Source organism: Amphiura filiformis, chromosome 10, assembly GCF_039555335.1.
Source record: "Amphiura filiformis chromosome 10, Afil_fr2py, whole genome shotgun sequence".
NCBI lineage: Eukaryota > Metazoa > Echinodermata > Ophiuroidea > Amphilepidida > Amphiuridae > Amphiura > Amphiura filiformis.
The window spans coordinates 5,805,919-5,950,097 of NC_092637.1; the positions used below are offsets into that span (position 1 = coordinate 5,805,919).

Consider the following 144,179-nt stretch of genomic DNA (forward strand, 5'->3'; position numbering starts at 1 on the left):
ATTAAACTTTAACAACATTATGTTTCAATTCAATTTAGAGTTTTGGCAAGCAAAAATTTACAAAGGCTTGTAGATTTTCAAACTGGAGAGCTCAAATGATACAATGTTAACCTCCTTACAAATTAAGACTCAAAACACTGTGTATTGATATAGGATGGCATGCACATAGTTTGGCGCAGCACTTACGCTAGCTGCGTGTTGCATAATGCATGACTGGTGCACACTTACATGAATTTATGCAAGTTAGGAACTTCGTTAACACGCCAGTAACAAATACCAAATAATTTTCGCCACTCTTATAAGCCAAACAAACTTTAATGTTAACACTTCTTTTGTTGTGTCCTTACACTAAACTCTGTTCACCCACTGTTATACATATGTGATGCGATCAAGCAAAATCAGTCGGAACTTGGAAATATTAAATTTTCAGTTTCTTATAGGATAGTAAAAAGCATTTACAAAGCTGCATTTTGCATAAAACCACATTGAAATTGAACAACAAGTTCCAAAGATATGAGCAATTAAAGAGTTTCCAAAGCAACACTTAACAAAAGGAAATATTTACTTTCTTTGGCTATATCTCAAAATCAATATTTCTGAGTTCCGACTGATTTCGTTTGGCAAAACATAATATTTTTTTAATCCAAAAAAATAGTGCTGTATTTTTCTGGGCAAATCGTGTTACGCATTTTTACATATCTTCAACAGGGACGGTTTTATAGTAAATAGCATATACTGATGTATTAGCACTAGTCCTCATATCACATTGTTACGTCTGTTCCGCTTGAGTTCTAAAATCGTCCACATGTATAGCCAGGCTACATTCAGGCCGTTTCTCCTTATGTTTGGAACCCTTGCCTCCTCCTTTCTCGTGCCAACTGGAGTTGTTCTTTTTCATCTCTCTTCTCCTGTTGAGAGAAATCAAAGTTACCATGGTTACTAGGCTGTTTGTTTAATAATTTAACTAATTTTAATTATAATATTTTGCAGATTTTCTTTTACAAATTAAGTGTACTGCTAACCAGCTGACTGCTATCAACATCTCCAGTATGATGAATACAAATTGGGGATGGCATTGAACAGGCAAGTTCCTTGTGCTCTGCACACCGAGAATTCTCGCATATTTATGAGGGTCGATCAATCTAACGCCTATGTCTAACAAATCACGTACACACTGTTTGTCGCCATCATGGAGCTGTATTATGGTATATTATCAGCTCTATGGTGCCTATGTACATTTATGCAAAAGATGTTAAGACTGTACTTTGAAAAAAATATGTGTTAACAGGCATAGAATGGGGGTACTGCATTTGTGCATGAGCAACATTTTTTCATCTACGGGACCAACCTCCTCGGAAAAACCACTTACTTGAGTCTCTTTTCCTCTGCCATCAGACGCAAGTGTTCTTTTCCAATGTCATCATCTTCGGTTGTGAAGTCATCTTGATTAAGAGAATCAAACTGCAAATCTTTGATTCCTATTAAGTCTCCATCTTTGAGATGATACGGAGCGTGCTTGAGATTTACGTGATGTGTCCGACTTCCCTTCTTCTTTCCTTTACCTCTGCTTGGACTTCCCTGAAAATTTAACAGAGAGAAAACTTAATTAAAGAAACAGAGCTCAGACAAACTGGCATTATAATAAAGAAGAGAAAAAATCAGAACCGTTCGGATTCGAACCAGCGCGCACTGACGATTACATGTTGTTCAGCTCACCACCACACGCCACAACAGCTCATGGGGAATCTACCGGCGAATTGAACATGTAATGATTTTATTCTCTCATAAATGTCTCACGACCAATGTAAATTAATTATAAATTAGAGAGGGCGGCCTATCTGCTGTGTCCTGGCAGAACATCAGTCAATAGAGGTTATCCACTTTACTCATGCATGACTTCTAACAAAAGGCGCTGGTTCCCGTAGTATTCCTCATTCAAACCAATTCAATGCATGACCTCAGAGTTACCTGCATTACTTTGGCAGGCTATTTTGAAACAGTGATGGTTGTACATGCAGGTACTTCTTTTGAAAGTCCTAAACAAGGTTTAGGAGTCGCTGATAGGATATGCAGCTTATAGAACACGGATAACCTCTATATGAGACATTAAATATTAAATGCCAGGATCGAGAGGATACATGCCTGAGAAAATATATAATAATTAAAGAAACAGAGCTCAAACAAACTGGCATTATAATAAAGAAGAGAAAAAATCAGAACCGTTTGAATAAATAAAAATGTGTAAATTTGGACAACTGAAGAAAACTGTCTGAATTCAGGCAAAAGCCTGAAAATTCTCATGCCTGAACTGGATTAGCTGCACACTTATTTACTGTGCAGGTATCAGAGTTGCCATAGCTGCTTATTACCTATTAAAGCCCCTCCTATATATAAACAATTATCAGTTGCATTATGCTAGGCTCCTCCTAAAGACAAGGTGCCTCACATGGTTCACTCACCTGTGCAGTAGAGTTGATCACCAGCCACTCAAACTTCTCTGGCAGGTGTTTAGCAATAGCGACTCTCTCAATAGGAATAAGTATTCTGTCTGCTATCATCTGTCGTAAGTTCTCAGGATTTCCAGCTTTGCCAGCCTCCCATGTCAGCTCCTCGATAGGGGTGTAGGTGCGTGTTTGTGCAATACGCTGGAAAATATTTAGTACTATAGAATTGGCTCTGAAGGACACAAATTTGAAGAAAAAAAATAATGCAAATTAGCTCATTATCAAAATAAGAAGTAATACATGGATGTAAGTTAGAAGCCTCAAACAGTAGCAACAGTTTGTAACACTTATAACTTGTAACTATTACATGCATCAGTTTGTCCATTCAACAAATGTTCAAGAGCTACAGCATCCAACAGCATCGCGGGAGGGGGGAACCGACGAAGGTACAGACATTGCAAGAATAGTTTGTATAAAAATGATACCTTATTGTTTTTACCATCTGAAATAAAATCCCTTTTGGTAAAAATTTAATGTGTTATTTTTTCACTTTAAATTGCATTTTCTTAAGCAAACAAACACACAAAAACAATCAAAGCCAAAAACAAAACAATTCATTCATTCACCTGTGTTGGTAGAATAGACGACTCAAGTTTAACTTTGAATTTATTCCTATCTTGGCGTATTTAATGGTACTCTCAAGGACGGGGACAAATTCAAACTTCCAGCAGTCTACGAGTCTGTGATCAAGCCCAAGGTCAAAAGGTCATAGATAATAAAGATCACAGATTCACTCTCGCTGACCAAAGATGAAGTACTATCTGAAAATTCCAAGGCAGGCATCAATTTCTTGTGTTTGGATTCAAAGTTAATTAAGCTTCAATCAACAAACTACCATTGCTTATTAAGAATGACAGAGTTTATAATGAAAGTCAGAGATAAAAAGACTTAAATTGCATCTGACGTCAGGGCAAAGGCACGCCGTGATTGGTTGCCGACCTGAGCAGTACGGCATTTTCTGTCTAGTTGTCAGAATTTCAGACGCGAATTAGTCTTTTTATCTCTGTCTTTCATTATAATGATATCTATTAGTTCAAATTAATTCCTTACTTGAGTTCCTCTTCTTCAGGGAGCACCTGGACAGCAAGCTGAGTGAATCGAGTTACTTTTAACCGCCTGGAATGAACATGGAAACACATAAAAATCAGTTATCATTCATTCATTGTGTTAGAAATATTGAAATTAATTTCATTTTGTCTATATATCTGTATGTGCTTAACTAAAGGTCATTATATTTTTATGAATAAACAATTCATATTTTATTTGCATAAAGGAGTTTTGAAATTTTTCTTTGATCTTTTCTATGAAAAGTGACCGAAATGCAAAATTTCCATGCAATATTGTGTAAGTAAGTGTAAAACTGGCATCAGTCATGTCAGACCTGGCCATCATGATTGCTAAATTGAATGGACAAAACCAATTCTAACTTCCATCAAGTTCACTGCAAAATTATGGTATTATTGTATCACTTTTTATACTGATCGCTTGCTTGATTGACTGATTGATTGATATTCCTTACTTCAATGGTTGGTCATACTCCTTCAGCACCTTGGTCAATCTCTTATTCTCAATTAACCTCACTCTTAAGAAGTCTGTCGTCGGCAGGGTAAGCTCATCCAGAGGCTTCAGCGTCAGTATCTGTATCTTGAGGTCCTCCACTGTTGCATCTAAGGATATCTCTATTTCACCTAGCAGTGCCCCCTGGGTAACATCATCGCTGATGATGTCATTGTCACTGTGGCCATTAGTGGTTTCTTTGCTAAGAAGCAGACCTGGAGTTGTACACATATAATTAAGTTGGATCAAATGTATATGCCATGCAAATTAACAATTCAATACTTATGATTTAAGTCATAATGTATGATTTCCATCAAAATTTAAAGTATTTTACCACTATTTTACACTTAATTGTTTATCTAGAGGCGTAATGAAAGTGTATGAAAAATTATATGCAAAACTACTGCAGCTTCATAAGATCAGGAACAGACTTCTCCACCAGGTTTATAGCTACAGTGGGCTGTGGTGGGCGGCAGAGCCCACCACTCAGTTTTGGAGCCCACCACTCAACTGCCATTTTAGCATTGGAGCCCAAAACTCAGAGGCCAAAATTGCACTATTTTGTTGAAATAGTCAGTTTGATAAATTTTGACAGCAAATTGCCAAATATGTAAGATTTTCGTCAAATGCCACCCAGCACTAAAAATATCCTAGCTACAACCCTGGTCTTCACCAATCATGATGATACAGAACCAGAAGCATCAACCTCGCAATGGCATCACTCCCTAGTAAATTGTCTTTAGCAGGTTCTGCTGTACCCCTTTTCCCACCAGAATGCATTTTCTGTGACAAAGTAGAGATCAAATATGTGGATCGCTATACTGAGTCCTCTTATCTCAGTAGAACAAAGAAAATGCATGGGATTGGGAGCAAACCAAACCATGGGCCGAGAAGACTCGTGGACCAAGAATAAATCAAGATTAAATGAAGATAAAATACCTACCTGACAATAAGGTTGTGATTCTTGAGACCACTCCATTTTGGTCAGCGGGGGAGTTTTGTCCTTTATCTGGTGATGGGTATAACCAAATAGACAGGAATACAAATCCTCTGGGTGCCAATCTCCCCTCTTCTAGTATGATAAAGTCTCCATTAGAGATGTTTTCTTGCTCCAGAGTTGCGTCCTGAAAATCAAGCAAATCAATCAATCAATCTATAAATGGAAATTTCAGGTGCAAAAACCGATATATCCATTTTTCTCAATTTAAGATATAGGCAAATGTAAAAAGATTATATGAGCAACTTTTGATCATACTAGGGTCATTCAAAAAGTTCTACCTCCATTGTCACATCTCTGTTATCTTACATGCCAGGAAGTTGTAATTACCCATGATTATACTCTTAAATCTTGGCTACAAAATAAAAGTTGTTTGATTAAAATGTGATACGTTGGCTAAGGCGAATACAGATTTGGTACGTCGGAAACGGTGTGAAAAGAAAGGGTAATTTAGATCAAAAAGGTAGGCCACATGTATGTGGAAATCATTACAGATTTATTTCTGAAAATGATTAAATACCCTTTTTCATAGTTTGTTGACTTTGATTGGGTGAACACTTTTTGGTTCAAGTCATATTTAGTTAATCTTAAGCCAGCATTAGAGGCGATGCTGTACTGATAGCCCAACTCTAGAAGTTTGAAAATGTAGTTTACAGGTTTTTACACCCAAACTCTTCAAATCTTGCTCAAAACAAATCAGAAATTGATATGTAATTGTGTGAAAATTAGCAGTCAACCCAAAACACATAGAAAAATAAAAATATTGTATTTGCTTTTATGCACGGAGCATCTATGAAGCACACTCATGGTAATATAATGTTCATAACTCATTTGCAACCCATAACTACACCCACAAGCAGGGCCATGACACTTCTATTCAATACCTGCACAAATGGGTAAAGTCACTTCTTTGGCATATGATTGACAATTGCTATGCAGTTGCTATACATTTGAGGGATTTTAGCCTACTGTTTCAATAAAAGATACTTTTTGGGCTTAAGCAAACTGGCATATGAAAATTTTGAGAGAGAAAAAATCAGGACTCAGCTGGGATTGAACCCCAGTCACAGGATTACGGGTCTAGAATCTATAACTACTGCACTACCTGAGTTCACAGTTGGTACTCGGGCAGCAACCAGGGTTCAATCCCCCCTTAATCCTGATTTTTTGTTCTCTCAAAGTTTTCAAAGTTTGCTTGAGCCCCCAAAACATCATTTAAATCATAATTTCCCGGGCTTGCATCGTTTGGTTCCGATCCTCCCATATATTAATTGTGTTTCGCATTGTCTTACGCCTTGCTAGGGTGAAGCATATGAGACACGATCAAGGAAAATGAGTCGGATGTCGCTAATATTGATTTTGAGATATTGGCAAAGAAAGTGTTCAAATTCTTTTGTTTCTATTGTTTTCAGCGGTTGGTAAATTGATGTAACTTCACAAAGAAAAGTCATATCAACATGGGGTTTCAGTTTCTGAAAGCTCTAAATGTCCTCTTTAGAACCGTATGTAAAACTCATTTTCGACCAGGGTCGACATGTGACTCATTCCCCTTGATCATGTCACATATAGGCCGCCTCCTTCTTGACTGTTTTAATAAAAACACTGACTTATCCTGCTTACCCCGGAAAATAGAAAACTTACCACATCTACTATTACACCCGCTGGTTCATGACACCAATTGGTTCTCCTTAAATGATAGGAATCACTGCTAATATTGGCACGCTCTAAGAAAATTTGAAGGCACTGTGTAAATATAAATATCAGTGAATACAAATGTTAAAATGACAAAATTAAATGTTTACAAACAAAGAAATGTTTGGAACAAAACCAAAGCAAAATATCAAAAAGGTCAAGATTTAGTTACGCAAAAATCCACATTTCAAATGCGATTCATTTATTTTTCAGAAAAACTGTCAACATTTTGGAAATCTTGCAACCAAGAATTTGGGGAGCTAATCCTGGCTGTGATGGTTTATTGTGGTATGTTTAAGTTGTGCACTTCTTTGCAGCAAGGCCCTGATTATTGCTAAATGGTTTATATGGTGTGTCTTGGGCTACAGTGTCAGCGATTTCCTGTGAAGTGTGCTGAAGTTGTGTGTTTATGCATGTGCGTGTAGTGCACCATATATCACTGCACTTTAAAAAGGTAGTATGTAGTTTTTAACTCATGCACGACAAATAAATCCTGTGATTTTTGCTATTTTGATAACAACATATTCATTAAAACCGTTGGAAAATACAGAAAAAATACCTCCACTTCTAAGGAAAACAAATAAATCCTTTGTGATGAGGAAGTGATAGAATATGCAGAGTATAAGTAGAAACTTTTATTTCGGTAAATTCAGCAAATTTTTTTAAAACATCTTTTCTGATTGGCTACATGTTTCTAAGTAATGAATATGACTTTAATGTGATGACTTACCTCACCAACTGTGATATTCCTCTCTACAGTCACTTCATGTGTCAGTGATAACTCCCCTGATTTGGCTGAGAATGTTAGGGTTATCTGTCAATCAATCAATCAATCAATCAATCTTACATTTACTGGCCTGGCTAAGTTGTTTAATCTATCATATACATTTACTGGACCAGTTCAGATGTCGAACCAATCAATCAATCAACCAATCATACATTTACTGGATCAGTTGTTCAATCAATCAATCAATCAATTATACATTTACTGGATCAATTGATCAACTGCTCAATCACAAACTCACATGATTTATCGATCAGTCAATCAAGCAATCAAACAAAATCATAAAAGGTATCAATCAAATCTATCACTCAAACAATCATTCCGGGGCCAGATTTATCACTGGGTCACATGGGCCCGGGTGCAGGGCGCCAAATTTTTTCTCAAGAAGTCAAAAACCTTAATAGAATAGAACTGTATGTGACGTGACTGATGATATGGTATTTCGCACCCGATCTTTTCATATGATGCTTACTTGATTGTTTTTGGGCGGCCTGCCTGGTTCCAATACTATTTCAGTACCTTGAGTAAGACCTGCGGAAGAGATTGTTTCTTCCTCATACACTGAAACAAATAAACAATAATATTTTGTGTTAATGAAATGGTTCATTTGCTTATTTTGATTCATTTAGGTGGGATTCACTCGGTCGAACATCCGGGAACATTGTCCCCTTTGCACAAGCGCGTGCATAGCAACCAGCATGAGGAAGGGGAACTGCACATGCGCACACTGGTTTTACAAGGCCTGTTCCCCTGTGTGACGTCAGCCCGACCAAGAGAATACAGGTGCAGGTGTGGCATTTGATATTTAAAGCAACTGTATCGCGTAAATGCATTTCATTACACATTACAAGATGCAGTGAAAATGGCGCTGAGAGAACGTAGCGTTTATACATTAAACACGCAGTGCTGTATCGTGTTAGTACGCAGTGCAGGCCATGGAAGTGCGCACTAGTGCATATCTTACAAGGAGCTTGTAGTCCAAGTGTGTCATGATACTTACATGGAGCCTGTAGTCCAAGCGTGTCATGATTGACTCGTAGTCGGCATACTCTCTTCATCATTTTGTCTGCTGCCAAATTGAATTTTTGTAAGATTACCAACTTCAACTCATCAATTCTCTGTCAAATAAATAAAAAGATAGATTGTTTGAAAATATGGGCAGTGAACACCATGCATAGTAGATATTCATGCAAGACATTTTATTCCATTTTCTGCCCATTTCTGCCTAATATATGTGTACATCCATATCAAAACGCTGCACTTGTTGGCTGCTACATGTGCCTCTTTTTACATAATAGCTAGGAATAAATATCAGACTCATCTCGAGTGGAGGTCACTTCAAATCATCCCCAAGTCACATGGTTTAGGAATACAGAGAACATTTCTTAACCATGTGACTTGGGGATGATTTGAAGTGACCTCCACTTGAGATGAGTCTGGTATTTATTCCTAGCTATTGTATCAAATGATACCCATGTAGCAGCCGACAAGTGCATTGTTTTGATATGGATGTACAAATTTTACAAGTTGATCTCAGTATATGACCATGAACACCACCAATACATGAAGGTTCCCATAGTGCAGCTATGACCCAAGTTTGGTTGCAACAGGATTTGAACTGTTCATGAGACCAACTTTAACCAGAGGCCTTTCATAATTGTTGACAAACTTACTGTCACATGACTAATGATGACACAAGGTCTGTTCCTTTGAACCACCTAAACTCAATACAAGTCCACTCTCCCCCTTGTGGCTCACCTCATAATGACCATAGATTCCAATCAGGGTAATACCCGATTGTCAACTTCTCTTGCCCTAACCCGCTATCTACTGCGACCAGTCTTCAAATTAATTTTTTAAACCTTCGGGTGCACTTTCATCTCACAATTTCATCTGACGCAGAGCAACTTGGAGTGCAGTCTCAGACAATCAACACATGAAGTCAGTACAATGTAGCATCGGAATTTTGCACCACACTTTTAAAGTTGTATCGCAACAGGTAAATTTTGGGATACAAATTGCACATTTCAAACACTGACAGCGACCCCCTTCACAAGTCCACCTGGCCCTGGCTGCAGTTTTGTCAGAACTACCTCCCTGATTTCAACTGTTAATGCTTAGATAGACTTGACATAAAATATACGAAAATTTTCCAACTAACCTTGTCATGTTCAATTTGTACTTGTTGTGTTGGCCAGTCAACCGTTGCTGTTAACGACGCTGCGCACCTGTTTTCTACCGTAAATGTAACCATCTTGTTCTGCTTCTCTGTTTCTTGCTCGGCTAACGAGGTGGAAGTTCTGAAGTAAATTAAATCAAAGCAACAATAAAGCTGTTGAAAATTTACAGCAATTTAATACTCGACAATTAAATATCATTCTACCAATTAGATTATGTCCAACTCTGTCTGGCTGATGAGTTATTGCACTGCATATTATATGAGTTCACTTCTGCATGAAACACAGTGGTTCTTGGGGTATTGACAATGTTAGACTGCTTGAAAATAATTGAGTTAAGTTTGGTATTTCATTTCTCATTAAATACTGCTTTGTACCATATAATATTAGCTGGGCCCTTCTTCAATTCTTCAATAACAAGCACCCTCTACATGTGTAACTCACCCTGTATCTCTTTGGTATTCGGCTACTAGGCTATCATGATCACATAATTTTAACTCTTCTAGTGTCTTTGCATTGTCTATGGTTTCTAGCACTACTGGTTTGCTGCTGACACGGCTTAGAAGAAGGCACCTGGCAGGGATGTCGGTTAACACGCTGACCATTGCACGGATCTCATTCAGTGTGCAGTCCTGCAATATTAGAATAAAGATAATATAGTCTACTTGATTAGATAATACGATTTCATAATAGAAGAAAGCACAGAATATTGAAATCTGTCTCTTTGTTTAATTCAAGTTATGCATGAATTCTCAATACACGGATTTACGGTTCTCTACCAGAAGTAAATTGTTCCAATAGCCGGTTCCAAGAAATCATCAGAGACATCACCACGTGAAAGCACCCCAAGTTACCAAAATTGGAAGAATGCGTTGTGTAGAAATTTTATCAATATACTACTCCTTTTTAATGGTCATTCTTGACAATATGTTCATACACAAAAAGATATACATGATCGAATATAATAGGCTAATCCAGTTGAAATCCATACCCCCTATGAAAGGCATAACTTTAATCTCCCACATAGGGGGATGTAGACTTCTAACCTAAACTTTGAAATTCACACTCCCAGTGGTGAAGATTAAGTTCATATCTTCCATACAGGGTGTGTGGATTTCAACTTAACTAGCCCATATTACCTTTGGGAATGTATGCTGTATTTGCTTGGTTCCATTCTGTTGATTTGTGCTGATGTTCTTCTCATGGCACTCAAATGTGATATTGAGTAACACAGGCTCGCATTTCTCTCCCGTTCTTATGGGCATCCCATCAACCTGTAATGTACAAATGTGCTAGAATTAATAATTACTGTTCTTTTTCTCCATGAGTAAATGTAATTTGGGCTTATAAACGTGACCTAAGATATATACTTGTGACAATTTAGGGTGCTTCAAATGTCAACCAATCCCCTCTAGTCAACCAATTTTCTGTACCTGGTCTAAAAACAACAAATTATTTTTACGATGCGTGAGGTTTTACTCATTTTCCAGCATTTCGCGTGAGGTTTACTACCTAGGAGTGAGATTATACTACCTTGGCATGACGTGACACCATGAGAAAGTGAGCCAATGTGTGAGACTCACGGCCAATGAGTGAGAGTTGACAGCCCTGCTCAAATTTGGTACACTGACTGGAGCGCTTACTGGGCCCTACTCAGATTACAGTGAGGCCAGAGTGTGGGCCTAAGTGTGGGACCAGAGTCACTGGTGTGAAGCCAATTTGTGCTCTTTCTCCCTATTGGACTTTTCCATTTAATATCCACGCTACCACTGCGGAAGATTTGGGAAATATCTTCCACAGGGGGAGAATGTGTTTCAAATGGAATGAATACAATGGGCAGCTCCATTTGAATTTTATACACCCTCTAAGAAAGATTCAACCTGAATCTTCCACAGAGGGAGGGTGAGTTCCAAATGGAGCTGCTAATGTGGTCATTCCATTTGAAATGCATACTCCCCCTGCAAGATATTTCCAAAATCTTCCACAGGGGTGGTGTGGATTTTAAATGGAATAGCCCAATAGCGCTTTGGAAAACTAAGTGACAGACAAAGAGTGTGTTTAAAGCAAGTTTGTTGAATTTGTTGTTTTATTTGTACATTTTTTTTCTACTATCATTTCATAGAAGATAGGCAGGGGTCCATTTCACTAAACTTTACGAAGCTTTGTAAGTCTCAAAATTGTTAGTAACTTACGACGAGTTGCAAGTTCCATTTTACTAAACTTACTTATGAACAATTTTGAGACTTACGATAAGTAGTAGGGATTTACAACAGACCCTTCGTAAAGTTAAGTGTAGTATTGGGTATTTGTAACTTTGCGAACGGTTACTTGAGTTACGAAGGGTTAACAGTTTAGTGAAATGGACTCCGGGTCCCATATTTTTTCATCCCATTGCCTTACCTGTTTGCCATCCCATACAAAGACTTGTTTTCCATCTGCTAAACCTAAACTTTGTAGTGTAGCCGACATATCTTCTAAATCAAGAAAGACAAACAAAACAAGTTACTCAATCATTCTGTCACTACCATTTAGGTCTTCAGTTTTCAAAGTGACATTAATTAAAATAGTAAGTGTGTGTGGCCAGTGTTTCTTTTGTTATACATTTTTGTTATGAATTATTTTTCCCTGGCTATACAACGAGACAATTGTTTTTTCAATCCACTCACACAAAAATTTTGCATGCTATTTGCAAATTAAACTACATGATATCATTTTAAGTGGGTCTTTTACAAATTCCACATCAAGAAAAATGACTGTTAAGGGTGGTCAACAGCACCAAAAGTCTTTTTTAATTTGGGCGAAAATCAGGCTTTTTTTGAAAATTGAGCATTTCCCAAAGTTGGTCAAAATAAAAAAATAAATAAAAAAGTGTCCGAGACATTTTTATGAGGTTTTTTAAAAATTAATAAAAAAGAAAGTTTTTTCTGAAGTGGTTTTGGGGATTTTCTCCACAAATGAGCATTTTACTCAAAATTGACCTCACAGATGGATTCATGACGTCTATGCCATTCTAAATATGTAAACTTTGATATACTTTTAGACCAACAACAATGATCCTAGCATTTAGGTCTAGGTTCCAGGGACACTACAAAACCGGGAAAAAAATAACTTTAAATTTTTTTATTTTATTTTTTATTTCGGGTACCCGGTTACCCGCCTGAAAAATGAAAGTACCACCCCCCCAATATAAAAGTCAACAGGAATGTAGACAAAGATGTCATTGTACCTGAGATGGAGTTAAAGAGATGAAGACCTGCTGGTAACTGCTTGCCAATATGTAAACAAATTGCATCATCACCAATTCCTTTGTCTTCTAGAAGCTATAATAATAACAATATAATAACAAATAATTATAATAATAATAACAATGATAAAAATACTAATACCTCAAACAGATGCTTTAGGAACTACGCAAACAAATCAAGTGATCAATGAAGTCCTGTAAATGGGCCATTCCAGTTAAAATTCATACATCCCTAAGGAAGACATGACATTAGTCTTTCACACAGGCAAAATGTTAAATGGGGTGACCTGAATGGGTGACTCTGAAATCTACACTCTCTGAGTAGGAGATTAAGATCATGTCTTCATTGGGGGTGTATATGTATTTCAACTGAAATAGCCCGATGATTGATATTCCTATACTCACCATCTTGATATCAGTGATCAATTCTTCTACTGTTTTCCTCCTATCAAGCCCTAGTTTTTTTGGCGTTGAATCAAGGCTTGGTCTTGGGTGTAAGGCACCTCGGTTGTACACATAATGATGACTTTGTAGGATCACTAATTCAATACGATTGATTGCAGCTTCGTATTCTAGTCTAAAGAAACAAATAAAAAACGGGTGATTACAGACTGAATTTCATTTGCACAAAACCAGAATTTTATTCACGATTGATGGTTTCGTCTATCATGGTCGATAGGCATCTTCACAATGTTGATGGTTGAGGCACACTCCGGACTGCAGATGGTGTATTTTGATCAGTCAGGAGGGGATCATATACATGTATAGGTGACCCCGGCCATCCGGGTACTTATTTTACATGACGCTACAGTGCCTAAACTTACGCTTTTCAACCCACAATAGACCGTGGAGCTGTGCGACTAATTGAAGACTTGTAGCAGAGGCTGATTCCGTCTGTTTACATTTTATTTTGACTCGAATCAAGCTCATTTCTGGGCCAATTTCGGTAAAATAAAGGTTAAATACTTGGCGAAAATTGCATTTTATGTGAAGCTGAACACATGAACATGTAGATGAGAGTCTTTATTATTTTTGTTGGCTGGAGGCCCCATGTGGAGAAGTTATAGAAATGGTAGTATTTTGGCCGATTTGAAAAGGGACCAACCACAGAAAACTACAAATTTGACTTCTGAATCAGATTTGCTGTCAACGGAGGTCAACGGCTTGTGACGTCACTCCGGGGTCACCTATACAGTATTGTTTGTAATAAACACCCTGGAGGTGTTGCATTTTTCCAAAAGGGGGGCATTTATTAGAAGTGAATTTTCAGTGCAAGAATCTGATGAAATTGGTGAAAAATTCTACCAAAATAATAGGCAATGAACTGTAAAGAAGTTTGAGTCATAATAGGTTTTGTCCATGCAATTAAGTGATCGTCACTGACATGACTGATGCATGATATGGCATTTTTGTCAATTTTTCATTGCAAAATGTTTACCTTCAAACCTGATGAATCTATTCAGTTATTAAAGTTGACTATAGGTTTCTTTATGTTTGAAGTCTATACGATGATCAAGGGCTGCTCAAGTTGTATTGGTCATGTACAAATACATGACCCAAATTTTTATGATAACCCAAAATGAAACCTTATTGGCAAAAATACCCCCTACACATAAAACTTGTACACCAAATTTTGTCCATAAAGTCAGATGTGTCCACTGTGAGATAGGGAATGTTTGCTCCTCGATTGGAGGGTCTACGATGGGGAACTATCATTCATGTAAGCATACATCACATTAGCCTATTATCAAGACTTGGTCAAGGGATTAGACAGCTTCATTCCGGTAGCTGTAATATTGTTGTTTTGATACTACGCTAACATCAAGTAAGCTACATTGGGATATTCCAGTTGAAGCCATACACCCCTTATGGAAGACAAGATGTTAATCTTCAACACAGGGGTTGCAGATTTCAAATGGAGCCACCCATTCAAGTAACTCCATTTGAAATTCCTACTCCCCGTGTGGAAGAATTTATGGTAATGTCTTCCATAGGGAGTGGATTCAACTCGAATATCCCATTGAAGATAATACCATGCCGAGTGTCTATGGTTGTGAGCAAACATACGTGTGTGAGGGTGTAAATATTGTCACTGAGGTATAAGTGTGTTAGCATCACAGACCTGATGGAGAGGACTTGGTCTATGCACTAGCGGGCTCGACTTTTAGCATTGAGATCATGGGTTCGAGTCTCTGCAGGACCGGATGAAGATTACAAGTTCGACCACGTATGATGCAGGTTACTTCACTGAATGTTTCTACGGATGTGAGTTGAAAGTCAACTGAGCTGAGTGGTTAGTGACATTATGTGCGTACGTGTTTGCCGACAAACGAGGACACACACAAGATTTTTCACCCTAAACTGTGGACCTACTTCCAACCGAGGACTGTCCTCGGTCTCAAACTGCTGCAAAAGACCTCAAATGCATGCTAGATGCTTTAAACGCTATTTGCCTGAAACCGAGGGCCACACATGTAAAAACTACCGTCCGCAGGGTGATGGCTAAAATTCCGTTTCAGTATTATACACACAAAAAATCCGCCATTTTAGTCCACGGTTAGGTGATGAAAACATCATACACACGTCCTCGGTTAGATAGCAAAACACAATGTCCACGTTTGGAGGCAAACACAGACAGGGGTGTGTGTGTTGGTGTCGGTATGGACAAGTACACTTGGCTATTCCACTTGAAATCCATACACCCACTATGGAAGACATGACCTTAATCTTCCACACAGGGAATGTGAATTTCAAAAGGGATTACCTAAATGGGTGACTCCATTTGAAATCTACACTCCCTGTGTGAAAGATCAAGGTCATGTCTTCCATAGGGGGTGTATGGATTTCAACTGGAACAGCCCACCGGTGTGAAGGTGTGGTCATATACATACCTTTGTTTTTCTAACATTTCATTTTCTTTTTGCATCTCTCCAAGTAGCCATTCTGGTATTCCATGTAATTTATTGCACTGAGCTACAAATAATCAAGAAAAGACAACAAATATTAAATTGAAGCTACTGGTAGACAGAGCGCAACACACCCATATTTTCACAAGTTTGATGAAAACCAATAAAATTGTATGAATGATAGGATAAACCCTTTGCCTGGTCATCTCATCAAAATAAACCGATATTTAAATAGTTGTTGTTCGCACTTTGCCTACTGCATTTGTGGTTAATGACTGTGCATCAGTTGTTTTTAGGGAATTGTTAAAAATCAAAACATTTTGCTGTGGAACCGAGGAATATCCTTAGGGGTGTCAGCCTGAAGGATATTCCGAGGAACAAGCAAAATGTTTAGATTTTTAACAATACCTGATAAATAACTAATGCAAAGTTAACCTCATTCATAACCATCACTTTTTGCTTTTTTAATTCTATCTGCATCACATTTTCTTCTTTTAATTAAAATCAGAAACCACATACAATTTAAACTTTATCTTTCATTTTCCCTGTGAAAAATGGAACAGTCAATAAAAGAAATACATGTACTGCTAGCAATAAATCACACTAGTGCGTAATCATGCGATGTCCAAATACCATGGCCTGTGCTTGCATAAATGGTTTGAACACAAATACGTCAAACAACACGGTCATTGTAAAGCGCACTTATGTGAGGAGACAGGGTCATTATACCTTTTCAATAACCTGCATTTGCGTCCACATATTTATTCTCTGTGATTTGACTAAACACATTGCGTATATTCACGAGGTTATGAATCAGTAATAGCTTGTTATAAGACCTGTCTATTTGGTTAAAAATAAAAGCACAAACACAATCAGAAGCGTAGCGTCATAGGGGCACATGCCCCCCCCCCCCAATCGATCTGAAATTTTAAAAATCCCATAGGAAAATGGCGAAAAATGGCTTGTGCCCCACCCACCCCAATCAGACCCGTGGCCCCCCAATCGGATGACCCACGCTTTCGCCACTGTACACAATAACAAGCAAGTACATACCTTCTAGAGGCCTATATAAACTTTTACTTCTGTAGAACAACATGTAGGCACTTTCACGTCCACTGAACTGTCTGTCTATGGCTTTAGCTGTAATGGGATGGACCCTGGCATCATTGAAATCAAACCAGCACTTCCTCGACTTGATGTTAAACTGTACAAAGAAAGGTAAAGGAAATCAAACTTTATGCTTTATATACTGCAAAAAAAAGCATCTTTCCACTTAAAACTACAGAGATTTCTGAAAGACACTATTTATTCCAGCTGCAGTGACACCTCATTAATTTCTCTGCACCTTTGGATGCATTGAAATAGGTATTAGCATTTTACTTTAGCATCAATATAACAGGGCTGTAGTGCTAGTTTTCATGCCCCATTTGCCTTATCCTAACCAGGAAAATATGCATGAGGTGTCACTGGAATTGGAAGAGATAACAATTAAAAAACTAATTTTGTTCTGCATATTTTGATACCAAATTTGGCACAATGCAACTTTATGAATTCCCACAAGTTATAACCATTTAAATGACATTCTATTACCCCCACGACCCATTATTCAAAATCGCGCACTGTGATTTGTTGGAACGCGTCACGTGAAAGACCATTAATTAGCAATAAAGTGGCCAGGGCAACAAACTTTAAGTTATTCTCGCATCACAGCGCACAGCAAAGCGCGATGCAGTATATTAGCGTCGTTACGCATTCTATGCAAAGCATTACGCTTGGTTACGCGTTCTGCAATATCGCTATCACTTACGCTTTGGCTACGCGTAGGCGCTCCACCTTGAGGTAAACAACTTGTAATATTTGGGCAAAAAATGTGATATTTTCTCTTTAAATCGCACTATTTTGTGGTAATAGAATAGAAATAAAGGGTGCAGCATTATCCTTTACATGCAAATAATGTGTAAAGGATAATGCATTACCCTTTATTTCTTAAATAGGTAGAGTTTCAATAATGACAAATACGAATGTTTCTTCAGGGCCATTCTTTTGCACTGCCGGTGTGCATAATGTTTTTTGCACTTTGCCAATTTTTAACTGTTCACCTTGTTATTTTTGCGGCAGCAGCTTGAAATGCGAAAAGCGTGAAAATAAATGCTGCACTAAAATGTTCACCTTAAGGGGGTACTACACCCCTGCCCAATTTTGTGCTTATTTTTGCATTTTTCTCAAAAATTATAGCGCATTGGTGACATGTAAGATATGTGTATTATAGGGGCAATGACTACAACTACTGCACTGGAAATTTTATTTCAGCACAGACAACAGTTGTGGAGTTACAGTCAAAAATGAGGGAAAACCAATATTTGATCAATAAATCAATAACTACTTCATGTACTTGCCTTGAGTTGCTGAAATTTCAGTGCAGTAGTTGTAGTCCTTGCCCTTATAATATACATATCTTACCTGTCACCAATGCACTATAATTTTTGAGAAAAATGCAAAAATAGGCAAAAAATTGGCCAGGGGTGTAGTACCTCCTTAAGGGTAGACCCGGTATTGTTCGTCAAAGCAGCCAAAATATTGATTTTCAATATGTGACCCGCTCTGACGAAACCCGCCATAAGTCGCCACTCAGCCATTTCGAGATACGGTGAGACAAAGTTGGGAAAGGGGTGAAAAACCTTGCAGATTTTGTTTTTCAGTTTTTATTATTTTTTGATTCCTTAATATGTTTACTTTAACCTACCATTGAAAACAAAATATTCTTTTACGTCCAAATTCTAGCATTCGCGGAGTCAAACCAAGTCCTTAAACATGTCATTTTACAACTTTAAAACCATTTTTCTTGCATTTGCCTTTTCTTTATGTGTTGCTTCCCCTCTTCCTGTAGAAAGACCGTAGAATGAGGACCACATGTCCCAGAAACATTATTTTGGTATCAAATGAAAGCTGAAGACCTATACTAAATGATGACATCAAAACCTCAATTTTCAAAATTAGTGACTTATGTTTCGTTTTGTGGGAGCGGGTCACATTATGTAAATCAATTATATTATTGAAAAATAACACTTTGATGTTTTGCAAAGTTCATTCTACAAATCATAAACTTTGAAAACTTGCTTGATTTATTGTTGTTAAAGAGTTATGTACGTTTTACAAAAGTGTTGCTGTTCCAGCCCTCTTTACAACATAACTCAAGAACCACAGGACCTACAAAAGCATATCTGTGATATTTGAATTCTTCTACACACTTGCTACGAAATGATCAATGCAATTTTTGCCAAAGCCCACTACCATTCGCAAGATCAAATCGCAACAGTTTGAAATAGTTGCTAACTTTAACAGTAACTTGCTACCTTGATATCAACAAAGATTCTATTTTTACATGACACTTGGCACCAAGCCCAGCCAAGCCAGGGATACTATATTTATTTGATTTCACTTGTACCACAGAGTGTAATAATCTCATAATGAATATGGACTTGGAATTCAAATTATTTCCTTAGCCATATCTCAAAATAACCAAAGTGATCCTTATCTAAAAGCAATGACTTTCTGCATGCAGTGTAATAGGTCTGAAAGCAATTATTAATAACCCAGAAATAACTTTGTTATGCTTGATTCTACACTAAGTTCTTATTCAAAACATCATTGGACATTAATGTACAATGTAAATAGTGAGAAACATCCCACGGTTGCATCCTTAATATCATGTGGTTGTCTATCGCGATTCGGTGGGAGCTTATTGTGTACAACTGTACATTTTACAAGTAAGAAGTACCAGCCACACAAATTCAATGGACCGCCCAAACAAAACATGTGGGCTGTGTATCGTGTCATATTGGCTCCGATCTCCTAGCATACTGTGCGGATAAATTTACTGGGGACCATCTTCCGCTATGTGTTTCATGACTATTTATTTTCCAACTTAGTGGAGAGTAATATTCCGTTAAAAAAATGTCAGTATGATAAAAGTCAATGTATGTGTTTCATGACTATTTATTTTCCAACTTAGTGGAGAGTAATATTCCGTTAAAAAAATGTCAGTATGATAAAAGTCAATGTCTGTGCTGATGAATCTAAGTTGGACATGGACAACTAAATGTAGGCTACTTAGGGTTATTCCAGTTGAAATCCATTTGCCCCACATGGAAGAAATGATCTTAATCTCCCACATAGGGGCTGTCATAGATTAGATTTCAAAATGGAATCATCCATTCAGGTAACCTCATTTGAAATATCACACCAAAAGAGACCTTATAATGGGCCAGTAATAACGCAAAGATAAAGTACCTTTTAAATTACCAAAAGGAATCTTTTGCTTTTTTATGGCTACTGGGGGTCTCTTTTTTTACAGGCTTCTTTTAAGACCCAAGGGTAACACTAACACACCCCTACTTGTTGTTTGTGACCGTCCACAACAAATGAGATAAGACTACATCATTTTTTTTCCTGCTTAGTTCTACATGAATGGTATGAAAGAGGGTGGTGGGGGGTGTTTGTATGTATGTAATTGTTTTTTATTAGATAAATTATGAAACTTAGGCTATCAGGTTAAGGGGGTGTTTGTTCAGGCCTTTTTGGCCTTCTGAGCATCTCCTCATTTAAATGAAATGGAATGAAATAAAGATTGATTGACGAGCTGTAATGTCGACATTTTTACTTTTTGAGATATTAGACAGGTAATTTTTTCTCAAAATAAGCTTGAAAGGTAGTAAAAATCAGTAAAAGAGTTGGGAAATCCTTTGTTTTCTTTTGTTTTTGAGAGGTTCACTCAACCATATCTCATAACATTACAGCCCTTTTGTAGTGGGTGGTCACATTTTGTAGTCTTATCTTATACATTCTTTCACACCAAATGTAATCTTAAGATTTTCAAACCCTTAAGTTATTGGCCACAGTGTGAACCCTTCCATTGAATCATTAATGTTCCAATTTCCTAAACCTTTCCACACATTAAATAACACATTAATTCAAGGCCTACTGTCAGGATGAGTGACATTTGACATTCATGTGCTGATTACACAACAGCTGTGTAAAACTTATTGGCAAATTCACAATTTTGATCAACATTTCTGATGGAAGAGACACCTGGTAGTCCCAATACAAGGTCCAAAATGGGGGTGGGCAGGGGGGCTGGAGGTACTTCCATGGTGAAGTATACAAGGACGCACCCAAATTGGTTTGTTTTCTAAACAAAGTCCATGTTTTGAAATATTGTCCAAAATGCCAACAATTGATGTAGATTTTTTAATTATTAGAAATGGGTTAATGTTCCATTGGTTTTTCTTATTTTTACAATAATTTTCACAAATCACAAATTACCGGTAAAGAAAACGGAATTCAGTGTTTTTGGTGGAAAACCCGATTATGTCTTAACTTTTTGGAGAGGACTTTGTCAGAATAATTAATGTCATTTCAATCTTTGCTTTACACCCCAAATTCAGGCTATAATTAAAGACAGAGATAAACAGAATTTATCGCGTCTGACGTCATCTGTCAATCAAATTCGAGCACGGTTTGTTTACAAGTGTTGTGATGATGACTTGCTGAACGCGGATTTATAACAGGGCGCCTTATTGTTAATTTTGCACCTTTCGACATGCAAACCATCTCAAAAGTTAGGTCTTTATAGTAGGAAACTTTCTTTGGCGAAGGCACCATGTCAACAATGCTGCTTTTTGCCTTGTAAAAGTACGTAATTTTTCGCTATTTGCTGCTATTCCTTTTCTCCGATCAGCACCAGATAGATCGGTCTTCCTTTTACGCGCTGATTAACCTGTGTAAACCAATCAAGGATCGTAATTGACAGTGACATCAGACGCGATAAATTGTTTTTATCTCTGTCTTTAATTATAACACTAACGTTGAGGGTGCATTTTGGCAATGTAGAAAACTGTTGGAAACTGATATTGCAATTCACAAAACGGTGTTTGCCTTTTAGAAAACGGAAAACACTGGTCTCTACCTAAATGGAATCAGCCATGTTGTGTTTGTAGGTCGACAGAATAATTTTCGCCATAGAACTCCATGTTAAACGACCAAAATAGCGAGTGGGGTTTCCGTTCACTTCACTTTCCCTTATATAAAGCTTAATATGGACAGAAAGCCTTCCCAGCAAGTTATTACTAACATTATTTCAGCATTTGACGGAAATCATACATTATGGTTTTTAAGGCCAATTTGTGTGTCATGTGCAGCAAAAACTGTTTCACAAAGAACATCTCACCTGTTTTCTAAACCAGTTTACAACCTAAATTTGTATTTTGATTAAACTTGAACAAACACATCAATTTTTTTTAGTTTATCTGGCCAAATGTTTGGATGTAGGCCAACAAAAAAAGAGTCTTACAAAAAGCTAGTACAACATAAGGCAAAATTAGTGCATGTTTTATCAATAATAATCTGTGTCTACTAAGTGTGCTAACAGGGCTCCCTATGCCTAGCTTCCTTCCAAATTCAAGGCTAAAAAAAACCAATAGTCCAGGACATTTTAGTCGAATCTCGGGACTATAATGTTTGTGTTCAGCATAAAATATATACTCATTTTACAAGTGAAAAGAAAATGTAAATTTCCTAAATTTGAAAAAAAATATAGGAAATAGGACACTTATAAAATTAAACAATATGTGACACAATGTGGTCCATGGGGGCCAAAGGAGGCATTTTTGAAAATTGAGTTATTGTAATTATTACATTATATATATAACATGCTATCATTTATTGAAAACCCCAAAGGTCTATAATACTTGGTTCTAAAGTTATGAAGTTTTTTGATGTCTATTTTCTTATGTATTTATTGCTTTTTTACTCCATATTTTTACCTTTATCTCAGTTCCAAATTTGCCGCCTTTGGCCCCCATGGACCAGATTGTGTCACATATATGAAAATATAGAGAGAGTCACAAATATAGAAAAAATGGGAAATATAGGGTCGCTTGAACCCTGGTTTTTGAAAAAACTTAATCCATGACACAACATTGAAACAGCCGCAAAATCATGTTATTATATGATGAATATCCTAATTCCCTTGACACTGTCAATTTCATGAGTATTAATCACAACCCCTACAGGTTCAGTTCACAAGTCCATAATTAGTAACACATTGCTTAGTGTGCTGTGTCTTGAGAGTTGAGTATAATTAGAACATTAGGCATTTCCTGTTCTGCTGTCAAGTCAATAGGCTATTCCAGTTGATGTCCATACACCCCCTGTAAAAGACTTGACCTTCATCTCTGAACAGGGGAATATATTTCAAATAGAATCACCCATTCAGGTAGCCCCATTTGAAATTCAGACTCCCTCTGTGGGAGATTTAAGGTCATGTCGTCCATAGGGGGTGTAGGGATTTCAACTGGAATAGCACAATGTTACCAATAATGATATCAACAAAACAAGATTTTTTTCACTTTTTTTTATAAAGTTAACAATTTTTTCCACTAGATTTTTTGTTACCCTGGTTTTAAACTGTAAATATTAAGGCCAATTGAAAGGGTCATTTTGCAGAAAAGAGGTTAACCTTCTCAGCACTAGAGTGTCAATTGCAATTTCCAAAATTTTAAAAATGTGTAAATTTCAGAAGTGTTCATTACCATATTTGAATCAGCATAGACAATGCATTAAAATGAGTACAAACAAGCCCAGTCCTGGTTCAGTGGTTCTTAAGATAGATCTTGATATTTTGAGAAAATACCTCAACTTTTTATGCTGAAGCCTATGGCTTATATGCAAAGCATTAAACACTCAATGGGAATTTGTTCTTAAGTTTTGTTTTTCTCGGACTCACAGGAAAAGAAGTTTATACACATTCTGAAAATGCCCCAGAGCAAAATGACACATTTTGAGATGCAATTTTGTCATAATACCTTCAAAACCTTTGATGAACAGTTATTAACCTCTAAGTGTGTGAACTGGGGCTCTTGAAGCCCGTAACCAGGATTTTTGTGGGTTTTCCCCCCAAAAAAGTTACATGCAGAAAGTGGACTTATGCCCAGTTTAGCAATGATAAAGGGTCCTAATTTGGACCTTCTTGGGTACATTTTAACCATGATAAGTAGTCCTTTTTGTAACACCCCCCCCCCCCGGCTTAACAGGATTCAAACTTGATCAGAGATTTAAAAGCACTATTATGATTGGTTACTCAGATGATTATATCATGCAACTAACCAATCAGGTGCACTGTAAGAAAGACAACTTACTCATTTGTAGATTTGGTTCTTTCAGCTCGACACTTCGCGCATTGCAATAACGTTCTGTCACCGGCTGCTCTGTGTTTCTCGCAACATAGCACTCCTCTTCCTTTATTTGTCGCTACAGACATATTGTTCGCATCACATGATGTGACAGCATCGCTTGTTGCTTCAACAGCGCTTGTTGCTTCAACAGCGCCACCCGTCACCTCCTCATTGCCAGTGTCATTTCTCGTGTCCTGGTTCCCGCTATTATTCCTATGATTCTGCTCCCCTGTACTGTTTTCAACTGTTTTACAAATCACCTCATTTTCCGCTTCACTTGACGATTTCTCGTTCACAGAAATGATACTGTCTTTCAGCGACACACTATTTGTTGATGTCGCAAACGTAAACATCTCGTTGTGTTGTTTTATGAACTACAATCAGAAAAATAAATATTCACTATCAATAGATCAGTGTTTAGGCATTAACATGCACACATGTAATGGGACATTTGGGAGAGAGAGAGAGAGAGAACACATCAAACATGTCAGTATGACTCACATTACTTGTGTAGCAACAAATTATTTTCACAGCATTTTTTTCCCCACGATTTTAAAAACTTTGACCAGTTTTGCTGTTTCTTTTATATACAGTTTCAACCCACTACATATTGCAGTCTATGCGATAAATATACTTTCACAGATGTAAAGATCGCAGTTATCTGTTTAACCATGAAAATTAACCCCCAGGAAAATTTCTCTTTGTACAGTAATTTGTGTTTCAGCATAGCAACCCAAAGGGAGAAACAGACAACAAAAGTTCTTTTAATAATCAAATCTTAGCTCATATCTCCAGGGAAACATGTGTTTAGGGAGAAAACTGTCAAGTACGTTTGATGTGCTCTCACAGACTACAGGCAACTTAACCCCCTGCAGAGAGAGAACTACTGCATTTCTGATTGGTTGATTATTCAATATATTTATCTGAGTGACAAATTAAAATACAACTAGTTATTTAAGCTCAATCCTCTTTAGCCCTAACACCATTCTTACTAACCAGCTAATTGGCTCATTAAACCATAATAGTCTTTTTGTAACCAATCAGCAGGTAGTACTCATGGGGTTAAGCCTCTTCAGCCTACCACCATATCTTACCATGTTGCTGATTGGCTCAATAAATCACCAATATACAAGAGCACCAAGAGTACAGGCTAAGATATTCAAAGAGGAAAACATATAGATAACAAAATCTTGACATCCTTGGATTCCTCACTTAAGGGCAGAGTAATGGGAGAGAACATGGACCTTTTCGAGCATCATTATTTTTGAATTGTATGTCCAAAGTATATAAAACTATACATTTTTGGAAAGGAAATGAGTCAAGGAATCCCATGGTGACGTCAGATTTTTTCAAAAATCTCGAGTTTATGATAAAATCAAAAAAAATCACTTTTTTTACCCCAATGTTTTTGTGACAACTTAAAAAAAAAATCAGTTCGGAGTAAAAAAAAATCAGTTAGCTTTTAATGAAGAAGAGACATGAACTTAGGGAAGGTTTTTTATTTTTTTGAAATTCGTCTTATTTTTCGAAATATTGAAAAAAACATGCGAAAAAAGCAATTTTGTCATTCTATTCAGCTAAAAATTGCACATAATGGTGTATATTTTTGTTTAAAACAAATATTTTGAAAAAATGAGAAAACCTTCCCTAGACTTTGATGTACTCTAAACGATAGTGCAAAAAGTTTACCATTTGCTTGCATATTTTTCGAGTTATCTTGTCACAAAAATCGTGCAATATTGTCAAAAGTGAACTATGAGAAATCGACGTTTTAGTAAAAAAATGTCAAAATTATGCACAAAATGTCCTTATATTTTAAAACGGCAAGACTTTCACGCTTGTAAAAGCTTTACCTGGTGCATGGTCTTAATATGCATCTTTTTACAACAATGAATTTATAATGTCTGCTTTTAGTCCGCCAAAATTCAACATAATTAAAAAATCTAAGTGGCATTTGGACTGCAAATTTGTGTTTTGTTTACACCGCATTTGCGGCGTTAAAAACATACCGAATCGCCTTGACTCATGCGTTGGACATACGCGCAGAGTTAACGCCACGTCACGCAGCGCCATGAATCGCAGCGTAATCACAATATTTCGCATTCGCGCATTTCTGACTCATTATTTCCCGCCAATTTACTAAGCTGTCTTGAGCCATGTGACTTTTTAAAGAGTGAAATAAATCAAGCAAAAATACGTGTAAATATTAACAAGTTGTATTTTATCAGTTTCAAGTGAAAGAATACATCTTAGTGTTGATAAAAATCAAGAAATCTCAAATTCGGGCGTGGACGAATGTGTCTTCCATTACTCTGGCCTTAAGAACCTAATTTCAGCATCATATCACTGCAACAGTTATTATTTTGAATAAAGTCAAGTTATCAAAAAGTTCAGCTCAGCCTCATATATCCAACAAGGGCTTTATACAGAAACACTTGCGATATCATTCCAGGTAAATTAATGACGTTAGCAATCATATATCTGCAACGTATCTTTTATGATTTGCAGAAGATTTCAAAAAAGTTGTTTAACTCCAGAAAACACCCTCCATCAAGAAAACCTTACTTCTTTCCAAGAAGGCAGGACTGGCTTCAGTACATAGCCACCCTAGATAATTCATCAAGAAAACCTTACTTCTTTCCCAAGAAGGCAGGACTGGCTTAAGTACATGGCTACCCTAGATAATTCATCAAGACAAAATTTCAGCAACACATCTCCACAGGTGGAAACAATTGTAGGAACTTTTAATACATGTTTCCTTAATGACAAATTCCTTTAACTATCTCCAGCGAGGAAAAAAAATAGAATCTGATCACCTTAAATACCGAGGGATTGGTGGCAAAAAGCTCCCATCTGCAATAGCTGCCAGATGTCATATTTTTAGATTGTGTACAATATCATATGCAGAATTATCAAAATGTCTATAAGGCAGCTATTGCAGAAAGGGCCTTCTTGCACTGTTGCCCCGATATGATTCACAATGAGCCTTGAGGATATTTCTTGTTTTGACAACAAATTTGTACTGATATATTTTGCACTAAGAGTCATGGTTGCCATGCTTCTACATCTGTCTACCAATTGGGCTACTTCAAACAGTTACTCCTGAAAGCTGAAATCTAGGGGGTCTCAACTGTGGTTTTTTGAGAAAATATTGAAAAAAAAACCACCCTTTTACAATCGACAGGATATATGTGACCATCCACCACAAAGTGGTAGTAAAGTCGGCTCTAGGTCATTTTCTGTTTAATGCAGATTTTGAAAGAATTCACTTTCAGCTTTAAAATGACACCTCAACCAGCTTCATCGAACATCTGAAAGTGAAGTTATGGTTCATCAAAGGTCAAATTCCTAATATATTTTACATAGAAATCCATATACTGTTTTTGATTTATCTCAAAATGGAAAATGCCGACTTTACGACCAGTTTGTGGTGGATGGGCACATTTGATCTTGCAATAAATATGCTGCCAAATTGGGTTGCTTTGACCTGATATTGTTGGTAAATTCAGAGTTGCCATACTTAGCAGCCCAAACAGACCCCTTAAGATTGTCTTTCAAAAGATTGAGCTAAATGTTACAATACGGATGCACTTTAAACTCGCAAAATAATTGGGCACCAATGGGCTATACCAGTTTAAATCCATACACCCCCTACGGAAAACAAGACCTTAATCTTCCACACAGGGAGTTTCAAATGGGGTTACCTGAATGGGTGACTCCATTTGCAATCTGCACCCCCTGTGCAGATGATTAAGGTCATGTCTTCCATAGGGGTGTATGGATTCACCTGGAAAAGCCCAATTTGTATATTGTATTCCGACTTACTCAATAATATTCTGGCAACACTGTTCAAAGTAACCATAAATCAAATCAAATCAAATGTAATTTTCCTATATTTAGATATCTCGATTTCCTTCCCAGAGATGAGTCATTACCTTATTTATAGGACCATGCTGTTTTTTGAAACGTTTATTCCAAGATACGCCAGTTTCTCGACACAGCGCCTGAAAAATCAAGATAAATATCATTAGGCCATGTAAATATAATGTTTTGTTTCTCAGTACAAAAATGGCTTGGTCTGTGCCTAGCACTACTTTCAGGCTTGCACAGCTTCAGTGTACCATCCAGGCTTCTGAGAAAAATCAAGATAAATTTTATTAGGCCATGTAAATATAATGTTTTGTTTCTCAATACACAAACATGGTCCAGTCAGTGCCTAGCACTACTTTCTGGCTAGCATCGCTTTAGTGTACTATCCAGGCTACATGCTCATACAAGCAAACAATCTTTTTTTGGCCTAACAGCGAACAGTATATGAAGAGCTTATTTCCAAGCCGTGTTAAGTCCACAAACCCATGTATCTGATTTCCCTGTGCGATATTGCAATAGGTTGTGATGCTAGGTATTACGATTTCAGTTGGATGCACCATTACAAAGCAAACAGTGGACGGATGCACAAGAACAATACTGTGTGAGGCCTTTGTTTCCCAAATCAGAACAATAGTCTGCATATTGTTATGCAGCATTGTTATGGTAAATAATAGCTTGTTGATGGTACAGCTCATTCTTGCTAATGTCAAACATGTCAAAGTAATTGTGATTGTATCACACAAGTAAATGAGACACACAGGGTTGTGGACTTAACACGGTTTGGAAATAAGCTCTTTATATGACTACCCCCAGGCCTGAAAAAAATATGCAATTTGGCAAATCTCCTTGCCAGGAAATTTGGTAATTTGGAGGGAAATTTTGCTTTTCTGGATAAAGAATTACATAAGAAATGGTGGGAAATCCTGCCAAGTTGAAGGAAAATGTATCTCTCTTCCCAGGATATAAACATATTTCCGGCCTGCTACCCCCCCAATAATTCAAAATCAATATTATTCGACACATGATTCACATCTTTAAATTCATGACATTATACACCCACCTGACATAGCTCATCAATACCCATAGTGCACTGGGGTCCACCATGTTGCCGTAGTAACAATGCCAGGATTTCCTCTGGTGAGTTGAGTTCAATGACCCCTACTGGATCAGAATCAGTGTTATCTTTTTTCTTTGGCAGTTGAATAGGCTCATCCTCCTTGTGTTGAAACAAACAAACAATGTGGATCACAGACATATCCAATAGATGTAATAAAGGATTAAAAAAAATTGATATATTGGCCACCTAATATCGATAAAAATCAATCAATTGATTTTCCATCCAATTTTACTCATATCTTCTACATCCATCTATATAATTATGATAACCCTCTGCTATAGAGGCCTTGCATGTGACATATCATCCCGTAAATATGGCGGACTACTCAAATGCATTTAATAAAAGCATGATTGCAATCTACCGTGACAGTTCGTCTCACACACATAACCCTGCACTACGATCAAATAGGTTGATGACAACATTTGATTGAATGGACTGCACTCCGCCATAACTACGGTGAAGGACACCGGCTCAAATCTTTTGTTTGGAGCCAATCGATAATTTCATGCAGGGCCTCTATATAATATGATAACCCTCTGCTATTAGTTTAGCCCTCAGTTTTTTCATTCATTGCTGGCATGGAAAGCCTTTCTCCTTGGGACCCCAGTAGTACGATATCATCACATAACGTAGCACAATTGCTCAATTTCAGTCCCTTTTTCCCAATTTTTCGATGCTTTTTTTTCTTTCATTATCGGCTACTTGGGTATATCGATTTCCTTCAGAAAGTGATATCAGCGATATTGATTTGATTTTATTGTTGATTTATTGATTATTATCGATATATCGATGGTGCAATATGGCTCACTAGTGAATGATGATGGATGACTAATTTGGTAATCACTACATTGTCCGTCAATGGGTATCACATTTAAAGCCTTCTAAATACTGCAACATATACCGGCATTGAGGACCCAATCGAAACAAAAATCAAGCTGTTTCAGACAATGTGTGTTACTGTCTTTCTGTACGGGTGCGAGTCATGGGTAATTACCAAGGACATGGAAAACAAGATCAATGCATTTGCAACATCTTGCTACAGAGTCATGTTAAACATCAAGCGTGTGGATCGGATTCCAAATGAAACCATCTACAACCTGACCAACACCACTCCACTGGTTGCCAGAGTCAAGATTCTTCAACTCAAATTTCTCGGCCATATACTGCGTCTTGAAGATGGCATGCCTGTGAAAGAATATGCGCTTTATATTCCACCGCATGGGAAGAGGAAACCAGGACGGCCACGCACACTGTACTCACAGTATGTCCAGCACCTCCTGGGAGATACTGAAGGGATGCTGCAGCCAAACAAAATTGTTTCGCTTGCCCAAGATCGCATTAGTTGGAGAAAGCTTGTAGCCTGCTCCGCAGCCGACTGATGATGATGATGATGAGGACCCAACCATGGAAAATGATTCTCACTAATTTCTTGGTTCTCTCATTACTTTTAGTAACAATTCCTCAGATATTTCTGAGTACCTTAAGGCCAAAATTTCCTCCGCCCTGAAGAAAATTGATTCTTCATTTTTTGTAACAAATGTAAGATTCAAGTTTACACAGGTATTTTCTTCCCTCTCTGAGCTACCATTTGACAGGTGAAGATCTCTGCTTTTCTCATTTCATATATTGCAGCTTAATTTGTAATATAAACTGGTCCACTGCTTTTCCCGCAAAACTTGGTTGCTAAACCAGTTCATCTGTGATCAAGCCATCAGCCAAGATTGCGAAAGCACAGTTCCGTGAGTAATATTTATAGGAATTCGGCTAACAAAATCTCAACAATCCTACCAAATGAATCTCCTTGCTTAATTTGTTACAATTTGGGATATAGTGATTACAACAAAAAGCAACTTGTCTGTTTGCTAAGCAAAGTTGTCATGACAACAGAAAGAAAGTTACTGGTTTTGTCCATGTCCCCAGCCCATCCACATCTCTTATATCGCTCATTCTACAAAATCCGGTGCCAATCCACTATAAAAATTGAAAAAATAAAAGTTGTCCAAAAACGCCTGCTTTTTGTGTTTTTTAAGAATAAATGTATCACTACTTTCAGATGTAAAAATTGCCAACACCACTTGCATATTTTTTCTTTCAGGAAGTCATGATGTTTTTAACACTAAAACTCAATGTAATGTGAGCTATGTTACCGACTACAAAATGGGCTGGTTTTACTCAATCCAAGGTCATAAAAAGCAAACTAAAGATCACTTGAGTGAAATGTAAAACCGATTTCACCATTTCATAGAAGTTTTGAAGATGCGTAAATGAGTGTGTAACGTAGCTCACAGTAACGTAGTTCACGTGTTTTTAATGTTTTTAATGTAATTTGCGAACGTTAGAACGTTATGTCGGTTAATTCCAATATAAATGGGGTTCAACCACTGGTAGCTTTCACATATTATTAGGAAGTAGGTAATACAAGTGCATACTATAGAATAGAATCCTGGTAACGTAGCTCACCAATCTTAACATGGTCGGTCGAAATTTCAATGTTTACAACATTTCTATGCCAAAAATGCTACAGCATCGCGATTTTTACTGTGATTTTTAAAAACCTATGAGTGTTTCCTTTCAAAAATCGGCAAATTACATTGATACCTCTGTTTTACTTCTTTCCAATAACGTGTGTTAAAAAGGGGTAACGTAGCTCACAGCGTTTTGGTGGAAAGTGCAATTTATTTTAGAATTACACAAAGACGTTTTAATCACTAAAAAATAATGTTGATAATCAATATGATTTTGCGTTATCTAATTAAAAAACAACAAATATGTAAAGAAATCGCATTTATTCATAGAAAATATTCAGGGTCAGATATGACACTTGAGCAGTGGAAACGCATTTTTAGCGATTTTTGAGCCTTTGCAAGGGTTAATCAGGCTGAAGAAAGCATTTGAAGTATGGAAAACTATATATGTCCGTGTAGATCTCGTTGAGTTCTACCAGAAAAACAACATATTTGATGCCCTAAATGCTCGACAAAGTGTTTGTGGACCAAAGAATGGAAAAAAGGCTATTGGCACCGGATTTTGTAGAATGAGCGATATACGCATGATAATGACCGCCATGTGTACTACCTCCATGTATAACAACAGAAAACAGCTCAACTTACTGGTTTTGTCCATGTCCCCAGCCCATCCACATCTCTTATATACGCATGATAATGACCGCCATGTGTACTACCTCCATGGATAACAACAGAAAACAGCTCAACTTACTGGTTTTGTCCATGTCCCCAGCCCATCCACATCTCTTATATACGCATGATAATGACCTCCGTGTGTACTACCTCCATGGATAACAACAGAAAACAGCTCAACTTACTGGTTTTGTCCATGTCCCCAGCCCATCCACATCTCTTATATACGTATGATAATGACCGCCATGTGTACTACCTCCATGGATAACAACAGAAAACAGCTCAACTTACTGGTTTTGTCCATGTCCCCAGCCCATCCACATCTCTTATATACGCATGATAATGACCTCCGTGTGTACTACCTCCATGGATAACAACAGAAAACAGCTCAACTTACTGGTTTTGTCCATGTCCCAAGCCCATCCACATCTCTTATATACGCATGATAATGACCGCCATGTGTACTACCTCCATGGATAACAACAGAAAACAGCTCAACTTACTGGTTTTGTCCATGTCCCCAGCCCATCCACATCTCTTATATACGCATGATAATGACCTCCGTGTGTACTACCTCCATGGATAACAACAGAAAACAGCTCAAACTTACTGGTTTTGTCCATGTCCCAAGCCCATCCACATCTCTTATATACGCATGATAATGACCGCCATGTGTACTACCTCCATGGATAACAACAGAAAACAGCTCAACTTACTGGTTTTGTCCATGTCCCCAGCCCATCCACATCTCTTATATACGCATGATAATGACCTCCGTGTGTACTACCTCCATGGATAACAACAGAAAACAGCTCAAACTTACTGGTTTTGTCCATGTCCCCAGCCCATCCACATCTCTTATATACGCATGATAATGACCGCCATGTGTACTACCTCCATGGATAACAACAGAAAACAGCTCAAACTTACTGGTTTTGTCCATGTCCCCAGCCCATCCACATCTCTTATATACGCATGATAATGACCGCCATGTGTACTACCTCCATGGATAACAACAGAAAACAGCTCAACTTACTGGTTTTGTCCATGTCCCCAGCCCATCCACATCTCTTATATACGCATGATAATGACCTCCGTGTGTACTACCTCCATGGATAACAACAGAAAACAGCTCAAACTTACTGGTTTTGTCCATGTCCCCAGCCCATCCACATCTCTTATATACGCATGATAATGACCGCCATGTGTACTACCTCCATGGATAACAACAGAAAACAGCTCAACTTACTGGTTTTGTCCATGTCCCCAGCCCATCCACATCTCTTATATACGCATGATAATGACCTCCGTGTGTACTACCTCCATGGATAACAACAGAAAACAGCTCAAACTTACTGGTTTTGTCCATGTCCCCAGCCCATCCACATCTCTTATATACGCATGATAATGACCGCCATGTGTACTACCTCCATGGATAACAACAGAAAACAGCTCAACTTACTGGTTTTGTCCATGTCCCCAGCCCATCCACATCTCTTATATACGCATGATAATGACCGCCATGTGTACTACCTCCATGTATAACAACAGAAAACAGCTCAACTTACTGGTTTTGTCCATGTCCCCAGCCCATCCACATCTCTTATACGCATGATAATGACCGCCATGTGTACTACCTCCATGGATAACAACAGAAAACAGCTCAACTTACTGGTTTTGTCCATGTCCCCAGCCCATCCACATCTCTTATATACGCATGATAATGACCGCCATGTGTACTACCTCCATGGATAACAACAGAAAACAGCTCAACTTACTGGTTTTGTCCATGTCCCCAGCCCATCCACATCTCTTATATACGCATGATAATGACCGCCATGTGTACTACCTCCATGGATAACAACAGAAAACAGCTCAACTTACTGGTTTTGTCCATGTCCCCAGCCCATCCACATCTCTTATATACGCATGATAATGACCGCCATGTGTACTACCTCCATGGATAACAACAGAAAACAGCTCAACTTACTGGTTTTGTCCATGTCCCCAGCCCATCCACATCTCTTATATACGCATGATAATGACCTCCGTGTGTACTACCTCCATGGATAACAACAGAAAACAGCTCAACTTACTGGTTTTGTCCATGTCCCCAGCCCATCCACATCTCTTATATACGCATGATAATGACCGCCATGTGTACTACCTCCATGGATAACAACAGAAAACAGCTCAACTTACTGGTTTTGTCCATGTCCCAAGCCCATCCACATCTCTTATATCGCATGATAATGACCTCCGTGTGTACTACCTCCATGGATAACAACAGAAAACAGCTCAACTTACTGGTTTTGTCCATGTCCCAAGCCCATCCACATCTCTTATATACGCATGATAATGACCTCCGTGTGTACTACCTCCATGGATAACAACAGAAAACAGCTCAACTTACTGGTTTTGTCCATGTCCCCAGCCCATCCACATCTCTTATATACGCATGATAATGACCTCCGTGTGTACTACCTCCATGGATAACAACAGAAAACAGCTCATATATTGAGGCATCACTGCTAGATGTCTGTATGAAAAATAGAAATATAGGAAAAAGTTAGTGTTGATCAGGGTTGTAGCCACGCCGGTTGGCGCCGGGTCAGGCTGACCAGCACGGACTGGCACCGACCGGCACTAAAAAAATATTTAAAAAAATATAAAAAAAATAAAATAATTAATTTTTTTTTTTTTTTTTGATAATTTTTTCCCCACACATGATTTATTCATCATAAAAAGAGTAAAAAAACAAAAAAATTTTGGGGGGTATACCCCCTTTCCTATTCCCCGATCCCTCATGTTCACTAAAAAGATTGTGCCCCGAACCAGCACTCTAATTTGATAGTAAAATTAGCCGGCACTCAACTTGGTCTAGCTACAACCCTGGTGTTGATGACTAGGTAAAAGGTATTAAGGTACCAAAGAACAAACCTGTTTAATGGCTTTTCAAATAGGGTCGATCGCACAGATGTTTTTTAGGCTATCACCGAAAAAAAAATTGATTTTTCAAAACATTTTTTTATATTGGGTGCTAAAAGAAAACTTTTACTGCACCTATGTGGAGTCTTTGTGTTTGTTTTTATTATAATTTGTACTCCTACAGGGGGAGATGTTATCAAATGTATTCCTACTGGGAGATGGTCCTATGGGGAAGTGGTTTTATTTCTTTTTTTCACTGTGTAGTCCTGCAAGGGGGTAGTCCTACCAGGCAAATTTGTTTTACTGTGTAGACTACAGTGAAGGAGGGGGTCTTTTTGGTCAGTATGTTTACTGTCAGTGTTGTGATACATTGGAATTCTGTTACTGTGTAGTCCTATGGGGGAGAAGATTCAACAGCATCCCTATTTTTAGTGACTGTGTGGTTGTACAGGGGACTTTTCTTCTTAACAGGGAGGGGACTTCATCCCCTGACGCCTTTAGGAACTTTATGCTCAGTGGCGTAACTCCTAAGGGCTCTGGGGGCCATGCCTCGGGCACCCAGGCTAAGGGGGCACCCATCAGACCTGGATACCCTTTCGACACGATAATACTTTGTTAGGAAAGAAGTGGAACCTTTACCCACCATGCATAGAATTATACTCTTCATTTGGGTGCCCCCTTCAACACAAAAATGTGCGCATTGCATAAAATTGACATTTGAGACTCGAATTCAACTTGATTATTGTAAACAATTGCTATTCTTTCCTCTGGGTGCCACAACCCCTAGCTACATCACTACAGCTAGTGACGAATCTTCAAAGGTAAAGACACTGGAGAAGATGAAAACATTTTTATATTAACATGAAGTTCATTGAAACATGAAATAAATTTGGTCTGAGACACTGTAAGTTATTTGGTAGGGCTATGGGGGAGCACATGCCCTGGGCGCCACCCTTAGGGGGCCCGAATGAACCAATTCAGCTTCGATTCTATGCCCACTCCAGCGATGAAAGTCAAAAATTTTGTGCGCATTCCAGCACAAAATCACGTGATTGGCCCTATTTGTGCACATATTCGCGCGCTGCGCGCGAATTAATTTCAAGAATTGGGGAGGAGCGCAATTATGTATCCATAGCCCTGAGGGCCACAATCGCTAGCTACGCCGCTGTCCTACACGCCGGACTATGCACACCCTTGGTCAGGGGCACCCGATCTACTTTCGCCCCCGGGCACCCTGACCCAAATTTACGCCACTGTTTATCCTCAAATGGTCACAACATGTAAAGATTTTGTGTAACACTTGTGAGCAATCAAATCCTAACTCTATGCATCTATGTTTATTTGCTGCTACCGTCGAATCTGTCCTAACCTATGGATGTGAAGCATGGACCATGTCTCCCAGACTATGTAAAGAACTTGATGGTTGCTACACAGCATGCAGGACAGAATGATTTGGCGTGCTGTTGTAGTTCGAGGACACCACTCATCTTAAGCAAGTAAGCAAGCATGCATCTATGAACCACGAAAGACGGGTGATAGTGCTGTATTTTTCTGGGATCAGTAGTTCTCACCTTTTCACAGTAAGGACTCATATCCAGCTCCAATGGAAATGTGTAGTTACCCATCTCCTTGTAACGCTGTCCCCTATTGAAGTCATAGCTAAACCTTAGAAGTGATAATGTGAGGATCTGTGGCAGAGACCGTAATTTGGCTCCCTATGGTGAGATTTGAAGAAAAGAAAAAGTCTTAACATTGGGCTATTCCAGTTGAAACCACACTACCCCTGTGGAGGATTCTGAAAATATCTTCAACAAAGGGGAGTATGTTTTTCAAATGTAATTGGTCAGGGTTAATCATTTTGAAACGCATACTCTCCCTGTATTATAGTTTTACCTATATCTTCCACAACTGGAGTGAGAATTAAAAATGTAAGTTACCCAATTGTCTATTCTATTCAAAATTGATACTCCCTCTGTGGCAGACTTTAGTTTAAATCTTCCACAAGGGTAGTGTAAATTTTAAATGGAATAGCCCATTATTATCAATTCCACATTCATTAAGGGCTGGGGTATGAGCGTTTGGACAGTATTTATTGTGGGACATTAGAGCACATCAGACATATCGAATTGCATTCTGAATACGAAGAATGTCATTCTGATATCAAATAATTTTGATTTTTGAAATTAGCAATTTAATACACATTTTATGGCAAATCATTAAAATTGATATTTTTGATATTTAACAGTACTTGAAGTAAACATTATATATCTGATGATTTATACTTAAAGTGTATGTAGGTGGGATGAAAAGCCGACGATCAATTGAAAATTTTGACCTTTCGTATTGAAGATATGAATTTTTTTTCCCAAAACACCAAAAAAAATTAGGTCTTTTTTGGAAAAAATCCATATCTTCAATATGAAAGGTCAAAATTTTCAATTGACCGTCGGCTTTTCCTCCCTGCTACATACACTTTAAGAATATGTCATTAGATTTATATAATTTACTTCGAGGACTGTTATATATCAAAAATTTGAAAAATATCAAATTTTTATAATTTGTCATAAAATTTGTATTATATTGTGATTTTCAAAAATGAAAATTATTTGATATCAGAAAGACATGCTTCAGATTCAGAATGCAATTCGATAGGTCTGAGGTGCTCTCATGTCCCACAAAAAAATACTGTCGAAACGCAATAAATGCTCATTTTAGATCCCTTAAGAGTAGCCTCTATTTTTGTACAGGTTCTATTAACAATTGAGAGGCTCATTGAATCCACACTACACAGAGATCAATAATAAACAGGGGAGAGAAGAGCCATGTATCACATGCTAGTAAGGTCTTAGCCAGCCATACGTCTGTCTGTCTTTAAGACGGGCTAATCTAATTTTAGACAGGTAGATTTAATGGAGTTTACAGATGTGATAGCTCTAAAACAGATGATTTTAAGGGTATATGAACTTGGGACTAATTCAAAGTGACATGTAAAGACCAAATCAGGACATATTTGAAACCAGTGACCCTTCCATGGGTATGGCTTTGAGAAAGCCAGAAGGTTTCTGGTGAAACTGTCAGCAGAAAAACGTTTTTCCTTTGGTCTTGGCAAAGAACTTTTATTAGACATTGTTTTATATTTGAGGGTCAAATTTTGGTATAGATTGGACGGGTGGTGAAATTATAATGGAAACATAACATGCATAGGCAGATAAACCAGAGAAAAAAAAAGCAATATCTCCCACTGCAAACATAAGCTTTCCCTCTCCTACTTCCTGTCTTTCCATCAATCTTACCCCCTCCCTCCCTCTTCTCTCTCCCTCCTTCTATCTCTCTATCATCTTTCTTTCATCTCACTGGACAAGTCTTTACCTTGCTGGCATTAACCAATTTATTACATTGTTCACATTTATATCTGTTGTATCCCTCCATCCTTTCTTTGGTCACATAATAGGCTTCCAATGTTTCGGGTCACTCCGGCAAAATCTCCCACTCCTACTCCCTGCCTTTCCATCATTTTACCCCCTCCCTCCATATCTTTCTTTAATCTCATTGGGCAAATTTTTACCTTGCTGGCATTAACAAATTTATTGCATTGTTCACATCTATATCTGCTGTCTCCTTCCATCCTTTCTTTGGTCACATAATAGGCTTCCAATGCTTCGGGTCACTCCGGCAAAATCTCCCACTCCTACTTCCTGCCTTTCCATCAATCTTACCCCCTCCCTTCCTCTTCTCTCTCCCTCCTTCTATCTCTCTATTATCTTTCTTTCACCTCATTGGGAAAAGTTTTACCTTGCTGGCATTGATTCCAATGTTTTGAGTCTCTTCAGCAAAATCTCCCACTCCTACTCCCTGCATTTCCGTCAATCTTACCCCTTCCCTCCCTCCCTCCATATCTATTCTCTCTCCCTCTGTCTTTTTGTATCTCCCACTCTCATCTCATCTTTCTTTAATCTCATTGAGCAAATTTTTTACCTTGCTGGCATTAACCAATTTATTACATTGTTCACATATATATCTGTTATCGCCTTCCATTCTTTCCTTGGTCACATAATATGATTCCAATGTTTCGAGTCTCTCCAGCAAAATCTCCCACTCCTACTCCCTCCCTTTCCATCATCTTACCCCCTCCCTCCCTCCCTATCTCTTTTCTTTCCCTCGGCCTTTTTGTATCTCCAACTCTCATCTTTACCTTACTGGCATTAACCAATTTATTACATCGTTCACATCTATATCTGTTGTTTCCCTCCATCCTTTATTTGGTCACATAATAGGCTTCCAATGTTACGGGTCATTCCGGCAAATCTCCCACTCCTACTCTCTGCCTGTCCATCAACCTAACCCTTCCCTCCCTCCCTCCCTCTTCTCTCTCCCTCTGTCTTTCTCTATCTCTCATTCTCACTGAACAAGTCTTTACCTTGCTTGCATTAACCAATTTATTGCATCGTTCACATCTATATCTGTTATCGCCTTCCATTCTTTCCTTGGTCACATAATATGACTCCAATGTGTCAGTCACTCCAGCATAACCTGCCACTGCCAGTGTAAGGTCTAAGAAGTCCTCCTGAAAATAAACACAAAACAAACATTCAGATGAAGTTATGTCTAAAAGGTGGTTAAATCATCGATGTAAACTGGCCTCAAAAAGAAACTTATAATTTTTCACAAGGTCATATCTTAAAATCCTCTTCATAAAAATGAATAAAACTTGCACACAGGATTACTTCAATACTCTACTCTAAACACATGTCAGTAACCAAGCAGTTGTCCAACTGACACAACAGCAAAATGCACTGACATGGAACACCTTTCTGGACCAAAATTCACATCCCAACAGACTTCCTTTGTTGGGTTCCAATTATTCGCCTGTGAATGTGGTCCCGAAGCTGTTCCGTGTCAGTGCATTTTACTGTTGTGTCAGTTGGACAACTGCTTGGTTACTGACATGTGTTTAGAGTAGAGTATTGAAGTTATCCTGTGTGTCATGTTTTTTCATGTACAGGCGAATAATTGGAACCCAACAAAAGAAATCTGCTGGGATGTGAATTTTGGTCCAGGAAGGTGTTCCATGTCAGTACATTTTCCTGTTGTGTCAGTTGGACAACTGCTTGGTTACTGACATGTGTTTAGAGTAGAGTATTGAAGTAATCTTGTGTGCAATTTTTATTCATTTTTATGGAGAGGATTTTAAGATATGACATTGTGAAAAATTATAAGTTTCTTTTTGAGGCCAGTTTATATATGTATATCACGAAAATGGACAATTTTAATTGAAATCCATACACCACCTATGGAAGACATGATTTAACTCTCCCACACAGGGGTGTAGATTCCAAATGGAATCAGTCCCCCATTCATGTAACCCCATTTGATATCTACACCCCCTGTGTGGAAGTAAAGTCATGTCTTCCACAGCTGTGTGCATTTCAACTGGAATAGCACAATACTACAGCCTGGGTGCTTCCCATTCAGTGAAGCAGGCACACACGTCTGACCACACCACCCTGAAGATGTTAGGGTTAACAGACCTAAGATTCCAAATTACAACTTCTCTACACATTGGTTTACTTCAAGTTCTGTAGTGAGGTAGAGATGCTATAATTTTGGCTCTGTAGTTTTTATATTTTGCTTGCTACCTTGGTTTGATTATTTGCTATAATATGATTAATTTTTATGCTTGCTAACCACTTGTAACTAGGTTCAATTCTTTGCTGTGTATATTTTTGTTGCTTGTCCCTGAGGAAGGGCAGTTTATCTGCACGAAATGTCGGTTGTATTTTTGTTAACTTTGTCTACTATCCCTGTGGTTTTGGATTTCTTCTAGTGCAGTATTGTGTACACCATTCTGGTTTATATACTGCAGTAGTTTTTATCTTGTCTTTGTTCCCCACACCAAGTTGGTATACCTGGCTCTCTCTTCTGTAGTGACATTAATGGTTTTTCGCAGTTGTGCCACAAGCATGCCGACAAACTACCCTTGTACACATGTGTACATGTGCGCGATTAATATGTGCGATGCAATATTGCCCGTATGTTACATGGACCATAGAATAGTGGCAAAGATTTTGCAAAGAGGGTGGTCTGTTTAGCAGCCTCATCTACACTTCATCCCAATTTTTCTCCTATCAAACCTGACATAACAAACTAAGGATATTCATGAATGCACTTTTTGGCAACATCCCTCTCCCACCCACACCAAAACAATTTGCACATTAACCTAATCCATATACGCGCTACACCCTACTTGGTGCCAGCTCAGAGAGCCATAATTTATAAGAGTATGGTCAGATCTAAGATGGAGTATGCTAGCACAGCTTGGCATGGAACAACTCTTACATCACTGTCAAAACTAGATGCAGTCCAGAGGCGTGCTGGTCGCATCATCGATCTCCCTGGAGAAGAACTATCCTCTCTTCAAATTCAGCCTTTGGCTCACCATAGAACAGTAGGTGCCACTACTTATGTTCCATCGAATGTTCTACAGGAATGCCCCTGAAATACTATGCCAACTACTTCCGGACCAGCTCCAGACTGACCCTCGCCTTCGCCGCTCAGTTAGATCTCATGACCTTGCAGTTCAAATTCCAAGATCTAATCTTGTTAGTCATGAGCGGTCATTCATTCCATCTACAGCCCGCTCATGGAATGCACTCCCGCCTCACATTCCTGGAATTGAATACCTGAGTGGAAGAAGGGCCCAACTCCATCAAAACTGTTTTTGAGATATTAAGAAAAAACTGAATATTTGGAAAAAATTTATAGACAGAATGTTTTTATCTTCAGGGGACATTTAATACATGAACATACAGTATTACATACATTCGAAATCATATATGATGTTTCCATGGCAACGGTACGGGTCTTAATACAAGCTGGAGTTGGGCCCTTCTTCCACTAATATACTGCAAGTGCCAGTTTCGTAAGCAGATGTGTTATAAAAAGCTACATAAATTTGGAAATTATCCATTAATTGCACAAGTAGAAGCATGTAATATGTTAGCAAGAAAGTTTATTGTAGTGAAAAGCAAAATTTCATGGATGAACAAAATTCCTCTTTAGCCTAATATTTGTGGAAGAAGGGCCCAACTCCATGGAGTTAGGCCTTTCTTCCATGAAAACCAGGATTAAGTGTACGTGGAGGACTATTTGGAAAGTGGGTTTTGGCTCATCTTTCACACACAAGGAAGAACAGTCTGCTGGCAAAAAATGCTGGGTCTAACTCATTTTTGCAAAAAATTGGAGTTGGGCCCTTCTTCCACTCAGGTATTCAATTGTGAAACGGACGAGCTTCAAAAAGGAGGTTAATAGCAATCTAGGCGCCAACCCGTCAGTTTTATCGTAATGATAACAGCTGTTAATGCCTTGATATGTCTTGACATAAATAAAAAAACAAGAGCACCACTGGTGCTGTAGCTCATTTGTTATGGGTTATGGTCAGGAATACCATGCATAGCTATGTATAGCCATGCATAGTTATGTATAGCCATGCATAGCTATGTATAGCCATGCATAGTTATGTATAGCCATGCATAGCTATGTATAGCCATGCATAGCTATGTATAGCCATGGATAGCTATGTATAGCCATGGATAGCTATGTATGACCATGTATAGCCATATGTAACCATGTCATAGCCATGTATAGCCATGTATAGCTATGTATACAGGGCTGCCAACTTTGAAAAACACATTTCAGTATTCTCAAACCTCAAAATCACCATAGTGCTGTGATCAAGCAGAATTCAGCATTTTGAAAATATACTTACGGTTCTCAAGATATTTCTTTATTCAAGGCATTTATTTATTTGTACCTTTTGCTTGTCGAGTATCCTTTGATTTTATTTTGTTTAATACAGTTTTGTTTGTATATTTAATGTCTTGGATGCACCATCGGATAGATGAGTGCCACTGATGTAAAAAGCAATTTCCAAATAAAAACTTGAAACTTAAAACTACAACAATTTCATGGTAAATGCCATGCATAGCTATGTATAGCCATGCATAGTTATGTATAGCCATGCATAGCTATGTATAGCCATGGATAGCTATGTATGGCCATGTATAGCCATGCATAGCTATGTATAGCCATATGTAACCATGTCATAGCCATGTATAGCCATGCATAGCCATGTATAGCTATGTATAGCCATGTATAGCCATGTATAGCCATGTATAGCTATGTATACAGGGCTGACAACTTTGAAAAACACATTTCAGTATTCCCAAACCTCAAAATCACCATAGTGCTGTGATCAAGCACAAATCAGCATTTTGAAAATATACTTACGGTTCTCAAGATATTTATTTATTCAAGGCATTTATTTATTTGTACCTTTTGCTTGTCAAGTATCCTTTGATTTGATTTTGTTTAATACAGTTTTGTTTGTATATTTAATGCCTTGGATGCACCATCGGATAGATGAGTGCCACTGATGTAAAAGCAATTTCCAAATAAAAACTTGAAACTTAAAAACTACAACAATTTCATGGTAAATGCCATGCATAGCTATGTATAGCCATGCATAGTTATGTATAGCCATGCATAGCTATGTATAGCCATGCATAGCTATGTATAGCCATGGATAGCTATGTATGGCCATGCATAGCTCTCTCTCTGTGTCAGGTGGCGCTGTGTAGCGCTGCTGTGGTCTTCACAAGAGTACCCCATCTCACTCGATCCGATGCCAAGTGTGTTGCACCTTGCATTCCCTGGTTAGAAACCAGCTTCACGTCATTAGTCCAAGATGTTGGTGGACGTCCTCTTCCTCGTCGGCCTTCCATGGCCCCTTGCAAAATCTGTTTTTCTACACCTCCATGTTTCCTGACAATATGGCCAAAGTACTTCAGCTTTCTCCCCATTATGCCGCTTCTGATGGTTAGACTTGTACCAATCTTGTCAAGGATCCAGGAATTTGTTCTCCTGTCTTTCCATGTCACTCGTAGAAGCCTCCTGTAACACCACATCTCAAAAGCATCTACTCTTTTCCTATCATTCTTGGTCATAGCCCAAGACTCGCATCCATAAGTGGCAATGGAAAACACAGTTGCACGAAGTAGGCGTACCTTGAGGTCAATGGATAGGCCTCTGCTTTTCCATATGCTTGACATGCCCTGCACAGTTGTCCTTGCAATAGCCAGTCTTCTCTTAATTTCAGTTGTGCTGTCACCACTGTTGTTAATCATTGAACCCAGATATTCAAATTGCTTCACCTCCTCAATCTGTTGTCCATCTATCACAAACTCATCACTTTTTCTCTCTTTGTCTACAACCATTATTTTTGTCTTCTTTGTGTTCAGGAGAAGGTGTTTTTCTTCACTGGCCTCTTTGATGCGCTTCAAAAGATCAATCAGCTCTACTCTGCTGCTACAAATAAGAGTGGTATCATCGGCGCACCTCAGGTTAGTAATTCTTGTACCGCCAAACTTCACTCCACCTTCAAACCCCTCCAAAGCTGTTCTCATTATGTCTTCAGAGTAGATGTTAAATAGGTTTGGTGATAGCACACAGCCCTGTCGTAAGCCTCTTCCAATCTTGAACCAATCTGTGTCTCCACTACTTGTTCTGACTGCCGATTCTTGGTCTTCATATAAGCAGCTGATCAGATCCACAAGATGACTTGGAAAACCCATCTTTTCATAGTTTCCCACATCTGAGGGTGGCTAACACAGTCAAAAGCTTTACTGTAATCTATGAAGCACATGTAAAGAGGAAGTCTATGCTCTCTGCATTTCTCAATCACATTCCTGATATTGACAATTTGGTCCCTAGTACCCCTTCCTTCACGAAATCCTGCCTGCTCATCAGATATTTCCTGCTCCATTTTGTTCTTCATTCTCTTGATGATGATCTTCAGAAGCACTTTACTTGCATGACAAATCAGGCTGATGGTCCGGTGATTGGCACACTCTTTCAAATTTCCTTCTTTGGCAGTGGAATAAATACTGCCCTGCACCAGTCTCTCGGCCATTTCTTCTTTTTTCCAGATGATACCACATAGACGCCACATTAGGTCTATCCTTCTTTCCCAGTTGCCTTCCACAACTCAGAAGCTACATTATCAATGCCAGGTGACTTAGCATTTTCATTTGTTCCATGGCAAGCTCAACTTCAGATCTCAATGGTGGAGGTTCTTCCTCACTGTTTCACACTGTACATACACCTTGTCATCTTGTGCCTCAAACAGCTGGGAACTATACTGAACCCATCGCCTTTTGATGTCTACACTTTCGGTAAGAGTGTTACCTTTCTCATCATTTATAACATCCATCCTGGGGGTCCACTTCTTGGTAAGTTCTTTGGCAATACCAAAAGCTATTTTTGAGTCACCCTTACATCTTTCCATTTCCACACACTTCCTTTCGATGTAGTTTCTTTTGTCCTCCTTAACACTTTTGGAGACCTCTTTGTTTAAGCGTGCCCATTCTTCCTTTCCTCCATCTGCCTTTGCTCTCTTCCTGTCATCAGCTAGGTTTAAGGTCTGCTGAGAGATCCACGGCTGTTTCCGTTTCATCTTTCTAGGGATGTACTTCTTTGCTGTGCTCTGGACTGCTTCTTTCATGTCTTCCCACAATTCATTTAGCTATGTATGGCCATATGTAACCATGTCATAGCCATGTATAGCCATGTATAGCTATGTATAGCCATGCATAGCCATGTATAGCTATGTATAGCCATGTATAGCCATGTATAGCCATGTATAGCTATGTATACAGGGCTGCCAACTTTGAAAAACACATTTCAGTATTCCCAAACCTCAAAATCACCATAGTGCTGTGATCAAGCACAAATCAGCATTTTGAAAATATACTTACGGTTCTCAAGATATTTATTTATTCAAGGCATTTATTTATTTGTACCTTTTGCTTGTCAAGTATCCTTTGATTTGATTTTGTTTAATACAGTTTTGTTTGTATATTTAATGCCTTGGATGCACCATCGGATAGATGAGTGCCACTGATGTAAAAAGCAATTTCCAAATAAAAACTTGAAACTAGCCATGTATAGCTATGTATACAGGGCTGCCAACTTTGAAAAACACATGTCAGTATTCTCAAACCTCATTGCTCCATTTTTTCAAATATTTTTTCCCGATGACCCTTTTTTAAAATCTAATACTCAATGACCCCCTTTTTTCAAAATATTATACCCAATGACACCCTTTTTTTATTTTGTTTGTACCCAATGACCCCCTTTTTTAAATGACGCTTTGTACCTGATAGGCCCCTACTTCACGACCTTGGTAGGCACATACCCGTCACTTCTAAAGTGTGTCCCCCGGGACTATATTATAATAGATAGTGGCCAGCACATTTATAAAGGACTGATTACTCACTACAATCTTCACTCTTAATTGTCCATGCCAGAGAGATCCAGGCAATATGACAAAATCTGGGAACATGAAGGTTGGCCAAATCGGTTCATACTTTGTAAGATTGATGCACTGGATGACATATTTTCACATGCCAGACTAGACCCACCTGACCCCCCTGGGTAGGGAGATATGGGTACCCCCTAATTTGGGGCTTTTGACACAGGAAAATTGCTGTGAAAACAGTTGAAAAATGGCAAAGTTTATGAAGTTATTTTTCTATCAGCAACTTCTCGATTGGATTTTATTTTGAAATATTTGTCAAGAGCATAGTTTATTTGTAATATAGAACTTGAAATTGCAATGATTGGGGTCTTGGGTTTTCAGGAGGGGGTCATCAATGTTACCCCTCTTTAGCATTTTTAAAAAAAAAAAAAAAAAAGGTAATTTTTAAAGCCCTTTTATGAAAATATACATCTTAAATATTGATTTTTTTTAATGTCAACATTTTGAGGCTATATTGGTCTACTCCAAACAATAAATGGTAGATGTGGGCGGTGTAACAAATTTGCATAAAATTGGTGTTTCTAGACAGTATTTTCGCCTAATAAATTTCTTGAAAATAATATTGTAAGTCTAAAAATTGGAGGAAACTGAATGTGACAATTCTATTTTTAGTCTTAAAATGCTTAAAATGTTTTCATATGGTGACATTGTTTTAGATTTTTCTAAACAGAATCATGTCAAGTCTGCAGAAGTGTTTCTAAATACAAAACAATTCATATTTAGCTATCTGAGTAAAATGCAAAACAGAAATACTGAATACAAGACTACCTTGTGATAAACCATGATGAACAAAATTGCAATATAAATTTACGTCCATTATGTAGCCTATTGTGTATGCATTTTTTAATTATATCATATATATTGTTTTTATATATTAATAAAAATTATGCCTAAAAGCCCTCAATGTTATGAGTAAGAAACTAGGATATTAGTTGGTTACTGTGATAATAGCTGATAACTAACATAAATCACAATAGTTTATAAAGGAGTAAGATAATCATTTCAAATAAATTGGATCACAGTTTACATTCACAAATAATTAGTCTAGAAACACTATAGGCCTACTGCAAGTGCCCAAGAATCTTAGTCATAGGATGTAGTTCCAGTAGGCCTAGCTAGTAGCTGGGGCAGATGTGGTCTTTTATGATCTTCAATTTCATGCTTTACTGCTTGAACTGCAACTGCCTTATAAATACTGAAGTATTCACTAAATCAAACCAGTATTTTATTCAATTACAATCGCAAATTTCCAATTTGTGATTGTACTGTTTTTGGTCAGTTCTTCTTTCTTTCTTCAATTCAAAAAAATGAAAAAACGGGTCCTAGATATTTTGATCTAGTTTTTAAAAATTAATTTAAAAAAATTTGGCCCAAATTTTTTTAAATTTGACCTCACAGATGAACTTATCAAGTCTTTGCCATTCTAAATATGTAATACTTTTATATACTTTAGACCAACAATTTAGAAGTTATGAGGCCCGAAAGTTTCCATAATTCCAGGGTTCAGACCAACCTTAAAAGACATGTGCTTCCTTAACGGAGATTTTCAGTTTTGTGATCTTGCTAAAATACCATATAGAAACACTGAATTTTCAATTAAACCAAGCAACACCATCCAAAGATAATCTGATTTGTTTCCCACAGTCTAGGCCTACAGCCTATGGTTGGTTCATTTCAAGGAAGATGAAAACAAAACAAAATTTGGATGTATATTCTATATGCTTGTGAATTAATTTAATAAAAATGAAAATGTTAAAGAAGTTCTGAGGGAGGCCAAATGATAGGGGTTGCTTGAATTATTATTTTTAACTATAATGTTCACTAGAATGAATGAGGTATAATGAGGTAATAATTTTTGTATTACAATTATATTGTATATTACAATCGTTCAAAACAAAGCAAATAAGTTGTGACAATTTGAGAAGGCTCCGATCGTTATCAACATTTCCAAAAGCAGTGTGAAAAAAACAATACATGGATCTTATTGCAGTGATTCCTCAAAACAAAGTAAACATTGCACTTTCAGTTCCATACAACTTCTTATGTGTAACCTAGAATATCATTTTGACACTTGCCTGTCCTCAGCTACAGGGTGTCCCAGAATGATTTATACCAGGAATGTTGTACCTTTTTTTTTTGGTATGAAGAGCATTACTATCGGTAGTATTGTTTTAAATTCTAAAATTAACATTTATTTAACTTTCTTAGGAATTTTAGATTTTAGAAATTGGGCGTTTCTAATAGAAGTTACATGCTATTATGTAAAAATGATGAATTCAAGTTTGGAAAAACTACCTATTCTGAAAACCTGTAAAAGTTATTTGGAAAATGATATGCAGTATATGTGTTGTGTCCTGTTCTTTCTTCTACTAAATAGTCGATTATTTATGATATTACGAAGCAAGTTTGTATGGAATAAAGGATTTGTTACGCTTGGGTGACCTTAAACTATTCTCTCTTTGGCAGCAGTTTTGGCGACAAATATTGCTGTGTGTGAGTTTCATTATTTGAAATGCCGGCAAAGATGGATTTTTCATTAAAGTATAAAGAAGGTTCGTCCTTTATAGTGTCACAGCATGTATTTATGTGCACAGTATATTGGCAAACCCACAGCTACGTAAAGGAGAAGATTAAAATTTACTGAGGAGGATCCTTGAAGAAGTTATATCCTCTGTAATAATGACATTTTTGGGTAAAAATTGTGGTAAATATCACATAAAAAGTACGTTTTTCAACCTAAATATCTGAAGTCATATTGAAATGTTTCACTTTATCCCGGGCACTTGATCCCATATCAAGAATTAATCAGCGTTATAAGCTCTACATCTGTGCCAAATTCAGTGTATTTCCTATAAAAGAATGTAGGATTTCTCCAATATATTGCACTGTGCGGCTGGACGATGGTGATAAAGGATCCATGTGTTATGAAGCCTTTGACCAAGTATTTTAGGTTTTTCTCATTTTAGATCGAATAAAATCTAGAAACACTTAAATTTTAGTAACATTTTGCTTTTGTTATCCATGTTATTAAAGTTTAAAACCTTACTCAACTTAATAACCAGCTCTAAATAAAGTATGTAGTTGAAATAATCACGTATTTCATTAATATTACAATATTTTCAGCTTTGTAATATTGCTTAAATACCATATAGAAACACTGTATTTTCTGAAAAAAGCAACACCGCCCCAAGATATTCTAATTTGTTTCACACAGCCACATGTTGGGTCACTCTAGTGACACCAACAAAAATTCAAAATTTGGATGTATATTTTTTATATTTGCATTTGAATTCATCAACTATAAATTCTATTTTTAAGACATTTTGAGGGGGGTATCTTTAGACACACCCCAGAGCCAAATGATAGGGGTTGGTTGAATGTCAATTGTTCCCTGTAATGCCCGGGGTAGATGTTTCCTACAAATACTTAATTTACTTAAATAACTTCAACCACTTGTGAAAAAATGAGAATACAAAATTGGCTTAAATTCAGGAAAAATTCATCCATTTTTAAGGGGGTAGATTGTACCAAAACAAATAAGGGCTATAAACCCTTAACAAGGGGGGTCAGAATCCTGAAAAAGTTTCAGGGAGAATATTTCATCAAACACCCCTACTACACCAAATATGGGGAAATTCGGACAACCTTGATGTTCCTGCCACCACCTGGTTTACTCCGGCATGATCAATTAAACTGTGTTTTTCTGAATGTGCTGATCATGTTGATTGCTAGTCGGAAACTCCTGCGAAGCTATGGACATGGCATCTTACCTACTCCATTCTATAACAGTCTGCCCAGTGCCTTGTGTGTTTTCTCTCCAATCATTTTGTTGAATGTAATTTTATGAATCAAATAAAAAAGATAGAAAGTGACTTCACATAAGTTATGTGTCATTTTATATATAATAAAGAAGTTATTAAATTAATAAAGTAAGACAATTTATTTATCTATAAGTGCATGTCAAATGGGGTACATTGTTCAATACTATAGGCCTACATGAATAAATTATGCCCATATTATAGCTAGGCCCTAAAAACTTTATTTTGTATCGGATTTTTCCCGTTGAAAAGACAAAACTGATGTTTATGATAGCAACCATTTCATCAATAACATTTTGAGTCATTTTTATCCATAAAACGACACAGGATACTTTCACATCAATAGGGTCCATATGATCACAAATTGTTGAGAATCTGTGATATGATGAAGATTTTGATTCTATAGATCTGTTATCAACATGATATCACGCTGTTCAGTGGTCAAGGAGTAAGGACCCCGGTCAAGGACACTGATATGACATCATAGGTGATGTAATTTTCTTCTGCTGACCATATGATGCTGTATATTAACTATTATTGTTACATTTAGGCCTATACCTAGAACTTTTAAAGTCATAATTAGTTCAAACATAACTTTGGTAATACTCGCTCGTTTTCATTCGTTGAAACGGCAAAACATACTTACTTTTCCTTACAAATCGAATAACAATAATTTTAAAACATTCCACCTCAGAGAGGGGTTGTCATGGTCCCATATACTGATATACCAGGCACTGAAAAAGTGCTACTCACCTTGAGTAAATGTTTACATAACTAATTGGGTTTAGTGACTGGTCAAGATGTGTGATAAATGAGTAAGATGTTTGTTCATAGTCAGGGTTGCCAACCAAAAATTTGGTAGCCCAAATTGGGAGAATTTGAGACACTATTTGCTCATGGCTCGTGCACAGAAGTAAGGGCCTATACACAGCACAAGCCCAATTGGTGCTTTATCTATTGACTTGCAGAATGTAAGGCAAAGCAACACTGAAAAGCAAACATTGTAGCCGCACTGAAGCAGTAAAGTTCAACATCTCTTTTACAAAATCGCCAGATCAAGGAGTTTGTACAGTGTTTGTAATATGAAAAGCACCACAAACAGTCTGCATAGGAGACTATTCCATGAAATTTGGTAAAATGTTCAGTAACAAAATGCTCCAAAAATGACACTTTCCGTCCGAATTTTCCTAGCTAAATAAGTAACAATCATGAACAATCATGCAAAGATCGCCGCCTCAAATTACCAGATCCATTGCTCAAACGATGTAGCAAGAGAAAGAAAAAAACATATAGAAATCTGGACTATGCCTATAGTTCATTGCGTTATGGAAGTTTGTCCATACACTTGCAGCTTAACTGTGTTGAAGAACTGATGTCACTATACCTTAATTCACTTCCAAGTTCGGAAGTGACGTCAATGCTTTTTTGCGACTGCACTGCAAGCGTGCTGGCAAACCGCCATTGAACGCTCTACGCGATTAACTTTACGTGCGCAATTCGATACTGCGACTAGGGAAATATGCACATACGTCACTACTGAACTTGAGGTGAACCAAATTATAACCTAAATTGAGATGGCTTAAAGGAGTATTTCGTGATCCTAGCATCTTCTTTTTATGACATTTTTCAGTAGATATTCACGAAAAAAGCTTATTCCCAAAATTTCAGTTGATTCCGATTTTGCGTTTGCGAGTTATGCATCATTATGTGAATTTCACTGCTCCATAGACAATGTGTTGTAATTTCGTTCTGGTGCACCAGAACGAAATTCAAATTTCATGATATCTTTGCAAAACGAATTAATCTGCAAGAAATATTTTGTACATAAACATTATGTAGCAAGGTTTCCAGTGATATAAAAATCTCAACTTTTTTTGAGAAAAGTGGGGGGATGATGCTGTGGATCACGAAATGCCCTTTTAAGTGTAGAACAAAATCCAATATCCAAGTTTACACCTGCTGAACTTTTCAAACCAACTTCCTATGATTTTGTATCTCCAATTTAGAAATGCAGACAATGACGACACTTACTTCTCTTTCACTGATTCTTCCGCATTCATCACAAATAATTTGGTTGACAATGTTTCCATGATAGAACTGTGATATAAGACTCTGTCCCGATGTTCCAATCAAAGAATCCTCTATAGCACTGAACAAAATACGGTTGAGTTCTTGTACGTCGTGCTGTTGTAATTCCTGCAAAAATAACAAATAATCAAATGAGTCCAACCAAAACAGTTAACTCCTGTGTACCTATGCATAGTGGACCAAGAATGGAACCTTATGGGACACCGTCATGATGTCCGAATCAAAGAATCCTCTATAGCACTGAACAAAACACATTAAAGTATTTATACATCATGCTGTTGTAATTCCTGCAAAAATAACATTTGATCAATATTTGGTCCAGCCAAATCAGTTCATTCATGTGTAACTATTTATATTGGATACAAAGTAAAACAAGGCGGTTCTCGAACCACAAGTCTCGCCTGCTTTTGCGACCACCTGCTTTTTTAATTACTTTTGGTAGAGGTAAATGAATTTGGCGGTTATCGGCTGGGCACGATTATCTGGCTGATGGTGACTGTACCCACCAAGTGTCATGCCCATGCAACAGTTTTTACTAATTTGACCTCAGATGACCCCTGGTGACCTCGAAATGACCTTCCAAAAATTAGGCTTAAAATGTTGACTGTACCCACCAAGTTTCATGCCCATACGACTGTTTTTACTTATTTGACCTCAAATGACCCCTGGTGACCTCAAAATGACCTTCCAAAAATTTGGCTTAAAATATTGACTGTACCCACCAAGTTTCATGCCCATACGATTGTTTTTACTACTTTGACCCCAAATGACCCCTGGTGACCTCGAAATGACCTTCCAAAAATTTGGCTTTAAATGTTGACTACCCACCAAGTTTCATGCCCATCCAACAGTTTTTACCAATTTGACCTCAGATGACCCCTGGTGACCTTGAAATGACCTTCCAAAAATGTGGCTTTAAATGTTGACTGTACCCACCAATTTTCATGCCCATCCAACACTTTTTACTAATTTGACCTCAGATGACCCCTGGTGACCTCGAAATGACCTTCCAAAAATTTGGCTTTAAATGTTGACTGTACCCACCAAGTTTCATGCCCATACGACAGTTTTTACTAATTTGACCTCAGATGACCTCTGGTGACCTCGAAATGACCTTCCGAAAATTTGGCTTTAAATGTTGAATGGACCCACCAAGTGTCATGGACATATGACAGTTTTGACTAATTTGACCTCAGATGACCCCTAGATGACCTCAGTGACCTTGACCCACTAACCAATACAAACCGGTTCTGTCTCGGGTCAAGATGCACCCACCCACCAAGTTTGAGGAACGTGCGACTCATAGTCTCCGAGAAAATAGGCGGAAAGCAAACTTTAACCAAAACTTTAACCAAATTTGTCACATACACACCCCCACACACCCCTACACACATCTGCACGGAAAAGTGATTATATAGTCTCCTGCCTTATCAGGCGAGACAATTAGTCAAGGACAGAACTGCAAGGGATTCAACTACTTCATAATTGTATGTTTAGAGTTGTCTGTGGACTCTTGTGTACCTGAATGCAAAGTGGGCCAAGAATGGAACCTTGTGGGACTCTGCTTCCTCATTATTTCAACTCTTCTATTTATTCTATTTATGAATTGCTTATAGTAACTAACCGAGAATCTTAAATGAACCCAGTAATATCACATTTGTATGAGCCTGCTCGCCTCATTATTTGACCAACCAAACTTCTGTATGTACCACAGAATTAGAGAAGGAGAACCGGGACTCTACCGCCATCTTGATACAGGCATGGAGCAAAAATTGGGGGTATCCAGTTCCCCTCGGAATGCGCTTGAGGCATTCATTGTCATGCAAGCTCGACACAGATGCCCACATGGATGATGGGTGCATTTTACAGATGCACTTGATGCGACCTACACACGAACACCAAGACGCTTCAGATGAGACGCAGAATTGTTTTTGATCGTCTCCGCGCACCATCGGCAAGGACCTGAATACCTCCAATTTTCTCCCAATAGCTGACGGTGCGATTATAAGTGGTTCTCTTTCTCTAATTCTGTGGTATGTACCAACTGTTTATTTGATACTAACAATAGTGGACCAAAGATAGAACCTTGTGGAACTCCCCTTACCTCATTATTTGTCCAGCCAAAGCTGTCTGTTAACTCCTGTGTACCTATGCATTGCTTCTCTACTAACAACAGCCTAGCAAACAATTTCTGCAGTTGAATTGGAATAACACGCACCTACATGTACACACAAACAAAAACAAGTTGATTAGTAATTATGTAATGTATGGCCCGCCATACTTTCTTGTTTCATATTTGCTAGCTAGGTAAGAGTTGACCTCCAAGTAACCTCATACAAATGATTTTTGACATTCCAATAAATAATTCAGAAATGATTAAGTAGCTATAGGGTTAATATTGTAATGAGATAAAAAAATGCTGAAAAAGTCGATAGATAAGCTTAAAATCACACTGATATGAATTACGATCATCGACTTCCGGTGTAAACACACTTCCTGGTTCGTTCTACTTCCGGGTTCAGGTTAACTTCGGGGGTAATTTTCGACTTTCTGATGAAAACATGATTGTACGGCAAGCTTATTTGGACAAAATAGCATGGAAATTTCATTTTTTTCTTTTTTGATGAATGTCGTAAAGTTTCGAAAAAGGACAATTTCTTTTGAAGTGTCGGATTTAACAGGTCTACTCACACAGGGACTGGCTGCATCAGTATTGTGAAAACCGACAGCGTACTCATAAAAATAATATACCATGTTCAGAAATGAAAAAAAACCTGGCAATTTATGTCACTTACCTAAAGTAAAGGCAATCTTCCCTTTGCTCAATGGCAATAAAATAATATCGGTTGTAAAGTTTGTCACATACTGAATGCATGCTAAGGCCAAAAAAAAAAGGTTTGTTTGTCCATAGAGGCTTATGAAACAGTTGGGTCGATAGGTCAGATTTTTTTTTACAGATATTGCACTTGAAACTGACAATTTGAAGACTGGTAAATAAGTCAAAACACACAGCACTTTACTGGTGTAACTCTTGAGATGGTTCTGCATGTTATACTATTCATTTTCTTTACATTTTCTTTCTTTAAATTTATACTAACCACTGTTTTACTAGCACATTCAACGTAAATTTAAACAAATTAAAAAAAAAAGACACGGTCGGGACCAGGGTACACAGTCGGTCGGACGTGGACAAACAAACAATTTTTTTTTGGCCTAATCAACTGCTCCCTTGTTTGAACTGGGGTTATTGAAACTAGGCGGTTACCCGTATTTGGCGGTTCTCGGCTGTCGCAATTACCTGGCTGATGGTGACTGTACTCACCAAGTTTTATGCCCATAAGACAGTTTTTACTAATTTGACCTCAGATGACCCCTTGTGACCTCAAAATGACCTTCCAAAATTTGGCTCTAAATGCTGACTGTACCCACCACATTTCATGCCCATATGACAGTTTTAGTAATTTGACCTTGGATGACCCCAAAATGACCATCCAAAAATTTGACTCTAAAAGTTGACTGTACCCACCAAGTTTCATGCGCATACATCATTTTTTACTAATTTGACCTCAGATGACCCCTGGGTGACCCGGATGACCCCAAAATGACTTACCTTTGCTCCTGGTTTACTTCGGTCCTCCAATCTTCCCAGCTCAGTTTGGTCCAGCTGAAATAGAGCCTCTGTCATTCAAATATTAACATAATTATTGGTAGGAGTTGCATGTATGGATGAGTTACAATAGATCAGTGGATCTCAACTCGTCGGCAGAGTGCAACACTATCGTAAGTGCAGTAGAATGCAATAGCTGCCATTTGCAACATTTCAATAAATTAACTTACTTTTCAACCAATAACAGTAGAAAAAACACCCAACTATATGTACAGGTGATATCTTGGGGCTAGCTTAGTGGCCATCAGGAAAGTATACAGAACAGCCACACTTTACAATGAACATGATGAGGGGATTTTGCTGCAAACAATAGGTGTTTTACAAAAGGCAGCTATTACATTCTACTGCACTTACGATAGTGTTGCACTCTGACGACGAACTGTATTTGCTTGCAGGCCACAGAGGGCCAAATCATATCAAAGATTTTTATTTGGGGGCCAAATACACTTAGTTTGCTATGTTTACTGTACATTTCAGAGCTGTTCAAGGGACAAACATACTGGTTAGCCGGATCTAGACAGCGGGCCACTTTGAGAACCCCTGCAATAGATCTAAAATACAGACTTTTTTAGAAGCTTGTGTTTACTGCATTGAATGTTCTTAAAAGAATTTCCTTTTCTTATAGAGCTAAGATCAAGCCTCGAAATAAGCAGGCACCCAGGAGCCATTTACCCAATGGTCATAACATTTTGGCCCCTGGTCCACACCAAAATCAAGTGAACCAGGCTCTACATTTAAACAAAAATTAGAGCCTGGTAGTTAAAGTGGTTTTTGTATTTAATGTGTACAATTAAAATGGAACTGACTCCCAGCTCTTTAAAAATGGCTCCTGGTTCACTAGATAATCACAGGTCCAAGAGCCGCTTTTTCCAAATGTGTGGCTCCTGGTCCAGATCTGCTTATTTCAAGGCTTGGCTAAGATTGTGGAGGAGGAAAACAAGTTCCTCGATAGGAAGGTAAAGCAGTCCATAGCCATCAGAGAGGAGAAACGAGTCAAGCTAAACAGAGATAGGGGCCAGGATCTTCTGAAAATTTATGAGTCTTCTAGAAACGCCTAAATCATCCAAGTGTGAAGAACACAGCCAGTCAGTACAGCCTGAGGATGGTAACAGTTAGTTACCGCAAATATTAGCAGGTACATATATTTATTTATTTGCCTTCAATTTCTATTGAAAGTTTTTTTAATTTTTTGGTTATATTTTTTTAATGATTCAACAAACTCTTACTTCTTAATTCTGGTGTATAAAGCAAAGATTGCAGCAAAGCATTCATATAACATGTTGCGCCTTGGTTCTGTATGCCAGCAAGACCGCACAGTAATCGTGGAGGTGGCAGTGAAGAATCGCTTGGTTTACAACCCTCTGGCGAGTTCTTGGTGGATGATGAGGTTGTTCCTACGTCACTCTCTTCGTTGAATAGCCCTTCCAACATAGTGGTGGGTGTCTGTACAAAGAAGTAGAGAAATAAACTGAGCTCAAAAAGAAACTTATATTTTTTCACAAGGTCATATCTTAAAATCCTGTCCATCAAATTGAACCAAAATTACACACAGATTTACTGGTACTCTACTCTTAACACATGTCAGTAACCACGCAGTTATCCAACTGACACAACAGCAAAATGCACTGACATGGGACAGCTTCCTGGACCACATTCACAGCCCAGCCCTGTTTCATGAAAAAAGTGTATGAAAAGCAGAAAGCAGCACCATTTTATCATCTTTGCAAGGATCTTGTGTGCATTCTCACAGATTTTTTGTCCTGGGTGCCAAATGTTGGGCTGTGAAAGTGAAGGAAGTCCAGGAAACTGTCCCATGACAGTGCATTTTGCTGTTGTGTCAGTTGGACAACTGCTTGGTTACTGACATGTGTTTTGAGTAGAGTATTACGGTAATCATGTGTGTAATTTTGGTTCATTTTGATTGACAGTATTTTAAGATATGACTTTGTGATTCACAAGTTGTAAAAAATTATAAGTTTCTTTTTGAGGCCAGTTTAGATAAAAATTTCATTCCATGAAGCGCTACTGAGTATACTTTAAAAGTCTCATAACCAAAAACACTTTGGACAGCACCATGAGAAAAGAAAAGAACGAAAATCAGGATTGTCAGTTTATGATTCTTTAAATATGTTGAGTACCGTGAGAGTAGAGTCCGAAGTTTTCCGCTTTCCGCTTTATGGAAACAAATCACGGAATCGGAGGTACAACACGGAAATTTTTTGTATGATTGTTAAAAGATATGAGAAATAAATGTTCAAAACAATCATGAGAATTGTGTGTGTCAATTTTTATGATACAAATACTGCTTATAATACCGAAACAAAGGTATATTACCAAGGCATGAACCCCCTATATCCCTCCAAACATTGTAACAGTCGGCCTATTATCGTGAGAATATATTGATCGCGACATTGAACGCTTTATTGTAATATCATTATACATTTTAAGCTTTATTCATGATACACAGATTTACAAATTGTACAACACGGATTACAAGACGGAAAATGGATTTTAGAAAACGGTAAACTTTGGACTCTACCGCACAGTGTCAACACCCTGTATTATAAATACTTTTTTCCATACAGCTCAATACTCCGTTGAAATCAATATTCTATTATTGACACAGATAAAGAAAGGTTACATATGCATTGTGTTATAGAACGTGCACCTGGATGGGCTAAACGCGTTCCTATAGTATAAATGTCATTCTCAAAATTAAATATATCTCAATTTTTACATTGGATTTCAAATTTTTTACATTAAAAATGCAGTAAAAGATATCCACAGCAAGCTGCAAGGCCCCGCTAATTAGTGTACTGATTTTCGAGTGAGTGTACTGGAAACAAAAAACTCTGGTTTTACCTGAAAACCTTGTAATAGAAACATCATATGGGATACTAGAGCATACACAAATCGTAATAATGTGTAGAATATAGAAACGCTGTGGTATCTCATATGATAGTCACGGTATGCTTAGCCTGAGTCGCTCGGCCTATCTCGAACAAAATCGCGATGCGTAGCTGTTAAAAAACGAGAGGATTCGCTGTACTATCACAGCAATTTTTAACACGAAGATATAGGGATGATGACGATGTGTACCGTAGAGTAAATAAAAAATGGTTGGAAAAAAATTGAAAATAGTTTAATTGTTACAATACATTTCTGTGACACAAAGTTTAGTCAACACACAGCACTGATAAGCTGATTTATCACTGCCGAGAAATATCTCAATGACAAGTGGTTGATTCCTGTTCCAGGTCAGGTCATTTCCAAGGGCTTAGATGTGGTGGTAAAGAGTTCCAGTCACAGATTGCTTTTGGTACTTGAGTTGCAAATGAGTTCTTGTACTTTGTAGCAATCTTTATTGGCTGATATTCAGTAGAATATGAATCGGGATGATGATGGCACGACTGGTGCTGGATCATAGGCTGCAAAAGATGAGCAGCAGGGTTCGATTTAACTTGTGTCGTGGAGCAAAATGCTCCCCATTTTGGACACCCTGCTACACAAATTTCAGCTAGTATCTAGCAATTATTTACAATGTAAACATATGCTAATATTAATATACGGTCCACAACTTATAAGTTCCCCCCTAATACTTTTGACAATAATTCCAAAAATATTTTACAAAATGTAAAAATGTAAAAAGATATGTACAGCCCTATTAGTTTTACACATGTGGACCAATTTATAGCGTCACACGTCATTGCGTTCAGTCACAATGGTTAATTGTGTAAGAAAAGAGGCCGTTTTTAAAGTTACATCTGAGTCCATAGCAGTCAGGTTTTCTTTATCAAACACATGAATAGACCTGGTCTACTGTATTGTTTGTGAGCTGACTCCTATGGACTCAGATGCAACTTTTAACACCGTTTAAAACGGTCTCTTTTACAATGAACCATTGTGACTGAACGCAATGATGTGTGACGCTACAATTTGGTCAATATGTGTAAAACAAATACGGCTACTCATAGTACGTTTTCCCAGGGTTGGATTTTGTCAAATATTTTTCGATTTATTTTAAAAAGTATTTAGGGGGAACTTATAAGTTGTGTACCCTATATAAGAACATCACCTAAATAAGGTTTTCGCTAAAAAATTTCTACACATTTTTCAAAGTTAATCGAACCCTGATGGACAGGGACAGGTCACAGAGTCTTGCTTTGTATTGAAATACATGTACGCTGAGTCTTCTTGCTTTCCTCCTGGTACTGAGTGGTTCAAATCCAAGGTCTTTGACCATCTGAGATGCAGAGAGCCCCAGATGCAGTCATTAAGAATGAAACATGCTGCTCTTTTTTGCACTCTTTCCAACTGGTCTCCGTTTGGTTTTTTTGTACATTACACGGGTCCCAGACGGATGAGGAGTATTAAATAACTTGTTCAGTGAATTGATTGACAAGGCGGTAGAAGAAGCACACTCTCCAACTGTTCTTGTTGGATTATAATCTCCCAATCGATCCTACGATTGTTGATCAATAATCGTAGTAGTGACGCTGCACGGAGCATGTGTCTATTAATAGTTCACGGAGCATGTGTCTATTAATAGTTCACGGAGCATGTGCTATGCGTGTGTCCACACATGAGTATCAATGTTAGAAAGCAGAGACCATCTAAAGGATACTTTGCACACAGCGATATTTGCTCTCTATAAAACATGAGAACCCGAGTAAAATGCAAACTTAGAAATGTGGGTACAGGGTCTACCAAAGCAAACAATAATGAACGAATAAGTAAGTAAGTACAAATTTAAGTAAGTAAAGTATTAGAAAGAAAGAAAGAGAGAAAGAAAGAAAGAAAGAAAGAAAGAAAGAAAGAAAGAAAAGAAAGAAAGAAAGAAAGAAAGAAAGAAAGAAAGAAAGAAAGAAAGAAAGAAAGAAAAAAAAAGTAAGAAAGAAGAAAGAAAGAAAGAAAGAAAGAAAGAAAGAAAGAAAGAAAGAAAGAAAGAAAGAAAGAAAGAAAAAAAGAAAGAAAGAAAAAAAGAAAGAAAAAAAGAAAGAAAAAAAGAAAAAAAAAGAAAGAAAGAAAGAAAGAAAGAAAGAAAGAAAGAAAGAAAGAAAGAAAGAAAGAAAGAAAGAAAGAAAAAATAATAAATAAATAAATAAATAAATAAACGGACTTTTAATAACTTTTATTAAAATAACTCGAGACTCAATCAGTTATCAGTTATAATTTGATAAAATGTTTTAATAAAGTATTATTAAAATAAATACAAAATAATTATAAATTCACGCATGTGTGAAGCGGCAGGACGGCAGTGTCACTGTAGTATAAGTCCATGACGTCACGGTCATACGGTCGATTGCGATCTATTGATTACCTGTCGTGTCGGTCAGGCAATCCGTTACTACATCGATAATTTGATCCAGGGTGATTGAGTCATATTAATAATCAGTGGGAGAATGTGTTTCTTCTACCGCCTTGTATTGATTGCATGAGTAAAGAACTGCGTTTGCATCACTACTACATTTTGTATGCATTACTAGATTTTGCGGTTCTCGGATTGGGTGGTTCTAGTGATAGGACTAGCTCTATTACCCAAGTTTTTTCTATTCAAATGTTAACTATGGAAAAAATCATTTGCACCCCGGAAATAGTCATTTGCACCCTGGAAATAGTCATGTTCTGCTGTAATAGGCACGTGTGCCGTATTGTGTTGAAAATAGGCCTATTGATCCGATGAGATGCACCTGCACGATTAGCCACACTGTAATGCTTTCACTGTGCCCGTCGGTACTCCGCGTTAGTGAGCCGTGCGCTATCAGAGGGACGAACGGACGGACACGCCATGATTAGTATTATGATAGGCTAGCAGTCACTTGTGTTTGGGCACAGATACATGTATCATTCCTTTCGTGTTGTTCAATTTACTGTATGGAAACATATTGTTGTACAGTGGAAACTCATTAACACGAAGTTGTGCGGAATTCATATTTTCTGCTTCTGCTTAAATACTTTCCAACACCCCAGGTGGGTTCAAACGAAAAGGAAAATCTAGTGTGTGCGCACTAGTGGACAGTTTAGTTGCTTTTAAGGAAGTGGTCTTGGATGCTTTGCTTGAATTGAAGTGAGTCTGTTTGTTGCGTTAATGTTGCTGGTAGATTGTTCCACTCATTTATTGTTCTGGGGTAATAGGAGTACTTGAAGACGTCCTTGCTGACTTGTAATTCTTGCTCAAGGAAACCTTCATAAATATGTTGTCTATACTTCCATGACTTCACTTGACCCAAATATATGATTTTTTTTTGGTGATGAGAGACTCGCACATGGAATTTCAGAGGGATTTTGATAACAGTTCCATTAAAAAAAGCAGGGGGGGCCGGCCAAGATTGACTGAATTTTGACGTCGTCATTGGTTTTACACGTAAACACAAAAATATCTCAAATAATTCCAAAAGTTTATGCATGTTATCAAGCAATATTTTATCAGTCTAAATCCGTTGAGGTTCGACAATGAACCTCATTATATTGTAAGTACTGTTTTTTTGAATTTTTTGTATGAATAACGCACAATATGTTACGATATATACTGAAAATTTCCACCATGTGTATCAATGCGATTACGTGGTGTAGTGGTTACGAGTCTCCTCTCCCACGCAGAGGGTCCCGAGATCGATTCCCATCCCAGGCAATGACTAAAATAATTTTCTTCTTCTTTTTTCTTTGAATCTAAAATTATCTATTTTCATGTGAAAATGTATACATACACGCACCACCAATGGATACAATGACAACGTATGGAGAAATATATTTTTGTAAACAATTTGAGGTCAGTATGAAATTGATATTTTGTACAATTTGTACAGCTATCGAATCTACCCTATCACAAGCAAACGTACCTGTATGTAAAAAGTGCCCTTAAATACTGGACATCGCCAATATATTTATGACAAATTTGTGTCCAGAACACGAAAAGTGTCCAGACCTCACGCTTGCTCTCTCGGCTACAACAATGGCGTAATCCATGTATTCCAGCGGTTCAAGCATAGCTATGAATAATTAAGCAGTATGACGTATTTACCAACTCTGATGATGCGTAATGACCTGACCTTGTCATACCGATGAGTTACATAGGGTTGATCCACCAGTCACCTTACTGCTTACGCACGGTCATTTTATTCCGCCATGTTTATTGTTTCGAGATCGGGGCCAAGAAACTTAGGCTACACAACGTGCACAGCTCTGACAATTTCCCACAATGCCTTGCGCATTTCCAGAAGAAGGCCTGGCGATTTCCCACATTTCCGTAAAATTGTAAACAACGCCTGACGCTTCGATAGGGAAAATGGAGATACCGAAGTCGCATTTTACATCAAACAGCTGCAAGAGTAAAACGTTCTGAAGGATCGGTAATGATTAACAGCTGGTCTGCTATATTTGAAGTGCATATTGAAGTTTGTAAGTTTGTGACTTCGTATATTTAATGCAATTGATATTATAGGAAGCTTAAATTGGCAGGCTCTCGTGCCGCTGTCTCTGTCTCTTACGCGTATATGGGGCGTTCAGGGTAAGTCATACTGAAGTATGACTTACCCACACAGGGTATAATGTATACATTGCACTGGGAAATACATTTTGTGCATTTTTTTCTGTAATGGGGCCACCCGCCCAATAGGTGACCCCGGAGTGACGTCACAAGCCGTTGACCTCCGTTGACAACAAATCCGATTCAGAAGTCAAATTTATAGTTTTCTGTGGTTTGTCCCTTTTCAAATCGGCCAAAATACTACCATTTCTAAAACTTCTCGACATGGGGCCTCCAGCCAACAACAAAAATAAAGACTCTCCTCTACATGTTCATGTGTTCAGCTTCACATAAAATGCAATTTTCGCAAGGTATTTAACCTTTATTTTACCGAAATCGGCCGAGAAATTTGCTCGATTCAAGGTCAAAACAGAACGTAAACAACCGAATGAGCTCTGCTACAAGTCTTCAAGTAGTCGCTCAGCTTGCACGATCTATTGTGGGTTGAAAAGCGTAAGTGTAGCCGACTGTAGCGTCATGTAAAATAAGTACCCGGATGACCGGGTGACCTATAGAGCTAAAAACGCATCTTGGCTCGGCCGGGGAAAAAATAATTGCATCCAACGTGCGCGCAGGTAGTGTTGCCGTCATGATATTGTCTGTTTTGTTTACGCTTTTGGCTGTTGCCACATTGAATAATGTCGTCCATCATCGTCTGAAAAAAAGGTGCTATCGTCATGAGACTAAGATCTAGAAACACCATCGAAATGCTTTTTTTGGGAATTTTGCTAGCTGAATCTTTTTTGATGAAAGTCAATCTTTGACAAGATGTAACTTTGCTACGGAAAGTGCTATGAAAAAAAGGTTTTCAGTTTTGGCTTTCTTTACTCAAAGGGCTTTAATTTGATATATAAAATGATGCAGTTTGATGGCAAATTTTAATTCACTTGGCATACCTAATAAATAAATCTGAGAAAGTGAAATAACTTTTTAAGCTTACTGAATGACTGAACGCAAAATACAAACCACATTATCTATGGAGAATAAAGCAAAGACATTTACTGAAGCACCACATATCAAACAAATACAAAGTCAAAATCGTTCTGCTTACCCTAATGACTTAGTCACACCACGAAAAACGAGTTAAAACTTCAATAGTTTGTGATGTGTTTTCACATTCGTGTCGCAACATTGGTCATGGAAGTCGCCATTGACCTTATCCATGTATTCCAGCCGTTCAAGGTAACTATGAATAATTAAGCAGATGACGTATTTACCAACTCTGAGGACATGGTGTTTCGTCTGTTTTGACGAATCCCGGGGGGGCGGGGTGTCACTCCCATTGTGGTCTGTAGGGAAGGTGGGGCATAACGGACCCCCGGGGCAAAACGGAACCACATGGAAAAACAGGCCTTGGCAATACTGCCGTCTATGCAAATTATATTGAGGAACACAAGTGGTGACATCCCGCTATCTCTAAGGTTCGCTATCACTAACGTATAAAGTACCGGTATATGGAGATCAGAATCCCGCTATCTCTAATAGAGAAAAGGGTTCGCTATACCTAAAAAAAGGTCCGCTACTTCTAAGGTTCGATATCACTAATTTAGAATAAGGTTCGCTAGTTCTAAGGTCTGATATCACTTATTTAAAATATTAAGCGCTATCACTAATTTAATTTAAAATAAGGTTCGCTATCACTAATTTTGAATAAGGTCCGCTATCACTAATTTATTGAAGGTTCGCTATCTCTAAGGTTCGTTATCACTAATTGCAATAAAGGTCCGCTATACCTAAGGTTCGCTATCACTAATTTTGTTTAGGGTTCGCTATCCCTAATTAATTAAGGTTCGCTATATCTAAGGTTCGCTATCACTAATTTTGATTAGGGGTGGTGCAATAATTATGTGTACCCCCGGGGTGAATTATAGGGGGGCAAAGATTTTTGGCAGGCCAAAAGGGGGGCAAGCATTTTTGGCAGGTCGAAAGGGGGTCAAGCGATTTTGGCAGGTCGAAAGGGGGGGCAAGCAATTTTGGCACAGATATTTTGGGCACCGTTTCTATATTACGCCCTAAATAGGAAAACGTTACGAACACGTTCAAATATGCAAAATTTCCTGCTCGCTGCGCTCGCATTATATGTTAAGACAATTTAAGGTTTTAAATTCAGGTTCCCAAAAATCTTGCATGTGTAAGGGGGGGGGGGCAAATATTTTTTGGCACATCAAAAGGGGGGGCAAAGGTTTTTTGGCCCGTCGAAAGGGGGGGGGCAAAGATTTTTGGCACGACCAAGGGGGGGGCAATCGATTTTGGCAGACCATTTTGAGAATTCACCCCCGTACACATAATTATTGCACCACCCCTTAGGATGCGCTATACCTAAGGTTCGTTATCACTAATTTTATATAAGGTCCACTATCTCTAATTTTAAATTAGGCCTAGGTCCGCTATCTCTAATTTTAAAAAAGGTCCGCTATCTCTAATTTAAAAAAGGTCCGCTATCTCTAATTTTAAATAAGGTCCGATATCTCTACTTTCAAATAAGGTCCGCTATCTATACCTTATTTATAATTAGAGATAGCGAACCTTATTTAAAATTAGAGATAGCGAACCTTATTTAAAATTAGAGATAGCGAACCTTATTATAAATTAGAGATAGCGAACCTTGTTTGAAATTAGAGATAGCGAACCTTATTTGAAATTAGTGATAGCGAACCTTAGAGATAGCGAACCTTAGAGATAGCGGACCTTATTTGAAATTAGAGATAGCGAACCTTAGGGATACCGGGATTGTTAAAATTAGAGATAGCGGACCTTATTTTAAATTAGTGATAGCGAACCTTAGAGATAGCGAACCTTTAATAAATTAGTGATAGCGGACCTTATTTAAAATTAGAGATAGCGAACCTTATTTAAAATTAGTGATATCGAACCTTAGGAAAACCGAACCTTTTTCAATATTAGTGATATCGAACCTTAGGTATAGTGGACCTTTTTCGTAATTAGTGATAACGAACCTTAGGGATAGCGAACCTTAGAGATAGCGGTCCTTAGAGATAGCGAACCGTAACCACACAAGTATGGCTACGAGGATTTACAACAAAAATTTATCTGAAACAATCCACTGACATTCGAGCAAGATCGAGTCAACAATTTACTACCCGTCTGGTGTAAGATATGTAGATGTTTAATGTGCTGAAATTTTACTTCATTAATATCGGATTCCAAAATTATTGTGTATAGGCCTATTTTAAACACAAAGGTACTAGCTTTGAGCTATATGTACTGCATGGCCTGTATGCTACGATGTATTATGCATGCAACCTACTTCTAAAAAATCGGGTATGGGGCAAAACGGACCCCTATAGGTGTGGGGCATAACGGAACAGGGTTCCGTTATGCCCCGGGCGTTTTGTCCCACAGATGGGTTTCGTTTTGCCCCAATGGGACATAACACGTCTTCACTCAAGGAAATGTAGACGTTATCTAGGGGCCTAGCTACTCGAGTATGGTAAACACTTCGCTGAAACATAGACATGTAACTAGACCTACTACCTACTCACTCCACAGAGATGGTAGGCCCACTTAATATTGTAACTGAATAGGCCTATAGGCCTACATAATACCGATGGAACAACTGATATAAGTTTGCACCCAGGGTGTCGTTTTGCCCCATAGGGGGTTCCGTTTTGCCCCAATAGTGGGGCAAAACGGATTTTTTTTGTTGAAAATATTTCTTCATTTTTATAAAAAATTGTAAGATTCAAGTTATATTGGTTAATGGTATATTAAAGGTATACAAACTTCAACTGAATTATAGCACATTGGTGACACGTAAGATATGTAGGCCTATATTATAGGGGCAAGGACTACAACTACTGTACTGAAAATTCAGTAACTCAGAGCAAGTAGTTCATTATCGCGAATGGTGTAGGGGAAGTAATATGACTAAAAATTTTTAGTCATATTACTTATGGTGACGTCACAGAGCATCCTCAAAGTTAAGTGTTCCGTTATGCCCCACCTTCGCTGCTGTCAATTTTGCTCGGTCTTTTACACACGAAAATATTGTCACGGTAACTTCCATCTCTTCCAAATTCTCGTCTTACTCCTCCAGAAAAACATACAAAAGTAATATTAAGTAAGAATGCAATTCGATAGGTCTGAGGTGCTCTCATGTCCCACAAAAAATACTGTCGAAAAGCAATAAACGCTCATTTTAGATCCCTTAAGGCACAACATTGTCCAGGGGTGTAGCACCCCCTTAAAAAAATATAATAACAATTAAACTTTATACTACAGTGGAAACCCAGATTGGAAAAAATGGGGATGATGGTAATCAATCAACTTGCCGACAATGTAGAGGACTTCAATGCGCGTGTTTATAGAGGATGTAAATGGAAAGATTATACTGCAAAAACGTTTAAAGTACTGTAACGGGATTTCCCCCCTATAAATAGCTTGTTTTTCCATTATTTTGCAAGCCAAATAATCACGTGTTTCGCGGCTACATCAAGGTATTTCTGTTGTATACAACCCCTGCTTGTGTACGGTACTTCAGTTACTTTTAGAAGTTCTGCATTGTATTCAACGCGTACTGGTAACGTTGTAAGCTGTTGTACAGGAAGCGGCATCGCCTTTGTGAAGATTTAGCAATCGCGGACGCTGATTGGTTAAAAGTCAGCTGATCCAAACTTTGGCGTGGGTCTTCAGGTGCGCGATTTTAGAAACTTGTCAGACGGAGACCAGAGACTGATTTAGGCAGACCAAGACCAAGACTGATTCAGGAGACGAGCAGACCGATCCGTGATGTGAGACTGACGACGACGTGGGCAGACCGTGTTACGTGATGGATAGGCGAGTAGAAAGCGACGAGAGAAGACAAATGGACAGATAATATTACTTTTGTATGTTTTTCTGGAGGAGTAAGACGAGAATTTGGAAGAGATGGAAGTTACCGTGACAATATTTTCGTGTGTAAAAGACCGAGCAAAATTGATAGCAGCGAATGGACGATACAATTTACCCAGTTGACGAGTTGTAATTGTGACGACATTTTACTTCGTAGTATGCTGAGAAATGGGGAAAGATTCGCATTTTAATTTATTTGAGTGGATATTATCGCCTGGATTGGAGTTATATCTTCAATGGAGTTTTGGCAACTCATGACGCAATGGACATGGTATTTTAACGAAGTGATTTAGCGAAGACGCCATTTTCTTCCAGCGCATGTATTTCTGCAATGGACATTTCGCAATTAAAAAGCTGGCCAGCAAAATGTCGGATTTTAATTCAGTGCACTGCGCGACAACGTCGGACAAGCATGATCGACAGGCGACGACATGGGACATTGGACATTGTGTGTATATTTTTAATGTGAGTTTATTATTTTGATATGCATATTTAAATGTAAACAAACAATTTGTGCTTCTTGTGAGGGGGGATGAGGTAAACAAATGTTTGCCAAATTGGGATGTGTTTTGTGCAATGTTTTGGGTTGTATTTGTTTTGGACATTGTTTTGACGAGTAAAAATGTCTGAAATTGGGTCAGAGTTCAAGTTTAGGTCATTGTTTGACAGGGATTGGGACAAAACCTTGTGGAAAGTAAATTGGGTTGAAATATTATGTTTTTGCAGAACAAGCAGCACAGATGATTGCAAATTGACATGACATTTTGTGTACAGAAAGTTGAACTTTGTGTAAATAAGCTATTTCATCATGTTGATTGACATTTTGTAGCAAAAGTATGGTGCGCCAAAAGTGCCATAATTGCGATTGTGAGCATGGTTCAGATATTGTGCACTTTGCGTAAAAGTAGGCCAGGGTAAAATAATGTGTGACTTTAAATAACATGTAGTTGCAAAATTTACCAAATTTGTGCTTGCTGATTGCGTAATCGCATTTTGATTTAGGCTAAATGCTTTGTGTAGAGGTATATTAGTGCATCATTTGATTCAAGATTGGTAGGCCTATAAAAATGTTTTGATAAAAATGTGTATTCATGCTTTGTAAATAACTTGTGTACAAGTAAGAAACCATGTTGTGTACTTTGGCAAAACACTGGTAAATACGATTGTGTATTTATAACTTGGTTATGGCAAGCCATTGTGGACAAAATTAGCACTGAAATTGTGTGTGATAAAAATAGATCATTAAAAATGTGATAAATGACATAGCTATCGTTGAAATATTGTATTAGTGTGTCTTGTAATATGTCAAGTTGAGCACTGGATAAAATTACACGGGATTTGTGTACCAACTCAAAAATGTGTGTTGATGAGTAAACAGGTTGTATTTCATTAAAGACACGCAGAGGGCAGAAGAAACCCGAAGTAGAGATACTAGTAACACTGACGGGTGGCTACGGCGTATTACTGCTATACCGGAAGTTTCACTGGCTTCTATTTAAGCCCATGCAGACTCCTCGTGCACTTTGAAGTCTGTACTGGCCTTAATGTGTCATTGTATAAAAAGCTTGTTTTTGTATAAAAAGATTGTCTTTCAAGTGGAAATCTGCGCAGTGGTACAGAATGTGTTGATGTGGCTCCCAGCATCAGCTCCCGAAGGTTGTGCGCAACATAGATTTCCATGAGGACATTCGCTAAACATGTGTTCAGTGTCTAGGCGTAATATGGTTTCAAAAATAATGCTTGCAGTGTGCATTCATAATGTCATTTTGTGAAATAATTGTAAATGTAATATTAATGTTGGCAATGGCGCTTTTGTGATTTATGCATTTAGGAGTTGCAGATTAGGCGAGTTGTGAGAGAGCTTTAGTGAGAGTTTAGGGACGCGAAGGTTTGAGGCGCTCAAATTGCGAGTTAACATTTGTGTGCAATGTTAGAGTCATGTATTGTTAAGGATTGTGTGAGATTAAAATAGTTGGAGAATTGGCGAGTTCATGGTAAAAAGGTGCTCAGGTGATACCAGTAGAAAGAAATAGTGTACAGTTGTAGTAGAGACATTAAGGTTCAGGAGTAAGGTAAAAAGTCAATGGTTGTGAGGTTTGGCATTTGAAATAGTTTGTGCATGAAATTAATAGTGCAGTGACCTTTGTTTATGTATTTACACGTGTCAGGTGCTTTGATGAATCCTAAAAAAAAGGTACCATGTATTACTTGTTATTGTATAGGATGCTTTGATGAAACTCAAATAAAAAGTATTCTTTGTAATGTTAATTGTGAAACTTTATGTAAAATGATGTAATGTGTCTGTAATGTGTCATAATACAAAGTATGGTAAGCCATTTGCGTCATAACAGCAGATAAAAACACACTGTTGCTAATTGTTTAATTAAACAGCTGTGCATTGTAAAATCAAATCATTCCTTTCAGTCAGGTATGGTAAGCCATTAGTGACATAACTGATGTTATTCATGTAGTAAAGTAAGATGCATTTTGTAGGGTAAGTTTTGTGTTTGTCTGTCTGTATGTATGTCTAATAAATATTATCATTATCATGTTATTCATATTATCAGGATTGTTACTATTATATTATTATATTGGTTATTTATTACCATGATTTATATTATTATCATTATCACTATTATTGTTTCTGCTTATATCATTATTGAATTTCAGTGTACACTGTATTATTGATTGGTGATTGGCAAAATAAAATGAATGAATAAATTTGCATAATTGTGCAGAAATTTAAATAATTATGGTGATAGAAAATGATGTACCCACACATGTAGGAATGGTGTACGCATACAAAATTATTCCAAATCAGCCTAAAATTTCAATTAAATGCACCATTAAATTGGGCAGAAATCAGTGATCAAAATCAAGCATAAATTTGCATGATTAAGCAGAAATTTACATAATTATGGGGATAGAAATCTGAATATGAATGATGTACGCATACAAATGAATAAAAATCAGCCTAAAATTTCAATTAGGTCTAGATTAAAATTTAAAATAAGCAGGTATTGACATAATCATGCATAAATTTGCATAAGTGTGTATAAATTAACATAATTATAGGTCTGTAAATCTGTAGGAATGGTGTATACGCATACCAAATTATTCCAAATCAGCCTAAAATTTCAATTAAGCCATTAAAATGAGCAGAAATTATCATAATCATGCATAAATTTACATAATTGTGCAGAATTGTACATAATTATAGGGATAGAAATATCTGTATATGAATGATGTACGCATACAAATGAAAAAAAATCAGCCTCAAATTTCAATTAGATTAAAATTTAAAATTAGCAGATATTGATATAATATTGGATGGCTGAGCATGATACCATAACATATCGGATGAGTCGTAAAAATATCGGACGAGCCAACGGCGAGTTCGATATTTGTATGACGAATCCGATATGTTATGGTATCATGCGAAATAAGCCATCCAATATTATCATTATTATGCTTTCTTAACTCCTAATAACCCTGAAAACATAATAATGGCATAAATTTGCATAAGCGTGCATAAATTAACATAATTATGGGTCTAGAAATCTAAAGGAATGGTGTACGTATACAAAATTATTCCAAATCAGCTTAAAATTTCAATTAAAGTAACCATTAAAATGAGCAGAAATTATCATAATCATGCATAAATTTGCATAATTGTGTAGAAATTTACATAATTATGGGGATAGAAATCTGTATATGAATGATGTACGCATAAAAATGAATAAAAATCAGCCTAAAATGTCAATGAGATTAAAATTTAAAATGAGCAGATATTGGCATATTCATGCATAAATTTGCATAAGTGTGCATAAATTAACATAATTATGGGTCTAGAAATCTATAGGAATGGTGTACGTATACAAAATTATTCCAAATGAGCCTAAAATTTCAATTAAATGAACCATTAAAATGAGCAGAAATTATCATAATCATGCATAAATTTGCATAATTGTGCGGAAATTTACATAATTATGGGGATAGAAATCTGTATATGAATGATGTACGCATAAAAATGAATAAAAATCAGCCTAAAATGTCAATGAGATTAAAATTTAAAATGAGTAGATATTGGCATAATCATGCATAAATTTGCATAAGTGTGCATAAATTAACATAATTTGGGTCTAGAAATCTATTGGATTGGTGTACGCATACAAAATTATTCCAAATCAGCCTAAAATTTCAATTAAATTAACCATTAAAATAAGCAGAAATTATCATAATCATGCATAAATTTGCATAATTGTTCATAAATTTACATAATTATGGGGATAGAAATCTGTATATGAATGATGTAGGCCTACGCATACAAATGAATAAAAATCGACCTAAAATTTCAATAAGATTAAAATCTAAAATGAGCAGATATTGGCATAATCATACATAAATTTACATAAATGTGCATAAATTAATATAATTATGGGTCTAGAAATCTATAGGAATGGTGTACACATACAAAATTATTCAAAATTCTTAAATTTCAATTAAATGAACCATAAAATGAGCAGATATTATCATAATCATGCATAAATTTGCATAATTTTGCAGACATTTACATATTTATGGGGATAGAAATCTGTATATGAATAATGAACCCATACATATGAATAAAAATCAGCCTAAACTTTCATTTAGATTAAAATTTAAAATGAACAGATATTGGCATAATCATGCATAAATGTGCATAAGTGTGCATAAATTAACATAATTATGACTCTAAAAATCTATAGGAATGGTGTACGCATACAAAATTATTCCAAATCAGAATATAAAAATTTCAATTAAATTAACCATTAAAATGAGCAAAAATTAGAATAATCGCATAAATTTGCATAATTTTTCATAAATTCACATAATTATGGAGATAGCAATCTGTATATGAATGATGTACGCATACAAATGAATAAAAATCAGCCTAAAATTTCAATAAGATTAAAATTTAAAATGAGCAGATTTTGGCATAATCATGCATAAATTTGCATAAGTGTGCATAAATTAACATAATTATGGGTCTAGAAATCTATAGGAATGGTGTACGCATACACAATTATTCCAAATCAGCCTAAAATTTCAATTAAATTAACCATAAAAAAATGAGCAGAAATTATCATAATCATGCATAAATTTGCATAATTGTGCAGAAATTTACAATTCTGACATTTTAGGAAGATTTTTTATTTCCGTGCACTAAATGACGTCACAGCATAGAGGCGCTGAGATGTAGTGGAAAAAGTTTGAAATGAAGGCTGATGTGCCTATTTTTTGGTGATAGTTGTGCTGTTTGGATGTTTTTCTTATCATCCAAGCATAAAATAATAAAAATATTAAAATATAATTCTGACATTTTAGGAAGATTTTTTAGTTCCATGCACCAAATGACGTCACAGCATAGAGGCGCCGAGATGTAGGCTTTGGTATGGTTTAAATCATTTTCAATGCACCACTGCGAAAAATCGAGCCACTCAACTACCAAAATAATGGTGGTTTTAGGGTAGTATATATCACAATCTTTTAAAACAAATTTGTTTTGAATGCCCTAGCACGTTCTAACCATGAGAAAATGACGTTTTCTTAGGTACCTCTTAACACATAAAATAATAGAAACTTGATTTAGTGGTGTGACCCCTTAAGACCGAGTTCGGTTATAGGCTTGGCAGTTGCAGTAACGTCTGATTTCAATTTTGTGTTTTTTCAGTTGTGTGACCATCATGGTATCATGGATGGAGTAAAAGAAGGCACCCTTCAAGCATTTTTGACTATTTACGTTTTACAAGCAAGATTAATCAAGAAAACAGCCAACAAGAAAAGCCTTTAAAAAGGGATGCTGGGTTTCATTAGTAATTTCAACTACATGGCATTGCCTACTTGACAATAGATCTGTATATATAAACATTTGTCTTAACTTTTACATGTGTCCTGTGACTAAATTAAAAACATATATCTGAAAGGTTGAGAAGAAAAAACTTAGGCCCTGCCTGATTATCATATCTTAATGTTGCTATCTTCAGTAGATAGCGCATGATTAGCAATGTACATACTGCATTAATGTGACTCAGAATTATATTTAAAATTATTTCACTTTTAATTGGTCAAGATATGCTAAGAAAGACTGAATATCATGTAAAATGATCTTTTTAAACCATTTTTGCTCCCTTAAGAGATCACACCACTATATCAGGTCCTACCCTATCTGACTGAAGAGATAACAACCAGTCTTTTTTATTCGCAGACCATACCAGGTGCATTTTAATGGGGAAAAAGTTTGAAATGAAGGCTGATGTGCCCATGTTTTGGTGATAGTTGTGCTCTTTGGATGTTTTGCTTATCATCCAAGCATAAAATAATAAAAAAATATTACAATTCTGACATTTTAGGTTGATTTTTTATTTCCGTGCACTAAATGACCTCACAGCATAGAGGCGCTGAGATGTAGTGGAAAAAGTTTGAAATGAAGGCTGATGTGCCTATGTTTTGGTGATAGTTGTGCTCTTTGGATGTTTTTCTTATCATCCAAGCATAAAATAATAAAAAATATTACAATTTTGACATTTTAGGAAGATTTTTTTATTTCCGTTCACTAAATGACGTCACAGCATAGAGGCGCTGAGATGTATTGGAAAAAGTTTGAAATGAAGGCTGATATGCCTATTTTTTGGTGATAGTTGTGCTGTTTGGATGTTTTTCTTATCATCCAAGCATAAAATAATAAACAATATTACAATATAATTTTGACATTTTAGGAAGATTTTTTAGTTCCATGCACCAAATGACGTCACAGCATAGAGGCACTGAGATGTAGGCTTTGGTATGGTTTACATCATTTTCAATGCACCACTGCGAAAAATCGAGCCACTCAACTACCAAAATAATGGTGGTTTTAGGGTAGAATATATCACAATCTTTAAAAAAAGAATTGTTTTGAATGCCCTAGCACGTTCTAACCATGAGAAAAGACGATTTCTTAGGTACCTCTTAACACATAAAATAATAGAAACTTGATTTAGTGGTGTGACCCCTTAAGACCGAGTTCGGTTATAGGCCTGGCAGTTGCAGTAACGTCTGATATCAATTTTGTGTTTTTTCAGTTGTGTGACCATCATGGTATCATGGAGGGAGTAAAAGAAGGCACCCTTCAAGCATTTTTGACTATTTACAAGCAAGATTAATCAAGAAAACAGCCAACAAGAAAAGCCTTTAAAAAGGGATGCTGGGTTTCATTAGTAATTTCAACTACATGGCATTGCCTACTTGACAATAGATCTGTATAATATAAACATTTGTCTCAACTTTTACATGTGTCCTGTGACTAAATTAAAAACATATATCTGAAAGGTTGAGAAGAAAAAACTTAGGCCCTGCCTGATTATCATATCTTAATGTTGCTATCTTCAGTAGATAGCGCATGATTAGCAATGTACATACTGCAGTAATGTGACTCAGAATTATATTTAAAATTATTTAACTTTTAATTGGTCAAGATATGCTAAGAAAGACTGAATATCATGTAAAATGATATTTAAAAATTTTTTTTGCTCCCTTAAGAGATCACACCACTATATCAGGTCCTACCCTATCTGACTGAAGAGATAACAACCAGTGTTTTTTATTCGCAGACCATACCAGGTGCATTTTAATGGGGGGAAAAGTTTGAAATGAAGGCTGATGTGCCCATGTTTTGGTGGTAGTTGTGCTCTTTGGATGTTTTTCTTATCATCCAAGCATAAAATAATAAAAAATATTACAATTCTGACATTTTAGGAAGATTTTTTATTTCCGTGCACTAAATGACGTCACAGCATAGAGGCGCTGAGATGTAGTGGTTAATAGTGTGAACTGAAGGCTGATGTGCCTATTTTTTGGTGATAGTTGTGCTGTTTGGATGTTTTTCTTATCATCCAAGCATAAAATAATAAAAAATATTACAATATAATTTTGACATTTTAGGAAGAATTTTTAGTTCCATGCACCAAATGACGTCACAGCATAGAGGCACTGAGATGTTGGCTTTGGTATGGTTTACATCATTTTCAATGCACCACTGCGAAAAATCGAGCCACTCAACTACCAAAATAATGGTGGTTTTAGGGTAGAATATATCACAATCTTTAAAAAAATTGTTTTGAATGCCCTAGCACGTTCTAACCATGAGAAAATGACGATTTCTTAGGTACCTCTTAACACATAAAATAATAGAAACTTGATTTAGTGGTGTGACCCCTTAAGACCGAGTTCGGTTATAGGCCTGGCAGTTGCAGTAACGTCTGATTTCAATTTTGTGTTTTTTCAGTTGTGTGACCATCATGGTATCATGGATGGAGTAAAAGAAGGCACCCTTCAAGCATTTTTGACTATTTACAAGCAAGATTAATCAAGAAAACAGCCAACAAGAAAAGCCTTTAAAAAGGGATGCTGGGTTTCACTAGTAATTTCAACTACATGGCATTGCCTACTTGACAATAGATCTGTATATAATAACATTTGTCTCAACTTTTACATGTGTCCTGTGACTAAATTAAAACACATATCTGAAAGGTTGAGAAGAAAAACTTAGGCCCTGCCTGATTATCATATCTTAATGTTGCTATCTTCAGTAGATAGCGCATGATTAACAATGTACATACTGCATGAATGTGACTCAGAATTATATTTAAAATTATTTCACTTTTAATTGGTCAAGATATGCTAAGAAAGACTGAGTATCATGTAAAATGATCTTTTAAAACAATTTTTGCTCCCTTAAGAGATCACACCACTATATCAGGTCCTACCCTATCTGACTGAAGAGATAACAACCAGTGTTTTTTATTCGCAGACCATACCAGGGGCATTTTAATGGGGGGAAAAGTTTGAAATGAAGGCTGATGTGCCCATGTTTTGGTGGTAGTTGTGCTCTTTGGATGTTTGTCTTATCATCCAAGCATAAAATAATAAAAAATATTACAATTCTGACATTTTAGGAAGATTTTTTATTTCCGTGCACTAAATGACGTCACAGCATAGAGGCGCTGAGATGTAGTGGAAAAAAGTTTGAAATGAAGGCTGATGTGCCTATTTTTTGGTGATAGTTGTGCTGTTTGGATGTTTTTCTTATCATCCAAGCATAAAATAATAAAAAATATTACAATATAATTTTGACATTTTAGGAAGAATTTTTAGTTCCATGCACCAAATGACGTCACAGCATAGAGGCACTGAGATGTAGGCTTTGGTATGGTTTACATCATTTTCAATGCACCACTGCGAAAAAAATCGAGCCACTCAACTACCAAAATAATGGTGGTTTTAGGGTAGAATATATCACAATCTTTAAAAAAAATTGTTTTGAATGCCCTAGCACGTTTTAACCATGAGAAAATGACGATTTCTTAGGTACCTCTTAACACATAAAATAATAGAAACTTGACTTAGTGGTGTGACCCCTTAAGACCGAGTTCGGTTATAGGCCTGGCAGTTGCAGTAACGTCTGATTTCAATTTTGTGTTTTTTTCAGTTGTGTGACCATCATGGTATCATGGATGGAGTAAAAGAAGGCACCCTTCAAGCATTTTTGACTATTTACAAGCAAGATTAATCAAGAAAACAGCCAACAAGAAAAGCCTTTAAAAAGGGATGCTGGGTTTCATTAGTAATTTCAACTACATGGCATTGCCTACTTGACAATAGATCTGTATATATAAACATTTGTCTCAACTTTTACATGTGTCCTGTGACTAAATTAAAAACATATATCTGAAAGGTTGAGAAGAAAAAACTTAGGCCCTGCCTGATTATCATATCTTAATGTTGCTATCTTCAGTAGATAGCGCATGATTATCAATGTACATACTGCAGTAATGTGACTCAGAATTATATTTAAAATTATTTCACTTTTAATTGGTCAAGATATGCTAAGAAAGACTGAATATCATGTAAAATGATCTTTTTAAACAATTTTTGCTCCCTTAAGAGATCACACCACTATATCAGGTCCTACCCTATCTGACTGAAGAGATAACAACCAGTGTTTTTTATTCGCAGACCATACCAGGGGCATTTTAATGGGGGAAAAGTTTGAAATGAAGGCTGATGTGCCCATGTTTTGGTGGTAGTTGTGCTCTTTGGATGTTTTTCTTATCATCCAAGCATAAAATAATAAAAAATATTACAATTCTGATATTTTAGGAAGATTTTTTATTTCCGTGCACTAAATGACGTCACAGCATAGAGGCGCTGAGATGTAGTGGAAAAAAGTTTGAAATGAAGGCTGATGTGCCTATTTTTTGGTGATAGTTGTGCTGTTTGGATGTTTTTCTTATCATCCAAGCATAAAATAATAAAAAATATTACAATATAATTTTGACATTTTAGGAAGAATTTTTAGTTCCATGCACCAAATGACGTCACAGCATAGAGGCACTGAGATGTAGGCTTTGGTATGGTTTACATCATTTTCAATGCACCACTGCGAAAAATCGAGCCACTCAACTACCAAAATAATGGTGGTTTTAGGGTAGAATATATCACAATCTTTAAAAAAATTGTTTTGAATGCCCTAGCACGTTCTAACCATGAGAAAATGACGATTTCTTAGGTACCTCTTAACACATAAAATAATAGAAACTTGATTTAGTGGTGTGACCCCTTAAGACCGAGTTCGGTTATAGGCCTGGCAGTTGCAGTAACGTCTGATTTCAATTTTGTGTTTTTTCAGTTGTGTGACCATCATGGTATCATGGATGGAGTAAAAGAAGGCACCCTTCAAGCATTTTTGACTATTTACAAGCAAGATTAATCAAGAAAACAGCCAACAAGAAAAGCCTTTAAAAAGGGATGCTGGGTTTCACTAGTAATTTCAACTACATGGCATTGCCTACTTGACAATAGATCTGTATATAATAACATTTGTCTCAACTTTTACATGTGTCCTGTGACTAAATTAAAAACACATATCTGAAAGGTTGAGAAGAAAAAACTTAGGCCCTGCCTGATTATCATATCTTAATGTTGCTATCTTCAGTAGATAGCGCATGATTAGCAATGTACATACTGCATGAATGTGACTCAGAATTATATTTAAAATTATTTCACTTTTAATTGGTCAAGATATGCTAAGAAAGACTGAATATCATGTAAAATGATCTTTTAAAACAATTTTTGCTCCCTTAAGAGATCACACCACTATATCAGGTCCTACCCTATCTGACTGAAGAGATAACAACCAGTGTTTTTTATTCGCAGACCATACCAGGGGCATTTTAATGGGTGAAAAAGTTTGAAATGAAGGCTGATGTGCCCATGTTTTGGTGGTAGTTGTGCTCTTTGGATGTTTTTCTTATCATCCAAGCATAAAATAATAAAAAATATTACAATTCTGACATTTTAGGAAGATTTGATAGTTCCGTGCACTAAATGACGTCACAGCATAGAGGCGCTGAGATGTAGTGGAAAAAAGTTTGAAATGAAGGCTGATGTGCCTATTTTTTGGTGATAGTTGTGCTGTTTGGATGTTTTTCTTATCATCCAAGCATAAAATAATAAAAAATATTACAATATAATTTTGACATTTTAGGAAGAATTTTTAGTTCCATGCACCAAATGACGTCACAGCATAGAGGCACTGAGATGTAGGCTTTGGTATGGTTTACATCATTTTCAATGCACCACTGCGAAAAATCGAGCCACTCAACTACCAAAATAATGGTGGTTTTAGGGTAGAATATATCACAATCTTTAAAAAAAATTGTTTTGAATGCCCTAGCACGTTTTAACCATGAGAAAATGACGATTTCTTAGGTACCTCTTAACACATAAAATAATAGAAACTTGACTTAGTGGTGTGACCCCTTAAGACCGAGTTCGGTTATAGGCCTGGCAGTTGCAGTAACGTCTGATTTCAATTTTGTGTTTTTTCAGTTGTGTGACCATCATGGTATCATGGATGGAGTAAAAGAAGGCACCCTTCAAGCATTTTTGACTATTTACAAGCAAGATTAATCAAGAAAACAGCCAACAAGAAAAGCCTTTAAAAGGGATGCTGGGTTTCATTAGTAATTTCAACTACATGGCATTGCCTACTTGACAATAGATCTGTATAATTATATAAACATTTGTCTCAACTTTTACATGTGTCCTGTGACTAAATTAAAAACATATATCTGAAAGGTTGAGAAGAAAAACTTAGGCCCTGCCTGATTATCATATCTTAATGTTGCTATCTTCAGTAGATAGCGCATGATTAGCAATGTACATACTGCAGTAATGTGACTCAGAATTATATTTAAAATTATTTCACTTTTAATTGGTCAAGATATGCTAAGAAAGACTGAATATCATGTAAAATGATCTTTTTAAACAATTTTTGCTCCCTTAAGAGATCACACCACTATATCAGGTCCTACCCTATCTGACTGAAGAGATAACAACCAGTGTTTTTTATTCGCAGACCATACCAGGTGCATTTTAATGGGGAAAAAGTTTGAAATGAAGGCTGATGTGCCCATGTTTTGGTGGTAGTTGTGCTCTTTGGATGTTTTTCTTATCATCCAAGCATGAAAATAATAAAAAATATTACAATTCTGACATTTTAGGAAGATTTTTTATTTCCGTGCACTAAATGACGTCACAGCATAGAGGCGCTGAGATGTAGTGGAAAAAAGTTTGAAATGAAGGTTGATGTGCCTATGTTTTGGTAATAGTTGTGCTGTTTGGATGTTTTTCTTATCATCCAAGCATAAAATAATAAAAAAAATTACAATTTTGACATTTTAGGAAGATTTTTTATTTCCGTGCACTAAATGACGTCACAGCATAGAGGCGCTGAGATGTAGTGGAAAAAGGGTTGAACTGAAGGCTGATGTGCCTATTTTTTGGTGATAGTTGTGCTGTTTGGATGTTTTTCTTATCATCCAAGCATAAAATAATAAAAAATATTACAATATAATTTTGACATTTTAGGAAGATTTTTTAGTTCCATGCACCAAATGACGTCACAGCATAGAGGCACTGAGATGTAGGCTTTGGTATGGTTTACATCATTTTCAATGCACCACTGCGAAAAATCGAGCCACTCAACTACCAATATAATGGTGATTTTAGGGTAGAATATATCACAATCTTTAAAAAAAAAAAATTTTGAATGCCCTAGCACGTTCTAACCATGAGAAAATGACGATTTCTTAGGTACCTCTTAACACATAAAATAATAGAAACTTGATTTAGTGGTGTGACCCCTTAAGACCGAGTTCGGTTATAGGCCTGGCAGTTGCAGTAACGTCTGATTTCAATTTTGTGTTTTTCAGTTGTGTGACCATCATGGTATCATGGATGGAGTAAAAGAAGGCACCCTTCAAGCATTTTTGACTATTTACAAGCAAGATCAATCAAGAAAATAGCCAACAAGAAAAGCCTTTAAAAAGGGATGCTGGGTTTCATTAGTAATTTCAACTACATGGCATTGCCTAATTGACAATAGATCTGTATATATAAACATTTGTCTCAACTTTTACATGTGTCCTGTGACTAAATTAAAAACATATATCTGAAAGGTTGAGAAGAAAAACTTAGGCCCTGCCTGATTATCATATCTTAATGTTGCTATCTTCAGTAGATAGCGCATGATTAGCAATGTACATACTGCATTAATGTGACTCAGAATTATATTTAAAATTATTTCACTTTTAATTGGTCAAGATATGCTAAGAAAGACTGAATATCATGTAAAATGATCTTTTTAAACAATTGTTGCTCCCTTAAGAGATCACACCACTATATCAGGTCCTACCCTATCTGACTGAAGAGATAACAACCAGTGTTTTTTATTCGCAGACCATACCAGGGGCATTTTAATGGGTGAAAAAGTTTGAAATGAAGGCTGATGTGCCCATGTTTTGGTGGTAGTTGTGCTCTTTGGATGTTTTTCTTATCATCCAAGCATAAAATAATAAAAAATATTACAATTCTGACATTTTAGGAAGAGTTTTTATTTCCGTGCACTAAATGACGTCACAGCATAGAGGCGCTGAGATGTAGTGGAAAAAAGTTTGAAATGAAGGCTGATGTGCCTATTTTTTGGTGATAGTTGTGCTGTTTGGATGTTTTTCTTATCATCCAAGCATAAAATAATAAAAATATTACAATATAATTTTGACATTTTAGGAAGATTTTTTTGTTTCATGCACCAAATGACGTCACAGCATAGAGGCACTGAGATGTAGGCTTTGGTATGGTTTACATCATTTTCAATGCACCACTGCGAAAAATCGAGCCACTCAACTACCAATATAATGGTGATTTTAGGGTAGAATATATCACAATCTTTAAAAAAAAAAATTTTGAATGCCCTAGCACGTTCTAACCATGAGAAAATGACGATTTCTTAGGTACCTCTTAACACATAAAATAATAGAAACTTGATTTAGTGGTGTGACCCCTTAAGACCGAGTTCGGTTATAGGCCTGGCAGTTGCAGTAACGTCTGATTTCAATTTTGTGTTTTTTCAGTTGTGTGACCATCATGGTATCATGGATGGAGTAAAAGAAGGCACCCTTCAAGCATTTTTGACTATTTACAAGCAAGATCAATCAAGAAAACAGCCAACAAGAAAAGCCTTTAAAAAGGGATGCTGGGTTTCATTAGTAATTTCAACTACATGGCATTGCCTAATTGACAATAGATCTGTATATATAAACATTTGTCTCAACTTTTACATGTGTCCTGTGACTAAATTAAAAACATATATCTGAAAGGTTGAGAAGAAAAAACTTAGGCCCTGCCTGATTATCATATCTTAATGTTGCTATCTTCAGTAGATAGCGCATGATTAGCAATGTACATACTGCATTAATGTGACTCAGAATTATATTTAAAATTATTTCACTTTTAATTGGTCAAGATATGCTAAGAAAGACTGAATATCATGTAAAATGATCTTTTTAAACAATTGTTGCTCCCTTAAGAGATCACACCACTATATCAGGTCCTACCCTATCTGACTGAAGAGATAACAACCAGTGTTTTTTATTCGCAGACCATACCAGGGGCATTTTAATGGGTGAAAAAGTTTGAAATGAAGGCTGATGTGCCCATGTTTTGGTGGTAGTTGTGCTCTTTGGATGTTTTTCTTATCATCCAAGCATAAAATAATAAATAAAATTACAATTCTAACATTTGAGGATGTTTTTTTATTTCAGTGCACTAAATGACGTCACAGCATAGAGGCGCTGAGATGTAGTGGAAAAAGTTTGAAATGAAGGCTGATGTGCCTATTTTTTGGTGATAGTTGTGCTGTTTGTATGTTTTTCTTATCATCCAAGCATAAAATAATAAAAAATATTACAATATAATTTTGACATTTTAGGAAGATTTTTTAGTTCCATGCACCAAATGACGTCACAGCATAGAGGCACTGAGATGTAGGCTTTGGTATGGTTTACATCATTTTCAATGCACCACTGCGAAAAAATCGAGCCACTCAACTACCAATATAATGGTGATTTTAGGGTAGAATATATCACAATCTTTAAAAAAAAAAAATTTTGAATGCCCTAGCACGTTCTAACCATGAGAAAATGACGATTTCTTAGGTACCTCTTAACACATAAAATAATAGAAACTTGATTTAGTGGTGTGACCCCTTAAGACCGAGTTCGGTTATAGGCCTGGCAGTTGCAGTAACGTCTGATTTCAATTTTGTGTTTTTTCAGTTGTGTGACCATCATGGTATCATGGATGGAGTAAAAGAAGGCACCCTTCAAGCATTTTTGACTATTTACAAGCAAGATCAATCAAGAAAACAGCCAACAAGAAAAGCCTTTAAAAAGGGATGCTGGGTTTCATTAGTAATTTCAACTACATGGCATTGCCTAATTGACAATAGATCTGTATATATAAACATTTGTCTCAACTTTTACATGTGTCCTGTGACTAAATTAAAAACATATATCTGAAAGGTTGAGAAGAAAAAACTTAGGCCCTGCCTGATTATCATATCTTAATGTTGCTATCTTCAGTAGATAGCGCATGATTAGCAATGTACATACTGCATTAATGTGACTCAGAATTATATTTAAAATTATTTCACTTTTAATTGGTCAAGATATGCTAAGAAAGACTGAATATCATGTAAAATGATCTTTTTAAACAATTGTTGCTCCCTAAGAGATCACACCACTATATCAGGTCCTACCCTATCTGACTGAAGAGATAACAACCAGTGTTTTTATTCGCAGACCATACCAGGGGCATTTTAATGGGTGAAAAAGTTTGAAATGAAGGCTGATGTGCCCATGTTTTGGTGGTAGTTGTGCTCTTTGGATGTTTTTCTTATCATCCAAGCATAAAATAATAAAAAATATTACAATTCTGACATTTTAGGAAGATTTTTTATTTCCGTGCACTAAATGACGTCACAGCATAGAGGCGCTGAGATGTAGTGGAAAAAAGTTTGAAATGAAGGCTGATGTGCCTATTTTTTGGTGATAGTTGTGCTGTTTGGATGTTTTTCTTATCATCCAAGCATAAAATAATAAAAAATATTACAATATAATTTTGACATTTTAGGAAGAATTTTTAGTTCCATGCACCAAATGACGTCACAGCATAGAGGCACTGAGATGTAGGCTTTGGTATGGTTTACATCATTTTCAATGCACCACTGCGAAAAATCGAGCCACTCAACTACCAAAATAATGGTGGTTTTAGGGTAGAATATATCACAATCTTTAAAAAAAAATTGTTTTGAATGCCCTAGCACGTTTTAACCATGAGAAAATGACGATTTCTTAGGTACCTCTTAACACATAAAATAATAGAAACTTGACTTAGTGGTGTGACCCCTTAAGACCGAGTTCGGTTATAGGCCTGGCAGTTGCAGTAACGTCTGATTTCAATTTTGTGTTTTTTCAGTTGTGTGACCATCATGGTATCATGGATGGAGTAAAAGAAGGCACCCTTCAAGCATTTTTGACTATTTACAAGCAAGATTAATCAAGAAAACAGCCAACAAGAAAAGCCTTTAAAAAGGGATGCTGGGTTTCATTAGTAATTTCAACTACATGGCATTGCCTACTTGACAATAGATCTGTATAATTATATAAACATTTGTCTCAACTTTTACATGTGTCCTGTGACTAAATTAAAAACATATATCTGAAAGGTTGAGAAGAAAAAACTTAGGCCCTGCCTGATTATCATATCTTAATGTTGCTATCTTCAGTAGATAGCGCATGATTAACAATGTACATACTGCAGTAATGTGACTCAGAATTATATTTAAAATTATTTCACTTTTAATTGGTCAAGATATGCTAAGAAAGACTGAATATCATGTAAAATGATCTTTTTAAACAATTTTTTTTTTTTTTTTAGATCACACCACTATATCAGGTCCTACCCTATCTGACTGAAGAGATAACAACCAGTGTTTTTTATTCGCAGACCATACCAGGTGCATTTTAATGGGGGAAAAAGTTTGAAATGAAGGCTGATGTGCCCATGTTTTGGTGGTAGTTGTGCTCTTTGGATGTTTTTCTTATCATCCAAGCATGAAAATAATAAAAAATATTACAATTCTGACATTTTAGGAAGATTTTTTATTTCCGTGCACTAAATGACGTCACAGCATAGAGGCGCTGAGATGTAGTGGAAAAAGTTTGAAATGAAGGTTGATGTGCCTATGTTTTGGTATTAGTTGTGCTGTTTGGATGTTTTTCTTATCATCCAAGCATAAAATAATTAAAAAAATTACAATTTTGACATTTTAGGAAGATTTTTTATTTCCGTGCACTAAATGACGTCACAGCATAGAGGCGCTGAGATGTAGTGGAAAAAGTTTGAAATGAAGGCTGATGTGCCTATTTTTGGTGATAGTTGTGCTGTTTGGATGTTTTTCTTATCATCCAAGCATAAAATAATAAAAATATTACAATATAATTTTGACATTTTAGGAAGATTTTTAGTTCCATGCACCAAATGACGTCACAGCATAGAGGCACTGAGATGTAGGCTTTGGTATGGTTTACATCATTTTCAATGCACCACTGCGAAAAATCGAGCCACTCAACTACCAATATAATGGTGATTTTAGGGTAGAATATATCACAATCTTTAAAAAAAAAAAAAATTTTGAATGCCCTAGCACGTTCTAACCATGAGAAAATGACGATTTCTTAGGTACCTCTTAACACATAAAATAATAGAAACTTGATTTAGTGGTGTGACCCCTTAAGACCGAGTTCGGTTATAGGCCTGGCAGTTGCAGTAACGTCTGATTTCAATTTTGTGTTTTTTCAGTTGTGTGACCATCATGGTATCATGGATGGAGTAAAAGAAGGCACCCTTCAAGCATTTTTGACTATTTACAAGCAAGATCAATCAAGAAAACAGCCAACAAGAAAAGCCTTTAAAAAGGGATGCTGGGTTTCATTAGTAATTTCAACTACATGGCATTGCCTAATTGACAATAGATCTGTATATATAAACATTTGTCTCAACTTTTACATGTGTCCTGTGACTAAATTAAAAACATATATCTGAAAGGTTGAGAAGAAAAAACTTAGGCCCTGCCTGATTATCATATCTTAATGTTGCTATCTTCAGTAGATAGCGCATGATTAGCAATGTACATACTGCATTAATGTGACTCAGAATTATATTTAAAATTATTTCACTTTTAATTGGTCAAGATATGCTAAGAAAGACTGAATATCATGTAAAATGATCTTTTTAAACAATTGTTGCTCCCTTAAGAGATCACACCACTATATCAGGTCCTACCCTATCTGACTGAAGAGATAACAACCAGTGTTTTTTATTCGCAGACCATACCAGGGGCATTTTAATGGGTGAAAAAGTTTGAAATGAAGGCTGATGTGCCCATGTTTTGGTGGTAGTTGTGCTCTTTGGATGTTTTTCTTATCATCCAAGCATAAAATAATAAAAATATTACAATTCTGACATTTTAGGAAGATTTTTTATTTCCGTGCACTAAATGACGTCACAGCATAGAGGCGCTGAGATGTAGTGGAAAAAGTTTGAAATGAAGGCTGATGTGCCTATTTTTTGGTGATAGTTGTGCTGTTTGGATGTTTTTCTTATCATCCAAGCATAAAATAATAAAAATATTACAATATAATTTTGACATTTTAGGAAGAATTTTTAGTTCCATGCACCAAATGACGTCACAGCATAGAGGCACTGAGATGTAGGCTTTGGTATGGTTTACATCATTTTCAATGCACCACTGCGAAAAATCGAGCCACTCAACTACCAAAATAATGGTGGTTTTAGGGTAGAATATATCACAATCTATAAAAAAAATTGTTTTGAATGCCCTAGCACGTTTTAACCATGAGAAAATGACGATTTCTTAGGTACCTCTTAACACATAAAATAATAGAAACTTGACTTAGTGGTGTGACCCCTTAAGACCGAGTTCGGTTATAGGCCTGGCAGTTGCAGTAACGTCTGATTTCAATTTTGTGTTTTTTCAGTTGTGTGACCATCATGGTATCATGGATGGAGTAAAAGAAGGCACCCTTCAAGCATTTTTGACTATTTACAAGCAAGATTAATCAAGAAAACAGCCAACAAGAAAAGCCTTTAAAAGGGATGCTGGGTTTCATTAGTAATTTCAACTACATGGCATTGCCTACTTGACAATAGATCTGTATAATTATATAAACATTTGTCTCAACTTTTACATGTGTCCTGTGACTAAATTAAAAACATATATCTGAAAGGTTGAAAAGAAAAAACTTAGGCCCTGCCTGATTATCATATCTTAATGTTGCTATCTTCAGTAGATAGCGCATGATTAACAATGTACATACTGCAGTAATGTGACTCAGAATTATATTTAAAATTATTTCACTTTTAATTGGTCAAGATATGCTAAGAAAGACTGAATATCATGTAAAATTATCTTTTTAAACAATTTTTGCTCCCTTAAGAGATCACACCACTATATCAGGTCCTACCCTATCTGACTGAAGAGATAACAACCAGTGTTTTTTATTCGCAGACCATACCAGGTGCATTTTAATGGGGGAAAAAGTTTGAAATGAAGGCTGATGTGCCCATGTTTTGGTGGTAGTTGTGCTCTTTGGATGTTTTTCTTATCATCCAAGCATGAAAATAATAAAAAATATTACAATTCTGACATTTTAGGAAGATTTTTTATTTCCGTGCACTAAATGACGTCACAGCATAGAGGCGCTGAGATGTAGTGGAAAAAAGTTTGAAATGAAGGTTGATGTGCCTATGTTTTGGTAATAGTTGTGCTGTTTGGATGTTTTTCTTATCATCCAAGCATAAAATAATAAAAAAATTACAATTTTGACATTTTAGGAAGATTTTTTATTTCCGTGCACTAAATGACGTCACAGCATAGAGGCGCTGAGATGTAGTGGAAAAAAGTTTGAAATGAAGGCTGATGTGCCTATTTTTTGGTGATAGTTGTGCTGTTTGGATGTTTTTCTTATCATCCAAGCATAAAATAATAAAAAATATTACAATATAATTTTGACATTTTAGGAAGATTTTTTAGTTCCATGCACCAAATGACGTCACAGCATAGAGGCACTGAGATGTAGGCTTTGGTATGGTTTACATCATTTTCAATGCACCACTGCGAAAAATCGAGCCACTCAACTACCAATATAATGGTGATTTTAGGGTAGAATATATCACAATCTTTAAAAAAAAAAAATTTTGAATGCCCTAGCACGTTCTAACCATGAGAAAATGACGATTTCTTAGGTACCTCTTAACACATAAAATAATAGAAACTTGATTTAGTGGTGTGACCCCTTAAGACCGAGTTCGGTTATAGGCCGGGCAGTTGCAGTAACGTCTGATTTCAATTTTGTGTTTTTTCAGTTGTGTGACCATCATGGTATCATGGATGGAGTAAAAGAAGGCACCCTTCAAGCATTTTTGACTATTTACAAGCAAGATCAATCAAGAAAACAGCCAACAAGAAAAGCCTTTAAAAAGGGATGCTGGGTTTCATTAGTAATTTCAACTACATGGCATTGCCTAATTGACAATAGATCTGTATATATAAACATTTGTCTCAACTTTTACATGTGTCCTGTGACTAAACTAAAAACATATATCTGAAAGGTTGAGAAGAAAAAACTTAGGCCCTGCCTGATTATCATATCTTAATGTTGCTATCTTCAGTAGATAGCGCATGATTAACAATGTACATACTGCATTAATGTGACTCAGAATTATATTTAAAATTATTTCACTTTTAATTGGTCAAGATATGCTAAGAAAGACTGAATATCATGCAATATGATCTTTTTAAACAATTTTTGCTCCCTTAAGAGATCACACCACTATATCAGGTCCTACCCTATCTGACTGAAGAGATAACAACCAGTGTTTTTTATTCGCAGACCATACCAGGTGCATTTTAATGGGGAAAAAGTTTGAAATGAAGGCTGATGTGCCCATGTTTTGGTGGTAGTTGTGCTCTTTGGATGTTTTTCTTATCATCCAAGCATAAAAATAATAAAAAATATTACAATTCTGACATTTTAGGAAGATTTTTTATTTCCGTGCACTAAATGACGTCACAGCATAGAGGCGCTGAGATGTAGTGGAAAAAAGTTTGAAATGAAGGTTGATGTGCCTATGTTTTGGTAATAGTTGTGCTCTTTGGATGTTTTTCTTATCATCCAAGCATAAAATAATAAAAAATATTACAATATAATTTTGACATTTTAGGAAGAATTTTTAGTTCCATGCACCAAATGACGTCACAGCATAGAGGCACTGAGATGTAGGCTTTGGTATGGTTTACATCATTTTCAATGCACCACTGCGAAAAATCGAGCCACTCAACTACCAAAATAATGGTGGTTTTAGGGTAGAATATATCACAATCTTTAAAAAAATTGTTTTGAATGCCCTAGCACGTTCTAACCATGAGAAAATGACGATTTCTTAGGTACCTCTTAACACATAAAATAATAGAAACTTGATTTAGTGGTGTGACCCCTTAAGACCGAGTTCGGTTATAGGCCTGACAGTTGCAGTAACGTCTGATTTCAATTTTGTGTTTTTTCAGTTGTGTGACCATCATGGTATCATGGATGGAGTAAAAAGAAGGCACCCTTCAAGCATTTTTGACTATTTACAAGCAAGATCAATCAAGAAAACAGCCAACAAGAAAAGCCTTTAAAAAGGGATGCTGGGTTTCATTAGTAATTTCAACTACATGGCATTGCCTACTTGACAATAGATCTGTATATATAAACATTTGTCTCAACTTTTACATGTGTCCTGTGACTAAATTAAAAACATATATCTGAAAGGTTGAGAAGAAAAAACTTAGGCCCTGCCTGATTATCATATCTTAATGTTGCTATCTTCAGTAGATAGCGCATGATTAACAATGTACATACTGCATTAATGTGACTCAGAATTATATTTAAAATTATTTCACTTTTAATTGGTCAAGATATGCTAAGAAAGACTGAATATCATGCGAAATGATCTTTTTAAACAATTTTTGCTCCCTTAAGAGATCACACCACTATATCAGGTCCTACCCTATCTGACTGAAGAGATAACAACCAGTGTTTTTTATTCGCAGACCATACCAGGTGCATTTTAATGGGGGAAAAAGTTTGATATAAAATTGGATTGGTTGAGCCCATATTTATTGGTCGAGCTATGAGTTTTAAAATATTGGACGAGACGTAGTCGAGTCCAATATTTGACAACTCATAGCGAGACCAATAAATATTGGGCGTAAAGCATCAATTTTATCATTATTATGTTTTGGATCCAATATTATCACAACTTGGATCCATCAAAACATAATAATGAAATGAAGGCTGATGTGCCCATGTTTTGGTGGTAGTTGTGCTCTTTGGATGTTTTTCTTATTATCCAAGCATAAAATAATAAAAAATATTACAATTCTGACATTTTAGGAATATTTTTTATTTCCGTGCACTAAATGACGTCACAGCATAGAGGCGCTGAGATATAGTGGAAAAAAGTTTGAAATGAAGTCTGATGTGCCTATTTTTTGGTGATAGTTGTGCTGTTTGGATGTTTTTCTTATCATCCAAGCATAAAATAATAAAAAATATTACAATATAATTTTGACATTTTAGGAAGATTTTTTAGTTCCATGCACCAAATGACGTCACAGCATAGAGGCACTGAGATGTAGGCTTTGGTATGGTTTACATCATTTTCAATGCACCACTGCGAAAAATCGAGCCACTCAACTACCAAAATAATGGTGGTTTTAGGGTAGAATATATCACAATCTTTAAAAACAAATTGTTTTGAATGCCCTAGCACGTTCTAACCATTAGAAAATGACGATTTCTTAGGTACCTCTTAACACATAAAATAATAGAAACTTGATTTAGTGGTGTGACCCCTTAAGACCGAGTTCGGTTATAGGCCTGGCAGTTGCAGTAACGTCTGATTTCAATTTTGTGTTTTTTTCAGTTGTGTGACCATCATGGTATCATGGATGGAGTAAAAGAAGGCACCTTCAAGCATTTTTGACTATTTACAAGCAAGATTAATCAAGAAAAACAGCCAACAAGAAAAGCCTTTAAAAAGGGATGCTGGGTTTCATTAGTAATTTCAAATACATGGCATTGCCTACTTGACAATAGATCTGTATATATAAACATTTGTCTCAACTTTTACATGTGTCCTGTGACTAAATTAAAAACATATATCTGAAAGGTTGAGAAGAAAAAACGGAGGCCCGGCCTGATTATCATATCTTAATGTTGCTATCTTCAGTAGATAGCGCATGATTAGCAATGTACATACTGCATTAATGTGACTCAGAATTATATTTAAAATTATTTCACTTTTAATTGGTCAAGATATGCTAAGAAAGACTGAATATCATGTAAAATTATATTTTTAAACAATTTTTGCTCCCTTAAGAGATCACACCACTATATCAGGTCCTACCCTATCTGACTGAAGAGATAACAACCAGTGTTTTTTATTCGCAGACCATACCAGGTGCATTTTAATGGGGAAAAAAGTTTGAAATGAAGGCTGATGTGCCTATTTTTTGGTGATAGTTGTGCTGTTTGGATGTTTTTCTTATCATCCAAGCATAAAATAATAAAAAATATTACAATATAATTTTGACATTTTAGGAAGAATTTTTAGTTCCATGCACCAAATGACGTCACAGCATAGAGGCACTGAGATGTAGGCTTTGGTATGGTTTACATCATTTTCAATGCACCACTGCGAAAAATCGAGCCACTCAACTACCAAAATAATGGTGGTTTTAGGGTAGAATATATCACAATCTTTAAAAACAAATTGTTTTGAATGCCCTAGCACGTTCTAACCATTAGAAAATGACGATTTCTTAGGTACCTCTTAACACATAAAATAATAGAAACTTGATTTAGTGGTGTGACCCCTTAAGACCGAGTTCGGTTATAGGCCTGGCAGTTGCAGTAACGTCTGATTTCAATTTTGTGTTTTTTCAGTTGTGTGACCATCATGGTATCATGGATGGAGTAAAAGAAGGCACCTTCAAGCATTTTTGACTATTTACAAGCAAGATTAATCAAGAAAACATCCAACAAGAAAAGCCTTTAAAAAGGGATGCTGGGTTTCATTAGTAATTTCAAATACATGGCATTGCCTACTTGACAATAGATCTGTATATATAAACATTTGTCTCAACTTTTACATGTGTCCTGTGACTAAATTAAAAACATATATCTGAAAGGTTGAGAAGAAAAAACGGAGGCCCGGCCTGATTATCATATCTTAATGTTGCTATCTTCAGTAGATAGCGCATGATTAGCAATGTACATACTGCATTAATGTGACTCAGAATTATATTTAAAATTATTTCACTTTTAATTGGTCAAGATATGCTAAGAAAGACTGAATATCATGTAAAATTATATTTTTAAACAATTTTTGCTCCCTTAAGAGATCACACCACTATATCAGGTCCTACCCTATCTGACTGAAGAGATAACAACCAGTGTTTTTTATTCGCAGACCATACCAGGTGCATTTTAATGGGGAAAAAAGTTTGAAATGAAGGCTGATGTGCCTATGTTTTGGTGATAGTTGTGCTCTTTGATGTTTTTCTTATCATCCAAGCATAACATAATAAAAAATATTACAATTCTGACATTTTAGGAAGATTTTTTATTTCCGTGCACTAAATGACGTCACAGCATAGAGGCGCTGAGATGTAGTGGAAAAAAGTTTGAAATGAAGGCTGATATGCCTATTTTTTGGTGATAGTTGTGCTGTTTGGATGTTTTTCTTATCATCCAAGCATAAAATAATAAAAAATATTACAATATAATTCTGACATTTTAGGAAGATTGTTTAGTTCCATGCACCAAATGACGTCACAGCATAGAGTAGCTGAGATGTAGGCTTTGGTATGGTTTACATCATTTTCAATGCACCACTGCGAAAAATCGAGCCACTCAACTACCAAAATAATGGTGGTTTTAGGGTAGAATATATCACAATCTTTAAAAAAATTGTTTTGAATGCCCTAGCACGTTCTAACCATGAGAAAATGACGATTTCTTAGGTACCTCTTAACACATAAAATAATAGAAACTTGATTTAGTGGTGTGACCCCTTAAGACCGAGTTCGGTTATAGACCTGGCAGGTGCAGTAACGTCTGATTTCAATTTTGTGTTTTTTCAGTTGTGTGACCATCATGGTATCATGGATGGAGTAAAAGAAGGCACCCTTCAAGCATTTTTGACTATTTACAAGCAAGATTAATCAAGAAAACAGCCAACAAGAAAAGCCTATAAAAAGGGATGCTGGGTTTCATTAGTAATTTCAACTACATGGCATTGCCTACTTGACAATAGATCTGTATATATAAACATTTGTCTCAACTTTTACATGTGTCCTGTGACTAAATTAAAAACATATATCTGAAAGGTTGAGAAGAAAAAACTTAGGCCCTGCCTGATTATCATATCTTAATGTTGCTATCTTCAGTAGATAGCGCATGATTAGCAATGTACATACTGCATTAATGTGACTCAGAATTATATTTAAAATTATTTCACTTTTAATTGGTCAAGATATGCTAAGAAAGACTGAATATCATGTAAAATGATCTTTTTAAACAATTTTTGATCCCTTAAGGGATCTAAAATGAGCGTTTATTGCGTTTCGACAGTATTTTTTGTGGGACATGAGAGCACCTCAGACCTATCGAATTGCACTCTGAATATGAAGCATGTCTTTCTGATATCAAATAATTTTCATTTTTGAAAATCACAATATAATACAAATTTTATGACAAATTATAAAAATTTGATATTTTTCAAATTTTTGATATATAACAGTCCTCGAAATAAATTATATAAATCTAATGATATATTCTTAAAGTGTATGTAGCAGGGAGGAAAAGCCGACGGTCAATTGAAAATTTTGACCTTTCATATTGAAGATATGGATATTTTTCCCAAAAAGACCTAATTTTTTTTTTGGTGTTTTGGGAAAAAAATCCATATCTTCAATACGAAAGGTCAAAATTTTCAATTGATCGTCGGCTTTTCATCCCACCTACATACACTTTCAGTATAAATCATCAGATTTATAAAGTTTACTTCAAGTACTGTTAAATATCAAAAATATCAATTTATGATTTGCCATAAAATGTGTATTAAATTGCAAATTTCAAAAAATCAAAATTATTTGATTTCAGAATGACATTCTTCGTATTCAGAATGCAATTTGATATGTCTGATGTGCTCTAATGTCCCAAAATAAATACTGTCCAAACGTTCATACCCCACCCCTTAAGAGATCACACCACTATATCACTCAGGTCCTACCCTATCTGACTGAAGAGATAACAACAAGTGTTTTTTATTCGCAGACCATACCAGGTGCATTTTAATGGGGAAAAAAGTTTGAAATGAAGGCTGATGTGCCTATGTTTTGGTGATAGTTGTGCTCTTTGATGTTTTTCTTATCATCCAAGCATAACATAATAAAAAATATTACAATTCTGACATTTTAGGAAGATTTTTTATTTCCGTGCTGAGATGTAGTGGAAAAGTTTGAAATGAAGGCTGATGTGCCTATTTTTGGTAATAGTTGTGCTGTTTGGATGTTTTTCTTATCATCCAAGCATAAAATAATAAAAAATATTACAATTCTGACATTTTAGGAAGATTTTTTATTTCCATGCACTAAATGACGTCACAGCATAGAGGCGCTGAGATGTAGTGGAAAAAAGTTTAAAATGAAGGCTGATGTGCCTATTTTTTTGTGATAGTTGTGCTGTTTGGATGCTTTTCTTATCATCCAAGCATAAAATAATAAAAAAATATTAGAATTTTGACATTTAAGGAAGATTTTTTTAGTTCCATGCACGAAATGACGTCACAGCATAGAGGCGCTGAGATGTAGGCTTTGGTATAGTTTACATCATGTTCAATGCACCACTGCGAAAAATCGAGCCACTCAACTGCCAAAATAATGGTGGTTTTAAGGTAGAATTTATCACAATCTTTTAGAACATTTGTTTTGATTGGTCAAGATATGCTAAGAAAGACTGAATATCATGTAAAATGATATTTTTAAACAATTTTTGCTCCCTTAAGTGATCAAACCACTAAATCGGGTCCAACCCTATCTGACTGAAGAAATAACAACCAGTGTTTTTATTCGCTGACCATACCAGGTGCATTTTAATGGAAACAAAATTTGAAATGAAGGCTGATGTGCCTATTTTGCCTATAATTGTGCTCTTTGGATGCTTTTCTTATCATCCAAGCATAAAATAATAAAAAAATATTACAATTCTGACATTTTAGCAAGGATATTTTAGCATAGAGGCGCTGAGATGTAGGCTTTGGTATGGTTTACATCATGTTCAATGCACCACTGCGAAAAATCGAGCCACTCAACTACCAAAATAATGGTGGTTTTAAGGTAGAATATATCACAATCTTTTAGAACATTTGTTTTGAATGCCCTAGCACGTTCTAAACATGCGAAAATGGCGATTTCTTAGGTACCTCTCAACACATAAAAGAATAGGAACTTGATTTAGTGGTGTGACCCCTTAAGACGGAGTTCGGTTAGGCTGGCAGTTGCAGTAACGTCTGATTTCAATTTTGTGGTGTTTTTTTTCAGTTGTGTAACCTTCATGGTATCATGGATGGAGTAAAAGAAGGCACCCTTCAAGCATTTTTGACTATTTACAAGCAAGATTAATCAAGAAAACAGCCAACAAGAAAAGCCTTTAAAAAGGGATGCTGGGTTTCATTAGTAATTTCAACTACATGGCATTGCCTACTTGACAGTAGATCTGGATATATAAACATTTGTCTCAACTTTTACATGTGTCCTGTGACTAAATTAAAAACATCTGAAAGGTTGAGAAGGAAAAACTTAGGCCTTGCCTGATTATCATGTCTTAATGTTGCTATCTTCAGTAGATAGCACATGATTAGCAATGCACATACTGCATTAATGTGACTCAGAAATATATTTAAAATTATTTCACTTTTAATTGGTCAAGATATGCTAAGAAAGACTGAATATCATGTAAAATGATCTTTTTAAGCAATTATTGCTCCCTTAAGTGATCACACCACTAAATCAGGTCCAACCCTCTCTGACTGAAGAAATAACAACCAGTGTTTTTATTCGCTGACCATACCAGGTGCATATTAATGGAAAAAAAAGTTTGAAATGAAGGCTGATGTGCCTATTTGTTGATGATAGTTGTGCTCTTTGGATGCTTTTCTTATCATCCAAGCATAATAATAATAAAAAAATATTACAATTCTGACATTTTAGGAAGATTTTTTTTAGTTCCATGCACCAAATGACGTCACAGCATAGAGGCGCTGAGATGTAGGCTTTGGTATGAATTACATCATGTTCAATGCACCACTGCGAAAAATCGAGCCATTCAACTACCAAAATAATGGTGGTTTTAGGGTAGAATATATCACAATCTTTTAGAAATTTTTTGTTTTGAATGCCCTAGCACGTTCTATCCATGAGAAAATGACGATTTCTTAGGTACCTCTTAACACATAAAAGAATAGGAACTTGCTATGATGCAATTTTATCAGTTTCGCCGTCGAGCAATGATTAAAGGAAAGAGGAAAAGTGATCCCGCCCGGGAATTGAACCCAGGACCTCTGGTTTACGAGACCAGCGCCTTAACCACTTGGCCACGGGCGCTTCATGATTAGACAGACTGGGAATTCAACTTATAAGCGGTCACTTAGCCCTAATTCCTCCGTGCAAGTCATCCCGATGTGGCTCGGGCTTTGACAAGCGTAAATAATGCCGTCCTCACTGTAGAGGGACATAACATAAGCCGCTGTTTTTCAATAGGAACTTGATTTAGTGGTGTGAACCCTTAAGACCGAGTTCGGTTAGGCTGGCAGTTGCAGTAACGTCTGATTTCAATTTTGTGGTGTTTTTTTTTCAGCTGTGTGACCATCATGGTATCATGGATGGAGTAAAAGAAAGCATTCTTCAAGCATTTTTGACTATTTACAAGCAAGAATAATCAAGAACACAGCAAACTAGAAAAGCCTTTAAAAATGGATGCTGGGTTTTATTAGTAATTTAAACTACATGGCATTGCCTACTTGACAATAGATCTGGATATATAAACATTTGTCTCAGCTTAAAATTTCAATTAAATTAACCATTAAAATGAGCAGAAATTATCATAATCAAGCATAAGTTTGCATAATTGTGCATACATTTTCATAATTATGGGTCTAGTAATCTATAGGAATGGAGTAGGCATACGCATACAAAATCATTCCAAATCAGCTTAAAATTTCAATTAAATTAACCATTAAAATGAGCAGAAATTATCATAATCATGCATAAATTTGCATAATTGTGCAGAAATTTATATAATCATGGGTCTAGAATTACATTAATTATGGGTCTAGAAATCTATAGGAATGGTGTACGCATACAAAATTATTCCAAATCAGCCTAAAATTCCAATTAAATTAACCATTAAAATGAGCAGAAATTATCATAATCATGCATAAATTTGCATAATTGTGCAGAAATTTACATAGTTATTTGGATAGTAATCTGTATATGAATGATATACGCATACAAATGAATAAAAATCTGCCTAAAATTTCAATTAGATTAAAATTTAAAATGAGCAGATATTGGCATAGTCATGCATAAATTTGTATAAGTGTGCATAAATTAAGTTCTAGAAATCTATAGGAATGGTGTACGCATACAACATTATTCAAAATCAGCCTAAAATTTCAATTATGTTAACCATTAAAATGAGCAGAAATTATCATAACCATGCATAAATTTGCATAATTATGCATAACTTTACATAATTATGGGGATAGAAATATGTATATGAATGGAATGATGTACGCATGCAAATGAATAAAAATCAGCCTAAAATTTCGATAAGATTAAAATTTAAAATGAGCAGATATTGGCATAGTCATGCATAAATTTGTATAAGTGTGCATAAATTAAGTTCTAGAAATCTATAGGAATGGTGTACGCATACAACATTATTCAAAATCAGCCTAAAATTTCAATTATATTAACCATTAAAATGAGCAGAAATTATCATAACCATGCATAAATTTGCATAATTATGCATAACTTTACATAATTATGGGGATAGAAATATGTATATGAATGGAATGATATACGCATACAAATGAATAAAAATCTGCCTAAAATTTCAATAAGATTAAAATTTAAAATGAGCAGATATTGGCATAATCATGCATACATTTGTGTAAGTGTGCATAAATTAAGGTCTAGAAATCTATAGGAATGGTGTACGCATACAAAATTATTCAAAATCAGCCTAAAATTTCAATTATATTAACCATTAAAATGAGCAGAAATTATCATAACCACGCATAAATTTGCATAATTATGCATAACTTTACATAATTTTGGGGATAGAAATATGTATATGAATGGAATGATGTACGCATGCAAATGAATAAAAATCAGCCTAAAATTTCGATAAGATTAAAAATTTTAAATGAGCAGATATTGGCATAATCATGCATAAATTTGCATTAACCATTAAAATGAGCAGAAATTATCATAATCATGCATAAATTTGCATAATTGTGCATAAATTAACATAATTATGGGTCTAGAAATCTATAGGAATGGTGTATGCATACGCATACACAATTATTCCAAATCAGGCTAAAATGTCAATTAAATTAACCATTAAAATGAGCAGAAATTATCATAATCATGCATAAATTTGCATAATTGTGCATAAATTAACATAATTATGGGTCTAGAAATCTATAGGAATGGTGTATGCATACGCATACACAATTATTCCAAATCAGGCTAAAATGTCAATTAAATTAACCATTAAAATTAGCAGAAATTATCATAATCATGCATAAATTTGCATAATTGTGCACAAATTTACATAATTATGGGGATAGAAATCTGTATATGAATGATGTACGCATACAAATGAATAAAAATCAGCCTAAAATTTCAATTAGATTAAAATTTAAAATGAGCAGATATTGGCATAATCATGCATAAATTTGCATAAGTGTGCATAAATTAACATAATTATGGGTCTAGAAATCTATAGGAATGTTGACCGCATACAAAAAATTATGTAAATGTATGCACAATTATGCAAATTTATAATTTCTGATCATTTTAATGGTTAATTTAATTGAAATTTTAGGCTGGTTTGGAATAATTTTTTGTACGCGTACTCCATTCCTATAGATTTCTAGACCCATAATTATAATTATACACTTATACAATTTATGCATGATTATATGCTATTCTGCTCATTTTATATTTTAATCTTATTGAAATTTTAGGCTGATTTTTATTCATTTGCATGCGTATATCATTCATATACTGCATGCCTTTTTGCCAGTGATGTCGTTGTGCAGAAATTTACATAATTATGGGTCTAGCAATCTGAATATGAATGATGTACCCATACAAATGAATAAAAATCAGCCTAAAATTTCAATTAGATTAAAATTTAAAATGAGCAGATATTGACATAATCATGCATAAATTTGCATAAGTGTGCATAAATTAACATAATTATGTGTCTAGAAATCTATAGGAATGGTGTACGCATACAAAATTATTCCAAATCAGCTTCAAATTTCAATTAAATTAACCATTAAAATGAGCAGAAATTATCATAATCAAGCATAAATTTGCATAATTGTGCAGAAATTTATATAATCATGGGTCTAGAATTACATTAATTATGGGTCTAGAAATCTATAGGAATGGTGAACGCATACAAAATTATTCCAAATCAGCCTAAAATTCCAATTAAATTAACCATTAAAATGAGCAGAAATTATCATAATCATGCATAAATTTGCATAATTGTGCATAAATTTACATCGTTATTTGGATAGTAATCTGTATATGAATGATATACGCATACAAATGAATAAAAATCTGCCTAAAATGTCAATTAGATTAAAATTTAAAATGAGCAGATATTGGCATAATCATGCATAAATTTGCATAAGTGTGCATAAATTAACATAATTAAGTGTCTAGAAATCTATAGAAGTGGTGTACGTATACAAAACTATTCCAAATCAGCTTAAAATTTCAATTAAATTAACCATTAAAATGAGCAGAAATTATCATAATCAAGCATAAATTTTCATAATTATGGGTCTAGAAATCTATAGGAATGGAGTACGCATACAAAATTATTCCAAATCAGCATAAAATTTCAATTAAATTAACCATTAAAATGAGTAGAAATTATAATAATCATGCATACATTTGCATAATTGTGCAGAAATTTACATAGTTATTGGGATAGTAATCTGTATATGAATGATATACGCATACAAATGAATAAAAATCTGCCTAAAATTTCAATTAGATTAAAATTTAAAATGAGCAGATATTGGCATAATCATGCATAAATTTGTATAAGTGTGCATAAATTAAGGTCTAGAAATCTATAGGAATGGTGTACGCATACAAAATTATTCAAAATCAGCCTAAAATTTCAATTATATTAACCATTAAAATGAGCAGAAATTATCATAACCATGCATAAATTTGCATAATTATGCATAACTTTACATAATTATGGGGATAGAAATATGTATATGAATGGAATGATGTACGCATGCAAATGAATAAAAATCAGCCTAAAATTTCGATAAGATTAAAATTTAAAATGAGCAGATATTGGCATAATCATGCATAAATTTGCATTAACCATTAAAACGAGCAGAAATTATCATAATCATGCATAAATTTGCATAATTGTGCATAAATTAACATAATTATGGGTCTAGAAATCTATAGGGATGGTGTAGGCCTACGCATACACAATTATTCCAAATCAGCCTAAAATGTCAATTAAATTAACCATTAAAATTTGCAGAAATTATCATAATCATGTATAAATTTGCATAATTGTTCACAAATTTACATAATTATGGGGATCGAAATCTGTATATGAATGATGTACGACTGTACGCATGCAAATGAATAAAAAGTAGCCCAAAATTTCAATAATATTAAAATTTAAAATGAGCAGGTATTGGCATAATCATGCATAAATTTGCATTAACCATTAAAATGAGCATAATCATTAAAATTTAAAATGAGCAGATATTGGCATAATCATGCATAAATTTGCATAAGTGTGCATAAATTAACATAATTATGGGTCTAGAAATCTATAGGAATGGTGTACGCATACAAAATTATTCCAAATCAGCCTAAAATTTCAATTAAATTAACCATTAAAATGAGCAGGTATTATCATAATCATGCAGAAATTTACATAATTATGGGCATAGAAATCTGTATATGAATGATGTACGCATACAAATGAATAAAAATCAGCCTAAAATTTCAATTAGATAAAAATTTAAAATGAGCAGATATTGGCATAATCCTGTATAAATTTGCATAAGTGTGCATAAATTAATATAATTATGGGTCTAGAAATCTATAGGAATGGTGTACGTATACAAAATTATTCCAAATCAGCAGAAAATTTCAATTAAATTAACCATTAAAATGAGCAGGTATTATCATAATCAAGCATAAATTTGCATAATTGTGCATAAATTTACATAATTATGGGGATAGAAATTTGTATATGAATGATGTACGCATACAAATGAATAAAAATCAGCTTAAATTTCAATAAGATTGTATTAAAGTGAGCAGAAATTGACATAATCATGAATTATGCATAAATTTGCATAATTATGGGCCTAGAAACCTGTATATGAATTATATACACATAAAAATTTAAAAAAATCTGCCTAAAATTTGAATTAAAGATAAGCATTAAAATGAGCAGAAATTGAAGCATTTTTTTAATTATTATTTGTGCATAAATTTACATAATTGTGGGGATTAAATTAAATTAACCATTAAAATGAGCAGAAATTATCATAATCATGCATAAATTTGCATAATTGTGCATAAATTTACATAGTTATTTGGATAGTTATCTTTATATGAATGATATACGCATACAAATGAATAAAAATCTGCCTAAAATTTCAATTAGATTCAAATTTAAAATGAGCAGATATTGGCATAATCATGCATAAATTTGCATAAGTGTGCATAAATTAATATAATTATGGGTCTAAACATCTATAGGAATGGTGTACGTATACAAAATTATTCCAAATCAGCCTAAAATCTCAATTAAATTAAACATTAAAATGAGCAGAAATTATCATAATCATGCATACATTTGCATAATTGTGCATAAATTTACATAGTTATTTGGATAGTAATCTTTATATGAATGATTTACGCATACAAATGAATAAAAATCAGCCTAAAATTTCAATTAGATTAAAATTTAAAATGAGCAGATATTGGCATAATCATGCATACATTTGTATAAGTGTGCATAAATTAAGGAATAGTGTACGCATACAAAATTATTCAAAATCAGCCTAAAATTTCAATTATATTAACCATTAAAATGAGCAGAAATTATCATAACCATGCATAAATTTGCATAATTATGCATAACTTTACATAATTATGGGGATAGAAATATGTATATGAATGGAATGATGTACGCATGCACATGAATAAAAATCAGCCTAAAATTTCGATAAGATTAAAATTTAAAATGAGCAGATATTGGCATAATCATGCATAAATTTGCATTAACCATTAAAATGAGCAGAAATTATCATAATCATGCATAAATTTGCATAATCGTGCATAAATTAACATAATTATGGGTCTAGAAATCTATAGGAATGGTGTAGGCCTACGCATACACAATTATTCCAAATCAGCCTAAAATGTCAATTAAATTAACCATTAAAATTAGCAGAAATTATCATAATCATGCATAAATTGGCATAATTGTGCACAAATTTATACATAATTATGGGGATAGAAATCTGTATGTGAATGATGTACGCATACAAATGAATAAAAATCAGCCTAAAATTTCAATTATTCAAATTTAAAATGAGCAGATATTGGCATAATCATCCATAAATTTGCATAACTGTGCATAAATTAATATAATTATGGGTCTAGAAATCTATAGGAATGGTGTACGTATACAAAATTATTCCAAATCAGCCTAAAATTTCAATTAAATTAACCATTAAAATGAGCAGAAATTATCATAATCATGCATAAATTTGCATAACTTTACATAATTATGAGGATAGAAATCTGTATATGAATGATGTACGACTGTACGTATGCAAATGAATAAAAAGCAGCCCAAAATTTCAATAAGATTAAAATTTAAAATGAGCAGATATTGGCATAATCATGCATAAATTTGCATTAACCATTAAAATGAGCAGAAATTATCATAATCATTAAAATTTAAAATGAGCAGATATTGGCATAATCATGCATAAATTAACATAATAATGGGGATAGAAATTTGTATATGAATGATGTACGCATACAAATGAATAGAAATCAGCTTAAAATTTCAATAAGATTGTATTAAAATGAGCAGAAATTGACATAATCATGAATTTTGCATAAATTTGCATAATTATGGGCCTATTACCTGTCTATGAATGATATACACATACAAATTAAAAAAAATCTGCCTAAAATTTGAATTAAAGATAAGCATTAAAATGAGCAGAAATTGAAGCATTTTTTATTATTATTTGTGCATAAATTTACATAATTGTGGGGATAGAAAATTATTCAAAATCGGCCTAAAAATTCAATCAAACTAACCATTAAAATGAGCAGAAATTGGCATAATCAAGCATAAATTTGCATAATTGTGCATAAGTTTTCATAATTTGGGTCTAGAAATCTATAGGAATGGTGTACGCATACAAAATTATTCCAAATCAGCCTAAAATTCCAATTAAATTAACCATTAAAATGAGCAGAAATTATCATAATCATGCATAAATTTGCATAATTGTGCATAAATTTACATAGTTATTTGGATAGTAATCTTTATACGAATGATATACGCATACAAATGCATAAAAATCTGCCTAAAATTTCAATTAGATTAAAATTAAAAATGAGCAGATATTGGCATAATCATGCATAAATTTGTATAAGTGTGCATAAATTAATATAATTATGGGTCTAGAAATCTATAGGAATGGTGTACGTATACAAAATTATTCCAAATCAGCCTAAAATTTCAATTAAATTAACCATTAAAATGAGCAGAAATTATCATAATCATGCATAAATTTGCATAACTTTACATAATTATGGGGATAGAAATCTGTATGTGAATGATGTACGACTGTACGTATGCAAATGAATAAAAAGCAGCCCAAAATTTCAATAAGATTAAAATTCAAAATGAGCAGATATTGGCATAATCATGCATACATTTGCATTAACCATTAAAATGAGCAGAAATTATCATAATCATTAAAATTTAAAATGAGCAGATATTGGCATAATCCTGTATAAATTTGCATAAATTAATATAATTATGGGTCTAGAAATCTATAGGAATGGTGTACGTATACAAAATTATTCCAAATTTCAATTAAATTAGCCATTAAAATGAGGTATTATCATAATCCAGCATAAATTTGCATAATTGTGCATAAATTTACATAATTATGGGGATAGAAATTTGTATATGGATGATGTACACATACAAATGAATAAAAATCAGCCTAAAATTTCAATAAGATTGTATTAAAATGAGCAGAAATTGACATAATCATGAATTATGCATAAATTTACATAATTATGGGCATAGAAACCTGTATATGAATGATATACACATACAAATTTAAAAAAATCTGCCTAAAATTTGAATTAAAGATAAGCATTAAAATGAGCAGAAATTGAAGCATTTTTTTATTATTTGTGCATAAATTTACATAATTGTGGGGATAGAAAATTATTCAAAATCGGCCTAAAAATTCAATCAAACTAACCATTAAAATGAGCAGAAATTGGCATAATCATGAATAAATTTACATAATTATGGGCCTAGAAATAAATATACATATGATGCATAAATTTACATAATTATGGTGATAGAAAAATTAAAAATCATTAAAATTTCAATTAAAAATCAGCAGAAATATAACAATCATGCATAAATATAAATAATTATGCCAACTGGGCCTAGAAATCTGCATTTTTTTTGTAATTTTTCAAACACTGAAGATGGGATTTTCAGTGCATATTATTCCAAATTGGAGGCGACACATAAGAATCACAATAGGATATTATGCCAAGTTAACATGAATATTTTATTACATAAGAGTAAATGTTTATAAACACAAACAATATTTGAAATATTTACATACAAATATGGATATGTTATGAAAACTTTTTTGAAGCTTTGTTTCCTATTTGGTATGGTACTATTATGTGTGGAGAAACATGAATTCATGTAATATTATAGCAGGTATATACAGTTGTGGAGCTTAAGTCATCATAAACATCTACCCCCTTAAGGGATGGGGTATGAATGTTTGGACAGTATTTATTGTGGGACATTAGAGCACATCAGACGTCAAATTACATTCTGAAAACGAAGAATGTCCTTCTGATATCAAATAATTTTGATTTTTTGAAATTCATAATGTAATACCCATTTTATGGCAAATGATTAAAAATTGATTTGATATTTAACAGTACTCAAAGTAAACTTTATAAATCTGATGATTTATACTTAAAGTGTATGTAAGTGGGATGAAAAGGCAACGATCAATTGAAAATGTTGACCTTTCATATTGAGGATATGGATTTTTTCCCCCAAAACCCCCCAAAAGGTCAAAATTTTCAATTGTTCATCTGCTTTTCCTAAATACACTTTAAAAATATATCATTAGATTTATAAAATTTACTTCGAGGGCGGTTATATATCAAATTTTAATAATTTGTCATAAAATTTGTATTATATCGTAAAATGAAAATTATTTGATATCAGAAAGACATTCTTCGTATTCAGAATGCAATTCGATATGTCTGATGTGCTCTCATGTCCCACAAAAAATACTGTCGAAATGCTCAAAACGCCAATTCCAGATCCCTTAATGCATTTGAAGCAGTATTTATTTCTGTGCAATATGACAACCTCATTCGAGAAATGGTACAAAATAATGCACTTGTACGGAGATGGTGATGGGTTCAATGCACGCCCAATGCACCTTCGGGACTCCTGCATTAGCTGCATCAACATCTCAGTATGTATGCATTATTTTGTACAATTTCACTCCCAACAAGTGCTACATGTTTATTGACCTATGAACAATGAACAATGAGCATTCTATTTAACAATATTTCATTTAAAATTAGATGTTACAATGATGTTAGACGTTAATGACTGTGCATCATTTGTTTTGCGGGTATTGTGAAAAATCTAAAATTTTGCTTTTGGAACCGAAGTATATCCAAGCAAAATATTTCTATTTTTCAAAAAAAAATTTAAAAAAAAAAATCAATTTTAACTTTACCTTTAATTTAAAAAATGAATAGCTGACAATGCTTTATTATGGAATGGACATGTACAAAATATAGTAGTTCTGGGCATGCAAATTATGTGTTTGTTTTGTTTCGGCAAAAAAAAAATACTGTCTTGAATAAGAAAATCCGGAAAATGTGAAATCTGGGTCGGTCAGGCCCATTGAACAGGGTTTATACTCTAAATTTCAAGGATTTAAAATAAATCCTAATGTCTGTATGCACAAAATAAGTCTTACTTTAGACCTAATCTAACTATGGAGGTTAGACTTGGGGAAGGATCCCTTTAATCTTTTCTTTTCTTCCTTAACTTCTAACCAAGTCCAAAAAGTAAACTGTAGCCATTTGATATTAAACTGCATGTATTTGCCCTTAACAAGAAATAATATGGAATAAGGTATGTAAATACCAAAAAGTTACTTCTCCACAGAACAATAATATGGATCTAACCTCCATAATTAGACCATGTCTTAAGGTAGACCAGGTCCAAGTTATTTTGTGCATACTAACCTAAGGGATTGTGATTAGGGACCAATCATGTATTAGATTTAAATATCCCTAAATATGTGGGTACTGAATTGTTACAGCGCAGTAGAAACGACTCGATGAAGGCGAAAGGATTAAAATGACAGTGTAAGCAAGGTAATGCATGGTGCTCAATATAAACACGCTAAATGAAACAGATTCTTTCTAATCTCAAAAATCTACTACAGTTGATCTTTTTAGTTGTTAAAGTTGATAATAGGCCTAACTGTAATTAATGCAACAATATTTTCAGATAAAAGGCCAAAAAAGGTTCGTCTTGAAAACAAATGCGAAATGTGATTTCTTTTTTTAAAATCATTATTACTATTCCCGACTCTGTATTTTGATGGTATTTTGATAAAAAATAGTCTGACTTTTCCGGAAAAAACTAAAAAATTATTTTTTTTTTCATACATTTTTTTCAAATCTCTGGGTTTTACAAATGCACGTGCAAGCTTTGAGACAAACCTTTTTCTTTAACAAATTTTGTTAGAACCATATTTATTTTTAAAACAACCACATTAAAACAGTCCGCACTTGGCTATAAAAGTGACCCCCAGGGTCATACGATGCTAGAGGTCCATTTCTTTTTTCACATTTTTACAATTGTTACATGATGTTATATATGTATTTAAAGCTCTGACTGAGAGGAATTCAAATATGGAACTTTTAAATATGTAGGGTGAAGCTAACTTTTTTTTCTAATTTGTTAAATTTTATCCCTAAAATATTTGGTATTTTCAGTTCCATAACTCCTTAGTGTTACACCCTGTGCCATTTTAAAGTGCATTTTTGGATTCCTTGGTTCATTTGCAGCAAGAAAATGTATGCTCTTTATATATGTTGGGTATAATGTGAAAGATATGCATATCTAAACGAAAAAACATGCAATTTTGATCTCGCGAAAACATGTAACGCATTACCGGCCCAACTCAAAACGCATGGGCGTTTATGAAACACAGTGAGCACAGGCGCCCTGCTTTACGACCACGGTAACCCGGCCTATGACCTCGTCATGTGTAGTAGCATCATTGTGCCTACAGCCCTACATAGCCTCACACATGCTATTAGCCCAATCGGTTAGTAGACCAATTAATTAGTAGACTAAATGCTTGTTAGACCAAAAGGCTTGTATACCAAAAGGGTAATATTAGACCAAATGGCTATTAGACTTAATGGTTATAGACCAGATGTGTATTAGACAACTTCATTGGAATAAATGGTTTTAGACATTTTGGTTACTATAGAGACCGTTCACAAACACTTGTTAAAGGGTGGGGGCTGATGCAAAAGGGGGGGCTGAAAATGTTTGATTCTCCTAGGGGGGGCCTGAAAAAATGAGCACAAATTTTCCTGGGAAAATTGAGTTTATATGCTTTTCTATGGGGTTGACCCATAATTTTCATGTCAAAAAGGGGGGGCTGAAATTTTGAGGTCTGCAAAGGGGGCCTCGAATAATTTTTATGATTTGCATCAGCCCCCCCTAACAAGTGTTTGTGAATGGTCCTTTGGACTATTGGGTTTTGGTTGAAATGGTAATTAGGACCAAATGGTTATTGTACCAAATGGTAATGGGACCAAGTGGATGTAGTAAAATCTAACAAATTCTCACGCATCATCAAATTTAATTTAGGATTCATTCATGAAAACCACGCTTATACCAGAACATTTTGTGATACTATACTATTTCTTTATCATATACCATTATTTCTTCAACTGAAATCCTTACGTAGATCAGCGATCAGCCGGTTCTAAACGCTGGGCCATATCGCCGTTGTTTAGTCTCAAACAATCAAGCGTGCCGTTAGGTAGCCCCATGTATGTAGGCATATAATGAATGTAAATTATTGACCAAATACATCCAAAAATGGGATATTTGGACATTAAAAAGCCACTTCTAGGTAAAAACTTGCACTCAGTTGTTATTAATAATCTACATACTGATGTTATATAATATTTTCTTTCTGAATAATACAGATTGTAAGTAGTATTAGATAATATTAATATGCTCATTTTGATTTTGAAACTAATTGCAAAATGCATTATTTTAAAGACCCCTCATAATAAATTGGAAAAAGATCCTATAGGCAAAGGATGGGAAATGTTTATCTAAAAAGGTCATATCAAACTCAGCCTGAATAAAGGCAATAATTAAGTTAGAAATGAGGAGGTTCACCAGTATATGTATTTTCAATACCAATTTGTTTTGGACCTGTTGAATTATGGAGTTTCCTACAATATTTCCTGGAAATGCCGTGAAAAACTGCTTTTTAAAACATATTTTAAGTGATTTTGGAGCGATTTTTAGGGGGTGGTCATATTTTTAGCAGGGGGCTCCAGAGAATTTTTTAGTGTCGTGATTGAAAAGTGTTATCAAAACCTATCAATGTCCCAAAATTTTATTGATGGCAGCCGACCTTCATCTTTCACGTCTGCAGGAAATTAGAAAATATGCCACTTAATGTCTTAACCCTAACCCGCCTGAATACTACAAAATACTACTTGATATATGCGCTGTTCGTGCATGCATCCCACGTGGTGTGATGACGCAATCGCCCTAAGTGATATAGGCACGGTTTCGCTGGCCAGCTAAGCCCAAGACCCATGGCAAAGTGTCGCCGACCGAGTGCTTGGCATGCGAGGGGTCTCGGGTTCGCATCCCACCCAGAGCAAACAACTTCTTTCCTTCTTTTCTCTCTTTATTCTTTCCTTCTTTTCCCTTCCTGTCGCCGAAAAGCCCTTAGGGGGTTAGGGTTAGGTTACCACTATCGAAACTCAGTATAGGCTTCCTTAAGTAGTATTTTGTAGTATTCAGGCGGGTTAGGGTTGATATATGTGCTGTTCGTGCATGCATCCCACGTGGTGTGATGACGCAAGCGCCCCAGTTTCGCTGGCCAGCGAAGCCCAAGACCGGTGGCAAAGTGTTGCCGACCGAGCGCTTGGCATGCGAGGGGTCTCGGGTTGGAATCCCACCCAGAGCAAACAACTTCTTTCCTTCTTTTCTCTTTATTCTTTCCTTCTTTCCCTTCCCGTCGCCAAAAAGCCCTTAGGGGTTAGGGTTAAGACTAATTACAAAATTGCTCTGTTTTCCTACTAGTCCAATGAAATTGGCTAAATCCAATTAGCATTACAAATATGCTGAAATATCAGGTTTGAAAAAAATTAGCCAATTCATTTTAAAAGATTGTACATTATGGTTTTAATATTAATGTAAGTTGTAGGAACTCACAAAAATATGTTCCAAACTACTTCTTCAAATATACTAAAATGCTTGAATACCAATTCTAGTTTACTATACATTTAAAGCGGATTCAATCATAGTTTCACTGTTGTTCATCACCGATTAACAATGATGCATCCGCATGGTTTACTTCATGAGGGCAGCCTTAGCTCATAGTAAACCACACAGACGCGGCGAACGCGAGTTGTTAATCTGTGCTGAACAATGGTGAAACATAGTTTCAACAACGAAAACAAGCTAAAGATCATTAAATTCACATGATTCTTTCACTCAGCTTGTCATTGCCACTCAATCAGTTGATATTATAGCAATAAAACCGAAGATCAAAGCAGTAATGTTTAGCTGGCTGCTACCTCCATGTTACGCAAAAGTTCCAGGCATGATGAATTTTACATGCTAATGCGTAACATGCAACCTGGCGTTCACTTATATGCTATTGGACTGTGGATTCATCACCAATTAACAACGCTTGGCTCCTGTACAAACGTAGGAAGAGGTGTTGAAGACTTGATCCAAGCACAATGATGAGAATGTCAGGAAATAAAATGAAGTGGCGAGTTGCTGACAATTCTTTATTGTAATCACATTGCATATAAATGGTTCACAGGTTCTAAGTTCCCTTAAGGCCAGAGTAATGGAAAACACATTCGTCCATGACCGAATTTGAGATTTTTTGATATTTATCAACACTAAGATGTATTCTTTCACTTGAAACTGATAAAATACAACTTGCTAATATTTATTTGTATTTTTGCTTGATTCATTTCACTCTTTTCAACTCTAAAAAGTCACATGGCTCAAGACAGCTTAGTAAATTTGCGGGAAATAATGAGTTAGAAATGCGCGAATGCGAAATATTGTGATTACGCCAGCGATTCGCGTCAGCGTGACGCCAAGGCAACTCTGCGCGTATAATACGCAGTCAAGGCGCATTCGGTATGTTGTTAACGCCAGCAAATGTGGTGTAAACAAAACAAAAATTTGCAGTCAAAATGTCACTTAGATTTTTTAATTATTTTGAATTTTGGCGCACTGAAAGCAGAGATTATAGATTCATTGGTGCAAAAAGATGCATATTTAGACCATGCACCAGATGCAGCTTTTACAAGTGTGAAAGTCTTACCGTTTTAAAATTTAAGGACGTTTTGTGCATAATTTTGACATTTTTTTACTAAAACGTTGATTTCTCAGAGTTCACTTTTAACAATATTGCGCAATTTTTGTGACAAGATAACTCGAAAAATATGCAAGCAATGGGTAAACTTTTTGCACTATCCTTTAGAGTACATCAAAGTCTAGGGAAGGTTTTTTCATTTTTCAAAATATTTGTTTTAAACAAAAATATACACCATTATGTGCAATTTTCAGCTTAATGGAGTGACAAAATGGCTTTTTTCACATGTTTTTTGAATATTTCAAAAAAAGAGACAATTTCAAAAAAATAAAAAACCTTCCCTAAGTTTATGTCTCTTCTTCATGAAAAGCTAACTGAATTTTTTTATCTCGAACGGATTTTTTTCAAGTTGTCACAAAAAAATTGGGGTAAAAAAGTGAATTTTTGTGATTTTTTCAAAAACTTGAGATTTTTGAACAAATCTGACGTCATCATGGGATTCCTTGACTCATTTCCTTTCCAAAAATGTATAGTTTTATATACTTTGGACATACAATTCAGAAATAATGAAGCTCAAAAAGGTCCATGTTCTCTCCCATTACTCTGCCCTTAAGGGATCTAAAATGAAGCGTTTATTATGTTTCGACAGTATTTTTTGTGGGACATGAGAGCACCTCAGACCTATCGAATTGCATTCTGAATCGAAGCATGTCTTTCTGATATCAAATAATTTTCATTTTTGAAAATCACAATATAATACAAATTTTATGACAAATTATAAAATTTGATATTTTTCACATTTTTGATATATAACAGTCCTCGAAGTAAATTATGTAAATCTAATGACATATTCTTAAAGTGCATGTAGCAGGGAGGAAAAAGCCGACGTCAATTGAAAATTTGACCTTTCATATTGAAGATATGGATTTTTTCCCAAAAGACCTAAATTTTTTGGTGTTTTGGGGAAAAAAAATCCATATCTTCAATACGAAAGGTCAAAATTTTCAATTGATCGTCGGCTTTTCATCCCACCTACATACACTTTAAGTATAAATCATCAGATTTATAAATTTTACTTCAAGTACTGTTAAATATCAAAAATATCAATTTTAATGAATTGCCATAAAATGTGTATTAAATTGCGAATTTCAAAAAATCAAAATTATTTGATATCAGAATGACATTCTTCGTATTCAGAATGCAATTCGATATGTCTGCTGTGCTCTAATGTCCCAAAATAAATACTGTCCAAACGTTCATACCCCAGCCCTTAAGTTGTTCATAAACTTTGAAAATATTCTACAAATTATTATAGTAATCTCTCTTTATTGAGGGTAAAAAATAAATTATTGGTGGTCGGTTTTATTTTACACATGGTCCAATCCACAATGTCAAACATTGCATCAAAGTTTGGAACATTTTAATTTCACAAAGCTTGCAAAATGTATTCTACAGTATGTCAGACCTGCTGGATTGTTTGAAAGTTGAATGGACCAAAGTGCAACTTTCAAAACTGCATCTTTTCTTACATGAGCCATTGTGACCAAACAATGTGTGGCCAAAAATGCTTATGATAATTAATAATTTGGTAATTTGGTAAAACAATCTTTCATGAACGTCAACTATAATCATCATCGATTACACTAAACTTGGCATCCCAGCCAATGACAACTCTCTTGGCAGTTAGGTCAGAGGTCAAAATGCTTTTGTCATCTGCTTTGATCCAATCAAAACTTGACTTGATTTGCTTCTTTTGGGTAGTCTCGTTAGATGTTCAAACCACTTTGGTCTCTTGCTTTGTTTATTTCACTCCATTTGCTGCCATGGCTAGTCTCTTTCTCCTCTTTATATCATCTGATGTGTCCAGATGAGTGCCTAAATATTTGCATTTTTCCCATGCAGTCTTACCATTTCCTTTTTATTTTGTGTTGTTGACTCAGACAACTTGTACAATGACTAACTTTATCAGCACTTCAGAACTTTTCACTTTCCACTTTTTGCAATGATGAAGGTCAGGTGAAGGCACCTTATGCATGATAGAAAAAAAGTTTTCAGAAAATTGCCAACTATATACAATGTAGATCACCCTATACGCCAGGCATCTCTGAAATAAAACACATTTTAAAAGCTTAGTCACATTTTTATTTAAAAAAGTCAGATCCAGTTCATATTTGTATAAGGATTAATAATCAAGACCATATATTTTCTGTTAGACTTTTCTAATGTATTTCTTTAAGAATCTTGCCACTTTTTCATTTTTAAAATTCTTGTTTGCTTGGAAGGTATCAAGAGATGCACTCTGCCGACATCAACAATTTTTATTTTGTATCATATATCATAAATTTGGATCCTTGTACTAGTTGCTATAATAACTGTTTTGTTTCCATTTTAAAACTATTTTGACTTTGCAAACAGCTAATTAACATGGTATCATTTGCAGTATTTTTTGCTATCTACTGCTGATAGCAATGACAAATTACACATCACTAGCTTGATGCATTACTGCATTTTTCCGCTTTATTTACAAATGTTTTTCTTATGTATTGAATAATACAAAGTAATTTTAAAATATTGCTTGGATTTGAAAAACAACTGCATGATTCTTGTGGGTTTTGTTTTTCATTTTTTGAATTTTTTTTTTCTTGTGAAGACATTGTGTTTCACTTTAATTTATAAATTATCACTTGCCTCATTAACTGATTTGTTGGATATTTCAACAAATTAAAAATGTATTCAGTGTTCTGATTTTAGTTTGGATGGAATGATTTAGAATTGATATATTTTACTCCATCAGCACTAAACTGAATATATTAAACAAGTTTATGCATGTACTATGTATTAGGTATAGTTTGCATGTTAGTCACTTGGAAAGCAACCTTCATGTAATTATTTCGTGTAAACTAATCCTAACCTTAATCCTAACCCAAACCCTAATCCTCACCCTAACCCTAATTTCGTGTATAATTACATGAAGCAGTAACCCAAATCCACATCACCCCTGTTAGATTTTGCAAATATCTTCCACAGGGGATATCAATTTCAAATGGAATGAACACATTCGGCAGCAGCTCCATTTGGATTTCATACACCCTCTGAGAAAGATTAATCTTCCACTGAAGGAGGACGAGTTTCAAAATATAGAGCTGCTAATGTACATGTTTCTGGCATTTGAAATTCATAACCCACTTGTGGTAGATATTTCCAAAATCTTCCACAGGGGTAGTGTGGATATTGAATGGAATATATATCCTAATACATAGATAATGCCTTGATTAACTTTGACACGAAAATAGGAAAGAATCTTGTAGATTCTAAGCCTAAAAACCTGAATTGAAAAAGTTGCAAAACTACATGTATCTCACCAGGAATTCCACAGATCATTCTAACAAAATGATCAAGATTAATGGATACCGCCTAACAGAAAGATGCCAATGTTGCAGTTGGTGCAGTTCTTTGACCCAGAACCCATGGAATTTCTCAGGTAGAAGAATGCTGCAAGGCAGAAAAATACAAAGCTTGTCAGTAGCCATAGTACAAGTACATTTAATACAAGACAGGCTGATGATTCCAATATAATTATGTGGTGTTGTTGTCACTGAGTATGTAAATATGTAAATATTCCAAAGTTTGCTAGAGGTGCATGGCTTTCTCCATATTTCTCCATGGATGAGGAAGCTATGTGCAAAACTTGCTATTCATTCACCACGAAATTTTCCTTTCCCCGCGTAATTTTATTTCACAAATTTTAGGTTTTCCATGCAATTCTCTATGAATTAAATGTTAATGAAAACGGTCCTTTTTTGAAGCGTCACAGCCATGCCAATCATTTACTAATTCTTATAGTTTTTCGTATTAATGAATCATCATGCCAAAATAATGTTTGTCTTCACATGTATGAAGAAACTTTGATCTGTTGGAACAGCACACAAGTGCATTTAATACTAGTTTGGGATGTACAGTAGGGGTTAAAATAGTGATTCTGTATGCAACCTTGTCAAATGTAGGGACACTCCAAATAGAGGGCGCTTTTTCAAAATGGCCACCAAAATGCCTAAAAAAAATTGCAGGTTTCACGCCACCAAATAGAGTTCCTATTCATTTATGTGTTAAAAGGTATGGCGGAATTGGTCTTTTTCTCATTGTTAAACCTCCCTGGTTCATTCAAAACACCATTTTACCTAATGTTTATGATATCTTCTACCATATAACCAACACATATTGGGTAGGTAAGCAGCTTGATTTTTCGCAGTGACGCGTCGAAAGCTATGTACATCCTGTCAATCTTACAGCACACTGATTCTATGTAGTGACGTCATCTGGCGAAGAAGAACAAAAAATGTGCCTCAAATTTCAGAATTGTGACAAATGTAATCTTTTTATACTTAGATAATAAGAAAACCATCCACAAAGTACAGCTATTACAAAAAAAATAGGCACATCAGCCTTCTTTTCTAACTTTTTTCCATTAACGCAACCCTGGTGTGGTTCTCACAATAAAAACACTGATTTTTTTACCAGCCATTTACCTTGGTGGTGTGATTTGGTGGTGTGGACTCTACAGGATCAATTTTTTTTTCTAAAAAACCCATTTTACTTGATCTTCAGCCTTTCTCAACATATCTTGACCGTTAAAAGTGAAATCATTCAAGTTTAAGTATTGATGCCGACTCAAATTAATGCCGCATGTGCATTGCTAACCATGTGCTATCTACTGAAGATAGCAACATTAAGATATGATAATCAGGCAGAGCCTAATCATTTGCTTCTCAGCCTTTCAGATGTTTTTAATTGAGTCACATAACACATGTTAAAGTTGAAACAAACATTATATCCAGACCTATTGTCAAGTAGGCAAAGGGATAGTTGGACTTACCCATGAAACACAGCTTCCCATTTTAAAGGCTTTTCTTGTTTGAGGCGGTTTTCTTGTAAATAGTCAAAATGCTTGAGGGATTTTTTCTGTCATATCAGGAGATTCCTTTTTACAGATACACACCCTTGTGTTTGTTCATCTTCAAATTTTTTGAAGCGTCACAGCCATGCCAATCATTTGCTGATTCTTATAGTTTTGCGTATTAATGAATCATCATGCCAAAATAATGTTTGTCTTCACATGTATGAAGAAACTTTGATCTGTTGGAACAGCACACAAGTGCATTTAATACTAGTTGGGGATGTACAGTAGGGGTGAAAATAGTGATTCTGTATGCAACCTTGTCAAATGTAGGGACACTCCACATAGAGGGAGCTTTTTCAAAATGGCCACCAAAATGCCTAAAAAATTGCCACAAATTGTGTGATTTAGGTATCATAATGTTAAAAGAATATACTACGTTGACATGTTTTTTCTTCTTCCTGTGTGTTTCATGTGTGTTTTATGTGTAAAACTCCACACAATTTGCTATTTTTCCTATACAAATTATTTGTCCATGAACACAATGCCACGTATATGATCAACAAACCTCTACACTCACTGACTGGTTCAAGCGTGTAATCATGAACCATGATCAGTGGTAGACTCCACTTTGTTGAAAAGTGAAAGCATGCAATGGGCTATTCCATTTAAAATCCAAACCTCCTGTGAAAGATTTTGGAAATATCTTCCACTTAACTTACTTACTTGATTTATTTTGAGTGGTGTCCTCAAACTTTTTGTTTTCCATTGCTATCCTTAAGTCTGCTGCTTCCAATCGAGCATCATCATTCAGAATGTCTACATAGGTTATAGTGGGTCTTCCAGATTTCGCCTCCCATGCTAGGGTATCCAATGAACCATTTTTGATGAGGGCTCCTCACTTCTACTGATCTTGTGGCTTATTTTTGGAAGATCTCCATATAGGTCTGCATTTGTCATATGTCACTTGCGCCTAGGTATTTGAAATCATAGACCCCCTCTACTACACCGTCATTTGTTGATGCCATAGCAAAAGGTGTGGAAAGATGCCTGTAGGCCCTAAATGAAAGATTGAAAGAAAAAAGCAATATTAAACAATGTATTCTTTTATCAGTATATTTCTACCTACCATGCTGGCCCAGATAGCTTTGATAAACAAAGCAAGAAATGGAAAAAAATAGTGCAAGAGGAAAGAGAGAAGGCCACTCCCAAACACAATTTTGTACAATTTTACTCTTAGCCCAAATGCAAAGGCTGTTATGTTATATCCCCTATGGGCCTGCCAGAAACCCCTCTCAGCCTGCCTAAAGATCCCCAATTTTAATGATTGGAGGTTATTCCACTCTGATATGGTATTTAGAAAGAAACTGTATTTGTACACATTTGATGATACTCTCATGGACCGGAACTTCAGGGGATGATATTGTCTAGAAGTTAGTTTAGACATTTGATGCATAGAAAACCCAGAGTCCTATAAGATTTCATAGATAAAATGCCGACTAGATCACCCTAGCCCAAAACATTTGGAAAGCTCAGTCAAAGCCAGATCCTACTCATTTTTGATACAATCCAATGTCCAGGCATATATTATGACTAAACATAAGCAAATTGTTACTACTAAAAATTAAGCAATTCTTTGTTTTAAGCCTTTTCAAATGTATTTCTTGAATTTAAAGTTTCCCATTTTAAAGTTTTGTCTGGAAAGTCATATCAGGAGATTCCTATTTACAGATACACACCCTTGTGTTTGTTCATCTTCAAATTGACTGAAATACTTTGAATCAAAATACAATCAAAGAAAGATTAGTAATATTTCTGCAAGCATTTTCGGTCTGCAAAATTTAAGACAAATGATTATGCTTTTTACCTCATCCGGTTTTGTCCATTTATATAGTAAAGAGAGAGCAGTGGGACTACCTTAGGTCATCAGTCTTCTTGAACACTGTTGAGGTGTGTAGCAAACTCCTTTATTTTGATGCCTTAGCAAAAGGTGTGGAAAGATGCCTGTAGGCCCTATATGAAAGATTTTGTACAATTTTGTACAATTTTACTCTTAGCCCTTACTTCGTGAGAAAGGAAATTGGAATTCCAATCTCAAGCCCAGATGCAAAGGCTGTTATGTTATACCCCCTATGGGCCTGTCAGAAACCCCTCTCAGCCTGCCTAAAGATCCCCAATTTTAACGACCCATGGCTCATAATTATTGTACACGTAAAGAACATGCATCATTGGTTTAGTTGTGAGTACACAATTAAACAACTTGTTTCCTTCAATATGAAAGGTCAAAATTTTCAATTGATCGTCGGCTTTTCGTCCCAGCTACATACACTTTAAGAATATATCATTACATTTATAAAATTTACTTTGTGGACTGTTATATATCAAAAATGTGAAAAATATCAAATTTTTATAATTTGTCATAAAATTTGTATTGTATCGTGAATTTAAAAAAAAAAGAAAATTATTTGATATCAGAAAGACATTCTTCGTATTTAGAATGCAATTTGATATGTCTGATGTGCTCTCATGTCCCACAAGAAATACTTTCGAAACGCTCAAAACGCTCATTCCAGATCCCTTAACTTACTTACTTGACTTATTTCGAGTGGTATCCTCAAACTTTTTGTTCTCCATTGCTATCCTGAAGTCTGCTGCTTCCAATCGAGCGTCATCATTCAGAATGTCTACATAGGTTATAGTGGGTCTTCCAGGTTTCTGCCTCCCATGCTTGGGTATTCAATGAACCATTTTTAATGCAGGCTCCTCACTTCTACAGATCTTGTGGCTTATTTTTGGAAGATCTCCTAGGTATTTGAAATCATCGACCCCTCTAGTACTACACCGTCATTTCTTGTGATGCTTTCTCTCTTGTTATTGTAAGACATGAACTTTGTTTTACTTCCATTCATCTTCAGGCCCACTATTGCAGCTGAAGTCTCAACTCTGTGAAGCAGTTCTTGTTGTTTTCCTCAGACAACAGTGCAATGTTGTCAGCAAAATCAAAGTCTATCACCACCACCGGTACAACTCTCCTGCTTCACCTCTTCTCCAGGTGGAATCCTAGCTCCTCTTCGCTTCCATCAATAGCCATTCTCAGTGCAAAGTTTCCACATTTACCTTCACAGTCTACATAGAAAAGAACATTAAAATTCATTTAACACCTGCTGCTCATTTTTGACAAAAAGCAATTGTCAAAAGTTTTACCATTTGAATTTATCTTTTAATTCAACTTTTAAAATCTCATTAGATTTACTGGAATTACATGGTTCAACACCAGGCATGCAACCCAACCAAAGTCATATCAAATCAAAGGCATATCTGTATACTTCCCCGTAAACTGTTAAGCCTCCCAGCACTTTAAAGCATACACTTTCTGCAAGATAAGGGTCAGGAGAATCTAAATTTAATCTAAACAAATAACAAATAAAAATTGCAAAAGCGGCATCTAATTAAGAAAAATGGCCTATGATGAAAACACAAATATTTATATGTGAATACAGATTAAACATTAAGTTACATTATTACATAGTGCAGTTTTGAATGCTACCAGACTCTAGAACAGATGATGGGAGGTTATTCCACTCTGATATGGTATTTAGAAAGAAACTGTATTTGTACACATTTGATGATACTCTCATGGACCGGAACTTCAGGGGATGATATTGTCTAGAAATTAGTTTAGACATCTGATGCATAGAAAACCCAGAGTCCTATAAGATTTCATAGATATTACGACTAAACATTAAGCAAATTGTTACTACTAAAAATTAAGCAATTCTTTGTTTTTAAGCCTTCTCAAATGTATTTCTTGAATTTAAAGTTTCCCATTTTAAAGTTTTGTCTGGAAAGTCATATCAGGAGATTCCTATTTACAGATACACACCCTTGTGTTTGTTCATCTTCAAATTGACTGAAATACTTGCAAGAGGAAGGAGAGAAGGCCACCCCGAACACAATTTTGTACAAGTTTACTCTCACCCCTTACTTTGTGAGAAAGGAAATTGGAATTCCAATCTCAAGCCCAGATGCAAAGGCTGTTATGTTATACCCCTATGGGCCTGCCAGAAACCCCTCTCAGCCTGCCTAATAAAGATCCCCAATTTTAACGACCCATGGCTCATAATTATTGCACACGTAAAGAACATGCATCATTGGCTTAGTTATGAGTACACAATTAAACAACTTGTTTGTTTTCAACAACAACATCTTCTATGAACATTTTTGTATACCTTAAAGTCAATCGCCTTTAGTGTATCTATTGGTTAACTGCATGTAGAGTGCTATAGCAAAAACAGTTGTTGAATGCTGTGTTGTTCACTGCTGCATCATACTCTGCCATATCAAGCCAGTCATCTTTGTCATCTTTTTATAGATTGTCATCTTCATCAATACTGGGATTGCCTGCCTGAGGAAATTAAACCTGTAATTTCAAATAATTCAAAGTGTATTAAGAGAGTTTATCCGATAGACTCAGATGGTAGGTGGAAGATGGGGGTCAGCAAATTTTGTTCATATTTTGTCAATCAAACATGTGTCCATGAGTATTTACAGTGGAGGTATAAAAAAATTTTGAGGACCCCCCACTGGGAGATACTGGACCCCCCTAAAATTGACACCCATGAAATGTCTTCTCAGACACGAAAACTTTGAAATGTGCACTAACTTTTGATTGGAACCACGTAGTAACGCGCATCTGCAGACATTTTATTTACACTTCACAGTAATAATACACATTTTGTCTCTACATAACAATTAAAAATTCTTTGGACAACGTTTGGGTTGCTCCATTTTCAGAGAGGGGTGCAATGGTCTTTTCAGCAATTGTATAAATGTGAAAAATCCTAATTTTGAAGCCAAGTTTGCAAGATGATTATGAGAGTTCCTCAATATTTTTGTCAAAGTTATTTACTTGTTGGATAAAGTAAATATAGGTTAAACAATTGAGCAAATAAAAATCGTGGAGACTTTTTCCATTTTAAAATGAGCACATCTTACTTTATGCTCTTTTTCAGAAAAGTGCAAAATTGCGGTATTTTCATGCTAAACTCAGGTTCGGTGATTTTCCAAGCTTGAAAATGAATTTGATGAAAAGGGAGCTTATCAGAAGTAAACAGCATCAACAACGCTATTACATAATAAATTGGGGCCTTAAGTGTCTTCGATAAAGGCTTGGAACAGGACTATTCCATAATTAGTTGGGGTCAGTACCCCGGGTCAGTACTAAAATTCCGTCTGTGCTGATTTAAAAATAACCTTTTGATTAGAACCACATAAACGCGGATCTGCAGACATTTTATTTATACTTCAAAGTAATATACACATTTTGTCTCGACATAACAATTACAAATTCTTTGGACAACGTTTGGGTTGTTCCATTTTCAGAGAGGGGAGTAATGGCTTTTTCAGCAATTGTATATAAATGTGAAAAATCCTAATTTTGAAGCCAATATTGCAAGATGATTATGAGAGTTCCTCAATATTTTGTCAAAGTTATTTACTTGTTGGATAAAGTAAATATAGGTTAAACAATTGAGTAAATAAAAATCGTGGAGACTCTTTCCATTTTAAAATGAGCACATCTTACTTTATGCTCTTTTTCAGAAAAGTGCAAAATTGCGGTATTTTCATGCTAAACTCAAGTTCGGTGATTTTCCAAGCTTGAAAATGAAATTTGATGAAAAGGGAGCCTATCAGAAGTAAGAAAAAACATCAACAACACTATTACATAATAAATTGGACCTAAATTGTCTTGGATAAATGCTTAGAACAGGACTATTCCATAATTAGTTGGGGGTCAGTACCCGGTCAGTACTAAAATTCCGTCTGTGCTGATTTAAAAATAACCTTGTTGCATCATGCTCTATGCACCCTCAAAAGAATATTACTTTTTTTCTTCCAAGGAATGGCAACTGCCTTCTCTTTGAAATCTCCTAATACATTTTAGCTGAAAATTAAAGATCCATGTTTATCAATATACCTATAATACAAACTTTTTTAATGCAACAAATTGCTCAAAATGAAGAAAATTGGTCGATTTGGGGTCAAACTGCCCAAAATCCAAAGGTCATAGGTCACAGAAAAATGTTGTTGCTGTCATCTGGGATTAGGGATGCAACAAAAAGTTTTACCTTGATGATAATGGGGACGAAACGCGGGGGACAAAACTTTCGAGTAGATCATCTGATGCGCGTTGGTACCGATACCGGAGATGAAATTTAGCAGCGACCACATGGCACTGATGATATCTAGGACACTATTATGCAGCAGATTGAGATTGTGCCTGTGACACGCTAGCCATTTATATTACTTTTTTTGTGTAAATTTTACCTCATATTGTGGAGAAGTCGTTAAATATTTTACTCCCAAATAGCCAGTATCTGGGATAATAAATTTTCTTTCCCTGATCTTATTTTACCATACCACTGTCACCGTAGATGTGCAAGGGTTAATACACATGGCTTGGTTGGAGCTCACCGCTGCTGACAGTGTAAAAAACAAAAAGATCAGGAAGAGACAATTTATTACCCCTGATACTGGCTATTCGGGGGGTAAAATGTTTAAGGTCATGTTCACATCATGCGCGTATTTTTTTGGGGTGGGGACTTTGGGGCACGAGCCCCGGGTTAAATCAGGGGCGGCAAAAAGAAGGGCGGCGGAAGATAAAGGGGCGGCAAAAGACTAAAGAAAAAGGGCGTGACTTAAGGGCGCCAAGAATAATTATCAATGAAAAAGGGCGAAAAATTATGGAACATTACAGAAACTATACCATTTTGACTGTCAACAGGGCAACACCTGTAGGCGGTGAGGGTAATGAAGGGGGTGTAACACCTATAAAATTATACTTGAAAAAAATTTGTGCATATTACATTTTTGAAACCCAGACTTAACATTTTGTAATTTCATGTTGAGATAGGCCTAGGTCAAATAGATAGAACATAACTAAAAACCTTATCCCGAAGCAAAACAAAACAAGACCCATTTATAGCCCACTCCTAGTATTAAGATCTACACCCAGTAGGGTGCATCTCTTGCCCCTCATGTTACACAAATTTCTTGTCCCTAGTCTCAAAATGTTCCATTGGTCAAAATATTACCCCATACCAAATTTAAAATTATTCCGAAGTCGTTTAGGGGGGCCTCCGTGACGTTGAAATTGTTGGTCAATTGCCATACCATATGCATAAGGCAGCTATTTTGTTTTGCATGATTAACATTAGAAATTACTGCTGCCTTATGTATTTTGCCCATGTAGTTAGGACTATTATGATTCAAGATGTTAAAAAGCTCATGTCCCAAAATTTAACAAAAGGGAGCTATCTACAAGGACCAAGTTTATGTAAACATAAATGGCTGCCCTTTGCTGTCTTTACTGTGTAATTGTGAAATTACTTAAATATTCATAACTTTCCTGTTTCCATGCCAACTTTGAACCGTTATGCTGATAGTTACTACTACAGACTATAGTGATCACACACTTGCATCTAGACCTTGCTGAATTTGATGAGACAACACACACAGGACTGAGGTTCTTCAAATCTTGATTTGGGTATCTCCGACTGGTACTGGCATGATCATTTACCTTATTCAGCTTTATACATTGTCTTTGTTGTTGCCGTTTAAGCTAGTGCTTCTCCTGTGTTGGTACTTAGTCAAATGTCACTGGAGAATGCAACTGCAAAGTGTACCATTTTGTTTGGTTTTACATTGCAACTTTCTTTTATGTAATATGATTTAACTGGCACTTTTTGAAATTATATGATTCACATACTAACCTTTGTATAGGCCTATGAATATTTCCATGAGGTACATGTAGTTCTTGGATTGGAACCTCAATTCAAGTTCAAGCAGATTTTGGGAACAAAAGTTTTGCCATTCATCTGGCCTAGCATCTACAATGCTCTGGAATCTTAAACTTAACTTCTGAGTTTGCTCACTAATGCAATTCACAACTTCGCAAAATCATCTCTGCTGAGAGCTGCGGTCTGAAGATTTGAAGGACCTTAGCCTTCCATTCTTTTTTTAAACGTATTTAACATGATGCTGTACTGTCTCATCAAATTGAGCAAGGTCTAGAAATTGTACAACTTGCAAGTGTGCGATCACTCTTCTGTAGTAGTATCAGCCTAATAGGTCAAAGTTGGCACGAAAACAGTAAAGATATGTATATCGAAGCAAATTCACAATTACACAGTAAATACAGCAAAGGGCAGCCATTTATGTTTACATAAACTTGACCTCTGTAGATAGCTCCCTTATGTTTTATTTTTTTGAGTTGGACTATTTTAACATCTTGATTCATTAATAGTCCTGACTACATGAACAAAATACATAAGGCAGCAGTAATTTCTAATGTTAACCATGCAAAACAAAATAGCTGCTTTATGCATATGGTATGGCCATTGACCAACAATTTCAACGTCACGGAGGCCCCCTAAACGACTTGAATAATTTTAAATTTGGTATGGGGTAATATTTTGACCAATGGAACATTTTGAGACTAGGGACAAGAAATTTGGGTAACATGAGGGGCAAGAGATGCACCCTAACACCCAGGTTATTAGGATTTAGTACTTTGGGGTATGGGGCCCTACTAGGCCTAGTTCCTATAGCTAAAGTACGGATGCATTTGAAATGATTAAGAATCAGAATAGGAGCTTGTGATTTTCATACCACTAACATGTATCATGTGAATACGAGCTTGTGACATGAGGTAAGGGCTCATATTCAAGGAGCATTATCTACTGGCGATTTTATCAATATGCTGTAAAAGAGAAACACCTACCCCTGTACTTTTGCATTCTTAAATGTGTTTCTTAACTCCTCAATGCAATAACTGACTATTGGCTCAAGAAAATGGACTGCTACAGTGAAAAGATCTTACATTTGATGTTGGTGTTGTATACATCATCATTATTCCAATGTCACATATTGGGAAAATCCACGTTTGTGTTTTATGAAAAGTAAACAAGTCTCCATGATTTTTATTGCATTATATAAATGACCTATGTACAGATGTTCTCTCCTGTAATGAGCAATTTCAGAAAGATTGAGGAACTCCTACAGTGACGTCACAAAGTAGAGGGATATTTCACTTTTCTTCAAAAGTTGTAAAATGTGAAATATAGGCCCTCACCCCTGTTCATAAATGGAACATCCCAATATAAACATTTATTGTTTTATATTTTTTCATAAAGATAAAGGATGAAAGATGGTGTGTAGAAAAATTTACTTTCATAGATACTTGTCTTAGGTCCCAAACATTTCTTCAAAAATGGTATAAAACGGCATTTTACAAGTCAGGGAAATACGTGTTTGGGGCATATTTTAGGGGGTCCCATATTTCCCAGGAGGGGGCATATCAGATTTTTTCATACTGATTATTATGAACACTTATCCAAACTTATTAAATTGCCAAAATATGGTTGAAATTTGCTGACCCCCATCTTCCGCCTTTTTCCCATGGCATCAGTATTTCTCAGATAAGTTCTCTTAATAGTTTTCATCTAACTAGACATGACAAGTGAAACTAAGTATTACAGGAAATTTGGAAGTAATTCATCATATAATTTTGCTTTTTCTATTGCAAAGATTAGTTAGTATTTAATACTAAGCAAGCTCGATCCCTGTGTGTGATTGTGATTTACTAATAACATATTAACATATTAAGTACATTTGATAACATAACCACCTTAAATGCTGCTTTCATGTTACACAGTGTAACATCAGGGGTGTTCAGAAATAAATTTTGCTGGTATGGCCCGATTTACCTTTTGCTGGCACCTGTGCATGGCAACATAATTGCCACCCTGGCTAATTGGATTGAAGACATCCCTCCCCCACAACTGTAACCCAAGTTTTTTCCAAGCTGTCCCACTTACCATGAAAAAAGCACACACAAATTTGAAAAAGTGTGTGCGTAGTGCATTTCAATGTTAAAATTTGGAGATGAACCAGACTCACCGAGTCAGTGATCAAAATTTCCAAATCCTCCACTGATCTGCTACTAATAAAAAGAACATTAACAGGACAAAATGTGCATGAAACGCGCAAAAAAAAATTGCAATTTTAAATGCTGAAATCGTGCCAAAGGAAAATGCATAGGCGTTTTACAACTTTGGTTACTTTTGTCCCGTTATTTTGATCCAGCCAAGGAGGTTTTTTCAGACATGAGAGGAGTTGCCCTAGCACTCATAATGATTAAGGCTTACATATAGAAAGGATGGAATTATAATATTTTTAAGATTCATGTTTAAGTTTGAGATGAAAAAAAAAAGGAATTTCCAATGGGACGTCTCACAGATCTACTGACAGAATGGCTTTACCAAGATAAATGCACTTTGCGGCAATTTGGCATTTTAAAACCCCAACACTTTTGATAAGTTAAAGAAGATACGAAAAAGGAGAGAAGATGAACAAAGAAGTCACTTGGCACCCCTGGGATTCGAACCTTTGACCCCCCCCTCGCATGCCAACCACATAATTACGGACCGGTAGCTACACAGGTTATCACTGCATGGGCAGCAATTCCGTGAGCATATAACACTTAGGGTGATTGTGTCATCGCAGACCCTGGATTCACGAATGCGCCTGGCCAACATTATTGTAGGCCAACAATATAGCGGCCCAAATTACAAACTTATTGTAGATTTTATCCCTCGCTCTCATGGTGATGTGAGAGACACTCATACTCTAACCCCTTGTACCACACCCCCTCCTCCCTCCTCCCCTTCTCTCTTCCTTTCTCTTTTCCCTTTTTTCGGGATCGCCAGGGGGGTGTCAAGAACACTTTTCATACCTTTTTATATACCCTTTGTATATATAACCCAACATAACAGATGTTTTGTGAACAATGTCGAAACCGATGTTTTCTAGGTATGTCTTACCTCAGTTTCTTTTTGTTATTTGTCTTGACCTCCTCTTCAATCTTGATCATCTTTTGAACAGGCAACAGTGATGTACATGTAGCGGGTTTACCAGAGCTTGAGAAAGGCATGGAAGTATTGGTTCTCTACAACAGTGAAAGGCTGTATCCACTGATGAGGTTCAGGAGGGATTCTCTCTTCTATTACTACTTCTAGTTATGGTATGTGTTGGGTCATACAGCTTCACAAAGGAGTCCAGCACCAGCATTTGTATTTTGTTGATATTCAGTGTACCTGCAAAAATCCCAAAAATGAGACAATGGTTGAATTAGTTGAATGAATGGATACTTTTAAATCATGTGACTTCACAAGGGTTACAAGACTAGTTGAGAGGATCCAGTGTTAATAATATCCTTCACATATTTAATGAATATGGAGTGTTTGATATGACAATGTAGTGACACAGAAGCTAGCTCACAGATTGTCATCTGGAATCTTAGTTTAGACCCAGATACCAGGTTATTCAAGTTCTCTTACCCGATATAAGACACACACGCCTACACCCCCACCCCCACACACATCTAGACCCAAATGCCAAGAGCAAAATTGTACAGATTTGTTGTGAATGAACATTATTTTCCTTGCTCTTTTCCTTCTTTTCTTTTCATGGTTTGAGCAATAGCCTAGTCCCATCAGGACCAAATCATGTGGTCATCCAGACTGACTGGTTAAACAAACAAACAAATAAAACAAACAAACAAATATCGCACCCTCTAGTTAATTGTGACCAGATGTAAACAAGATTTTGAGCCAAACAAGTGAGGTAAAGCATAGAAAATTGGAATTTACTACTATAGCGCCCATGCATGTTACTCCCACGGTTGTAATACGATACAATCCTCTGGGTGTGTTTATGTGTATCCCGCACGCCGTGTACGTATTGTGCATATGTTCGACTAATATTTCCATTGTAATAATAAAACACCGGTTCCATCGTGTTATTCAAAATCTCGGATTTTGACAAAACTACAGCACTAAAGTCTTGATTTTTGCAGAGTATCTTTCCTGACTAAAGTAGATTACAATCGTGCAAAAAATGGAATTGTTATAATATGGCTTTAACATAAATTGAAACAGAAAACATCTGTACCAACTGGTTTTTGTTTTGTGACGGTAAATTTTGTATGTTTAGATCAAGTCACAATCGTAAGCCCGAAAACCACTTCAAGGTAGGTGCATAGTCCAGCTGCAAGTTGTTCTTTTATAAGGTTACATCAGGAAATCCATTAATCCATTTTCATTCAAATTGATGTAAAATTCTTTCTCAACATTCCTGATTTAACAAAATTTTGAATTTTGACCCCTGTATTACCTTAAATATCCCACGTGTGATAATAGTTGTGCCTCATACTCCAGTCCCAAATGTGCAAAAGACTATACCCCTTACCCTAACTTGCATATTTGGTTTTATTGTACATGGTGGTTCCGATTCATTCTGCATCACCCAGAACAATAATCAGCAAAAGAACATGTTTCATAAAACTGGCATAACCATCATATATGCCTTTCTTTGCAGCTAGACTACTGAATCGGGAACACTTAACGGATACAAGACGAATGTTGAGGGCCTCGCTCCTCAAGACAAGACGCCCCATGGCCATTGGCCCAGCTTACAAAGGCTCAAGAGGGCCGCGCACGTTAGAGAACACGCTGTGCATCTGTTTATGTTCTCGCCCCACACCATAGCGGGTAACCAAGTGGCACAGTCCCCTCGGAGGTGACATAGACGAAGGACATCGTGTAAACCAATCCCTCGCTGGCACTATGACATTCAATAGAGGCATCGTACTCTCACGGCATCTTCCCAGACAAACGATACAAACGCTAACATATATTGTATAGGAGGGATGCACGTACCATAGCAATGTACTAATTTTGAATTTGCTTATTTTTTTTCACTTTTACAGTATTTTCTAAATTTGGGTACATATTGACAGCTAACAGCCTTGCTTCAACTAGAATTCCTAAACCAAATCAATATAATTGAATACCTAAGTGGAAGAAGGGCCCAACTTCATCAAAACTGTTTTTGAGATATTAAGAAAAAACTTAAATATTTGTAAAAGTTTTACATATTACATACATTCAAAATTATATATGTTTCCATGGCAATGTACAGTTCTTAATACGAGCTGAAGTTGGGCCCTTCTTCCACTAATATATTATAGGTGCGAGTTCCGTAAGCAGATGTGTTACAAATAGCTACAGAAATTTGATAATCATCCATTAATTGCACAAGTAGAAGCATGAAAATATGTTAGCAAGAAAGTTTATTGTAGTGAAAAGCAGATTTCTTGGATGAACAAAATTCCTCTTTAACCCAATATTTGTGGAAGATGGGCCGAACTCCATGGAGTTGGGCCTTTCTTCCATGAAAACCATGATTAAGTGTATGTGGAAGACTATTTAGAGAGTGGATTTTGGTTCATCTTTCACACACAAGAAAGAATAGTTTGCAGGCAATAAAATGCTGGGTCTAACTCATTTTTGTAAAACAAAAATGAATTGGGCCCTTCTTCAATTCAGGTATTGTGCCCAACCTCAAAATGTCCAAACCTTATTGTGCATGTACTATGATAGTTGTCGCAAGCAAATAAAATGCAGTTCCTAAAGTTTCATTATTGATTTTGTGTTATCATTAATCAAGTCACCATCCTCAACACCATCCCCAAGAGTCATATCACCTTCATCATCACCCTGACAAAATATTCTGTCATCTTGTTCCAACTTGCCAATTTATCTGTGAGAGATCCTTATAAAGTCTCCATAAGAGCCAGTAAGATTAATCAAGACAATAGGATATGTTGTTGAAACTGGTATAGAAGAGTCTTGTATCACAGACAGGAAACTCAGAGACTAACCCAACCTGTCCAAGCTATGCATAGGAGAATAACATCAGCTGAAATGAGCTACAGGGAACCATGCTCACACAAGTCAGGAATCTCTTATACCGATGTGCTTGCAGCACACACTTATGCACTTGCAGTGCACAGATGCCCTTGGCTTGCACCAAGCACTTGCCCCTCACAAACCAAGCCAAACTGAGCTTCTGACAAAGGCCAGGTAAGGGTATGGTAGGGGTACCTGATCAGGATGCTGGAATCTAGTGGGTAGTCCCACATTTGAGACCAACATTTACAAGAATGTTGCTGCCGGGGGGTCTCAACTTTGGTTTGGGTAGGGATGAGCGGCTGATACCTCAAAAAGTACCCAACCGTAAACCAAATGACTAGAAATTCTACCAATTTTTTTATAGATTTTCGCAAATTTGGGTAAAGAAAAATTTGCACTTTTTGAGAAAATTTTGAAGAAAAAAAACACCCTTTCAAATTTTCATGAAATTATGGCCATCAATAAACCAAAATGGCTGAAAATCCACCTAAGTCTAAATGGCTGAAAATGTACCCCAAATCTGTCGTACATCCCCATACCCTCATTTCCAATAAGACCCTCCCCTTGGTTTTTGCTGTCCAAATGGGAAAAACGACTAGGTGCCAAAAACATAAAATTCTACGCCCGGACAGTCGGACTTGATGACCAAGCACTACGCGGACTTGATGACTAATGAAGATGGTGGGATCTAGAGGGGTGCCCACACTTGGGGAAAACATATATAGGGATGTGCTATCCAAATAGGTATATTTGCCAAAACCTTGACATGGATCAGGCCCATACGCAGAATTTGTTTTTTGGGGGGGTGCTGATTTTGAAAAAGCATACTTTTTCTCAAGGGGGGCAATTTTGTTAAAAGTGGACTTTCTTTCCAAAATATGGACCTTTTTTTGATATGAAACCCATAAAAAAACCTGATTTACATGTAAGGCCAAGTAAAATAAAAAACATGTGTCACGTCCGGGTTTGAAAAAAAAGGAGGAAGAGGGGCTTTTTATTTTTTATTTTTTATCGGTGTAAATACCCATAATTAGAGCTGTTTTAGCGTATACAATAATGCCTGGAAAAAGGAGGAGGCCTAATTTTATTTGTTGTTCTGAGAGATAGGCCCCTCTTACTATCACAAAACCTTACAAAAGTGTTTCTTGTATGTTAGCAAGGCTATAGAAAGCATCTCTACTTCCTAGACATATTTTTTGAAAAGTTATAACTGAATTTCAAAAATAAAAATAAAATTGAAGAAACCTCAAAAAAGGAAGCTGGAGGGGACGTGAAACATGTTTTATTTTTTATTTGGCCTAATCTGTAATTTATATAGGCCTACTGACAGCTACATGTATTTAATTGGGACTTCAACTTTGTCAATACTGCCGTCTCTTCATTTTTTGCCAAATTTTTCATTTCAAAAATACCAAATGACAATTTGAATGACTTATCCTTCACTTTTAAGCAACTTATTAACAATTTTGAATTTTTTATACTTGCGCAGCTGGGATCACTGAATGGTTCTTTAATCATAAACCATTCACTTGACCCTGGCAGACCAGGGTAGAGTTAGGAACGTTCCAATGAGTCCATTCTAATAGCACCTAACTTATACACAAGATTGACCACAATAATATGATTGAATTCCAGATGCAGAAAAATACTCTGAATCAATTCTGAAGAAATTGTGTTAATCGTATAGGGCCAACACACTAGCTACTAAAAACTTTTTCTTTCATTTATTTATTGGATTTTGGTCTAATTGTAGCTGAGAGTTTATATTTATTTTTTTTCTGAGGAAATGGTGTTCATTGTCAGATATACACCCTATATGCATATTTTTGATTGGTAAAATTGGAAAAATTATGCATGTGAATAAGTAACTAAAATTTACTCCAGTCGGCATTATTTAATTACCAATTTTACGATTAAGATATGTATATGATAGGGGCAAGGACAACAACTACTGCATTGAAAATTCAGCAACTCAAGGAAAGTAGTTCTAATTTGCAATTCAAGTTGCATAATTCCACAACTTTGTGCTGGAAAAACTGGCATAAAGAGACAATGCCCATGATTTTGTTTCAAATGGATACCGATAGTTGTTAGTTTACATCTTAGCTTTACATTAAGTGGCAAATTTAATATCCCAGATTACTGAACTCACAGAGGTTGCCAAAAACATTTTAAAGAATATACTGCTCCCGTGTGTGTATCATTCAGCAACGCCAAATTTGCATATGCAAATTAGGAAATATGGTGGTTTGGAAAAGCTTCTCCTACCTTAATCATTCACTTACCAAAAATAGTTTACCATTATACTATTCAACCTGTGCTGTTAATATACATGTTCTGCTGCTATACATTAAAAACAAATTTGCACAAAGGCATTTTGCATCATTCCACAAAGCTTGCCCTAGAAGCTTAATTCATTTACACAAAACCCGAAAGAATTAAGCCCATAAATTTGAAATCTTGAATTATATATTTGAAACATGATTTAAAATAATATATATATTGATTTCAATCAATCTACACTTTAAAAGTTGAATAACAAGTAATTTTAATTAAAAATAACAAATAAATAAAAATATATTTAAATGCTGAATGAATCCATGTGTTTTGTTTCTTTGTTACTTTTTAAATGTCTTTCTGACTGTCTGCTCCTTCTTCTTGCATTATGTACAAGATACACCAAAGTGCAGTTGCACTGGGTTGCAGAATTGTACAGATAAAAAATGATCTGCCAGAGATCGCTATGTGGACGTTTCTGCAATGACCCAGAGGTATATGCATCTAACCATGGTGGTGTGGGGTGCAGCACATAAATATACCCCCACTCCCTTATGTGACAGGTAGTACTGGGTTACGTCGCACCAGTAGCAATTTCTTGACCTGACCAATCTCGATCGACTGTGATTCTACCTGGGTCTGTTAATTATTTTGAGCAACATTGGGGCCTATGTGTTTTAATTATATTTGGGAAATAAATAAACATAATAAAGGTTTGGCCATTTACTGCTACATGCCAGAGGCTACATGCTAGTGAATTCATCTCCCAACTCGGGCAGGAAATGTCAATATCCCTGCACTTAGTAACCCCTCAAAACTTTGTGAAAAAACTTGACATGTGTTTTGTTTAGATACCTTGAACAAAAATGTGGCAATTGCAGTAACCACAACAGAAAGGTAGTGCATTTTCAATTTTTGCTTTTCATATTAAAACCGCTGGAGCAATTCAACTGAAAGCATAAACAAATTAATATGATCTGAGTATATAAGTGCTTCACCTCCAAACAAGAACAGTTATCACAGACTGGATGTTTTTGAAATGAGATGCCTTGGAGTTTCCCTTTTTCAGGGTTTCTTCAATAACAGCTGTGACATATATCATTAACAATAACCATGTATTCCCAAGCTGGTTAAAAATTGCTTATTTTGAATTATCTTTTAGGTATTGAATTTAAAATTTAAAGCAAACATTGCTGAACATTAATGAAATTTTTTGGCCTTGGGTTGTTGCAATCCATAACAATACCCTTTGCTCAACTTCAACAAAGACTCATTCAGTGAATAATTAAGTAATTTTTCCTCTGTTCTTCCATGAGACCCAGTGAACGAACAATTAGCGGACCACATAGATAAAGAATTAAGCCCATAAATTTGAAATCTTGAATTATATATTTGAAACATGATTTAACATAACATATATTTTGATTTCAATCAATCTACACTTTAAAAGTTGAATAACAAGTAATTAAATAACAAATAAATATAAAAAATATATTTAAATGCTGAAAGAATCCATGTTTTTGTTTCTTTGTTACTTTTTAAACGTCTTTCTGACTATCTGCTTCTTCTTCTTGCGTTATGTACAAGATACACCAAAGTGCAGTTGCACTGGGTTGCAGAATTGTACAGATAAAAAATATCTGCCAGGGATCGCTACGTGGACATTTCTGCAATGACCCCTGAGGTATGTGCATCTAACCATGGTGGGGTGGGGTGCAGCACTTAAATATACCTCCACTCCCCTTGCGGGACAGGTAGTACTGGGTTACGTCTGCACCAGTAGCAATTTCTTGACCTGACCGATCTCCTGTGATTCTACCTGGGTCTGTTAATTATTTTAAGCAACATTGGGGCCTATGTGTTTTAATTGTATTTGGGAAATAAATAAACATAATAAAGGTATGGCCATTTACTGCTACATGCCAAAGGCTACATGCTAGTGAATTCATCTCCCAACTAGGGCAGGAAATGTCAATATCCCTGCACTTAGTAACCCCTCAAAACTTTGTGGAAAAACTTGACATGTGTTTCTGTTTAGATACCTTGAACAAAAATGTGGCAATTGCGGTAACCACAACAGGAAGGTAGTGCATTTTCAATATTTTGCTTTTCATATTAAAACCGCTGGAGCAATTCAACTGAAAGCATAAACAATCGGACCATGCCCGGGATCACGCCTCTTTCAATGAATGCTTATTATTGTTATTTAACATGTTCTGAGTATAAGTACTTCAAGTTAATAACTTTTATACAGAGCTATAAATACAACTCAAAGCATGAAGAAATCAAACCATGCCCATCTAAATTGATATGGTTTTTAAATGTTCAAAGTAAATTGTATACAATGAATACTTATTAATATGATCTGAGTATATAAGTGCTTCACCTCCAAACAAGAACAGTTATCACAGACTGGATGTTTTTGAAATGAGATGCCTTGGAGTTTCCCTTTTTCAGGGTTTCTTCAATAACAGCTGTGGCATATATCATTAACAATAACCATGTATTCCCAAGCTGGTTAAAAATTGCTTATTTTGAATTATCTTTTAGGTATTGAATTTAAAATTTAAAGCAAACATTGCTGAACATTAATGAAATTTTTTGGCCTTGGGTTGTTGCAATCCATAACAATACCCTTTGCTCAACTTCAACAAAGACTCATTCAGTGAATAATTAAGTAATTTTTCCTCTGTTCTTCCATGAGACCCAGTGAACTTTAGCAGACCACATAGATAAAGAATTAAGCCCATAAATTTGAAATCTTGAATTATATATTTGAAACATGATTTAAAATAACATATATTTTGATTTCAATCAATCTACACTTTAAAAGTTGAATAACAAGTAATTAAATAACAAATAAATATAAAAAATATATTTAAATGCTGAAAGAATCCATGTTGCACTGGGTTGCAGAATTGTGCAGATAAAAAATGATCTGCCAGAGATCGCTATGTGGATGTTTCTGCAATGACCCAGAGGTATGTGCATCTAACCATGGTGGTGTGGGGTGCAGCACATAAATATACCCCCACTCCCCTTGCGTGACAGGTAGTACTGGGTTACGTCGTACCAGTAGCAATATCTTGACCTGACCGATCTCGATCGACTGTGATTCTACCTGGGTCTGTTAATTTTTTTAAGCAACATTGGGGCCTATGTGTTTTAATTATATTTGGGAAATAAATAAACATAAAAGGTTTGGCCATTTACTGCTACATGCCAGAGGCTACATGCTAGTGAATTCATCTCCCAACTTGGGCAGGAAATGTCAATATCCCTGCACTTAGTAACCCCTCAAAACTTTGTGAAAAAACTTGACATGTGTTTCGTTTAGATACCTTGAACAAAATGTGGCAATTATGGTAACCACAACAGGAAGGTAGTGCATTTTCAATTTTTTGTTTTTCATATTAAAACCGCTGGAGCAATTCAACTGAAAGTATAAACAATCGGACCACGCCCGGGATCACGCCTCTTTCAATGAATGCTTATTATTGTTATTTAACATGTTCTGAGTATAAGTACTTCAAGTTAATAACTTTTATACAGAGCTATAAATACAACTCAAAGCATGAAGAAATGAAACCATGCCCCTCTAAATTGATAAGGTTTTTAAATTTTCAAAGTAAATTGTATACAATGAATACTTATTAATATGATCTGAGTATATAAAGTGCTTCACCTCCAAACAAGAACAGTTATCGCAGACTGGATGTTTTTGAAATGAGATGCCTTGGAGTTTCCCTTTTTCAGTGTTTCTTCAATAACAGCTGTGGCATATATCACTAACAATAACCATGTATTCCCAAGCTGGTTAAAAATTGCTTATTTTGAATTATCTTTTAGGTATTGAATTTAAAATTTAAAGCAACTGACATTAATGAAATTTTTTGCCCTTGGGTTGTTGCAATCCATAACAATACCGTTTGCTCAACTTCAACAAAGACTCATTCAGTGAATAATTAAGTAATTTTTCCTCTGTTCTTCCATGAGACCCAGTGAACGCGAACAATTAGCAGACCACATAGATAAAGATGTGGTCAAAGAGCAGACATCATATGTGACACAGACGTCATGTTACATGTCACTACAGCCCAATCCGAGCTCCTCAATTTCCCAATCTTGCCAAACATTCAGCAGATTAGTTACAAAACTACAAAGTGAAGCTGCAGAAATGGCCTACAAAATGGCTCCTTAGATTCAACACAGGAAATGCAAAACTATGCATTTTGGAAACGCCAACCCAGAAGTTAATTACATAATGCATGGTTTTACACTTGGAAGCCATACAGGAAGAGAAAGTCCTGGGTGTTTATCTGACTAGGGACTGCAAGTCGAGTGTACAATGTACCAAAGCAACCCAGAAGGCACTAAGGAGGGTAGCAAACAAGTTTGATGTAAAAGGGAGAGCCACAGTTTACAAAGGCCAGGTCCGTGAGTGTTATGGAGTATGCCTCACTATGCTAGATGAGTGCCTCAACCACCACCCTGAAGCTCCTTGACTTCATACAGAGCAAAGCATTGAGGATTATTGGTGTTGTCGAGCAGCAGGCAAGAATGGATCTTAACATCCCCTCTTTACATCACAGACAACAGGTGGCTGCTGCATCTGTGCTCTACAAGATGCACACCAGCTTGTGCCCACCAGACTTGAAAGCATTGCTGCCCAAGCATTATGTGATCAGATGAGCCACACACACCAGTCTCTCAATGCCAAGTCATGCACTGACTGAGCCAGTCTCAAGAACCGGCAGAACTTTCGTCCATTTTGCAGTCCATGTTTGGAATGGACTCCCAGACAGTGTAGTTGGAGAGATCACTGATTATGGAGCTCAATCCGTGTACATCAACATCTTTCAGGATGATGATTAGTAGAGGGTTCTTGTCACTCTCCTAAGCTGCTGTGAATCATTGATTAGCCCATAATGATTACTAATAATAGTGCCCTGTTGCCTATATAAGGCCATGAATTATCTGCGGGTTAAACATACATTCAAATTCATTAACAGAGATGGCGTCACCAACAGAGCTTACATCACACCACACCTGACATACTGTGTTCAAGCTTGGAGTCCTGGATTAAAGAAAGATCGCCACTCTGGAAAAAAGTTCAAAAAAGGGCTACTAAGTTGGACCCAGATATCAGAGACATCAGATCCACGAGGAAGAAGTGGTTAGTGCACCTCCATATCCCAATGTTTAAGGCAAAATTAGATATTGGATGAGAAGGATGTCTTCAATAACAGCTACACATAACATCATACACATATGCATATTACGCCGACATCAGTAAACCATGTATTCCCAACCTGGGTAAAAATGAAAATAAAAAATCTTAGGGTATTGAATTTTAAACTTAAGAACAAACATTGCTGAACATACTAATGAAATGTTGGCTATCGTGCAGACAAAAGGTGTTTGCTGTATTCAATGTTAAAATGTAAGAATGTGTTTGTTATTTAATATTGCAATATCATCCACCAGTGCAGCATAAAGATATGTACTTGAGGAAGCCAACTATCAAAGTGGTGGGTTGCCATTTGTGTATGAATTAATTAATGTTTAAAAACGTAGAAATTCAAGTTGTTTATTAAAGAGTCATCAAATTTGAATAAAAATTACTAACCAGGGTTGTAGCTACAGTGGGCTACACTCAGTTTTGGAGCCCACCACTCAGCTGCAATTTTAGCACTGGAGTCCACCACTCAAGAGGCCAAAATTGCACCATTTGAGTGAATTAGTCAAGAATTTGGTCCATTTTGGCAAAAAATTGCCAAATATGCAAAGTTTTCATCAAATGCCACCCAGCACCAAAAATATCCTAGCTACAACCCTGTTTCTAACCAAGTGCTAATGATCACCTCAATAAGATTACCCGTACATGTATGTAAATCATACTTTTGAAGGGCATCTTGGCCAGAATAGCAGTGGTGAAAGCCCTTTGGCCAATTTTCAATTTTGGCCAAATATGCAAAGTTTTCATCAAATGCCACCCAGCACCAAAAATATCCTAGCTACAACCCTGTTTCTAACCAAGTGCTAATGATCACCTCAATAAGATTACCCGTACATGTATGTAAATCATACTTTTGAAGGGCATCTTGGCCAGAATAGCAGTGGTAAAGCCCTTTGGCCAATTTTCAATTTTGGCCAAATATGCAAAATTTTCATCAAATGCCACCCAGCACTAAAAATATCCTAGCTACAACGCTGTTACTAATCAAGTCCTAATGATCACCTCAATAAGATTACCCGTATATGTGTGTAAATCATACTTTTGAAGGGCATCTTGGCCAGAATAGCAGTGGGCTTAAGCCCTTTGGCCAATTTTCACTGACAGTAGATTTCCCTATTCCAATGTTGCGTACTTTGAAGTTTGATACATTTTGTGTATTCCAAAGTACTATCAATCCTTAAAAATAGTGTTTCAATGACTATAGAATCTGTGCATGCAGTGAGGATGATTGAAGTTTATTTTCAACAAAATTGATAGAAACGTTCATGAAGATAGATTAATTTCAAAGGCAGTGATTATGATTTGGTGTAGAGTGGACCTAAATATCCCGTGCTGTGTGACTTTTGGCATTGTCTATGCATCAAAACACTGGGCTATTCCATGGGAAACAAACATGTTTTTAAGGATGTTTTGATTTACTCTAGAGTATACATTAAACACTGATTAAGTGATTTGCATGTTTCTATCTGTGCTTTATAGACTGCCATGACACACAGCCTTAGATATACAGTGATGATTTAGTGTAGTCGGGTGGACCTAAATGGCCCAGGCTGTGAATTTTGGCAGTTGGAATCAGTGCTTAAAGCATACTCCAGGGTATACCCATCATAAAGCTAATATTTGATTGGTGCAGAAGCAGCATTAAACAATAATGACAATAACAACTTTGATGAAGATTTGGAAATCCATGTTTAAAGATTACCATGGTTATCTCATCTTCCTTGATATGAATTTGAATGAGTAACAAGTTACAAGAGATTCAATGTTTGGTGCGAAGGAGTTTGGTGTACATCATTTCAGAAATTGTGAATGGTGAATGATGAAAGGTTCCAAGTTCCAGTGATGTTCTAAAGTCTTGGGCAGATGGTTGAAGAGGTGCAGAACTCCAGTCAATAAATCAATATTATGCAGAATTCCTATCTTTTGATTGCTGCTAGAACTGGCTCGCAAAACATCAAAGTTCATAATAATGCATGGGGCGCCTGCAGAGGTCCGCTCTTCCCCATGCTATCAGTTCAAATCTCAAGATCTTGGTGAGACTGTAAAGTTGCCAATGAAAACGGTGATGAAATGGTGATATTCTGTAGTTTTTCAGTTCAGTTCAGTGTTATTGTCAGTGAGTGTTTTACTTCATAATGGATGAAATTGAATTCATCATCAGGATAGTCTTCAGGATTTGTAAGTTTTCACTCCAATTTGAAAAATCTTGCAGTAATTCATCCTTCATAAGTTCTGTAGTGGTACACTAAGATTGTTAGTGTTGCCCTTCAAAGATGAAACCGTTCATAATTTGGGGTCTTCAATTCTCAAGTTTTTTAAACATCAGCATCCAAAGTTGTGTAATTATTGGCTATCATGCCAGTCAGTCCTTTTTTCCAATGATGACTACACCACAGCGTATCTCTCCTGTCACAATGATATCCCAATTAGGATCTTTCACAAGTTTCAGCTACATATCATGCTGCCCTTTATACATGGCTATATGCAACGGCTTCATTGAGTCACTGCTATCCATTCACAATGGTAATTCCTATCAACACTTCACCATTCACAGAAAGCCACCAACTGCTTCTTTGTTGTATGTCATTATTGCTTTTTATTCACAAGTTAATTTAATGTTGCTGCACAAAATCATGGACTGAGAAAGGTGCGACAGCTTTGACAACAATGTGTCTTTTGATGTTTTTTTGATTATAATTTTATTTCCATGTAAGGCCAAAAGTCAGTATCTGCACAAATCAAATGCAAGCTTCCTACTAAGGGACGCACCATTTGATTCTCGGGGAGGGGGTAGGAAGTTGGGGTCGGGGAAAGAATTATTTTTCGCCGCCAAAGGCAAGGTTTTTTTTGTTTAATTTCATGCATTATACACAGTTAGGTGGGGGAAGTTTTTTTTTCTTAGTGTTGGTGGGGAAAGTTTTTTTTCTCATGTAGTGGGTGAAGTGTTTTTTTTCAAAAACTTCCTACCCCCACCCTGAGAATCTAATGGTGCATCCCTAATAGTTTTTTTCTCACTTGAGTCTATGATTACAACATATGGTAAGATTCAAACTACATCATATGAGGAATATTTTTTCATAACATCTATAATACCATTTTTCACCCACATGTGGCAATGACGTCAGTGCACATTTCATTGGGCACAGCTTCAAATTGCTAGCTTTCGGTCAAAGCACTGGCATAGACGCGTGCACATGCTTAAAGATGCCGAATAGATACTGAGCGCTAAGCAGCCGTCTCAACTCATTGACATCACTGTCACATCAGGGCTAAAAGTAATAAATATAAGTAAAAATATTGTGTGACTTAATGGCATTTTAAATCATGTATACCCAGCATTATATAAAGCTGCATGTGACTGATCCAGAAGCAACATTAAACTTCTGCATGACAATAATAACTGACTATTTGGGAGAGTTAGAGAATTCTTACCTAAGGCTTGAACACTCACAGATCATATTAAAATGTAGATATTTATATAGCGCTTTATGCCGTAAACAGCCTCAAAGCGCTTTACATTTATTCCGCCGTTATTAGAATATGTCGGAACCACGTTTGCTGCCTACAAATGGCGCAGGGTTCATCAGTACAACGACCGTGACTACCTCTAACAGCTTCCCATTCCATCTGGGTGGGGTGAAGCAAGCGAGACAAAGCGCCTTGCCCAAGGGCGCAACACGTTGGCGGGACGGGGACTCGAATCCACGCACGTCAAGCAAGCTCTCAGATTATGAGTCCAAGGCCGTAACCACTGAGCCACCGTGCCCTCTAAATATTCTCCCGGCTGATGGTGCAGTGCCCACTTGGGCCTTTTTTTTCTTAAACAGCAGCCAACTTCTAAGTGCTTCTTTGTTGTATTTAAAAGATTTCAACTTGTTTTAGTCATAAGTTAATTAAAAATTGACACATTTTGCTGCACAAGCTCATAGCCTGAAAAGTGCAACATGTTCAACAACACATGTTGTATGATATAATTTTTGATGTTTCCATGCAAGGCCAAAAGTCAGTATCTGCACAAGATCATGGCCTGAGAAAGGTGCAACATGTTTGACAACAAATGTGTCTTTTGATACATATATTTCCATGTGAGGCCAATAGTCAGTATCTGCCAAAATCAAATGCAAGCTTCCTACTTATATTTATTTTCCTCACTTATGGTAAGAATATTCAAACCACATCTTATAAGGAATATTTTTTCATAACATCTATATAATTTTTCACCCTGATGTGGCAGTGACTTCAGTGCATATTTCATTGAGCACGGCTTCAAATCGCTAGTGTTCGGTCAAAGCACTGGCATAGACATGCACATGCTTAAAGAAAAAGAAAAGATGCAAGCGCAAAGCAGCTGTCTCAATGCATTGACGTCACTGCCACATCAAGACAAAAAAATGGTAAATATGGAAAAATGAGTAAAAATATTGTGTGACTTTTGGCATTATTTTTATGGACGATTTGAATCATTTAATTTTGAAAGGACTTTAAATCATGTATAGGGCCTATCCATCATAAAGCTGCATGTGACTGATCCAAAAGCAACATTGAACATTAACTTCTGCATGACAATAATAACTTGATAAGGGTTTGGAGAATTTGCCTCACAGAATATTTTTACATATTTTTTTCTTTTTTTGGGGGTTCTTTTTTTCTTTTTAATTATTTTTTTTTTTTTTTTTTTTTTTTTTTTTTCTTTTTTTTCTTTTTTTTTTTTTTTTTTCTTTTTTTTTTTTCTTTTTTTTTTTTTTTTTTGTTTTCTTTTTTTTTTTTTTTTTTTCTTTTTTTTTTTCTTTTTTTTTTTTTTTTTTTTTTTTTTTTTTTTTTTTTTTTTTTTTTTTTTTTTTTTTTTTTTTTTTTTTTTTCTCTTTTTTTTTTTTTCTTTTTTCTGTTTTTATTCTACATCTTATTCTGCATGCATATATTGACTACGCCAAAGTGCCAACTACATGATATCTTATCACCAGTAAACCATATCATTACCACAGTTTGAAGAATAATCTATCTTATAGTATTTCTATGCAACAAAGACCATATTTTTGGTATAACTTTCAGCAATCAATAACAGTTATAATTATTTTTGAATGTGATGTTACTGTATCAAAAATGAAGTTTAAAAAATACCCAAATTCACAGTGCACAGCACAGCACTGTCTTGAGTGTGTTAACAAAGGCGATTAAAGTATGTATCATATAGGCCTACCCATACAATGCAGTCAGTTTCAAAAAGAGTAGGGTGTTTACCCCTAACTGTCACAATCACTCCTGTTTTGTTCACAGGGAGCCATTAAGATTAGCATTTTTTATTAGGATACCCTTCTGCATAAGCAGAAAAATCAAAATAAATTGTAGTAATGATTAAATTTTACAACCATCTGTTTGAAACAATACTGCATAATGAAATTCGGAGCAAAAAGTGAATTAGATCCCCTACTTCAGAAATTTGGATAAAAATAGAAGACTATGCTAAGCTTTCCAATATTGAAGTGATCAATTTTACAGGGTTTGCCTAGATGGTAAACAGATCAATGAAAATTTCTGAAATCCAAATGTTTTGATGATTCTTCAGAGAAAAAAACATGAATTTTACTATAGAAATTGCCTCCCCACCCTGACATACAATGCAACCCACTACTT

At 35.8% G+C, this 144,179-nt stretch overlaps 1 protein-coding gene and 1 long non-coding RNA gene across 5 annotated transcripts; both read right to left on the reverse strand.

Moving 5' to 3' along the window:
* Positions 1 to 616: 616 nt before the first annotated feature.
* On the reverse strand, positions 617 to 64,781 carry LOC140163335 (ubiquitin carboxyl-terminal hydrolase 40-like). The gene is made up of 30 exons (XM_072186733.1): positions 64,668 to 64,781; positions 57,318 to 57,534; positions 56,035 to 56,102; positions 54,529 to 54,642; positions 52,368 to 52,532; positions 39,562 to 39,708; positions 36,716 to 36,859; positions 34,630 to 34,755; positions 29,023 to 29,175; positions 28,028 to 28,096; positions 24,057 to 24,466; positions 23,081 to 23,093; positions 16,915 to 17,065; positions 15,847 to 15,928; positions 13,361 to 13,532; positions 12,938 to 13,031; positions 12,112 to 12,185; positions 10,851 to 10,985; positions 10,156 to 10,343; positions 9,696 to 9,834; positions 8,535 to 8,652; positions 8,007 to 8,095; positions 7,481 to 7,564; positions 6,700 to 6,801; positions 5,005 to 5,185; positions 4,024 to 4,276; positions 3,555 to 3,620; positions 2,460 to 2,676; positions 1,370 to 1,578; positions 617 to 908 (listed from the first exon to the last, which is right to left on the reverse strand). The coding sequence occupies exons 2-30, from the start codon at positions 57,520 to 57,522 to the stop codon at positions 770 to 772; spliced, it is 4,107 nt and encodes a 1,368-aa protein (XP_072042834.1). The 5' UTR covers positions 57,523 to 57,534; positions 64,668 to 64,781; the 3' UTR covers positions 617 to 769.
* A 48,816-nt stretch (positions 64,782 to 113,597) lies between these two features.
* Positions 113,598 to 129,685, reverse strand: LOC140162439 (uncharacterized). 4 transcript variants are annotated; one of them, XR_011860282.1, is made up of 7 exons: positions 128,102 to 129,684; positions 121,448 to 121,638; positions 119,810 to 120,344; positions 117,945 to 118,277; positions 116,503 to 116,640; positions 115,687 to 115,816; positions 113,598 to 114,428 (listed from the first exon to the last, which is right to left on the reverse strand). It is a non-coding gene; the product is annotated as an uncharacterized lncRNA (long non-coding RNA). The 4 variants fall into 4 exon arrangements; XR_011860283.1 differs by lacking the exon at positions 119,810 to 120,344 and having other exon boundaries at positions 128,102 to 129,685; XR_011860285.1 differs by lacking the exon at positions 116,503 to 116,640 and having other exon boundaries at positions 128,102 to 129,683.
* Between the last annotated feature and the right edge of the window lie 14,494 nt (positions 129,686 to 144,179).

Bases quoted from the DNA above. Each gene is read 5' to 3' on its own strand.
- LOC140163335 (XM_072186733.1), bottom strand. From the start codon at position 57,522: ATGTTGGAAGGGCTATTCAACGAAGAGAGTGACGTAGGAACAACCTCA. The intron at 24,467-28,027 runs GTAATGACTCAT...TTCTGATTGTAG, and splicing joins AGCATGGTCCTATAAATAAG to TTCATAAAACAACACAACGA. The intron at 13,032-13,360 runs GTGAGTATAGGA...TTATTATTATAG, and splicing joins TGATCACTGATATCAAGATG to CTTCTAGAAGACAAAGGAAT.